The following is a 117252-nucleotide window of genomic DNA, read 5'->3' as shown; positions in this document are numbered from 1 at the left end:
CACACATGATAAGTCTCTTGAAATATGCTTCCTTCATTTTATACCTTATTTTTTCATTGGATGTAAGTGATTTTGGCATGTCCCACACGCTGCGCTGCATATTCTGACACGTCAACATCAGGTGGGACATGTGTGGGACATTATGGCAAACTATTTGTACCATGTCCACCCTGTCAGCAAGCCTTCCATGACAGGGTGGACATGGTACAAATAGTTTGCCATAATGTCATTATTATCCAAATACTTTTTTCATTAACTGAAATATATTGTTGAGAAAGGGACTATAGCTTTCTGAAAATGTACATTTTATAATCACTATGTAATTACAATGTATTTACTCTTTGAATGTTGTCCATGACAGGGTGGATACATTTAGCTGTTTGCATGTACTTGCAGTTAATTTAGAAAACATGTGGGAGCTTGACCAACATCCATTTCTAACAGCATAACGTATACTTAATTACATGGTACATGTTAGACGCTTTTATCCAAAGCGACTTACATACTCAATACTGTGGACAATCCCCACAGGAGCAATTTGGGGTGAAGTGTCTTGCCCAGGGACACAACGACATGCTGACTGCAGTGGGGTTTGAACCAGTGACCCCCTGAACCCAACACCAAGGCTCTATCCACGGTGCCACATGCCTCCCCTCCCTTAATACAATGAATATGAAGTTCAATGGAAAATCTCAGCTTTTTTTTGGAAATGGGGAAGTCTCAAATGCACTATGGTGATATTGACTCAGGTAAAGAAACCTCAGCTGTAAAACCCTCTCACAAAATCAGAGAAATGGCCCCCATTTCCAGAACAAACTATAGGAACTGCAAAAAAAACAAAACTATTGATTATTGCCAATTGAAATGAGATGTGAATTAATCCGAATTCATAAAACAAACTTTTAGGAAGACATGTCTTACCTTGCACAAAAGGCATGTTTCTGTCAAACCAGAAATCCTACATAATTAATGTTATCATTACATTTACCTGGCAATTCGATATATAATTTATTTAATCATAAACTTCAACAGAATGTCAGCAAGTGTTTTTAATCAATGAAAAAGTACGGCTCATCTCCTGTTCTCCTTTACAGTGGTATGGATAGGTAGTAACACTACTTCACCACTAGATGGTAGCATAGTACGGTTCAAATCCTGCAAGGTCCAGTCCACTGACATCTTGTGACAGTAGAACTGAGTAAAAGGAGGAACTCGACCATAAACTGGACATATTTTATCAAAGTGTCATCAAACTTAACTTTAGCAAAGTCAAGGTGCATTGGAAGCAACATGTAGTGCAATAAGAAGTTCCATTGCCAGGAAGAAATGACGTGACTATTGCAAGCAGTTCAGGATGAGTTTTTACGGCAGCCCCAACAAATTGTTTGGATTGAGAAAGCTTTATTAAAAAAAGATGATATAAACTGAGAATGTAACATGGGCTCATTAGAGAGGATGAGAAGTACAGCAGGGTAGACGTGCAACACTTATCAATTCCAAGAATGCTCTGGGGATGAACTATTAAGAACATTGTGTTTGTCCATAGTACTTTAATAATTTCCATGACCTCCTTCCAACAAATCACACTGCCGTAATAGTTTTAATGAAATTGGATTGGAAGGAAGTATCCCATCCAATTATACCAACAAAGCTGCAAACTATGTTACTTCATGTAATGAGGAGCAGATTGTGCTGCTAAGTGTTTTTTATTATTGTTCACTGGACTGGATGTAAAACATTTCTGTGTTCCTTCTGTTGTGCCCTGTGGCTTGTTGGCTCATGCCCCCCGTTGAACCCGTTGAAGCTATGAGGCCCATTTTGTTTTTCTCTGTTTTAACGTGTAAAAACAGTCGAGCCGTCAAAGCAGTCGCTCCTTTGGCACTGTTGCTCCAGGTGGTCCTGAAGCCTTAAACAGACCTCGATGACTCAAGCCATTTATCACAATAAGTGAAATCTTATGAATCATACAGCTAACAGTCATTGCAGACTATTAGTGTGTCCTCCAATTCACTGACTAATGCCGACTCTGCAGTGTTCTGAGGTCATATGTCTGTAAGAGATCCATTAGAATGATAAAGGGTTTCAAGGTTCGAGTCTAGAATAAACAAGCTTTCCATGCCAACCGCATGAACAATGAAAACCATCTGAATGTTCTGGTCACTAATAAATGTATTCAACAGATCTGTTACCTGGCAGCTGAAACTGGAGCTCACATCTCGTGGCTGAAATGCTCTGTTGTTTGTTATGTGATTGGTGCGTAGATTACCTTCCTTCTGTTTCAAAAAATCTCAATGCTTGCTTGTGCGCTTCACAGCTAAATTAAACATCCCTCTTCTGTATATTTTAGACTAATATGGGAGAGTGGAAACTGTAGCCCGGTGAGACTTCCCAGAACCCTTCAAGTGACCATCCATCTTAAACAAGTGTCTGTTAAGCTTTAAATCAAAAGGGCAATTAGCTATGGAATTGTTTAACTTTCCCAGTTAGGGCAAAACATTTGTCACAGTGCTTATTTTCAAAGAAAACAGCTCCACTTCCTGTCTGTTGATTTGCTGCTTGACGCTCACTGAACTTATTGGGCCTAATGAGTCACTCTCACGGACATTCCCCGCACAGCAGATGTCTTTCAGCAAACAGCGGCAGGGCCAGCTTCTTCCACAAATCTTCCGATCCCGGTGCCATCTCGGTGGTGGAACTCATTGACAGTGATGCTTCACTCAGGGACAAAGAGGGCTTTCACCTCTGAAACATGCAGCGGTTCTCCGAGGACCACACTGCACGAACACTCGGCCATCCCCGGTCTGTTAGCCCAGTATTTGTGGTATACAGGCCTGAGTGTGGTCCCCCTTACCAGAGCCAGGGATGTCACCTTCACTGTACCAACGTCTGAATTCCCAGTGGTTTGGTTTTTGTGGGATAATCATGCATTTCCATACCCCCAAGAGGCTATTTAAAATGTAAGAGCTCAGTGTCTGTTGGGCAGAGTTATTGGAAGACTTCAGTTACAGCTCCTGTGGTGATGGAGCATCCCACAGTACGTCTCTTGGTTGGATATAGTCTCGACGTCTGAAAGGCAGAGTTGGGACAGGAAGGTGTTGGAGTTAAAGAACAAGTACGCTAACTGTTCAATACAACTCTATGGCATGGGCTCAGATTGTTGAAGACAGAGTTTGAGCCTGCACTTGACATTTTCAGCTGTGTTTGTGGCCTGTTAGGGATAATTGTTGTCTTACTTCAGGGGTGTCAAACTCAATTTCATCGCGGGCCACATTTGCATAAAGGTTGCACTCAAAGGGCCGGTTGTAACTATATAAATATAATATATATATATATAAAATAATGTAGCCTATTATATTACATTATTGCCTCTGAATTGGATTAGTATCGGATAGGATAATAACTTAGTCATTAATTACGTCTGAAAGCACAAGTCTCTTCAGTGTGCATGTCACAAAACGAGATGCATTGTGGGACATGTAGTTTATGGGCAACCTGCTTCTGTAAAGTGGCATGTAACCGTATAATATACGTATTATATTCTTTGCAAGCTCTTGCGGGGCCACATAAAATGAAGTCGCGGGCCGGATTTGGCCCCCGGGCCTTGAGTTTGACACCCCTGTTTTACTTGATCTGATTTATTCTTAAGCTCATAATTTGACAATGTGTTTGTTTTCCTTCTTTACCAGAGGGAGAAGAAAATACCAGTAGGCCTTCCAGTCTTGTGTGTTGGTTACGCTAAATGTGAAGCTAGGCCCAGGCCGTTAGCTTGTGTTAGCATCAAGAAAACGAAAACATGGGGAAAGAGCTATACTGAATCTACTCAAGTAAAGAAATACCAGCCAGTACATATCAAGGTCACTAATTAACACGTTATCTTGTTGAATCACGAGTTGTGGTTTCCGAGGTTTTATGTGTTGCTGTTTCTCCTGGCGCATAGCGACTGGGCACAGTAACATAGGTCTGACGTTTCAGCACTTAACCACTTGTAAAACCACAACTTGTAGTTTTTTTGTATTTTCTGTATGAATAAAACATGCAAGATATAACATGTTTAATAGGGAGTTTTGAAACGTAGGACAGAGCCAAGCTAGCTTTGTCTGCTGCAGTCTTTATGCTAACGTTGGCTAACCACCTGCTCGCTCTATATTCATCTATTCAAGTCTGAGTCTTGAGACAACTTTTTTAAACGTTTTGACTGATCTGATGACATTGTGCTTTGATTGGTGGACCAAGAAAAATACACCTGGAAAAAGAGTTTTGTAGTTCAGGTTGAGGGCCAGAATGAAATTGATCCAGACATGCAATACATTTTCCTTCACCAACCCAGTCTCACGGCATTTTGTGTTATAGTCACAAAATGAATTGAATCTATTGATTAAATGTACTTTTTCTTTTAATTTATCCATGTACTTTTTCTTTTAATGTTTAATTGAATTATTCATATTTTAGACTGCACTGTAACTTTTATCCATGTATTTTTCCTTTTAATGTTTATTTTATTATCTTTTCTTTTTTAATGCTTAATGTCTTTCATTTTTTGTAAAGCACTTTGAATTGCCTTGTGTTGAAAAGTGCTATATAAATAAACTTGCCTTGCCTTTCGATGTTTCGATGTGTTCCAGTCAGGCTTTCGTCCAAACCACAGCACTGAGACTGCTCTTGTAAAGGTCTTTAACGACATCCACTTAAACACAGACAGTGGCAGAACTTCAGTGTTAGTATTATTAGATCTCAGTGCTGCGTTTGACACTGTTGACCACAGCATATTACTGGACCGACTGGAAAACTGGGTGGGACTTTCGGAAACAGTTCTAAATTGGTTTAAATCCTACTTAAAGGACAGAAACAACTTTGTTTCTATCGGTAAATACACATCTGAGTTGACAAATATGACATGTGGGGTTCCTCAAGGCTCCATCTTGGGGCCTCTTCTCTTTAACATCTACATGCTACCACTGGCTCAGATAATGAAGAACAACAAAATAAGTTACCATAGCTATGCAGGTGACACACAAATTTACGTAACAATTTCACCAGGAGACTATGCTCCAATTCAAACACTGAGTAAGTGCATTGAACAAATCAATGACTGGATGTGTCAGAACTTTCTCCAATTAAACAAAGATAAAACTGAGGTAATGGTTTTTGGAGCCAAGGCAGAACGTTTAAAAGTTAGCGCTGAGCTTCAGTGTGCAATGTTCAAACCAACAGATAAAGCCAGAAATCTAGGTGTAGTCATGGACTCTGACCTGAGTTTCAACAGTCACATTAAAACAGTTACTAAATCAGCCTACTATCACCTACAGAACATATCTAGGATTAAAAGACTAATGTCACAGCAGGATTTGGAAAAACTTGTCCATGCCTTTATCTTCAGTAGACTCGACTACTGCAATGGTGTCTTCACAGGTCTCACTAAAAAATCTATTAGAAAGCTGCAGCTGATTCAGAACGCCGCTGCTCGAGTCCTCACTAACACTAAGAAAGTGGATCACATCACTCCTGTTCTGAAGTCTTTACACTGGCTTCCTGTGTGTCAAAGAATAGATTTCAAAATACTGCTGCTGGTTTATAAAGCACTGAATGGTTTAGGCCCAAAATACATTACTGACCTCCTGCTAAACTATGAACCATCCAGATCTCTCAGGTCTTCGGGGACTGGTCAGCTTTCTGTCCCCAGAGTCAGAACTAAACATGGTAAAGCAGCGTTCAGTTATTATGCTCCAAATATCTGGAACAAACTCCCAGAAACCTGCAGGTCCGCTGCAACTCTGACTACTTTTAAATCCAGGCTGAAGACTTTTCTTTTTGTCTCTGCTTTTATTTGAACTATTCTTATCTTAAACTGCACTGTAACTTTTATCCATGTACTTTTTCTTGTAATGTTTAATTGAACTATTTATATTTTAGACTGCACTGTAACTTTTATCCATGTATTTTTTTCTTAATGTTTATTTGATTAGCTTTTCTTTTTTAATGCTTAATGTCTTTCATTTTTTTTTCTTTTTTCTTGTAAAGCACTTTGAATTGCCTTGCGTTGAAAAGTGCTCTATAAATAAACTTGCCTTGCCTTGCCTTGCCTTGCCTTGCCTTGCCTTGATTCGTGTTCACCAACACGATTTCCGCATTTTTTTCGTGCCACACAGAACGATTTTAAAAGCAATGTATTTCTATTGGTAGTATGTTTCGTGCCTGCACCACGTCTTTTTGTTCGGTTGGGTCTTGGAATACCAGAAGCTGTGTGGCTCATACAAACATTTTCTTACTCAATATCTTACCCTAAGCCTAAGCCTATCCCTTTTATTTTAAATTGTATAATGTCTGAGTTTTTTTGCCGTCCGCGAGGAAAATAAATGGGGCTCAGAGCCTCAGAATACTGAAATCAATAAGTCATATTTTTTAACACGAAATGCCGTGAGACTGTGTTGTCTGCACAGCTTCAGTTTGAATCTGCTAAAAAAACAAAATGTTATTGTCAGAGAATAATTCTTCCTTACTCCTAAGATATTTAACCTTATTGTCTGTTGACGTTAATAACCAACCCTGACTCTGTTATCTCCTTTAAAGAATGTGCTGCTGCTGCACTTATTCTCAGTTTATGACCGGTCAACTCTCGGTCACAGAGCCTAAGAGTCAGGCAAGTGATTCAGTGTCTCCAGATGTTGAGGATATCTCCAGTGTGCCCAGCTGTTGATTAACTCTCTGTAAACTAGTAGGCTGGGCAGAATTGATGTGGCACCGCACCCGTGCAGTCAGAACCTCTGGCTGCCGTGACTCGTGATGTGAAATTCTCCGGCCGATACTTGTAATAAACACCAGTGTTTGACATCAAAGCTCCAACTCTCCTCGTGTCTCTCGGAGTCCTGACTCTCCATTGCTGCAGACGTTTCCCTTACAGTTATCTGCATGACTCTCACAAGATACGTTTGAAAGGGGCAAGAAATCTGAACAAAGATTACAAATGACCAAATCAAGAGCTAAGTACAACTTGGTTAACAGTATGAATCAGCATGTCACATGAGAAGCGTTCTTCTGAATCCAAATGAGGAAGAATGTCCCTTCAAGTGACGCTAAAGTTCTACTGTATGCTACAACTGTTATTGTTATATTGTTAAGGTGAGTCATATAGTGACTCATTGGTTTCAGCTTTTATTGCTAAACATTTTAACATTATAAAGCCTTTTTTATTCAACATCGTTTTTTTCCATGTCCAGCTGGCTGTGACCGGTCTCGTTTCTTTGTGTTTTGTTGCTTTATGAAAGTGTGTTGAAGATATGGGTGTGAGGGCTATTGTGGTCACTGAGAAGAAACACTCACAATATGAGGTTTCTATTTTTGTCTGAGACACCAAAGGCAATGCAGCTCCGTCGTTCAAAGCAGACCCAACTGTTCAAAAAAAGGAAAATAAACCCCCAGCTCCCCTCTCCTCTGGGATGGTTCCCCTAAAAGGATGCCACTTTCCTTCCATACCGGCGATTACAGAGCGCAGGCCCACTGACTTTAAAAGATATTTTACGAAAACATACAACTCAAGCACTTTTGTGTGGAAAGAATGTAAATGTCTCTGTATTTATAAGGAAGAGTGGGGGGATATAACTCGGAAATCTGGACTGATTCCATCCCAGTTCATCCCCTCCCTGCTCTCTTTTTCTTTTTTCATCGTGTCTGGTTTTCATCAATGTGTTTCTCGTTGTCTGTCCCATTGCCTAACTTTCAACACGCTTGGTTGGCATATTGTTCATGCTCAAAAACAACTCATCAACAAAACGCTATTCCATTTTTCGTTTTTTTCATCAACAATGATCATGTTTCCCAGAATCATGCTGAAATGACATCAACAGCCAAATGAGAAAAACACATAACAGCAATTTCCATACGTGCAAGCTCACTTTAGAAATGATTGTCATTTATACAGTTAGGACATTTGTTATTTTCTCTATATGATCATGTACTGTTCCCTCAGGACACCTGGCCCTTTCCCCTGTTATGATAAGTTAATTGTACGCATAAATTATCATGTCTGGTCATCTGCACTTGGACAAAGTAGTTTAACATAGAGTATTAATGTTGTTTTAAGTGTAGGGAGAACACAAATTAAACAAGGCTGTTTTTGTAATCAGGTGTATATAAAAATATGTATTAAACCACATTCCTTCTCAATCTCTTTAAGGCGCTGGGCTTTTTTAGATTTGGAAGTGGATACAGAGTATAAATATCTGTATTAACAAGATGTATTTTCCAGCTCCCAGCAACTATAGCACAACGTATATCCCGTATGAGTGTTCCCTCCACATGTTTATCTTGGCAAGATAGGAAAAGCTGCTTTCAGATCCTGTGAGGCTAAAGCTTATGAATGAAATCAATATGAAGGTTCTGGAAGGATGTGGCACCTCGTCTCCACGGGGTGACCCAGTAATGAGGAAAACACTGCAGTCTCATAAACAGATAGACAGATTGCATTATTTGGAATAATATATGCAATAACATTCAGAAGATGTTAATTTCAGAACATCTTCTGAAATTATACTTAATTTGCCTGCACCAACATATTTGTTGATAAAAGTAGCATTATGGCTTACTATAAATAGGAATGCCCCCTAAATCCCTCTTGTTGTGCATCTATTACCATATAAAGTGAACAGTCCATGTCTGTTACAGAAGGCAGTTCAAGTCACTATGATGATTGGTTGTCTCCATTGGTTGGGGAAGTTCTTGTATCTAGGATGAACCAGTTGCTGCTGACTTATCCAGTCACAATGTTTCTCCCTGGCCTCCACAGTTGCCACTGGTTCAGTCTATGGGCCTGATCAGCATACGGACAGCCTTCATAGAGTAGAAGCCTCCACCGTAGTCGGCCCAGAAAATCCCATCTTGGAATTTGCTGCGGTAAACGCCTCCGGTGTACCAGACACCGTTCAGGTTGGCTTGACCGCAAGCGTTATACCACCAGCCTCCTTTATGGAAATGGGCACAGTTACCTGTAGTAGGGAAACAGGAAGGTTAATAACTTTTATAAAACATCTACATATTTACAGTTTTTTTAGAAAATCGTTGGTTTCTATTTTGCCTTTTCAAGATAGAGGGACCAGATCTCTGGAGCTTCTAACTTGTAGAATCGTAGATGTTAGCATGTAACGTTTGCTGGTTTTCTGTGTTTGCTAGCGAAGGCTACTCTTTAGCCGCTTACATGCTCAAAATGATGGACAAAGAAGTGGAAGATGTAATTTTGTGCAATTTGCCCGGTCATAATCACTTTCAATTTTCATTTTGGAATGCATATTAATTACATCATAAAGCATTATGGGATTCGTGGGACTGATGGCATATTTCATTGGTCTTTGATCTACGACAGTGTTTCTCAAACTTTTTCGTACCAAGGACCACTTAACCAATAAAAAAAACACTCGCGGACCACCTAACTCAAATATCCAAAATGGCATCGTTTTTCTAGAACAGATTACAAATCGCCTGAACATGGTACAAACAAGTAGCAACATGTGTGATGAAGGTGTTGCGCTGGGCTATACCATGCAATCAAAAGTGAAACTTAACGTCGCTTAATTGCGGAGATATTCCCGCGAGAGTGCAGAAAACTTACATTTATTTATTTCAAATGTGAAATGTTACCAATATACTCGCGGACCACTAGGGGGCGCTCACGGACCACCAGTGGTCCACGGACCACACTTTGAGAAGCACTGATCTACATGACCCTGTTAGAGAAATCTGGATTTCAAGAATGTGTAATGGGTATTTATTAAGGGACTTTGAAGGTGTTTTACTTTTGACCAATATATAATGTTTGCTCGATTAGATGTGAAAACTAGGCACAATTTCAATAAATAATCATAATGCATTTTAAAGTTCATCTACCTGAGTAGGCGTCCTTGTCTCGATCCAGAGTAGTGAACTGTTTGCCGTTGTCGCTGCTCATGGAGTCCCCGGCGTTGCCCTGGTAGGTGCCCAGTCGCAGACGGTATCCCTCGCTCTCAGGCTCTAGATGGAAGCTGCTGTACTGAGCGTACACCTTCTTGTCCATCCAGTCCTCCAGCTCCACAAGCAGCTTGTAGTCCCCCTGCCTCCCCAGGTTGTAGATGCCCTCCAGACCGAGCCAGTATTCTCCGTCTATATTGCCAAAGCCGCTCTGAATCAAAGGGAAATTAAAAGGAGTGTTAGAGAAAGATCACAGGAAATAACGAGCATTGTTTTTCATGTGGTAGCCTGAGGAGTTTAGAAACATGAGAATTGTTTGGGAAGATAAAACCCCCTTGTGAATAAGGCTGTGGGATTGTAACAGAACAAACAAGAGTTTTCTTTTTGATGACACTCGGGTTGTGGTTCTGTAATGAAGACAAACTACAAAGCTTCAAAAGGAAAAAGCTGTTGCAAAAGATTACCACCCTTTCTTTGAAATGATTAATGTTGTAGAGTGTAGGCAGCGAAATAAGCATCCATCCTCGAAATGCTGGTTCATCACTTAAACCCAACAGAGCTCTTAGATCACGGCTGCTGGTGAAAATGGCCTTGGCGCGTATGCTGAATAACAGCGAGCAATGTACATCTGGCCATGTGCCTGAAGAACACTTCACTTGGTAGAGGAGGTTGAGGTTTGGGATTGGGGATTAGCTTGGTGAGCCAGCAGAGGATGAACGATGTAGGGTTTCAGTCCAGGGCCTCCTCTCTGGTGCTGTGTGTGTGTACTTGTGGTGGCTTGTTGAAAGAGCACAGAGGCAAATTAAGAGATTTTTTAGAGAGCAATTTAGCTTCCAGTTACACATGCACGAGCCTGGCGAGGTTGAACGGAACACTGGATCGCTGAGGCTGCCAGCCACGATATACTCCATCTTATTCTCCCATAGCTTTGATGAGAGGGTCTATATGTTGCGCAAGCCAACCAGCTATTCATCCAGGAAGGCTCCATAGTAGTCGCGGTTTAGAAAGAAACCTCTGCAGTTTGAGCTACGGAAAATACCTTCCTAGTGGGCCGTCTCATGTTTCATAATGGGAATCTCAAACCAGATAACCCTCCACGAATACTGCTGCTGACGGGGCGTTCTATTTTACAGTTAGTGAAAACACAAGGAATCTGGCCTAGGAAATAGTCCAGACCCCAGATGGTTCCGCTACATGGGTCATATACTGTAACAGCCCCCATGTTGTCTTTAGATGACCCAAATATTGAAGTTGGCTCAGGAGAGAAGACAGAAAAATAAGACAGACAGGGTGGGGGAAGTGTCATATGTCAACACCTTGTAGCTATCCCAGTTCCTGAAGAAGTTAATGGAGCCGTCTCGCCTGCTCTGGATAACGGTCCAGCCGCCGTTGTCGATGTCCTGTTCACACCAAGCCTGCACTGGCCTTTCTGCTTCGTCTGGTCTGATCAGGTACATGCCGCTGGTGCTGTGGCCAGCTTCCTGCGCGTCGAGGCAGTCTCTGAAAGGACCTGAAGGAAAGGACAAAAGAGAGAGGTGGGCATCTAGCCGTGGCTATTTAGCTTTTAGCAGGACTATATCTGGTTTCATTTTTTTCTTTTTTTCCCCCATTTTGATTACATGTATGTTCATGTGGCAAAACTCAGTTTGTTGTGAAAGTTTCAAAGGAGATTTTTCAATGCCCATTTTTTTATTCTGAGAGCCTATTATTTTGAAACCTCAGAAGTCAGAAAAAATATGCAATTAGAAAAGGCCCATTGTTCTGTTTTCTGTTATGCAGAAGACGTCATTTGACCTTACAGACTTTATTTTTCTTCTTAGGGCAAAAGCATTACCCGCCTCACTCTGCTTTTGATTGGCTAGAATGTGTTGCCTTTGTAGGTTTCGTTGGTTATGTTTAGGCAGGAGAAGTGAGTTTTAGGGTTTAGGGTTAAACGCAATATAAATATTAAAACATGTATCAAAGAGTCTGATTCAGGTTGAAACTCAGTTTGGGTTTGTATGACAATGTTACTCTGTTGTTTCAGAACATGATTAAGAGACATTTAAATTGAAGTCTGACAGAGGGTTGAACTTTTAGGGAATCTGGTAAACAAGAATAAAATCAAACAAACAAAGAGTAATAAAAAACACATTTATCCAGCAAAGATGTTTAGGGAGTCAGGCAAATAAAATGACTTTATAAGATATGACCCCATTTGTGGTATGAAAACAAAACAGGAACAACTTAATAGATACTTTGTAAAACCACTGCGATTAACTGCATTTTTCCAAAGTAATTCAACATTCTCATTAGCATAGCATGTTGACTAATAGCTTATGAAGCAATGAGTTTATGTAAAGGGAGAGCAATCCTCTCCAGGCTAATGGTAAAATAATAATGTAAAGGTTTAGTCCATTCATAAAGTATAGCAGAAGTGCCTCTACTTTGTGGTTTTTGAGGGGTCTATACACCAGTCTGGGTTCTGTCTACATCTCACATGCAATGGAACAGTCTTGTAAGGGATCGTTTTCGTACACAGCTGTACTGAAATCCTACACACTTTATTATTCTTGGGCGAGGGCAATCTAAATGTGTCAGGAATGTACTGTTGATGAGCAAAATGGCACTGGTTAGGTCTTTCTTTGCTTTGCTTTAAGTCCCCTGCCTCAGTTGAGACGTTACAACATTTGTATTTCCATCCTGGTTTGTGTCCTTTCTGTTGAGCCGGCAGCAGAGTTCCAGCTGAATGTGAACATCTTTGGCCTTTGAAAAAACTACACCACTGGCCCACCTGCAGCTGTTTTCAAACTTAGGGATTCATATTGTGTCACGGCTGGCCTCCAAAGTCATGACTGCTTTACATTTAACCATGACTTACATTACATTTTCACGTTTGAAACAATTCATATATTATTGAAATGTAATGGATGGATTGGTGGAGCATTCTTCTCTCACTTACCTTCAGCACTGAAGTTTCTCGGTGGAGGTTTCTGAACTTCCAGGGTGCCGCCCGTGGGCGACGGCCCAGAGCGAGAGCCCCTTTCTCGGGCGAAGCCTCGGTTGTTGTCCCTCTGGATCTCGTTGGTGAAACGTGGCACACTAACAGGAATGTTCTCAGGCACCACCTGCACACGCGGAGGTCCCAAGGGTGTCTGGTCATGCCTGCGGCTGTACACCTGCATGCATTGCTCCTCAAGTGCCCCAATCAGCACTGACTGGTTGTTCACTACAGCAGACAGGGCAGCGTATTTGGACTCCAGCTCTCTGTACCGGGATGCCAGGCGCAGTGACTCTGAGGTGGCATTGAGGATGCGAGTCTCCAGCTGCGCCAGCTCCAGCGAGTTGTCCCTCTTCCTGATGATCTCGTGAAGCAGCTGCATGTACAGCTGGGTCACTCTGGAGTTCATGTTCCTGCTCTCTTTCCTCAACAGCTTCATTTCATTCACCAAGTTGCCGTCCACATCCACCACCAGCTTCAACGTTTCCGTCTCCCTACGCTGCTTCGACAGGACGTCCCGCACTCCAGCCACATCCAGGCGTGTCACTCGATCCTTATCGGTAGAGTAACCGCGGGCGGCACATATGGGTCCTGTGATCTTCTGCTCAGGAACCAGGAAGGTGTAGGAGCACTTCTTGCTTTCCCCATTGGCCTCTGGAGCCCTTCGTATCCGGGACAGGATGGGGCTCTTTGTGAGGGCTTGGCTGTTGCCGCAAAACGACAGACCAACCAGAATAAATACGCTCCATGACCCAGACCCCATGGTTCCTTCTCTCTTTACCACCAAGTAGCTTAAGATCTATAACAAAACAAAGTTTGGACCATTTGACATGAAAGTTGGTACACCCATGTCCCCCCTTAATGAATGTTAATAATGTTCATCCTGCATGATCATCGGGTCAAAACATGTCAAATACATTGGTTTAAAACAAAAAAACTGCCCACAATGACCATGTAGATCCTTTTAAATGTATTGTCCTCAGCATGTGTGAACATGTAAGCAAACTGATTTAAGCGTTTAGCTTACTTATTTAGCATTACACATGTTAACATGCTATATTAAGCAATAGAGTGCCACAATGACGCGTCCTAAAACCCGGAAGTAATTTAGCATTTTAGCATTTCCGGTTCTTCGAACAAAAACCAATGCAATTTCTCCATAGGATTTTGGAAAATAGCTCGAAATAAGGTCTGTGGTTGACACAAATAGAAGAGACAGATCACCTTTTGTTCAACCGGATGATATCCACATGTCTACCCTACTTTTATAATTTTCTAATCATAAATCTATCGATCATGAATCTATCGATTAGATTTATGATTTTAAAATTATAAAAGTAGGGTAGACAAAATGTGATCTGTCTCTTCAATTTGTGTCAACCACAGACCTTATTTCGAGCTATTTCCCAAAATCCTATGGAGAAATTGCATTGGTTTTTGTAGAAGGAACCGAAAGAAGTTTATTTCCGGGTTTTCGGATGCGTCACTGTGGCACTCTATATAGGCCTGTTAACATTGCCATTAGGCGCTTTCACACCGGAGTACTTTCAGCAGTGGAGTGATGAAGAGGTGTCGGCGTTCTGGCGATTTACTCGGAAGGCTTCAGGCTTTATTTTTTTTCTGATGCACCCCCCCCGACATTTCATGTGGCCGGACTGGGTCAGTTTCTAGGGCTGAATTGTAGTCCCAGTGCGCCCCTGGGTACAGAAGAGAGCTTCCACTCAAGACTCAACGCAAGAGTCTTGCCTAATTATAAAACTAATGAGCATGCAACTGTGTAGTGAAAACTAGCAGACTTAGGCAAAGACACAGCTAACATATCAACTGCTCTGCCCCAGGCAAGATGTGCCTTCTGGCACGCTTGTGGTCGAGTTAGAGCAGTGCCACCCATCCACCACAAATCTGTTATCGTAACTCGGATTTTCAATACATTCCCTCATGGGTTCTCTTTCATTACAGCCCTTACCACATCTGTATCAGGTGTCTGGGTGTGGGCAAGTGCTGGGATCTGTTTTTCATATTTCTGTAGATTTACTGGCTCAGAACTTCTACAAACCTCCACTTTAGTCTTATAGTGTACCTGTGCTGACTGGTGTGGAACATTTGTTAAAAACCTCTTGATGAGGCCAAAGATTTAACTGAAAATTGAAATATTTGATACAAAATGTACTTAATATGGCCAGGGATTACACGCTACCAGGATTTATGAGGTATATCGGTAAATAGCAAAATGCTAGTGATGGTTAAAATTATGATTCACATGCTCTCTTTAATTTCTTCTTGGTTGGTACAAACAAAATCTTAAAATTGGGTGAGGAATAAAAGAAGAAAATGTGTTAAAAGAGCAGTAGGAGGAGCAGGAATCCCTGATTTATGAGTAATGCTTTTCTGGAGTCTATTTTTGGAACGAAAGCTTTTGTTTTGATCTTATTGGTTTTGACAGCACAACGAATGCAGCAGGGGAGGGTGACGTTGGCAAATCCATGCTAAGTAAAATATCCCACCCTCCGTATTAAATGGCTCTGGAAATGAAGCCAACTTCAGGGTGATTTTGGACCAAATCCAACCAGAAGGCAGGCTATGTCTGGTGGATATGGCTGAGGGGGTGAAGAAACCTTCATCCAACACCTCAGACAGGAACACAATGTGACGCACTTCATATCAGAGCTAATCAAAACTAATCTGTAGAGGAATTTATGCCAAAAAAAGTAGAATTAAATGAGTCCAAGACAGAGACAGCAGGGACTTTGAATAATTTCCCCGGTGTCCTCTTTACATTTCTTGCACTGAAGAGTCCTAACCACTGGTATTGGGAGAGATCCCAGAGCATAGGCTGCCGTGTTTAATCATTGTCATGAGAAAAAACACGCCTTGAGGGAAATCTATAACAAATAGTTTTTAGTACAGTGACTTATCCACTGACAAAAAGTCTGAGCTAGCATACCGTTTTTAAAGCTTAAAAGTTCAGCAGCATAAGAAAATGCCAGTTTAACATATGGAAGAAGCTGCAGATTGTTTAGTCTTGGGTTATAAACCATCTGAGAGGAAAGGAAAAGGCACTTTAGGAAAAACTGGCCACTCAAAAACACCCTGGCACTGTCAGTCCGTTAATATCACCCGGAGAGTACTTTTTCCTGTCTTTCCGTAATCACAGGTCACCCCCCTTCAATAGCTCGGCCTCAGCAATTGGCCCGTCTGCACGTCTCCATCCCCACAATATGAATCTCACAGCAGTGACAGTGTTTACACAAAGGCTCCTCAGCCAGGGATCTCTTCGGCAGTCTTTACCACCAGGTTGCCCTCATGTCGTTCACACCCTGCTGGTCTTCATCAAGTCGACCGCAGCAGCAGACGTGTTTTTTTTGTTTACTTATTAAAAAGGAGTATATTCATCTTCCTCGTCGCTCTGAGCCAGACCTGACCAAAACCCAGCTACCTCATCTGTATTAAAGCAGTCCTTTCAATCAAGCAGGTCAAACTTTGCGGCGGCTGTTTTTTCCCCCAGCCCAGAGGAACACGGAGACACTGCCAATCGGCCCACTCACTCTAAATAAGTACCACTGAGCTCTCACTGCCTACCGCTAAGCCCCCCAATTAAAAGATTTATCTCACGCTAAAACCCTTCACAATCCCTTGGAACACAACATGTAGGCCTACTCCCCACCCCCCAATTTCCCTCCAACTTTATTTAACCATACATCAAAAAGCCCCACATTTTCCAGTCTAACTTTGTTGTGGCTTCTGCTTCTGGCCAGCGGATTCTATGAACTGTGCCAATTAAGCCACAACTTATTCTGATGGTGCCACTGATTGGGTCCGTCTGCTAAGAGACCTGATGCACCAACAATGATGGTTAACAAACACCAGATGTATACAGAAATTAAAAAACAAATATAAGTTACTTAAAATAGCTTAAATGGATACTTTAACTTCAGCAATGTACCATTACTCCACAGATTAATGGAAGTCTATGACTTTAATTTAAAAAAAAAAAAAAAAATCTTAAAAAATCTTAAAAAAGATACAAAAGTTAATTTCCTAAGTAGCCTGATCACAGAAACAAAAGATTCTTACCTGTGTCAATGAGTTCAGTCCAGAAATTGCAGGTATTATACCCAGCCTTGGTGTCTCAGTTTTGATTCATACGCAGGTTCATGCTCTCCATTCTCCTCCTCTCACTCTCCGTCTGTCTTTGCTCTCATTTAGAATGAAGGCCTGCTACGGCACGGGCAAACACCGTCCACTAGGAGAACACTGGAGGGTGGTCCGTGTACAGAAAGAGGGAGGCTGATGGTGTGACTTTCTCTGTCGTTGGAGCAGAGGGAAGGCTTGGCCCTGCCTTCTTCCTCTGAAGTTCGGAAAGAAAACAACAACTCCTCCTAATATAAAGTTTCACCACAAATAAATAACCGACCCGGATTGGCTGTGAATCAGCAAGAGTGTTGAAGACATTTCAATTCAGTCTAGCTGTCATCATGTCATAGGGTCCTGTTTACAATGTAACACTGTCTCCCAGGCATGCTGTCTGTCTGTCAGGGTAGGAGCTGATGAAATACACATACATGTCTCTCTTCCACACACAGCCTAATGTATCAAAGTCTACTTACTCGCAAAGCTGTTTCCCATCAGCTCTAATCTAATGACTGACTGATTCTGGCAATCCAGTAGTTTAAGCATATTCAATTTGCTCTTGTGTTTGCTCTGTTTATGGGGTGTCTCTTGTGGCAATGCGAGGGCTTTTTGGCAGCTGTGTTTATTTGGTTACGAGGACAATATGCAGACAAAAAAAGAACGCCCTTCAGCTAAATGCTTTGGATTTAGGAGGAAGCTCCGGCTTTGATGCATGGGGATTCTCTGCGTGGGGAGATACAGCATGTGGGAGGACAGATTAGTTTATGAGGACATCCATAATGTAGAAGAAGTGTTATTGCCTGTGCATGGTGCATGTATGAGAACATGTGTTTGTATGCGTGATTGGAAGCATGTGTCTCCATGGTGGCTGGGTGTATATAGAGGTCGCATGATTTAAATAAATTATATGTAGAAGAACATGTGTTCGCTGTTCGGAGGGAAGCTGAAAAATACATTTTGGGCTAATTCGATCCATGCCTGGAAATCTTTATCTGCAACCCATTTAACAAGCCTGACTATTGTGTAGTCTAGAGCCGGTGTTCCCAACCTTTTTTTTCTCATGGGACTCCTTTCCCATCATTGAGTTAATTGACAACAACTGACGTAGTGACATATGCAGTCGATATTTCACATCATAGAATATTCCATGCACGGTAAAAATAGTACAGAACAACTTACAAAAGAGCTATTTTTAGTCTGTATTTTCTTTTTTTTCCTTCTCCATGGCACTTTTCCTGATGTTTATTTAGCTGTTTTTTAAAGTTCATATCTTAAATGATAATCTGAACTTTCTAAAGAATCCAAATTCTAAAAAAATATTCACAGACAAGACATGCATCAAATGCTGAGATCTAGGCTAAAAGTATGTATAAAAAAGTCCTACACCTCTACAAATCTAGAAGGCCTTGCGCCCCTTGAAACTTTGGCAAGCCCTAATAGTCGGAATTCCAGAGTAAGGAACCAATGCAGTCATTACTTATGGACACATTTGCTGAGTCTCTTTTTATTTTTAACCTAATACTAACCATGTAAACAGGACTATGCTATATTAGTCCCCACATGTAACAGTTGATATGTATTTCCGCTAGGTAATGTCTTTCTGCACTTTATTAGTGTACCATAAATGTTGACTAATGAGACAACATTTATTTTGGTATTTAGGGACTCATTATTTAATATCGAATTTGACATTTGACTACAACTATCATAAACTAATAAAGTTACTCTCTCTCTCTCTCTGAGCCCCTCCTTGTGGCTAAACGAGTCTATTACCGCCGGCACCTTCACAGTTATTGCAGGTACACTGCTTTGCTCTTTGAAAGATATACTGACTTTATGCAGGAGTAGAGGAAGAAATATTCAGACAGAAGTAAAAGTCCTGCATTCAGAACATCACTTGAGTGAAAGTAGGTCAGTATTATTAGAAAAATGTGTTTTAAGTATTACATGTAGAAGTAGGCCTACTTATTACAGAAAAAAGGTCCCAGTGTGTGTTTTCCAAATGTATGATGTTTTTGGAATGACATTACTGCTATACTTTAAAAAGTGGGACAAGGTTTCCAACTCATAAAGGAACTCTAAATATGTTTTGTTTATTTAAGAAACTACAATTATATATCACCAAATCTGGAGATAGATTGTTTTCACAGGACAGAAAGGGTATGACAAATTGTTAGCTAAACAATAAATAAGTAACTAACGCTGTCAGATAAGTATAAAGTAGGCTATGCTGCCTCTAGGATGGTGTTGATGATGTCAGCATAGCATACATGTAAAAAGGCCAAATGAAGAAGTTTATCTCAGATTAAGAGCAGTAGGCCTACTTGAGTATAATGTACTGAGTTACATTCCGCCAATGTCTGTGAACATGTACAACGAACTTCTTTGTACATGTTCACACACACATATATATATATATATATATACAGTTAAGAGTCAAGTAAATACTGATTAAAACTGTATTAGCACGAATGAAAACACACGCTAACATATCCTGAAACAAGCCCCTCAAGAAGAAGAAGAAGTAGAAGAAGAGCCCGGTTACGTCACGCGTATTGACCAATAGGAGCAGGTCAACTTGTGACAGTTGGTAGTGTACTCGGCGGACAGCAGCAGCGACTGTAAACAAAACAGAAGATTTAATAACTTTCGTCGAATTGAAAGAAATGTGTATAAAGACGTCCTTTAATTTAAAATATTGCTGAACGTCGTGTTACCGTAATTATTATAATAATTGTTTTAAGTTTCCTGTCGACTGTTTTCTTCTCAACCATGGTGAGTTTGACCCCGTCCCCTGCTGTTATATTGACAACGTTACTGTTGTGAACCGAATGTGCCGTTGACAAACGTTTTTAGCCCATATAGGCTACCGCCCCGTGGGAACATGTTGCTTTTGTCCACTGTGCCCCACAGAGACCGGCAGGATTAGGTGGTTTAAATGGGCTTTACTTGTGTAGTGTTGCGGATAAAATTAGACACCGACAGCGTTAGAGATCCTGTGTCAGTGTGGATCTGTTGATCCCTGAAGAAAGAAGCCTGAGAGACAACTGTCAGGGCAAAAATGTCCTTCACAATTGTTTTTAATGTACAGTAACCAGTGGCGTTTCTATATGTACAAAAGTGGTGGGGCACAAAAAACGTAGATGTCTATATATAAGCTTCTGCAGTGAGGTTCATGGCTGGTGAGGCACTGGCACTGGCACTGACTTCAGGTTTACAAATATTATCTTTTGACCTAAATCAAAATATAATATTATTTTCAAAAGCTTTTTTTGTCTGATGCTTCGATTAATTTTAAACAGACAGTTCAACAAAAGGTTACCCAAAAAATGTAATTTTATCATTTAAATATTGAATTGTTCTCTCTTAGTAAGATCCCATTTTCAATACAATTGCAGTCTTACCTTGACTTGAAGATGAAGTCCATTTGCCTATCCTTCTGGACAAAAATCTCTATTACTTTTTTGTAAAAGTCCTCCTTATGTTCTTGTAGTTTCAAAAGTCTATCATAAATCTAATCGATAGATTTATGATTAGAAAATGATAAAAGTAGGGTAGACATGTGGATATTATCCGGCTGAACAAAACATGCATTTATCTAACAGGTACGTTTCCCACAGATCTTATTTTGAGCTATTTTCTAAAATCCCAAGGAGAAATCTCATTGCTTTTTTGTGGAGGGAAGCCATGCGCAGCTTACTTCCGGGTTTTAGGACGCCTCTCTCGTCTCCTCTGGTCTCCTCTTCACACACCACACTTTTCGCGGCACACGTACTTACAGCCAATCAGCTCTGAATGATGTGAGATGACGTATGGTGGGGATGGCAGCTCTATGCCCCTATGGTCATTATTTTTTTGCCACACACATTAAATAGGACAATACTCTGAGCATGCGCAGTGTAGTTTTTACAGTCACCGTTCACTTAGATAGTGAGATCAAGGGGCAGGATCGGGTTTTGAGTTTGATCGGAGTATTTGTACATAGATATCTTACACCCTTTACGATGTAGTACTATTTAAAACTCCACTTTTAAATGACGGTTTCACCTAAATATATTTTAAAAATATATAATATGTTTGTTTTTTCAGTAATTTGTCTGCATTTTGTCACTGCACTATACCTTTGTAATGATTTGTGATGACCCAGTAGTTTCTGAACACCCGCCGCTCCATTGCAGGATGCTGACGGCCCCCAGGCCCTGTGTGACCTCTGCTTGGCTCAGGTGTGCAGCAGCCTGGAGGCTCTGTGCAGCAGGAGAGCAGACGGCTCCCTGGGCCTCAGCTTGGCCCCGGTGTTCCCACAGGAGATGGCAGACCAGTTACTGCGCAATATGGCGACTAAAGGTAGGTCAGGAGGATAGAAAAAGGATCTGACAACATCAATATCAACAACTGCTTCTACGAAAGGAGAGAAGTTCTGTTACAAGTGGTAAACAAGGGCGAAATGATCTTACTTCACCAAAATGTGACTTAGGTCTTCAGTTGGAGACATTTTTGTCCTCTGTGGGGGACATGACACTTTATTACCAACACCATTCATGCAGTTTATTTGAGTCCTAATGTACTGTGAAAAGCACATTCTGGCCTTTCAGGTATGTAACAGATCTTCTGTCTTTTCAAGTAGTTGGAACACTAGGCAGTTAGGGATATAAGTGATCAAATATATAGAGAGATATTATTTCTGAGCTTCATGAGGATGTCATATTTTTTAGTCTTATTGATATTATATTAAGATTTTAGAAATGTATGTAAATGTCAAGTCTGTCAAAACACACATTTATATTAATGTCTGTTGCGGTGGAAACCGGGACTTCTTCTCATTTTCAACTTAAATTATAATGCATACTTGAAGAAAACAGAGCACTGACTGAGAAAAACTATATTTTTAAGTATTTATTTGTAATTTTGAACTATTATTAAAGTTTATAATGAGATATTTTTATTACAAAAAAGAAGAATCCCAATATCAAATACAATTTGCATAATAACAAATATATACAATTGTTGAGAAACATATTTATATATTTTTTTAAATGTCAGTTAGTTTGTTGCTAATGTTAAAAGAAAAGAAGGATTCTCCAGGCAAACAACTTTGAAAATAGCAATATCCTTAAGCCACCCCATCATCATATGATTCATGAGTTTACAATGTACTATGCCAGGAGGCTGAAATGATGGAAAAGTGTATTCCATCAACACCAATGAGGCTGAACTGATGCTACTTTTTCCTACAAGGGATACTGAATGACACAACTGTTGGGATTTTCCAACACTGCAAAGAGCTCCGCCTGCGCAGAGCATCAATCCGCCGCTGTACGGTGTCTGCAGAAGCCTTCCGCCTGGCCCTCTGCCCTCACAGGCTCCAGGAACTAGACGCCGCCTGGGCCTCCGGTGGCCTCACAGGGGCTAACATCGTCTCGGGCCTGGCCTCCAACCCGGAGTGCAGATCAAGCCTGCGGAGGTTGTGCCTCACTGGGCTACATGTGGACTGGGAGTCCCTGATGGAGGTTGGAGTTGGCTTCAGCTCCCTGCAGGGCTTGAGGACACTCATCATGGCCAACACAGACCTGACTGATGCTGCCCTGGAGGATATCTGCTCTCTCCCTCAGCTGGAGAGCCTGGACATCTCCTGCAGCGCCGTGTCCAAGCTTACTGCACTCCTCCGTTGCAAGAACACGCTGAGATCTTTCATCGGTCACAAGCTGCAGCAGCTGGATATGTCGCCTCTCAGGTGTCTCTCTGTCCTCAGTCAACTGCACACCCTCAGGCATCTAGACTTTTCAGAGGACCACTTTGCTGTGGATGACAGTGACGGGAAGGACGGGGAGGAGACGGTGCGGCAGCTTCTGGAGGGGAGTGCTCAGGTCCTTCCTTCACTTGTATCCCTAGATATCTCTGGACGGAAGAGGACCAGTGAAGCATCAGTCAGAGCGTTTGTGGAGGCCAGAGGTGGACTGGTGTTCTTGGGCCTGCTAGCCACCGGGGCTAGCTCCTGTGAAATCCTGACTTCACAGAGAAACTTAAAAGTAAGGCGCTAGTGCTAGCATCGGTCATAGAGTTGACGTCGGAGCATGGTATGGGCAGACACTTAAGCTGGAGTCTCGCATATGTTCCTCATTATCCTTTGACTTGAGGCTGTTTGTATATGCCTGCTGCATTTCCTGTTTCTCTTTAAAATGCTGATGTGCTGCTGTGTATGTTCAGGTAACCGGAGAGGCAAATGAGAACCAGGTGTGCGAGGCCCTGCGGAGGTACAGAGACCGCGAGTGTTTCATACGAGAGGCCCTCCTCCACCTCTACAATCTAACCACTGACATTGACAAACCTCGGCCAGACATGCTAAAGGTACTACGCATATCATTGTGCTGGAACAATGTCTTCAAAGCGTCATTTTCTTTTTACAGACATTTTCATTTGAAAGTCTTTCTTCCTCATTCTCCTTTGTAAAGAGGCTAGTATTTTCCATCTGTTCTTTTCAGCTAAATGGGAACAAACTGTACAGCTAAAGTCAAGATGTCCTCTGACCTGACGTAGTAATTACTGTATTTTCGTCGTGCTCGCAAAGAGGAGGTTGTGTCTAGTAAAAGAGAACAATGCAGCCTCACAGTTGTCTGGGTGAGTTTTAAGAGGTGGGAGGGTCAGCGAGACACGCTGTCCCATCACTGTCCACACAACTGACACCCAAATTCTAGCTGCAAAGGCGAAGAAGAGCACACGCCAAAAGCCCCCCTGCCTCACCCCCCACATTCAGCCCTTTCCATCTGACTCTGAAGCACATGAGTTGTAATGCACTTCTTGTTTCCTGCAGCTGGTTCTAGGGGGGATGCAGAGCCAGCCCACCTCCCTGCACATTCAGCTGGTGGCCACAGCGTGCGTCTTTAATCTGACCGCTCAGGACCTGGCAGAGGCCATGCCTGTCTGCCTGCTCACCTCCACCGTCACCCAGCTGCTGGTCGCCATGGAGAGCTTCCCCAGCCACCAACAGGTCAGAGGACATGCTCAGTGTTCCACATGACAGGCCCATTTTCATATTGTGTAGTTTCACAACAGCACCAAGTGGCACTGTATGTCTCTCTTGCTGCCAGGTAACTGCCCTTCACCATATTGTGACCTTAGATTTGTAGCATTTTGTTACAACTCCCTATTTTCTATAACCTTCATTTCAATCCTTTTTCATAGCAGCCATACCTCTGTCAAAAAAGCAATCATACGCCTCTATCAACACATTCCTTATCATTTTCTTAAATACATCAATGGATATGATTCTAGATACGTCTCTTCATTTTCATTTCCCACGGTGCAACGTAGAACAATACATCCTTCCCCAGATCCTTCAAACCCCTTTCTAGGAAAACACACTACAGGAAACGGGACACCCCAAGGAGCACAACAGGGCCTCTTTAATTTCCTGCGCATTTAAACCCCATTTTAAACTTAGCATAGTTGTTTTGTAATAACTGAATTGCAGTGTGAAGTTATGCAAATCCTTTACCATGGAGGGAGCATGTATATAAATGATAGTATCATCAGCATAGAGGTTTATGTTGGATTGATTGTCCATTCCTTAACCTTCAGACAGTATTGAGTTACTTCATAATGCCTTCGTATTTTCTTCCACCCATGTGGTTTCCCTTCCTCCAGGTGCAAAAGAACTGCCTGCTGGCGCTCTGCAGTGACTACATCCTTCAGGACATCCCTTTTGACAAGTTAGTTCACGGGCCCGCAGTTACGCAAGATAATCAGCGCTCTCAAAGAATGGCACTGTACTGTTTTTCCAGCTAAAGTATATTTTGTCTTGAAATCTAATTGCCAAAAGAAATAGTTCCTCCAGATGTCAAAATGAAGACTCAAATGTCTGCCCATATGTTTGTAATACTCTGTTCCTTATGTCCACAATGTGATCACGGCTCAGGTATTTTGCGGCCACGCTGGTGATTAACTGGCTGCGGAGCCACCAGGATCCCACCCTTCAGAGGATGGCGGTGGCTGTCATCTCCATTCTGGTGGCCAAGGTCAAGACACTGCTCACTTACTGTGCATTAGTGTGCTGCAGGGAAATAGTCTAGCAGCTGTGAAGAGCCCTGTGCTCAGCCACCACCTGTACTTCTGCGGAAATAGTTCAAACATCCAGCTTTCATTTAGTCCCTGTGTGATAAATATGTTCTGCTGTGACATTTAGGAAAATATAGAATTTAATTCATTGATTGGTTTTATTTGCAGTTGTCCACAGAGGAGACGGTTAAACTCGGCAAGGACGTCTTTATTATGAAGGTATGTTAACACTTGCGCACTTTAGCAAGGTCCCAGCTTAGCACTTGATATGCACGACTGTATTTCTAGTCTCCCCCTTTCTGTCTTTCTCACCCGCTCTATTTTCCATGACCTACCATGTACTCATTTGCTCACTGTCGCTCATTGCTCCATGCACTCACGGTTTGACGTTACCCCGCTGTTCAATTACGCCACTCTGATTCTCTTTGTGTGTGTAATCAAGCCTCTCTATACTTTATTTTTCGCTTATTGTATGTCCATTGTTGTTGTTTTTTTATTTGCATTTTAAGATATTAGTCGGTTACAGGGCATACATAATGAAATCAGATACAATTCAAAAAAAAAAACTTCGAATAACTAAATAACAATCCATAAATCTAAAAAATCTAAAGATAGAAATAGAAAAAAAGGAGGGAAAAAAACTAAATAAAAACCTTTCTCTTTGACTTTGGTGTTTTTCCAAGTTATATATATACATGTGGTTTCTTATTTAGAGAAATACCACAACTAAAATGTTCCCTAATGATCCTCTTTTTATCTTGATTAGTTTATAAACGTATGTCCACTTGTTGATATGTTGTTTAGGTCAATACCACCACAAGATGTTGCCTCCATTTCTACAAAAGCATTCTGTTTTCTCCCCTTTTTAGCTTTTAAATGTCTCTTTCTACCGCTCCATTCCGTCTCATGTCTTCTCCGCTCATGTCCTCCATCCCACAGCAGCTGCTGGCTATAGTGCAGCACAAAGCCATGGCGGGAGTGGTAGACTCCACTCTGAAGTTCGCCCTCAGCGCTCTGTGGAACCTGACGGACGAGATGCCCACCGCTGCTCGCAATTTTATCGAGTGCCAGGGCCTGGGGCTGTATGAGGAGGTTCTTGAGGTACAAGGGCTCCAGAAACACACGTTAATGCTCGAATGCACCCACCCACCGACACACACACACACACACACACACACACACACACACACACACACACACACACACACACACACACACACACACACACACACACACACACACACACACACACACACACACACACACACACACACACACACACACACACACACACACACACACACACACACACACACACACACACACACCTACACACACACACACACACACACAGACACACACACACACACACACACACACACACACACACACACACACACACACACACACACACACACACACACACACACACACACACACACACACACACACACACACACACACACACACACACACACACACACACACACACACACACACATCTTTTCATGCTGTCCCTTTTTTGTGTTCCAGACTTACTACACTGAACCCTCCATTCAGCAGAAAGTTCTTGGTCTTCTGGTGAGTGTGTGTGTGTGTGTGTGTGTGTGTGTGTGTGTGTGTGTGTGTGTGTGTGTGTGTGTGTGTGTGTGTGTGTGTGTGTGTGTGTGTGTGTGTAAGCTTATCTTAGCCTAGCTTACACATGTTACAGGTCAACCAATGAAACAACATGTAACCTTTACATTAATAAGGGATTTCTCTGGGTTTAAAGAAAGTTCAAAACCCTTGGGATGATTGTAAATACAAAACTCAACAAAATGTATAACATGATGAGTCTCTGTTTTTAGTGCAGAAATGTTCCATGTTATAAACCAAAAGTTGTTTACAGCTTTTTGCAATCGTTCCCACATTCAGGATGGAATAATCAGGCAGCGGCTGAATTTGAGAGTTCTTTCAAATATTTACATATTGCTCAGAAATGTTTCAATCATTTGAGAAATATGATTAAAATGAACTCCATGTGTTGGAAATCTGCTGTCTCTCTCTGTTGCAGAACAACATAGCCGAGGTGGAGGGGTTACAAGGGGACATGATGGAGGAGGGCCTGCTGGGGCACATCCTCAGCCTGCTGCAGGACTCTGAGGTGGAGGTGGGGGTCCGTTACTTTGCGGGGGGGACTCTGGCACAGCTCGCCTCCAGACCTGAGGCCTGGACCCTGGGCGACGAGCTCCACAGCAACACCGTGAAGCAGCTGGTGTGTGTGAGAGAGGAGCGTTATAGGTGCTCGTCTACATTTCCCCTTTGGCTCTTGTTTAAAAGTGTATTTTCTTTTGTTCCAGCATGATTCGATAATGACATGGAACCAACTGGAGAGGGAAATGGTCTCTTACAGGTGACGAAACAGAAGTGGAGTCTTTAAAGGATGCGTCAGCTAGCCAATCAGAGCAGACTGGGCTCTGGTTTCAGACAGAGGGTGAAAAGAGGTTCTGCAGCACAGGCAGTATGAGAAGAATAAAGAGCTTTTTCAACATTAAAGCATGGAGACATGTCCCAGTAGAGACACTACATACAAATGTGAAATAATAATAATAACTTCAATTTATATAGCGCCTTTCAAGAAACCAAAGGGCGCTTTACAATAGAACGAGGGGCCGCGGGGGACCCACAAAGAAAACGGTCGAACAACAGGGAGAAAATAAGAAGATAAAAAAACGAAATAAACAAAGCTTGATTAATAAAAAAGGAAGAGGAGAGAGCTAACGGACAAACAGATGTGTTTTGAGTGCTTTTCAGTCAGCAGCCCTGATTTCAAGGGGGAGGGGGTTCCAGAGGGTTCCAGAGGGTTGGGGCTGCGATGCTGAAGAACACCTGAACATAACATTATAAGGCCCCTTTATTAAATCTCCTCATTCTGTCTATTCTATTTAACATCAACCGACATGTTGCATAACACTTTTTGTTGTCGTTTCCTATCAATAAGACATCCTACATTCTCTCCACACTCTACCATTCCATGTGGTTGCTGATTTAGTGGTCTTTTAGAAGGGAATCCACACAGACCATCACAAGAGAGTTAAAATCTATTAACAACACATTTCTATGACTGACGTGTCTCAGTTTACATTCCCTCTTACCATCGATGCCAAAGAAAATAAACATTCCAGTTATTAAAGCATAAAACAAAACAAAGAAAAAAGGTTGTATCCCTGTGCTTTGTCTCCTTGTTTCCACATGTCAGGTCGTTCCGTCCATTTTGCCCTCTGCTTCAGACTTGGCAGCCCTCGGGGGTGCAGCTGTGGGCAGTGTGGGCCATACATCTGGTCTGCGGTCAGAATAGTAAGACACACAAACACCCTTCTGAGGGGGTATTTAGGGGGAGATTAACAACTGGGATTCACAGGGGTGGATTCATAGGGGTCAGCATAGTCATACATCATGTGTTACAGTACTGGAGCTGCAATGATAATAAGACATCACCTTTGAGAAACTTGGTCGTGGAAATGTTTTACTTGTAAACTAGAAAATAATCTATAGATGAAACAATGTTTGAAATAGTGGCTGCCCTTTACTGTATTTCATCATTTAAATATACCACTCATGTGCACCATATGTAATATTCAATAGATGAATGCAGACTTCTCCGGAGTATTAATATTTGAGTGTAAGCGTGCTCAATCTGCCAATCCTCTCACATGTTATGCCAACGTCTTCTCTCTATCCTCTAGCTTCACATTACAGGAGCATGATGCAGAAGGAGGGTGTGACTGAACTTCTGCGGGCTTTGGCTGCACATCCCGACACACACAGCGACATTAGAGACCTGTCAGACAGCATCCTGCTCATGGTGGATCAACAGCAGAATGGCTCGGCGTCCACCAAGAACCACACAGAGCCTCAGAACTCTTGACAAAAGTGGAATATAATTTATTTTATTTATTGTTGAAGATAAAGAATTGAATCACATTGGAATTGTTCTGTCAGAATAGTGTAATTTATGTCAAAATCTTTATTTAAAATGCTAATTTAATTTTCAATTATTTTGCGAGGAATAAAGTGTTTACATACGTGAAATTAATATGTTTGGTAATATTGCATAACATCCCACACCTGTCACTAGGGGGTGCTTTGGTACTGTAGCGTCAGGGCTTTCTGTCCCTAAGCTCTGTGTTTGTACAATATTTACTCAGCACATGATCAGACTTCAAATCAAACATGATTCCAAGCAAAATATTAAAGCCACCTGTTTATCTGTCTGTACCGAGTGCATCACCATAAAGCAGTGATGCTGGAAAACAAGTTATGTCTCTCTCCCGGTATCCTAGATGCTGAATTTATTTTATTTTATATAACACAGCTGGAAGACAGAACCGCTTGTAGGCATCTACAGTCTATTCTAAGTTGCCCTATACATAAATCCTTTTGAAAAGTGAATTAACAACCTCCCGTGAATATATGAGTTGTACCACAGTGTTAAAATGTCAAATCCCCTTTAATTTACATTTTTGAATCCCCTAGAGCAGGGGTGTCAAACTCAAGGTCCGGGGGCCAAATCCGGCCCGCAACTTCATTTTCTGTGGCCCCACAAGAGCTTGCAAAGAATATAATATGTTTATTACACGGTTACACTACATGTCCCACAATGCATCTCAAATTAGACTTTTTTCTCGGAATCTGACTTTTGTGATTTTTCAAGATTTCACTTATTTATTTTAGTTTTTTCCAGAATTTTCTTTTTAAATCATTTTGTGACATGCGCACTGAAGAGACTTGCAATTGTTTGCCCTAGACTTCTGCTTTCAGACGTAGTTAATTATGAAGTTATTACCCTATCCGATAATAAACCAATGCAGAGGCAATAATGTATATAATACATTATTTTAGATATATTGAATATTTATATATTTATTCTTATATAGTCTTATATATAAAACTGGCCCTTTGAGTGCAACCATGATGCTAATGTGGCCCTAGTTGAAATTGAGTTTGACACCCCTGCCCTAGAGGATTTTGTGCTTGTGATTCAGCCAGGTTAGTCATCTTGTTGCCAGTGGTAGGCTACTGTATATAAGACAGAAAAAAAACGGCGTAAACTGATACAGGGTCAGCATTTAATCACCGCTTCACCATTAATGTCACAGAGGCAGTCCTGGAGGGTTAAAGGTCATGCGCCCCATAATGAACATGGTGTGGTGTTACGGTAAGAAGTTCAAAGGCAAGAGAAGTGTGGGAAAATGCCACTGCTTTCCAGGCAACCCAGTCTCACTGCATTTCGTGTTATAGTCACGACATTTAATCTATTGATTCGTGTTCATCAACACGATTTTCCCCTTTATTTTAAAAAGCAATGTATTTCTATTGGTAGTATGTTTCGTGCCTGCACAAATGTCTCAGCTGTGCACCGTTATGGTGTAAATATAGCCTATTTACCAATTGGATCAAAAATATAAAAGTCAGCCGAATTAATGTTGATACTGCAAACGAATCACGTAAGGAGGTGAACAGAAAAGATAAAAGTGGTGTTCATTGCCTTATTAGGTTTGTGGTTTCAAGAGCCCATAAATAATCAAGTGACACACGAGAAAGCGACAGGAAGAAAGACTATCAAATAACCCGAGGAAAGAATTGTAAGAGTAGTGTGACATTAGCTTTTTGCCCGAGATATCAAGTAGAAGATTAATACTACTGTCAGGTCTGTGCTCTATGTATAAAGTTACAGCCAGCAGCTAGATAGCTTAGCTTAGCATTTGGACTCGAAACAGCTAGCATAACTATTGGGCGCTAACAAAGTCTGGTTAGCATTACTAGCATTAAAGCTCATACAAATAAACATGTTTGATCTTTACAGAAAACACAATTTGGGGAGGTAATCTTTCGGATGCTAGCAACTGTTTTCAGTAGAGAAATACACACAATTATAATGAATATTTTGAAGCATTAAAAAGCTGGATGATATTAATGACAGGAATACATTGAAACTAGACCCAAAAGAAGGATTAATGCATGTCAGAATACATACACCTTGTAAAAGTTCAATGTGGTGTTTAAAATACGTTCTTTACATGCATTCTCTATGGACTCAACTCAAATATAAGCCATAGCTGTTTTCATGTGTTTCATGTCTTAATGCTAAACTAATCCGCTTGCTGTAGCTTCATATTTAGAAAACAGACATGAAAGTGGTATCAATATTGAGCAACAACGCAAATAAGCACCTCTCCTAAAAAGTCAAACAATTCATTTCAGAGTGCAGAAGCAAAGACAGAAATAGGTATGTTGACAGGTGCAAAATAGGATTTATGGACACAAATATCACAAGTTAAATAAAGCATTGGAGGGATAAAACTGGAGATTAGAGAGGAGTGAAGAAAGTCATTAATAAATGCAAAATATCTCTACCATGCACTGTTGACGGAACATCCGGAACAGACAACATTGTGGAGTTATGGCGACAGCATGATAGTACCTTATTCAACTGTGTCCAAAGTGAACTGTATAGGGTAGATGATATTGATAACAATGAGTCAATGGTGATAATGCCACATGAGGTGTGCAAAGCTATGAACAAGCTGTCGGACAACAAAGCCAGTGGCGTAGATCATATTTCTGCTGAACATCTTAAATATGCTCCTAAGATAGCTCCTCTTCTTTCTATCTGCTTTACTGCCTTTATGAGTCATGGCTTGTTACCAGACTCAATGTCGTCTGTTCTGTTGGTGCAGTTATTAAGGACAAAGCCGGTAAAGGGAAGCCTAGACAACTATAGGCCCGTAGCGTTAGCCAGCATACTGTCAAAAGTCCTAGAAAGAATTCTGCTGGACAGATTAGATGACTTTATTAACTCAACAGATAACCAGACTGGCTTTAAGGCTAAACATGGCACTGACCTGTGGATATACGCCTTAAAGGAAATGGTTAACACATATAGAGGTAATAACTCCTCAGTTCTTATGTGTTTCATTGATGCTTCTAAAGCGTTTGATCGTGTTAATCATAGGAAGTTATTTGTTAAACTGAGTCAAAGCGACGAGCCCAAATACATTGTGAGAATTCCAGTGGCGAACCGTGTCTATCACAACTGGACCTTCTGTAGACACACACACCGCCCCCCCCCCCCCCCCCCGCCGTTATAATGTCCGTCTTTTCACTGAATTGTCGTCTTCAAAAGGGTACTCACAACAATTCCGCAACAACTTCATCTTCACCTGTTGCACTTGTCATTTCAACGTTAAAAACAATAAAACGGCATGAATTGCTTCGTCACATTCATCTAGATCCTCTGTCTCGAGCCAGTGAACTAGCGGGCCTTCTAGAAATACCCTGGAACCGAGGGAAACTCTGGAAGAACACGCCCATTGGCTACAAATCAATATATGATTGGTTGATCAAACTGTCAGTCCAAACGTACGCTCTCATTCAGTGCAACGGCCAGGCAATTCGATCAAGGATGTAGAATACCTTGGTTGAAGATCAAGATCTGATTGGTTGCTTTCTTTTCTAACACAAAACCACTGAATTGCGTAGTGCATGGTCCGAGAAGGACAAACAAATCAACGTAACACTAATATTACAGATCAACAACACAGATACGATTCTCATTTATTCATTCTATTTATATAATTAAATCTATGTTGTGTTTGTTTTATCTGAGTGTTCCAGGGTATTCTCTGAATACCTTGAAGGCCCTGACGGTTCGCCACTGGAGAATTCTGGTCTACTGGTAGGCCACCAGACTATGCAAGTCAAATGGGCAATAGCGTCTCAGCCCCATGTGGGTTAGCAATGGTGTCAGACAAGGTGGAATGATGTCCCCAGTTCTTTTTAACCTTTATATTGATGATCTGTCCGAGCGACTGAGAGTCTGTAAGACTGGATGCATGATAGGTAGTACTCTAGTGAACCATATTATGTATGCAGATGATCTTGTTGTGCTGAGTCCATCTAGCGCTGGGCTCCAGCAGCTTCTTGCTGTGTGCTCTGTGTGTGGTGTGGAGCATGACATCAAATACAACGCCAGTAAGAGTGCTGTCATGATCTTTAGAACCAAAGAAGATAAATGTCTTAAATGTCCTGATTTTAAATTGTCTGATATTAATCTTAGTGTCTGTAATAAGTTAAAATATCTTGGACACTTTATTACAGAACAAATGACAGATGATGAAGATATTTATAGGCAATGCCGCATGATGTATGCACAAGCAAACATTCTCCTACGTAAGTTTGGTGCGTGTGCAGACGGAGTGAAGATGTCTCTGCTCAGAGCATGTTGCACACCGCTCTAAACGGCACATTTGTGGTCAAACTACAGAAAAGCAAGTTTACGGAAACTTCAAGTCGCTGATAAAGATGCCATGAGAATATTGCTGAAGAGACCTCGATGGTCGAGTGCAAGTGAAATGTGTGTGGCTGCAGGAGTCAATACTCTACAAGCTGTTTTAAGAAATCTCATGTATAAATGTATTTGCCGGCTTAATGACTCTGATAATGAAATCCTCTTGTCCTTATCGAACATAAGGTTTAGTACTACACGCTACCAATCGCAGCTGTGGAGACATTGATAGTTGTCTCTTTGTAGGACACTGATTTAAATTATTCTTAAACTATGAATTCTTTTTATGCTGTGTATGTAATTTATCTATGTAATGTCTTGTCTTTTATCTGGACCCTGAGTCTGTAATAAAGTTTTCATTCATTCATTCACTCATAGGAAAATGAAAGACCTTTTCGTGCTCCACGATAGTTTGAGCACAAATACCCTGGACCAATATGCAGAGCCCTGTCTCAGTTTGAAATATCATTGTGCTGTTTTCAATTGGAGCTTAGTGTGAGTAAGCATCTCGTTATCTCACTTCTGCAGACAGCTCTATTGGATTACCATAATCGTGAACCATGGGCACCCAGAATACACTAACGTACAATGCATTTCAGTTGTGTGTGTGTGTTTGCTTTTTCACTTGTGGGGGGGGGGGGGGGGTTTGCATTTGTGCTGTTATACCTGTATCTGTGAGCTAACAAGGACCCAATAAAGACTATGTCCTTGACTTTGATGCTAATTAGACACCAGCTACCCTTCTAAATACCCAGAGAGCAAAAGTGGAAACACATACATTCAAAGAGCATGAAGAGAGGTCAAGCAAGAAGAAAAGCAAAGCAATTGTGACACAAAAGGACATAACATCGTCTCTCAAATGACCTTTTACTGCGGGTGAAGGATACAGAGTTGGCAGGCCCCTGAGCCTGTGTGTAGAAATGCAACAGCTGTTTCAACAGGAGTGTCCTTCTCTCTGCAGAGTGGATGCAGGGGCTTACTCCTCATCATCAATCAATAGCCACTTGAGCAGAGTGTGTCAATGTCTAGTCCAAAAAATGGACATACAGTATGCAACATACATTATTTCTGGTTATAATGTAATATGATAATGATGGACATGGTGAGGGAAATAAAACTGGAGAAAACCAATGCAAATTCTTTCATGAAAATAAGGCAATGTCCCTACTTTCTGTCCCTCTTTCTGTGCTTTAGTGTGGGCCAAACCAGGAGATTATACATGATATGTTTACAAATTGTAAGCATAGGAAATATTTTTAACTTAATAATAACTTGCAGCAGTTTCTGTTCCAGCTTTTTGACGTTGGATTTGGCAGACAGTAATTTGGTGCTGTCATCCATATGTGGCAGGGATTAATGATGACATTTTCTTGCAATAACTGAAACCCAGGCTGCCTTTTCCCTAGCACTAGTGTCTGAAAAATATGTCCCATATTTCTAACTTTGGTGTGAGTAATACCACTGCTCTGTGACAAAAGGATTTTCTTCCTATTTTGTGTGTCTGTGGGAACGAGCGTGTTTGGTAGTAGATGTTTCAGAAGGCTATTATGGTCCGTTAGTTCCGCGCTCACTTCATGTCACATATCCAATCTGCGGGCCTTTTACAGTTTGCCTTCGTCCCAGCAGATGCACACAATGATGCACACATCCACAGGCAGGACACACACCTGCAGAAGCTTCTGCCAGTAGCTGTGTGAATGTCCTTGTTTATTCACCAAACTGGCTGACAGTCAGAGATGTGGTGTTAATGTGACCCAACCAGCTGAGTTCATCTCTGTCCTGAAGCTCATCCTGACCACTGCCTCAGCATGTTTGGTGGTAAGTGATGGGGAACAGAGAAGTGAACACACATCCATTCTCAGGCACAACGATATCTCCATTAGAACCACTGTATTTCAACTTTAAACAATAGCATTACATTTTGGGAAATATGTTTTCTTGCCAAGAGTGAGATTTTCTGACAACCTTTTGCTAGAGCAAGCTAGATGTTCCCAGTTGGTATGCTATGCTAAGCTAACTCGCGGCTACATTTGGCTTCATAACATTTCAACTTCAATGGAACAAGGAATACTACAATGCAACGCTATGCTTCTTTGTTGAAGCAAATAATACAGTCAAAATACAGTTGGGTGCCTGCTAGCCGTTTCCTTTGGCTTTTAGGATTTTAGCTTAGCTAATAAGCTACTGGCTGAAGCTTCAGAACTACAGGCATCAAAGCTAACAAGCATTAATCCCAAAATGTGTACCTTTTTTTAATTGAATTTGTTTTAGTTTTGATGTAGGAAGGTGTAGTTCTCGTTTGTGTTGGTAGCGTTAGTGAGTACAGATCATTTATTTTCAAAGCTTTTGCAGAGTCAAATGGAGTCAGAGGTGACTCGTGTTGCAGTCCATTATGGAGGCAGAACTGATGCTTTTGTCTCATGCATGCTTGTGCCTTAATATGTTCTGTATTTGCAACGTGGGTGTGTCGGAAGTGCAAATCCATTGAGTATATTATTCAGCTGATATAGGCCTACAGTACCACCAAGTGCCCATATGAAAACAAGTGAGTCAATAGTGAGCGTCTTCAGAGCCAAGTGTTTGCTTGCATGGTACACAAGAACTATGCACATGTTTATGACTTGGCATTCCATCTTCCTCACTGTGCTGACATGTATTAGGGCAGCCAGCTCTCCAATTTCCTGGCCGCACCCTTACCCTTGCCTATGGCATCACATGGCCTAATCAGTCAGTTTAGCAGAATGTAATGCACCCTCACAGTTGAGACTATATGTGCATGCGTTGAATGTAGATACATGCACTACACAAATCTCAGTACACATGCAGATGAATCAATATATTTTACTGAATGAAGCCATGCAAATGTTACACCCAATGCCCAAGATCCAACTCGCCACCCTCCCTCTGGAACTCACTCCCACAACCCATCAGAGACTGACCTCACCACCTTCAAAAAACTTACATAAACTCACCTCTTCAATCTGGCTTTTAATGTGTGATTGTTTTTGTATTATTTGACTTTAACTATATATATGTATTTGTTGTTCTTTTCTTTTCACTATTATCTGTAAAGCGCCTTTGAGCACCTGTAAAAGCGCTAACAAAATGAATCTATTTTTATTATATGTTCAGAGGTATCTCAGCACACGGCAACTAACATGAGTAGATCGGTCACTATCTTGGATTGACACTTTGGCATCCAATTACGTATGTCCTGCTAACAAGTGTGCTTAGGATGGTCCATGCAATGCATACTGCCATGAGTCAAGATCACTCCCTTATATGACGAGGGAGTGCAATCAAACAGAGACAGACCCACCCTCCTGACCGTATGCTGACATGCATCAGCAGCAGTGTATTGGAACATGGTTTACCCTTTACAGCAGGGGTGTAAAACGCAATTTAATCGCGGGCCACATTAGCATTATGGTTGCACTCAAAGGGCCGGTTGTAACTATATAAATAAAATATACATATATAAATATATAATTATATAAAATAATGTATTATGTTACATTATTGCCGCTGAATTGGATTATTATCGGATACGTTTGAAAGCAGAAGTCCAGGGCAAATAATTGCAAGTCTCTTCAGTGCGCATGTCACAAAACGAGATGCATTATGGGACATGTAGTTTATGGGCAACCTGCTTCTGTAAAGTGGCATGTAACCGTATTATATTATATTCTTTGCATGCTCTTGCGGGCCACATAAAATGAAGTCGAGGGCCGGATTTGGCCCCCGGGCCTTGAGTTTGACACCCCTGCTTTACAGGAACAACTTCACAATAGACATTTATCAGCAAATATGTGGACCTTTCATTGCAGGAGCAGCACTGGCATGTGAAGACAATGAGACAATGGGCCCCTGGGCACAGACATGCACCGTCCTCACCATGTGTCTTACATAAGAGCAAGACAACAACGTTATAGTGGATAATTAGCTTTTTTTGTTTTTTGTTGTGTTTCTTTGTGGTTTTTATATATATTCATGTAAATGTGTGTCTGTCTGAAGTCAGTTTGTGTCTCTTTATAGTAGTTTTGTGTCCCTTTGTTGTCCTTTTGTATCTCTGTGTAGTTATTTTGTGTGTCTGTGTAGTTATTTTGTGTCTCTTTTTTGTCATTTTGCGTCAAGATTTTTTTTAAGCAGTTTTGTGTCTCTTTGTAATCATTTTGTCTTTTTAGGCAACTTGGCTTGCCCCTGTGCCCGGGCGACCCGTTCAGTGAGCACTGCAGGTGAAATGAATACCTTAAATGATGCATGAGACCAGGGCCCTGAAACCTGAGCATCTAAATGGGATTCGACCATCAATCATTTTATTGATTACACCGGTTGTTTTTGGGAAGTTATAGATCAAATGGTTTGAAAAGGGTCTATAATGAGCAAAGCACATAATTAACTTTGCGTTTGACGCTGACACTCAACCACCCAAAACCAGCATGCTTAGTATGTTGTTATATCGTTAATACCAATAACTTTGTATATGAAATTGATTCTGGACAAATCCCTCTAATATGCATACAGTACGAGTGCCAGTAAATTTCTTCGGTGGTATTGCAGATCACATTAAAGAAAGACAACAGATTGTGTGGAGTCAGAGTTCACATGAACCATTATCATTATTAGCATAATGCCAAACTAATAGCCGTTTTTTAACAGACATTTCAAATTTGTAAAATAAATGCATAGGGGATGCCAATAACAATATGGCTCACAAAACATGTAAGTGTTCCAGTGAGCCATGGCATTGTGGCTTTAAACCAGCATGCCCTGAAATTGAAGAAGCTAAATGGAATTCGGCCGTCATTTATTTTATTAGCTACACCTGTGCTTTTCTCACTGATGTCAAGATGCCCTCTGTGAAAATTATGAGTAACCTATATTTTCATACATTCAATCATCTGTACACTTTCATAATAAAACTTTAATAAAATGTGCACAACATAAAATGAGCGGAAAACAGCTTGTTCAAACATTGTGGAAGGATACCCTTCTTCTCAGATACCTTATAAGTCCATTTTGTTCCTAAATCAGGTATAATGATAATATATTCCGAGACACAACTGAGATACAGCACACATACATTGGAGCAGCTATTTGTTCCCCCAGTAAAACAAGGACTCCTCATCCTGCCCCTTCCTTGATAACAGTTGATAACAGTCGAGTCAGGGGAACAGACAGTGGTACAGACAGTAGAATTAGTCTCAAATGTTAACACTTCAAAGTATCCTTTTTCGTTCTTTAATGATTGAATTAGAGCTTATACACACCTCGTAAGGCTGTGTGGTGCATCAACAGTGCATGCAGAAACAGAGAGGACACTGAACTCAAACCAGTCAGCCAACAAAGAGAGAATGAAGTGGAAATCAATTATCACACCCTCCTATTGACTTGCCATCTAGCGGGGCCCACTGCCAAACCAGACCTCAGCAGTTGGCTCATGTCAACTTCACAAACAGATCTTCAACACAAATGCCTCAACTGCAGTTTTTTTCAGAGTAGATGAGAGAGGTAAACTATCAGTTTAGAACTGCAGCCCACTGGACCAATAAGGGAAAGGCTCAGTTCTGCAAAAGCTCAATCAAACATGCACGATACACATTAGTGTGTACGTCATTGGGCACAAATGTATTCATTTACACACAAATGTATTCCTTTACACACGAATGCTTCTCCTCAAACATATGAGTAGAAAGATCACATCACATAAAATGTCACATATGGGGTTGTAAAGTCACAATTCTCTTGTTGCCATTATCGAGGTCCACTGGAGATTATTTTGAATATCTTTATGGTATAAGGGATTAGCTAGGGTCTAGAAATAGATTGTCATTAATTTTTGTCAGGTGTTTCCACCCAATTTGTAACGTTGTAGATATAAACAAATTGTACAACATTGACATTCTTGTTTTTAAGTAGCTGAAAATATCATGGTCAGAGTTAGTCTCTGATGATTACTGTCAGGGGCAGTTCTAGGGGGGGGGCAGTGCCCCCGTAACGCTGACTTTGGACCCCCCTGTGGCCCCCCTGAAAATGAAAGTTTATGATTAAACGATTTGTTGGCTGACGGAATGGCGCGGAACTAACGTTATTTGTCATTCTAGTCGGACCCATTAGAGCGTAAAAACTGTAACTATAAGTATCTGAAATAAATATGTGTACCAATAACTGTATTGCATTGTTTTCTTATGCGCATTTACTTCATACTGTCTTTGTCTTTTTCGTTCTACATTTATTGTGCCCCTCTCAGAAAATAACTGGCCCCAGCCTGGCCCCCCCCAGTCAAATTGATCTAGAACCGCCACTGCTTACTGTTGTTCTTCGATGGGTAGCTAGACACATTTTGGGCATTCTCGACAAGAGTTAGATCAGATGATTGATACCACTTCCATTTGTTCTTTGAATTTGAACCTATAGCCTGCAGCCGGTAAGCTTAGCTTTGCACAATGTCCTGAAAGAACGGGAAACAGCTAGCTTAGCTCTGTTAAAAAGGTAACAAAATACAACTACTAGCACCTCTGAAACTGTAAACAAGTATCTTGTTTTTTGAGTTCTCTGATCAAACTCAGTGTGTCTCCAATGCTGTTCGACGTCCGTCTGGAAAGGCTGCCAGCTAACAAGCATTGTTGCTTTGCCTTTTCTCTGTTAAATTAAGATCATCTGATGACTAAAATCCTAACTGGTAACATACAGTTAAAAACGATCAAAAGTCAATTGATGAGAGAAAGGTGAATGGTACTAATCTTCTCTGACTCTTAGCAACAAAGCTAAAGCATTCGGTCACAGTCAGACCAGCTAGCTGCTTCCAAGATAACCAGCTTATTGGCTCTATCCCTGTAAAAAATTACAAAGTAATAAATAAATACTACATAGTCATACATTTGCATATGCGGTCAGTAATAACCAGGACCTAGAGAGCTCCACAATGGCAGCCAGAGAGTGTTACATCACCCGAAAGCCCACTCCAAATGTGAAGAATGACATTCCGATTCTCTGTTGAATCCTTTCTTTTCTCTTTCAGGGCGGAGCCTGTTAAACAGACTCAGTTTGACTGAAGTGTAATAAAACTTCACATACAGTCCTGGAAGTAGTCACGAGGCACTGTGGGAAATCCTAAATTGGAAGAGTGGGAATAAATGTTTTAAACAGTATGTGACATTTTCAAATTCCCGTTGCCATGGTCTCTCCTGTCACCGAGTTCTTCCTCATCTTCCGGGTCCAGCTGCTCCTCTTTTTTCTTGACGTAGCGCTCATAGAGCACCATAATGACGCCCATCACCCAGGCCGACACGGTGCCAGCAGCAAAGATGACAAAGCCGATGACAAAAAAGAAAAGGTAGTCCCAGGAGCCCAGGGTCTGGTGACATAACGTCCGTAGCTGGATGCCCACCTCACCAAGACGACGGCCCTGCATGTCAGCAGGTGAGCCGCACACCGTCTGGCCCTCATCTGTCAAACAGAAACACATCAAGGAGGAATGATTAAGGACTCATCATGGCTCAAAAGAGTACATCAACATATTTGGTTTGGAAATACAATGCTTGTTCTGGAATACATGAGACAAATTTGTATTTTTCTATAATGGCTTTACAATTGACATCATTTTAAGTCCACACACAACTGCACATTATTTTCGTCTATAAAGTATATAGGTTTTTTCTTCTGTATAGCATGCCATTGCCAACACATGCTTAATTCATTTTTAAGCCCCTCAAGAGTTGGTTCAAAATAGTAACTATTTCTATATATCTTTTAATATTCCGATGTATCTTTCTTTAAACAGTTTGTATGTTTCCCTCAATCTTCGTTCATATGTCCAGCGACAGGTGTCAATTCAGCTTGTTACATGCACACAATCTTGTGAGTCATGTATTGGCAACAAAACTACTTGGTTAGGTTTGGAAAAAGATCCAGGTCTGAGTTAAAGCATTTATAGAAGTGGCATTACTTTAGTACAGAAGTCATGTGACAGAGGTCTCCTGGGTCAAAGTCCAGCCAATAAACCAACCCATCCACCCCAACCTCCTAGCCTGAATAATTCCAACTAAATAAGCAACAGACAAAATCTAAGTGTGGGAATCCTTAGTTATATTTTGTTAAGAATGTAATACTCAAAAGCTATTCAATTCATTGGGTCTTTAATTGACACTGACGGCAAGATAGCCCAATTGGTGTTGCCCCGCCCATTTTTAACTAGTTAAACAAACAAAGAACAAATACACAAGTACATCATTCTTTCATGTGAAATACTGAGAACTGTTTAAATGTTGGAACAAATGTATTATTCATAAAGGACCCTGTCACTCAGAGTAAGAAGATAAAGATATTTTCAGGACCTTTAAAGAACATTTATCAGCGTGCCAGTCCAGATTGAAAGTTTTAGCTGATAGGGAAGATGCCTGAGTAGAAGTAATGACCTAGAATAAATATTTTGTCTAAAGAACAATAATTATGAGAGAGGGGTCGGTTTACAACCCAGTCTCACGGCATTTCGTGTTATAGTCACGACATGTAATCTATTGATTCGTGTTCACCAACACGATTTCCCCCTTTTTTTCGTCTCACACAGAACGATTTTAAAAGCAATGTATTTCTATTGGTAGTGTGTTTCGTGCCTGCACCACGTCTTTTTGTCCGTTCGGGTCTTGGAAGACCGAAAGCTGTGTGGTTCATAACAACATGTTCTTACTCAATATTAAGCCACGATTATTGTTTTTATTTTAAATGGTATAATGTCGGACTTTTTTTGCCATCCGTGAGGAAAATAAATGGGGCTCAGAGCCCAAGAATACTGAAATCTGTATTTTTTTCCTTCTAATTTGTTATTATTTTCTAAATAACACACTGTTATGTACTCAACAATAACACACAATTATCCTTGTTTTTATTTATTTGTTTAATTCTATAATCTCTGGCTTTTTTGCCATCTGTCAGGAACTGAATTTCAAAATAAAATAACCGGAAACAGATACACTCCCACTGAACTGATTACCCAAGATCCTCAGCTATGGTCGAAGCTCGGTGAATGGATTGTTTAGCCGCAATGCACGTTGGGATATGGTGTTAATGCGAAAAACATTTAAAAAAAGAAAATAATACTTTAATCCGAGTGTTTCTCTTTGGAAGTCATCACATAACGGCATTGTAATACACGGTTCGGCTGCATTAAATATTACATCTGCCGTAGTTATTTATTTGTAGAGCCCTGATGAGAAGACTTCTGGACAAACTTGAAGAACTGCCACGGAAACTGAATACGTGACGTGGATCATAAATATATCAACAATTAAACAACATCTTCAATTTCTCTTCACAAAATACGTCTCCTTGCAGTATCAACACTAATTCGGCTGACTTTTATATTTCATCCAATTGGTAGCTAGGTTATTATTTACACCATAACGGTGCACAGCTGATAGAAAAGGACTTGTAGTTTTTAAAGATATTACTGATTTTCTTTGAATATAAGAATGTAAATACTGAGTTGAGAGAATAGTCAGGGGATTTGGGTGATGGGAGACACACCTATGGATTCAGAATGTCAATAGCTTATCATTAAATGACGGATATGCCTTTCTGTCTGTTTTACAAATCAGATATTAATGTGTAGAAGTAAAACATGTGAAATAATATAGCAATATGCTGTAAAATTATGTAAAAAAATTAATAAAACTACACATCTTCAGATGTTATACATACATAAGTATCCTACACAATAATAAAAAGTTATTATGGCATTCTATGCTTGTGTGTACCGCCTAGTGGTTAAAGCACGTTATTTAAAAAAAAAAATGATGTTATATTTGATGAAAAAAATATTAAGAGTACAAGGTCAATGATAGAAATATAGAATGTAAAACATCAAGAAGATTTTGTAAGTGATCTCTACAATAAAACAGTTTAGTGCCGGATGTACAAAGATATTAATAGGAGGATGTGCAAAACAGGAAAACTAATTAACCTTTATTTAAACATTAAAGAATACTTTAGGTTAAGGTCTTCTTTTAAATAAGAACAAATCTTTGGGGGTATCTACAGATAGATATTAAGCCTAACAAAGTACTTAAAGAGCCTGCGACAGCATCCCAACAACTGTTGTGCAATGAAATATTGGGCTACTAGTAATCTCGAACCATCAGTTTAAAAAAGAAAAAGCGATACCGTTCCGTTAAATATCAATAATTTCGAACATCGCGGGGAAATTCCTTCGACTCATTTTGAAGTTTTGGGGGAAGCCGGAAGTGACGTCAATGCGGGAACGCTTCACTGTGCGGCGAGAGAGCCAAACATGGACAAAGTGTGTTGTCATGCGTAGAAATGGTGAATTACTGAGATTAGGCACGTTAATAACGTTTTAATGAAGTTGACTACAGTATATTCATATTCGTCAGTGCTTTCATGTCAATTCGGCGAACATAAACATAAACATCGTGGTGAAGATGATGATTACATTAGGATTAAAAATCGGGAGTGAGAGCTGCTGAATTTCCTCCCGTCGGATGTGATATAAAAACAAATCGATTATTTTTGTAGTTGTAAACTCAAGTGGATGAAACTACATTTATTAGTGCTTTCATGTCAATGCGGCGAACATATGATACATTAAATGATCGTGAGGATGATGATTAAAAATCGTTTGTTTGAGCCGGTCTGCATTTCCTGATGAGAAAACAAACCGATGCTTTTTGTAGTTGTAGTACACCAACATGGATTAAACGTGTGTTTTTTTACCACAATGTTGGGGAAATTAATGGATAAAATGCACGGATTATTATTATTATTATTATTATTATTCCCACTCCGATCGGGACACTAGGTCCACCGTTTCCCCGCAGCGAGGCTCCCCCCGTTGACAGTTTACGTGGGCTGGGTGCAGTGGCGGACTGGCCATCGGGACGAATCCCGATGGGCCTGTACCGAAGTGGGTCGGTCGGATAAGTCACTAGCACATCCCCCATAGGCGGCGCGTGAGGCTCAGGTTTGGGAAGGCTAAATAACTTCTTTTACCTGACGCTGCCCGCCTCCGGCGTCTATAGAAAAGAGATCAACTCAGTGTGCGGAGTTTAAATCTCTCAAGTCATATTACAGGATAAAGGAAATACAGTTTAAACTGCCGTATGCAGAGAAGATGCGTCGCACTTATCATTCATATTACATCATCAATCAGATCATCGATCATATAATATCATAATATATAATATATTTCCTGATCTGAGTCAGCTGAGCCGTATCTGGCCGTGCAACACTCACAGTGTCACATACTGTATGCAGAAGTATTATTTTAAGCAACACATTATGTTGACGAAACACTCGAGACAAATGTAATTAAAGTCAGATCCACTCGTGTCTTAGACGTGAACGCGCTCTCAGCTGGAGAGAGAAACCCTGGCTTGATTTACCGAGTTGATAACCAGCGTCGTAGGACCGCTTAGCGAGATCTCGTTTGTTAGTTTGTTGTTGTTAGTTTGTTTGCTACTCAAACATATCCAGCAGGGTCTGTTGAACTGGCTTCGTAGTACAGGGCACAGGTGGCTAGCAGCGCTAAGGTCAAAGACACAGACATTATAAATTATATTTGTATTTTACCAGGATGCAGTGACACAAATATTTACATATTTACATTTACTATCTACAGCACCCGCCGCCCCTGACATCCCCCACTCCCCCTGTTGACAATTTACTAGCGGTACCGAAGTGGGCCGGTCGAGAGTCCCGGGATGATTTTTAGTCCCATTCCACCACTGGCTACATGACCGTATGATCCCCCATATTGAAGCACCTCATTCCTAAACTTCTAACAGATATCATACAACATAAACCGATCCTTCAGCCTCATATGAGCTCTCAGACACGTTCAACATTAACCTGTCATCGCTGTCTGAGCTTGCTGCTGTGTGCGCCGTCGTGCGTTTACATGCAGAAGCTGGGATCCTGAACGGTGCAGCTGGAGCGCTGTGCCCGCAACGTCACACATCATTTGGCGGGACTTGGAGAATCCCCGAGCAGATCCAGAAAATTGTCAACATTGAAGGCAGATTAATGGTTATCAAAGTACAAATATCCTAAATCAGTTCAGTAACGGTTTTCAAGGGGACAATATGTACTCAAATTGATGGGTTTGGATGATGGGGGAAACTCGTGTCACAGGCTCTTTAAGGTCTAATATATTGCTTTCCTGCTCTGTTAACTATGTTGAAGCACTTATTTGAACTGATATTATACATACATAATGTATATATATCTATATATATATAGATATATATATATATCGAGGATTAAAAAACTAATGTCACAACAGGACTTAGAAAAGCTTGTCCATGCTTTTATCTTTAGTAGACTTGACTACTGCAATAGTGTATTCACAGGGCTGACAAAAAAATCCATCAGAAAGCTGCAGCTGATTCAGAACGCCGCTGTACGTACGTGTCCTCACTAACATTAAAAGAGTGGATCACATCAGTCCGGTTCTGAAATCTTTACATTGGCTTCCAGTCGGCCAAATAATTGATTGATGAAGTACTATTGCTAGTTTTTAAATCATTACATGGTTTGGGACCAGGGTCGGCGTCATGGGGGGTCATTCGCGGGCCATGCCCCCCCAAATGAGTCACTGTGCCCCCCCAACGCAGGGCGGCCAAGCCTTGCCACTTTGCCGTTTTTTTTTTAATCATATAGGCTAAGTGAAAACGTTTCCATTAAAAGTTTTTTGTGTGAAATAAATCAGAAATAAAGAATACAAATAGAAAACACAGCCTGAGGTGTGCTCAGGTGCTGCTCTCTAGTAGTGGCCTATGTCCATATATTTCTGTTTTGGTGGTCGTGCCACAACCGTGCATGTATGCACAAGTCATAGGTGCGCTATACAATAGCACTACACTCCTGCAATGTGTGTGAAATACAATAGACTTTACAGCATGTTTTTTTTTAATTGAAGTTGCGTTGGTGTTTGTGTGTTGGTTGTTGATGGCAGTGTGTGCCCCCCCGTGGTAAATGATTGCCCCCCCATTCGATTTGTTCTAGAGCCGACCCTGTTTGGGACCAAAGTATATTGTTGATCTCCTACATAATTACGAGCCATCAAGGTGCCTCAGGTCTTCTGGGACGGGTCTGCTATCGGTTCCGAGAGTAAAAACAAAACATGGAGGCAGCATTCAGCTGTTATGCCCCGACAAGCTGGAACAAACTACCCAAATCATGCACGTCCGCAGAAACGCTTACTATTTTTAAATCGAGACTAAAAACATATCTCTTTGCCGCTGCTTTTAATTGAGCTGCTCATATTCGCACGACAGTATGCCTTTTAAACATGTATTGTATACCTGTGGTGTTTATTTTTTATTATCTTTGCTTTGTAATGCCTGTTGTAAAATGCCATTATATAATGTGTTTTTTGTATTTATTCCTAAAAAGTATTTTAATTTATTTTGTAAAGCACTTACAGAAAAGTGCTATTGCCTTGCCATATGAATTATACTCTTATGTATGTAGTATAAGAAATGTGCAGAATATGACAGTTTAATGGTGGAGGTACACACATATAGCCGAACTCCTCCATCGCTACACCCCAGCCAGAGCCTTAAGGTCGGCTGACCAGCTTCTGCTGGTAGTGCCCAAGACCAGGCTCAAAACCCGAGGGCACCGAGCATTCACAGCATGCGGGCCCTAGGCTCTGGAACACTCTGCCCCTCCACGTGAGGTCGGCCCAGACATTAGGGGTTTTTAAATCAACACTTAAAACTCACTTCTTCTCTCTGGCCTTCTAGCCTTTTCTTATCAAGCTCCACTTTTGTGGAATCAGCTTCCAGTTTGTGTTCTGGCGGCAGACAGCCTATCCGTTTTAAGAGTACGCTTAAGACCTTCCTTTTGATAAAGCTTATAGTTGATAAAATAACCTAATGAGACGGCTTTGACGCAGATACGCTGTGTCTCTTCACCTACATTTTGGTTCTTGCTCTTTCACTTAAATCCTAAAAACTTGGATCTTATATTTAAAACTAAGGTTATTACAACGCTTTCTATTTTCTCTTTATCCATAACCTTTTCCCTCTATGACCTCACAAGGTTTTATTAGAGGGGAACGCCGGGTTACGTATTGTAACCCTTGTCATATTAGCACAGGCGGAGCCCTCTACTGGACTCTATGGGTACTACCTTATCATGCAAGCATTCACCTACTGAGATTTCTATAGACGTAGCCGGCCCCGGGGCGGGCCTACCTGAATGCCTGCGCATCTCACTTCCGTATAAAAGGAGGCCTCGCCTCCTGACCATCATCCTTCACCACTCTTCAGCGAGCGGTATAGGACAGACAGTGCCCCAGGGTAGAGGGCTCCGCCTGTGCTAATATGTCAAGGGTTACAATACGTAACCCAGGCGTTATATCTCTCACAGGCTCGATGTATGCACGCACTGTCGTCCAGCACACCGTTCCACCTCACTGTCCCTGACCAGCTTTAGCAGCCGCTGCGCCTCACTCACCTCTCCCTCGGTTGTAACCGTGGAGAAGTCCAGGCTGCGGCCGATAGAGCACACCCTGACGCGCTTGCCTCGCAAAAAAGTGTGCTCGAAAACAGTGCTGAGGGCTCCCCTGCGTCCGCCTATAGGCAGACAGGGAAAGTCCGCAGCTGTATGGGTTCACTATGCACCCTCTCTCCTGAGTCCCTAAAGAGCACGGGGAGAGCGCAAGTGTCCCCACACTCAGACACTGACCCTGTGCAGAGTGTGTACAGACTATAGTATGGAGGGCTCTCCCCCTCATGCCCCCAGGCAGGCGAGGGGAGCCCTTTAGCCCTGTAAGGGCCCAAAGCGCATTACGTCACCCCCGCGACCCTCCAGGAGTCCGGAGAAACGTAAGCGCATTTACGCCCGGGGAGGGGGTCAGATGCCCACTGACCCCTCCCTCCTCACCAGTCCTGTGTTGCCCCAGCAAGCACAGACGCTGAGAAAGAGCCAGACATATCCAAGAGATAACACTTTATGAAGAGACCTGGCGTTGACCAAGACGCCGCCGTGCATATATCCTCCACACTCACGCCGTTGAATAAAGCTGTCGACACAGCCACAGCTCGTGTGGAGTGCGCACGGACCCCCGTGTGACAGGCTCTCCCTGCCTGCTCGTAGGCGTGTGCAATGCCTCCGCAAAGCCAGCCTGCCAGGCGTTTCTTGGACAGAGCTTTTCCAGTCACCTCGCCCCCGAAGCACACAAACAGCTGTTCAGTGCGTCTCAGGGTAGCTGTGCGCTCTACATAACATGCTAACGCACGCACCGGGCAGAGGAGGTGTAATTTAGCTTCCCTGGCCCCACCATGGGGTGGAAGACTAAATCCCCCCAACCGAATATCCCTCGACCTGAACGCACTCCTTAGGCTCTTGGGCACAAAGGAGGGGTTCGGTCTGAGTGTCGCCCCGCTCCGGTCACCCCGAATCAGTAAACAGCTCGGGTGCACCGACAGAGCGGTTAACTCGGACACTCTTTTGGCTGACGTTAAGGCAAGTAGCAACGCTGTCTTCCACGACAGTGCTTTCAGGGAGGAGAGCTCTAGAGGCTCAAATGGTTCTGTGACCAGAGCCTCGAGCACCAGCGGCAGGTCCCACTGTGGGGTGGAGGCGCGCACTACTGGGCGCAGCCTCCTGACCCCCTGTAAAAACCTCAACATCAGTGGATGAGAAAAGGCTGACCTGCCGTTGAATCCCTCATGACAGGAAGAAATGGCTGCTGCATACACTTTACAGTAGAATGAGCAAGTCCTCTGTCCACCAATAACTGTAAAAAGGACAAAATAGAGCCCAACTCACAATATAGGGGCTCTATTCTCCGCTCCTCACACCATCGCTGGAATCCTAGCCACTTTGGCCTGTAACAGGCTGTGGTGGATCCAGCTCTAGCTGCCTGGATAGACTGAATAACGCTGTCAGACAATCCACCCTGTCTCAGCCTGTCCCTCTCAGGAGCCAAGCCTAGAGAGGACGGCCCGGAGTGGGTAACGCTCCGATTGCACCTGCCTCTTGAGACATCGCCCCCCAGAACTGGGGAATCGCCCAGGGCTGGCCCACCTTCATCTGTGTCATCTCTGAGTACCACGGAGCCCCGACGCGATCTGGCGCTACCAGAATGACTGCCAGACGTTCTCGCCTCACTCTCCCCAGGAGGGGGAGAATGAGACGCAGCGGTGGAAAGGCGTATAGCAGCTTCCTTGGCCATGGCTCGTATGCAAACGCATCCACCCCTAAAGGCGGGTCGTCGCTCAGGGCCATGGAGAACCGCAGGGCACAGTGGCTGTTGCGCCGGCTGGCGAACAGATCCACTTCCCCTCTATAGAGTGGCGAAGTCCCTCTCCTTCCGGTGGACCTCCATGGGACCTTATTTTGAAAAAATTATGTATTGAAGTCAATGGAGAGAGAAAGATTATCTTTCGATCTCGTTTGAATTGTGCCACAAATTACACATATGATGTTTGTCAATTTAAAATATAATTTTGCAAGTCAAAAAAAAAAAATGTGTCGTAAAACTGTGAAGTAACACATTTGTTTGTGTGAAACGCTCAATGAACTACATCTCTGGTCTCGCAGAACAACACACGCCACCAAGATGGCCGTCACTACTGTCTTGTCAACAAAACGATTGACGACCCTCACTATCACCACAATGAAACACGTCCAGAAGAATGTCATGCAAAGCTGCCTGCCTTCCTTTGATTCTCTCTGAACTGCCTGGTCTTTTTAATGTTTAATGTCAACCATTTGTGCAGATAGCATGAAGTAGAAAAGATCGGCGATCGCCGATGCTAGCGTTAGCATTTCTCCTCCGGGCTTAAATGGTGTATTATAAAATGATCACACCGGTGACAGTACTCTTCAAAGGGTTCACGAAATATGACTACTACTCTTACTGTTTAACATTCTGGGTTACTTAATGTTACTTCATATTAAGGCTAATACAAATAACAAGGCTGTAATGCTAACTAACGTGCTAGCTACTAGCTAGGTAGCTAACTTGATCCAGCCACTCCTGGTCCTCTCATCAGACGGGAAGCGAAACAACGAGCAAGACCCTATAGGCGCATTCACACCGCAGTACTTTTCCCACAAAGGTTCATGCGAACTTAGTTCATGAGAACTCTTTAGTTCTCATGAACTAAGTACAGATCGCGTTCACACCGGAAAAAGTCCCTGGGGGAGGATTAGGCAAATGAAGCCGCTGACGTCACTTCTTCTTCTTCTGCTTTGGGTTTACTGGCAGGCCGCAAACCACTTCACGGCGTTTACTGCCGCCCAAAGTCCCCGGCCGGAAGTCCCCGGAGTTGGAGACTGGCTTCAGTAGAAGCTGCTGGGACTCCCAGCAGCTTCTACTGAAGCCTTCCGAGTAAATCGCCAGAACGCCGACACCTCCTCATCTCCACCGCTCCCATGTTTTATTTTGTGTTGCCATAAGTTAGTCTCTCTGCGTTTCTGCGCTGGGCTAATGCTAATGCGAGTATAATAAAATGACGGCTTCACAAATCTTTTTGGGAGTTTTACGGGACGTGGTTTGCAATCCGCCCAGCCAATCAGAAATATAGCTCTTTTCTCACAAAAGAGCCGCTAAAAAGGTTCGCATGAACTCATTTTAGTACCGGCTCTTTTTGGTGTGAACGCGATCATGAACTAAGTTCGCATGAACCTTTGTGGGAAAAGTACCGCAGTGTGAATGCGCCTAATGTGCACTAGCATAACAACGCTGCCTTCATTATCGGAATAGTACATAGCTTTAGGAGCTTCATGTGAACAACACTCTTGAGTTATGCAGCATTGAATTACAAAAAAAAAAAAATCATGGATGAATTATTCAAACTCCTTTCTCCCCCACAGGATTAGAGAGTGACTTTGTGTGTGCCTGAAACTGCAGATAATAAGGTTCCCTATCATCAGGCACACCGGGTACCACTATGACTAAGATGTGAAATCCAAAATCCCTAATGAAAACGTGGAGTTCCTTCTCTTTCAGAAAAAAGACAGAAGATACAATTTTAAAAGGTATATCTGTCAAACACACCACAGGATGTATGTTGATTCTGTGGCAGCTGACGAGGGAAAAATAATCCTGAAGCCTGGCTGAGTCCTCCCTGCGAACCAACAGAAACACAGCAACACAACACAGTGTTGCACTGTTTTTAATTAGCTTCTGGTTTTTCAAAGCTTTTGTGCAAGAAGGAAGTCCCACCGGGAGACTTCAAAAGAAGTTTGTGCATAGGGAACAGTTTTTCTGTAACCGTGTTTCTACCCCAACAGCCTTGAAATATGTATCCTGATTTTCATATTTTCCTAGGAGCGTTGGTCTGTGCATACGCAGACCAAATTTAAACTGTAACATTTGTAGAATCGTATTGAGGAGTTCTGCTTGACTCTCTGTCCTCTGCAAAATGCATTGGGAAAATGTGTAGGTGACGGCATCATTTGGTCATTTTTATCAGCTAAAGTAACTAATAATGAATGACCTTATATTGGTAGATTTTTCATATTTCATATGTGTCAATTTCAATGTTTTTAAACTGGTTGTAAATATCTGTATTGTTAGTGTTTAGGTTTTGGTCAAGTTAGCATACTACCAATTGCAGTGACACTTTTTATCTCACATGTTCATCCATTAATTCCAATAATGTTTATCTTTTGCTTTTCGCTAACTGTTTCAGCCAGACCCTTCAGTATTTTAACCAGTTTCGCTTAATTTACGATAGTTCAATTAACTGTTTATTCATTCATTTTGGCCAAAGACTGTTTAAAATATGGACAAAGTGTCCTTGATGTTACCCTCCTGAATAGTGTGATGACAACTTCTGAAGCAATGGAGACGAAACTCAGAGAGACAAAGGGAGAGCTGGAACTTTGATGGCAAGCACTGATGTTTTATTTGGAGTTGCGGCTGGAGAATTCACAAGACGTGCTGCAAGCCACGAGGTGACAGCGGTCGTAAAACCAATTCTGAAGATCTCTTCTGCAGTTTGTGGTGTTAACTAGTTCAGAGTGTAATAATCAACATCGTCATCAGCGAGACTAAACAAATATGGACCCTGAATCTAACTAGAGCTGTCGTACATAGAAGATAATGTGTGCCGGGAACCTACGTTCCTAAAAAGAAGGGCCTCTAGATGTCCCTGAACAATAAATTACCTCATGGCGGCTTGTGCTCGGTCATAAACTGGCAACAACAATGTGCCCAAGCTGCCCCCCCTAAAGAGAGATAGCAGCAATACCCAAGGTCGTAGACCTATGCCATGGGAAAGGAGAAAATTATGAATTGTGTCAAAGGTTAAATACCTAACAAAATGATTCCCCAACAAATAGCCGTTGTGAATCTCAAAGTGTTTGGCTCCAGCAGTCGACATCTTGAAAGTGCTAACTCCGCCTAAGTCTTGGCCTATCCAAAAGTTGGCAAAGAGGTCATACTTGCTGTTGGATCAACTCAACAGATCAACTCCAACTTCGTTGAAGCAGAGCTGACAGCTAGTGGCTAGTGATCGATGGTGGCACGCACCTGTCACTTAAAGCAGCCACATATTAGAATGGTGCAGAAAGGAGTCTCTGAAATGATTTAGCATTTTACCACTTCCAAGTCCCCTCGACTCAAAGTCAGATTTTTTTTTTAATGAGATTACCATGTCGAATAAAATGTGTAGGGATCCTAAAAATGTGTTTGCAACAGATCTTATGTTATGCAATATTCCAAAATCCCATTGCTTTGTGTCGAAGAAGCCCTTGCGATGCTAACTTAGTTAGCAAAAGTTAGCAAATATATATAACAAAATCTATAATTTAGGGCTTGATATCAATTAAACGGGTTATTTGTTAAAAAATGTAGCTTACCTCTGTATAAGACCATGGCAAATTTCCTAACAGGCTGTAAACATGTTTATCTTAATTGTTTATCCTATTTTAGCTGTCTATTTAAACCATCACATTTTAGATAACCATGTCCCACTTCCGCCAGCTTGCTAAATATTTTCCATGCGCTCTCAGTAGCAACACGTGGCGTCAAGGTGTTATGAATGACTCATTCCGGTGGGAGTTGTGCTCTGACAGAGGGCGACAGGGATCACTCCGTAGCTATCAATCAAATCACTCTTAAGTTCATTTCATGGGACGTCAGAAATGTATTTACCCTGATATTCTATTCATTCGGTGCATATATCTGCGCTCTTATCCTCAGACAAGCTCTTCTGCGGCTCACAGATGTGAAAGCAAGTGTGCAGCTGAAGAAGAACACGAGTACAGTCAGCCTCTCTAAGCTCTATCTACCACAGAACATTCAAAGCATCTGATCCTCTCGAAAGCTGCTGCTGTGCACTGTCCACACAATATGCTGTTGGATATAACAAAAACACACACATTCACACTTCCTCTTAGCATACAGTAAAGCCTACACATTCAAAAAACCCTCCACAAGACTTAGCTTCTATGTCTGTCCTTGCACAATAATGTGAGTGTCAATATGTATGTGTGTGCCTGACAGATAGGAAGGAAACCCTTCTGGCTTCACCCCCCCCCCCCCTCCCTCCCTCCCTACCTCCCTCCCTCCCCACCCCGTAAGGGATCGGCATCAAAGAAGAGGGCTTTCCCCTCCCTTCCTTCCCCCATCCCCGCTCTGCTCTATTTCTAGACGCTCTCCTTATATAACAGCTGAAAGAGTGTTAGCCAGGAAGGCGAGACAGAGGAGACTCTGTTGGTTCCTTCCTGAAGCTTTCGCTCTCACTTTCGCTCAGTCGCCTGCTTTCTTGTGTTTCCCCTAAACCAAGTCGACAAGAGAGCGGTGTTGCATGAGCCAGGTGAGAGCCAGAAGAGCGTACATAAGGCTTCCGAGACATAGCTCGCAGCCGAAACACAGCAAAGTACCCTCCTTCTGTTTCCACCCCTCAAGCAATAAAAGTGGGTTTCATCTGGGTCTACATGTGTGACTCAGTGAATGTCTTTTGTGGTTTTCCTCAATTTCTTTTGATTTGAAGAGAGAGAGAGGTACTGCCTGCATGCACAGAAGGAGATGGACAGCCTGTGTGTACATCACAGAGGTGAAGAATGTGTTAGTATCTATGCGTCCGCCTTCTCCCTGGCTGGCAGCTGTCACTGCTGTCACTGTCAGGCTCCACTCCAAATGAAGCGAGACAAAAGGCACCAAGCAAGAGGAAATAGGACAGCTCTTGCTGGACTCGTTTTGGCCTGAGCTGCACATGGACCAATGCGGAACCAGCGTGTGTGTGTGTGTGTGTGTGTGTGTGTGTGTGTGTGTGTGTGTGTGTGTGTGTGTGTGTGTGTGTGTGTGTGTGTGTGTGTGTGGTGTGTGTGTGTGTGTGTGTGTGTGTGTGTGTGTGTGTGTGTGTGTGTGTGTGTGTGTGTGTGTGTGTGTGTGTGTGTGTGTGTGTGTGTGTGAGGGGGGGAGGAAAGCAGGGGATGCCTTTTTAGTAAGCGTGGCAGATGTATTATATCCACGGTGATGGAATTGTGACTCTTGGTCAGTAAGATGCAATATCAATAGCATGGCCTATTGCATATCGTGCCACATCCACACAGAATATCATCTATAATCCGGACAATAATAAAACGAAAGGGGGGGATCAATATTTGATGGTGCACCAGTGATTCATTAATCATACCTTCTGCACGGTATTCCAATAGCTGGACAAAATAGAGATTGATGAATCGTTATGAGATAATGGACGCAGGAGGAATGGCTCCCTGCCTCTGATCCTCTTTCACCCTCTTTGCTATTTGAGTCTGAATGCCGTCACGCTCCACCGTCGTCACCTGCGTCTCTTGTCTCGCTGAAACCTGAGGACTTTGCAGACTTCTCCAACGGCGAGGCGATTACATATGTGACATATGTTCACGCCACACTGCATCTCCAGCAGCGTACATAGTGGACATGAGAATGCTGATGGCATGGTGCTATCTGTTGGCTCAAAGGTGCAGACGTGTGTTTTTAAAGAAACATGATGTGAGCGAGGGAAATTGAAGAGGGCGAGGGAGACTTTAAATGCCATTTTGTTAAGAACTTTAAAGATGCCCTATTATGCTTTTTGGGGTTTTCTCTTTTCCATAGTGTGTTATATAGGTTTGTGTGCCTGCACATGGTCTGCAAAGGCTACACTCCAATAGTTCCCTTCAAAGGGAGTTTCTCACTCCCCCCTGCCTGAAACAACTCTATTCCACTCCTTTGTTTACCTCTGTAACATCGTGACATCACTATGTAGCACTTGCGCTTCTAGCGCTCCAACACACTGTAGGCCTATGTGATAAGCTAATCATTGATAACCAATCAGAGCAGACTGGGCACTGGTTTCAGACAGAGGGTGAAAAGAGGTGCTGCAGCACATGTCACAGTAAAGGCATCAGAATATAAACATAAACCTGGGAATGAGCACAATAGGGATAACATTGATAAGTATTTTCATTTTGTTCAGCAATATCTTTTAAAACCATTATTTTTCTTCATATGTTGCTTTTAATATAATGTTTTTTAGCTATACCGTCCACTGTTGGAACAAACTGCCAACATAATCAAGATTTGCACTGACTGTAGCCAGTATATAAAATAATTGCTTGCTTTTATGCCCCTGACTGAGATGTCACTCTGTTTGATGTTTTGCACTGAACTTAAAAACAAAACGTTTTAATTCAAACTCTTATATTCCACCTATCTATGTATTTTAAAGATTTCTTTGGAAAAATAACATTAACGTAACTTTATTTCTGATATGTCTTTTTCAAGTGTCATTATGTAAGACGCCTGTTTAGGAAATGTGCTAGATGGATACATTTGCCTTGGCTGTGTTTACCTTTCAATAAGGCGCCCTCAGGGGATTCACTTCATTAATGGTTAATACAAGAAAACAATTCAATCATTATACATGTTAAGGTTAAGGATGTGATATGTACTCTGATTCAGGGCCTGTATTACAAACTCCCTGTGTCAACATAGTTTCAGGTTCTTTATCATTGCTGTTGCTGTTTGTTGAATATTTTGCAATTAAAGGATTAAACCAAATACCACATAGATCATAGGGTCAACAGCTTCATCCAGCAAGAAGGAGTATTTTTCATAATCTGCAAACCCAAAAGTTGGACCGATGGTTTATAACTGATAGAGCATTGGTCAAATAAACATAACAACATAAATTAAACCTTACAAACACTATCTTTTATAAGATTTCCAACTATTAAGCGCTGCATTTCTGTACGATAAAGTATGTGATAAATAACTTATCCTCCGGGCTGAATATCGAGGTCATCCACTAAGGCCAATAGTTTACATAACAGAGCATTATCTAATAATTAATAACTGGGGCAGCAGTTATGTGATTGGCTCTCTGGGGCTTTTCAACTTGATACTAAGTAAAAGCAACAGTCAAAGGTCATGTTGTGATTATGTCACCTCACAGGACATTAGAATAAAAGAGAAGTAAAAACCTTGGAACTTGAAGTCTTCCAGGTGCACCCACAGGCACAGGTCCTCGTTCTCGCACTCGCAGCTCCACGGGTTCCCGCTGAGCCCCACGGAACGCAGGGCGGGCAGCGCGATCAGGGAGGTGATGTTCACCACCGTCAGGTTGTTGCGACTCACATCCAGCACCTGCAGGGCAGCGTTATCCACAAAGGCGTCCTGGTGGATCTCCGAGAGCCCCGGGTTGTCGGTCATCCTCAGCATCACCAGGCTCGCCAAGGGCCCGAACGTCCTGTCCTCGATCCGCACCAAGGTGTTGAAGGAGAGATCCAGGTAGGCCAGCTTCCGTAGATTCCCAAACGTGGACTCGGAGATCTCCGTGAGGGAGTTGTTGCTGCAGTCCAGGTACACCAGATCCGAGAGGTAGTTGAGCGCGAGCGGCGGAAGCTCCACGATACGGTTGTTGGAGATGATGAGCTGCCGCGTGGACAGAGGCAAGTTGACCGGGAAGGTGGTCAGGTACTGCCCCGCGCATTGAACCACCAGCTGGTCATCGCACACGCACCGGTCCGGGCAGCCCGGGGTGAGCACCGGGGATGTGATCCCCCCCACGGTGAGGAGGAGCAGAACTAAGAGCCGCAAAGGTTGCGCGCTTGGCTGCGGGGCAAGACGCATGACACCGCCGAGGGCTGCATCCACCCTGTCTGGAGAGAGTCAGGCGCGCTCACATTCTTCATTGATCCTTACCGATGTGTGTGTCTCAGGAATGATTCCCACAAAGGTCAATCCTTGTCCAATCCTCTGTGCGTAAATTGTCTCACTCCATCCTGTCAGTTGGATCCGGCGCGCATCCGATGTCTGGCAACTTGTCAACCACCAGCCTTCAAGCTGTTTCAAAGTTCATTAAGTGATCAGGCTTCTTCCTTCACAACAATAACACTCACACAGCGGACACGCGCGAAACGTCCTCCCGCGCTGCGCTGCTCCTCGCAATGATCACGGTCAGTTCAGTTCTACATGTTTGCCATCCTCTCGCTCTCCGAAACTGAATCCAAATGAGGGGGGGGGGTTGCACTGAGCGGGTGGGGGTGGATATGGGGAGGGGAGGGAATGAGGAGAGGGGGGGGGGGGGGGTGTTGAGTGATCTCACGCGTTGGAGTGTGCTGGAGCGACAGGGGAAGCTCAGGGCAGCAGAGCTAATGGAAGTTAATATGTTTTGAACCCATACTTGGAAACTCGGAAACCTTTTGAAGTAAAGGTGACCTACATGCTCCAGCTGCAGGCACAATGATCAACAACAAGCCTTAGGTGTGTGTTGTATGTATGCGGAAGCTATTGAAAGAGTGTGTACACCTGTGTTGTTAGGCATCAGGTGTGTTTTTGGAGGATGAGAAAACACCCAGGCAGCATATTGGATGAAACCACATGGGCTTTGGGCAGTGATACCAATGTGTTGAGGGGGGGAGGGGTCCCTTTATGACTATCTCCACCATTCAGACCTCTATGTGCATTGTAGCTTTATGTCTGTCACATCACTCACAGGAAACCACCCTGACGAGATGAGATGGGACAGGGTGGTCTCAGGCAGCAGTTGTTTTTTATTCTCCTCTCTCCGGTCTCAGTATGAGTCTATTCTGGGTTCTCTGTGTAGGTGTTGAAGTGCTGAATCAGACTGATGGTGGAGGAGGAGGAGGACAGATGTGCGGTTGATGATCCGTGAATTAAAGTAGTACCCCGAGCCAACAGTTAGAAAACACTCTGCGTACTCTTTTTCTGCACCATTTTTTTTTTGTAATTCCCAAGGTGGAAAGGGAGCAGGAGGACTGCCGGCACATGATGCCTTTTCACACTTGCCATCCTGTGGACTGAACTAATCCGCACAGCTGTTTTGTGTCAGGGATATTCTGTGACTTTATGAGGACATCTAGTGACGAATACCTGGTAGTGTCTTACACTGTGAGCAGCTGCCATGCAGGAACATTCTTACCCTTTTCTCTTTTCTAATGCATGGTTTCAGTTTGACAACAAACGAATTAATCAGGAATATCCAAATGTAGCTCGCTTTTTATTGCGAATATGGAACAATATATTCTTGTTCCTCATAACAAGCATTGGCACACTTATGCTGTTCAGTAAACACACGCAAATACCTTCTACTTAAAGGTGCCCTATTATGCTAATGTTCAGGTTACACACTCTTATTTGGGTCTCTACTGATACATGTCTCCATGCTTTAATGTTCAAAAAGCTCTTTATTTTTCTCATCCTGCCTGTGCTGCAGCACCTCTTTTCACCCTCTGTCTGAAACCAGAGCCCATGCTCTGCTCTGATTGGTTAGCTGGCCGGCTCTGTTGTGATTGGTCAACCAGTTAGAGATGACCCGGCCCTTAGCCTATCACACAATGTATTGAAACGCTAGCCAATTGAAGCGCGAGTGCTATGTCAGTTACGGAAGTAAACAACGGAGTACAATGGAGGTATTTCAGGCAGGGGGGAGTGTGTGGGAGAGAAACTCCCTCTGGAGGGAACACAAGGATTTTAGCCTTTGTAGACCATTTACATGCACCAAAACCTATATGACAATCTATAGGAAAATGAAAACCCAAAAAAGAATTCCAGGGCCCTTTTAACATTATAGAAAGTATTCCAAAGTGGCCAAATAAACTAAATATGTCAGCTTGAGATTTGGGAAAATGTGTATGAAATTGTGCACAAGAGATCCAGAATATATCCACTCGATGGAATGGTGCTGTGATAGCAACATGGGGTAATAGCTTTGATTATAACAAACAAATGTTTTATAAAGTTTCACAGAGGATTTTGAACAATATCCCATCATATTGTGCAGAATGTTATTGTGTCTGAAAAACGTATCTTCATTATGAACCAGCTGTCAACATGCCGGCTGTAAACCCAGTTCTGTTTGTGCGGCACATCCACATGTTGCATGTTGCCACCATGCAAATCCTGGCACTCCTGTAAGTTTTATATGTCTAAACACTGCCTTACAATTATTGGAATACATTTTTGCACCGTCATTCTATAATAGTTTGAAGGATACATTGCAAAATGTAGGGAAAAAGTTGACCTGATTGTGAGGCCAGGGTGTGAATGTGTTTGTTTTGGTAATCCGTTGGCTTAGAGCAAGTTAGTCACACACACTACCTTTACCCTTCATATTTATATCTTTGTTCTGTCGGCATTCATGAAAGCTGTTATTGTTAAAACAACCACTGACATGAAGGTTGATCTACTGTACATCCAACAAAGACAAAGACATGAACAAATACGTTATTTTAAGAGCCCCACATTTGAGTAATGGTCAAATAAAATGAAATAAAAAAATAAAAGAATAGAAATATGATTAAATACATTTAAAAAAGAACAAGAAAACCCCACATTGGTTTTGCATAACTCATCTTGATCTGATATCTGATACAGGAAATGGTGGCCTGTAACATCCCTGGTCACCTCAGAGGAAGGCCCAATTCCAATCCACACCCTACCCACTCCCACTCCGTGACGGAGTGAACTCCGTGGAGTGACACTTGCAACTAAACGAGGCTCCCTCCTCATGTCAGATGGAGGGAGTAAATACAGCAGCAAGCTTTGGGACAAACTCCCCTCTCTCTGGTAGAAACAGGAAATGCCGTAACTGTATTTAACAACGGTTTCAAATCAGAATCTCTTAGACAAAAAATAAAAATTAATAACTAAAATAAAACTCCAAACATCTTTAATTGTGTTTAAACAGCGTGTTTCCTGACGGACACTCACAGCGTTGAGTCCGGTCATGTAGGGCAGCAGGTGAAGTCAGGACCGATGCAGACTCGCTGTTGGAGGGCTTGATAACCCACTCCCCCTCCACACTCGTTGGTTTGGAATTTACATTTCACCAGGAGACTATTCTCCAATTCAAACACTGATAGATAGATGGAACTTTATTTGTCATTGTACAAGTACAACGAAATTACAACAGACTCAAGGTGCCAACACGCAACAACAAGACAATATAAAAACAACAAGACAATATAAAAACAACAAGACACTATAGAAACAATAAAAACAATAAATGGGACTTAAAAAAAAGGGAATATGTACATAAATAAATAATAGATAAATTAAATTGCACGATTCCCCTCGTATTGCAAGGAAGGTTTATATAACTTAAATATTAGCAGCGTTTAGTGAACATATGGCCCTGGGAAAGAAACTGAATTTGAGTAAGTGCATTGAAGAAATCAATGACTGGATGTGTCAGAACTTTCTCCAATTAAACAAAGATAAAACTGAGGTAATGGTTTTTGGAGCCAAGGCAGAGCGCTTCAGCCTGCAATGTTCAAAACAACAGATAAAGCCAGAAATCTAGGTGTAGTCATGGACTCTGACCTGAGTTTCAACAGTCACATTAAAACAGTTACTAAATCAGCCTACTATCACCTAAAGCAGTGGTTCCCAAACTTTTTTCCCAAGAGCCCCCCCAAATTACTCCTGTTGGAAGTTGCGCCCCCCCCCCCCACACACACACAAGGGGGGGGGGGGGGGGAACCACAGCAGCGGTAATTAAAGTTTCAAAGTCTCAAAAATGCTACAACTACTGTCACAAACTGGATAAATGTGAAGTATTTTGTTAAAGGCGGATGAAAGCGTAATTAAGGAGCACTATTGGAGTGACTTTGATGGTTATTGGACTCAGGATTAATTTATTTGGATTCCCGCTGAATGAAGAAATTAAAGGATGGCACAAGTGGAAACAATTCACAAAGGGATTAAACTGTTTAAAACACATGCTCAAAGGAAGCCAGATTTTACCGATGTGTTTATGTGGATTCAAAAGTCGTAAATAATCTACAAAATGGAGGAGACCGATCTGACAAATAATCCAACTGAAACCGGCATGGACAATGACTATGTTTTAAAAATGCGCTTATCCAGACAAGCCTGGTTTGGACACTTTACGGGCAGAAGAAACGTTTCTATAGAAAGAATTATACATTTCTGTCTTTTTATGCCTTCATTACTAACTTGAATTTTTATTAAAAATGAATGAATTTTTTTTTAATTTTTTTATTGTAATGTAGAGACAATGCTTTTAGTGACAATCATGTATTGCGTTACAATTATATGTAAAAAAAAATAATTATAAAAAAAAAAAAAGTCTAAGGGTGTGTTCACACCTAATAGTCCGCTCTCTGGTGCGCACCAGACCACAGTTTGTTACATTGTTTCATTTTTCAGAAGGTTCGGTTTGCGTTCACACTGGCAAAAACTCAAAGGGACTATAAACTTTAAACACAAGTCATGTGCACGGAAATGCTGTTCAACCATTGGTCAGACATTAAGGGGGTACAAACGCAAATCCCGGCAATTTCTAGCGGAGCCTCCGCCATGGAGCATCGGTCCGTTCGATTTAACTGTATACAGTTTGGCTGAAACTAACTGACAAGACAAGAGCGACAAGAAAACAGCGGAGAAGTAACGGGCAGAAACCCTCCTTTTTACGCAGCGGTCCAGACATAGGTCAGACGGCGACACATATCCAGTTGCCAGTTACTTTGGCATTAGGGCAGGGATATCTAGATACTTCCCAAGGTTTGACATAATGAATTGTGCTACTTTTAAAGCAAGCAACGATTTTCAAATCTGTAACCATAAAGCTCCTCAAAAACGCTATCGAAGCAGTTCCTGCCGTTGCTACGTTAGTTCAAACAGTAACAACGGACTATTTTTCTTAGCGGATGCATGTACATTTAAATACATACAACTATTTTTTAAATCAATAAAATAATTTTCTAAATCCACAAAAGCATTTCAATTAATATTGGGAGTCATGTCGTTACTTTGTTGAGAATGTGGCCATGTAATAAGCGGCATAATGTGCAGCAGCGCGGTCATTATGGGGAAAAGAACACCTTCATGCCGATCTAGATCCCTCCGCTTCACGTCGGGCTCCTGATCAGCCTGTCGGTGTTCTTTTCCTGCTTATGAGAGACGTTCTGCAGAGGAGGGGTGTTTCACCGACGACAGGTGTTCTTACTTTTATGTAGCTGACGGAGAATGTTTACTTTACACGACACTGTTCAACACTTAATTCTGCTTTACTCTTTAACTAAACACCCGCGGATGTCTTGAAAGACTCTTTCACTAAAGATTTTTGAAGATATCCACGTTCTTGTGACACGTAAATACTGCGCTTCCTATGTTTTGGTGCGGACTGCGTTCACACCAGCAATGAACCGCTCCAGAGTTCGCAAGTAAGCGCTCCGAGACCACCTATTTTAGCGGACCAGAGTCCGGTTGTTTAGTTCACTTAAGAGGTCTCGGACTGCGTTCACACCGAACCAAATGAACCGCACCAAGCGGCTAAACGCACCAGGGTTCGATTCAACCGGACTATACAAGGCAGGTGTGAACGCACCCTAAATATGATATTTGGCCTCAAATCATCTGAGGCCTGGCGCCCCCCCTGCGATCTTTGGCGCCCCCCAGGTTGGGAACCACTGACCTAAAGAACATATCGTCTCATCAACGTTGCGTGGAAGTCGGAAACAGTACCGAAGGAGTGGCAGACCGGGGTGGTGGTTCCCTTTTTTAAAAAGGGGGATCAGAGGGTGTGTGCCAATTACAGAGGCATCACACTACTCAGCCTCCCCGGGAAAGTTTACTCCAAGGTACTCGAAAGGAGGGGCAGGCCGATTGTCGAACCTCAGATTGAGGAACAATGCGGATTCCGTCCTGGTCGTGGAACGACGGATCAGCTTTTTACTCTCGCAAGGATCCTGGAGGGGGCTTGGGAGTACGCTTATCCGGTCTACATGTGTTTTGTAGACTTGGAGAAGGCGTATGACCGAGTTCCCAGGGAGTTACTGTGGGAGGTGCTGCGGGAGTATGGGGTGAGGGGGTCTCTACTCAGGGCCATCCAATCTCTGTACTCCCAAAGCGAGTGCTGTGTCCGGGTCCTCGGCAGTAAGTCGGACCCATTTCCGGTGAGGGTTGGCCTCCGCCAGGGCTGCGCTTTGTCACCAATCCTGTTTGTAATATACATGGATCGGATTTCGAGGCGTAGTCGTGGGGGAGGGGGTCTGCAGTTCGGTGGACTAAGGATTGCACCACTGCTTTTTGCAGATGATGTGGTTCTAATGGCTTCATCGGTCTGCGACCTTCAGCACTCACTGGATCGGTTCGCAACCGAGTGTGAAGCGGCTGGGATGAGGATCAGCACCTCCAGATCTGAGGCCATGGTTCTCAGCAGGAAACCGATGGACTGTCCACTCCAAGTAGGGAATGAGTCCTTACCCCAAGTGAAGGAGTTCAAGTATCTCGGGGTCTTGTTCTCGAGTGAGGGAACAATGGAGCGTGAGATGGGCCGGAGAATCGGAGCAGCGGGAGCGGTACTGCAGTCGCTTTACCGCACCGTTGTGACGAAAAGGGAGCTGAGCCAGAAGGCAAAGCTCTCTGTCTACCGGGCCATTTTCGTTCCTACCCTCACCTATGGTCATGAAGGATGGGTCATGACCAAAAGAACGAGATCGCGGATACAAGCGGCCGAGATGGGTTTCCTCCGCCGGGTGGCTGGTGTCTCCCTTAGGGATAAGGTGAGAAGTTCGGTCATCAGGGAGGGACTCGGAGTTGAGCCGCTCCTCCTTCGCGTCGAAAGAAGCCAGTTGAGGTGGTTCGGGCATCTAGTTAGGATGCCACCTGGGCGCCTCCTTAGGGAGGTGTTCCAGGCACGTCCAGCTGGGAAGAGACCAAGGGGTAGACCTAGGACCAGGTGGAGGGATTATATCTCTTCGCTGGCCTGGGAGCGCCTTGGGATCCCCCAGTCAGAGCTGGTTGATGTCGCCAGGGAAAAGAAAGTTTGGGGCTCTCTGCTGGAACTGCTACCCCCGCGACCCGACCACGGATACGCGGGAGAAGATGGATGGATGGATGGATGGATGGATGGAAGACTCGACTACTGCAATGGTATCTTCACAGGTCTCACTAAAAAATCTATCTAAAGATCTAATCTATCTATCTAGCTGCAGCTGATTCAGAACGCCGCTGCTCGAGTCCTCACTAACACTAAGAAAGTGGATCACATCACTCCAGTTCTGAGGTCTTTACACTGGCTTCCTGTGTGTCAAAGAATAGATTTCAAAATACTGCTGCTGGTTTATAAAGCACTGAATGGTTTAGGCCCAAAATACATTTCTGATCTCCTGCTAAATTATGAACCATCCAGATCTCTCAGATCTTGAGGGACTGGTCAGATTTCTGTCCCCAGAGTCAGAACTAAACATGGAGAAGCAGCATTTAGTTATTATGCTCAGTATATCTGGAACAAACTCCCAGAAACCTGCAGGTCCGCTGCAACTCTGACTACTTTTAAATCCAGGCTGAAGACTTTTCTTTTTGTCGCTGCTTTTAATTGAACTATTCATATCTTAGACTGCACTGTAACTTTTATCCCTGTATTTTTTTCTTTTAATGTTTATTTTATTAGCTTTTCTTTTTAATGACTAATTTTAAATGCCATTTTCTTAATGTCTTTCATTTTTTTTAAAGCACTTTGAATTGCCTTGTGTTGAAAAGTGCTATATAAATAAACTTGCCTTGCCTAATAAAGATTTCATGTGACACATAAAATGGATTTGTTGATGGGAACTAGAAAATGCATTTCCTGCAGAAAATGCGTGCGAATGCTGTAAACTGTGAACATTTATGGCTGAATTTAGCTGAAAATGCAGAAAAAGCTGAATGTGTTATTAGCTGAATGGTAGCTGCTTTTAGCAAAAAAAATGCAGAAAAAGCTTAATATTTCAAAGAAAAAGTTTAAAAAAAGGTATAAACAACAACATGTATAGCCTTGATGTCCTGAAATAGCTGAATAATGTAATAGTTGAATGTTTTCTGCAGCTGAAAATAGGCTGAAGGAGTTAAATATCAGATATAAGTAGTAGTGAATGCATTTGTATTAAGATGAGAAAAGAATGTAAAAAGGCTTGGGAAAGCAGAAGAATATTTGAACTGCAAACTTTTGAACTAACTTGATGGTGAATGATCTGTCGCCATGGCAACGGCATTTGATGACATCCCATAATACTCTTAGATGTGTTGATGGCTGCATTGTTACCAAACCTGTGAAGTTTTGGGCCATTTCGAGTATTTTCACTGAAGTTATGAGAAAACCGTGTTTCATGGTGAGCATTGTGTTGCCATGGCAACGGCATTTGAAGAAATCTCAAAACTGTCCTGGAGATGTCTTCACGGCTGGACTGTTAGCACACATGTGAAGTTTGAGCACTCTTTGAACATTTGCATAGGAGTTATAGTGACATCATATTTTATGGCGAGGGATGCGTTTCCATGGAAACGGCATATGGTGAGATCTCAGATTTGTCGTAATCGCAATCGCTGCTGTCTGTCTGTCCCATAGAAGAATATGACAGTGCAGCGCAACTATACTACGGACGTGACATCAACATAGCCTGCTGCTACCACACTTTCCCCTCAAAATATCGTTAAATAACGAAACTTGGAAATAGTGCCAATCCATACAAGTGTAACCACATCATGTAAATATGAAAGCAATCTTTAAAAATAACAGCGTTGGTTTAATCTATGACTATTTTGACCATGTTTGTGCTGTTTTTGCCATAGAGAAGCATTGCCACGGAAGTGCGTTTGGAACAACCCGGCATACATAAACCACGTGACCGGCTGGCGGCGACATCAAAGAGTGTCGTAACTCTTATCTCTCTAGGGCTCTGGACCAGAGTAATAATGCAACCGGATGTAACCTTGACTTTTAGCACACATTAGCTACATGCTGGCTACATGTAATCGAGTAAATGCTTGTAGTTAGCCGCCACGCCCTCTCTGTGTGTGTGGGCGTTACGTAAGCCTCTACGCAGTACATTTAAAACAGAAAACTTCTGCGTGCTCCGTTAGCCCGTCGTTGTGTTTTCATCTGAGCTGCCAAACTCGTACTCTAGCTGCCACATTTAAGGTAGTGATGGCGAGATGAAGCCTTATGAAGCTTTGAAGCTTTCCAGCCAATTGGTTCGCAAAAGGGTTCATCTCATGAGGCTTTATCATGGGCTTCATTTGAACACAAACCCCCCTGTTGGTCAAAGTGTGTAAAACAGGCAGATTGGACATCTCAACAGTGTGCTCTATCATACCGAGTTCCCAATGAGTAAAGCCTTAGAACAGGGGTGGGGAACCTTTTTCCTCTCAAGGGCCATTTCAATTTTTTCAACATCCTCAGAGGGCCGTACAAATTATTGACCTCTGCTTAAAAATCACAGCCCATTCATTTGGCCTTTCTTTCATGCTGTGCAAAGAAAAAGCAACCTCTTAATCCAGATATCTTACCCTGACTCGTGCATGCATTCACGTGCACAGTTGTTGCATGACCACCAAAACAGAAAGATATGGACACAAGATGTGTGCAAATGTATTTAGTTTCCTATCCATGCGGACATGATTTAAGTGGGGGGGGACCTAACCTCCTCTAGGGGGGTCCGGGGGGCATGCTCCCCCGGGAAGATTTTTTTTTTTAAATATTGAAGTTAAAAGCATCAATCTGGTGCACTTTGAGAGCAAAATGAAGAGATCTATGGAAACATCTCTCAACACCCATATGAAACAGAACTGTAAGCAGATTTACTTTTTCTTTATGGATATTTTACAAATCACTCTCCTTTCAAACTGTATTCTTGTTTATTAATAACAACTTTTTTTTACTGTCATATAGTATTTTATACCTGTTTACTTTATTCTCTTGTTTTTTGATAAGTATAATGATCATATAAAGATGTGCCTTTACCTCACTGGTTGGAGAAAAAGCTTCTTATATTCGTTAGCATAGCTAGCTAACCAGATGCTAATAACAACACAGTTATTGACTGTATGATCAGAATGACAGATGAACAGATCGCGACTGGGTTTACAACTAAAGACACAGCCACGCAAAAACTGCAGCATGTGTAGCCTACGGATTTATGGGTACTGCACTTTTTTGAAGTCCCGGAGTGGCGTTCTGGTGCTCTCCGTCAGCACTGCACCCCTGTCAGACGAGACATATACCACGTGATGACACGTTTGGCTCGTGTTGTGTTCAAGGACCATGACTTTTGCCAGGAAAAACAGGCACTTTAATTTTTTTCTTTTTTGCGTGTGTTTATAAATTACCTCGAGGGCCAAACCAAATGGTCTCGCGGGCCGTATACGGCCCGGGGGCCGGAGGTTCCCCACCCCTGCCTTAGAATAACTCTAAACAACGAACATTAAATCATATTTTCATGTTAACAATATTGTATTTATTACAGTTTAATGATTGTGACTGAACATCCTAAGGAGGCTGGTAAACATTGCAAAGAGGGATTTATATTCCTTAATAATATTCGTAAACTTAACCATGTTGTAGCCTGAGAAAGGCTAAACCATATCAAAGAATACATTTATTAACTACATTATCTCATTTAGCTGTAGCTTTTATAAACAACAAAAAATACGTATTGTTCAGTCATTGAACCAGGAACCCTGCGCTCGTGAGTCAACTGCTTTCCAGCTGAGCCACAGCACACACACTAAAGCTCCCTGAAAACACTGCAACATATGTGTTCCTGTATTTATTGATATTTTTATTCCTACATTTATTTATGCTTGTATCTATTTATAGCATACTTATGACATGTTCCGACCTCTATATAAGTGAGGGTCTGAGCTCTCTTGATTCCATCGTATCACCGGGCCCGGGTACAGGAGGGGTAATATGGTTCTTAGTATACATCCATGGGTATTATGAGCGTTGTGGTTCAACGGTTCAACCGATCTGAATCGCTTCCTGAAGCAGTCACGTGGTATCGACAGGCAGCGAGGCTTCGTTTGTCATCGGTGACGTCACTGGCCCAAAACGATACAAGCCTCGGTACGTGCTTCACAAAAAGCTTCGGGGATTACTCGACACACGCTCCGAAGCCTCGGCGCAATACATAACATCACTAATGTAAGGTAAAAACGTGTGTTTTTGTGTAAGTTTAGTTATGTGATATTACCATACCATTACTCTGAAACTTTTCGCTGTGTTGGCGTCGTTGGAGTCCTCATTTGACCTTTCGTTTTCAAGGCGTCCTTCCTCTGCTGTGGTTTTAAGAAAGCTATTTTCCCTAGTTTGAGATGTCATGTGTTTATATCATAGACTGCAGTGTATATATACAGATTTACATATATAGGACAATGAAGTACCCGGGCATGAAAATCCGTTTTTTCAGGGGGGGTTTTGTACTAAATGTTGGCACCTCAAATAAGAATACAAAAATGACGTTAAGAAAACTAACAGGTATTACTTATATATCTCTTCAACAGTCTCTATTCTATAAGTATCACGCAATAAACACTGCTGGAATGGTAACTTTTGGAATGTAATAGGTTACAAATTACTTACGCTGTTAACAATGTAACAAGTACGTGCGCATCAAAGTAATGTTATTACATTCGTAACCATTTATAATTAATGTTTTAAACCAGAAAAAAAACTGAAAATGTCCTTAAAAGCATACATTTAAACCAGGCAGTGTAAAAGCCAACTGTCAAAGTTTTTATAAAAGTTCTTCAATATAATTTGAATTAAGATTGAAACAGAATAAATGCTGTACTCTCAAAATGACGCTGAAGTAGACCCATCATTTTAATTGGTAACTGTAATTTATTCACATAACCTCACTTTGTGTTACTGATTTACATTTATTTTGTAATACTACATAATAACCAGAACTTTATCGACTATTGTTTTTCCTTTCTCAAAGTTTGCAGGATGGTGGTACTCTCCAAAGAATACGGCTACGTGGTGCTGACTGGGGTTGCCAGTATTGCCATGATTGGACATCTGGCCATTAAAGTTTGCAAAGCCCGCAAGAAGTACAAGATAGATGTGAGAAGAAGTATTTCTGTTCAAACATATTGCAGAATATCTTCCAATCTTTCTCACTCATCCTGTTTTCATCAAGGCCGGTTGGTCTACAGTTTGTTGACACAGTTTTTTTTGTGGCTTGTGTGAAGCATTTTGCATTGTCTATACAAACAAACGTGTCTTGGCTTGCAGTACCCTCAGATGTACAGCGACGACACAGAAAATGGAAACATTTTCAACTGCATCCAGCGGGCACACCAAAACACGTGCGTATGAGTTGAAAAATGGGCAGTGTGACCTCACTCGCACCCACTTGAATTGTATTGCGCCATGCTGTTGATGATTCATAGTAACAATGGTAAAAGAGGTGAGAGTTAACATGATGTTATCACCTCTTTACAGCCTGGAGATCTACCCCGCCTTCCTTTTCTGCCTGACAATTGGTGGACTGCATGCTCCTGTGAGTGGATTTTTGTCATACTACTGTAGCACAAAAATAGAGGCTTATAAAATATGCAGGAGAGACACTACAGGTGAAAATATGTCATACTTTCACTTCCCTAGTTGACAACTTACTCTTTGGCGTATAAAAAGTGTTCTGATTGTTATGTTAAAATAGGCAAATTAGGCGTTGCTCAATAAATTACCTGCTAATTTGCATACATTTGCAACAATTTGTATTGCCAGGTTTAACGTTTAATTTTGTTGAAATATAATAATCAAACTTTTGAACAATCTATAGACGCAAATAAACAAAGATTTAGTCAAATAAACACCTGAATGTGTATTTTGGTCTTTCTCTTTCACTAGTCTTGATGACCACAGCAAAATAAGCTTGACAAATTCTCCACATTGCTTTTGGCTTATTTGCTCTTGGTTCAAAGCAACATTTGAGAAATATATAGAATCCTGTCATTACTAAATGTTAACATTGTGTGTTTCTATGTTAACCACAGCGTCTTGCCAGTGGATTTGGAGTTGTATGGATAATTAGCAGAGAGGTGTACGCACACGGATACTCCACAGGAGGTAAGAACATGTCAGGCAGTCCAAATGTAATTGACATTTTCGGTGTAGATATTCTATTACCATTAATACATTTCATCTCAATCAGATCCCAAAAAGAGGATGCGGGGAGCGTTCGGCAACGTGGCTTTCCTCGGATTGATGCTGACCACAATCTGCCACGGCCGCACCCTGCTGGGCTGGACCGGACCCCGCATGGGCCCCTTCTGCCAAGCTAGCTGTTGCTAAAAAGGACCAAATCTTTAGGATGCTCTTTCACTTGATAATCAAAGCCACTCTACATAACCCTTGCAATATGCATGCTTACCCAGGACCAATTTAATAATTTAGAGTTCATGTCGTCAAGTGACCCGACCAGGTATTGAAATTCCTCATTTAGAAAAATGAACAAGCTGTAGTACCTGGTCGGCGCTCCCATGATCTTTATCAAGCACCCAGATTCAGACATTTGCACTTGAATGATCCTTTATATTTTTTGTAAGAGAAGATGAAGATGCTGTAATAAAAATGTTTGAACATTAAATAAAACTTGACAATGGTTTGTTTTCTTATTGAATTTTTATTAGATTCTCATACAGGGTTTTGAGTTTTCCCATTGATCATAATAAATATTATACATTGGTTATACATAACCTTTTTTGAATGGGTATTGACCGAATGTGGGGTTTGGTCAACATTGGTGTGTTTAGGGATCGGCTTTTTTGCATTTGAACGATTAGTTGTTCAAAGTCCACACTACTTGTCTTAGCATGTGGATTTATATCCCTGCAGATCTGTTTGGCTGGAAACCAACTGCGAAAGACAATGTCTGTCTCACAGGTTACAATGACACAGCAAGACTCGCCCATACATCACGGTTTGTGTTTTATTATCAAACCTAATATCAATAAAAAAATTACAGTCCACACTTCAATGGCATATTATAAATAATACGTCACTGTTGGCACCTAACAGGAAAGAAACACACGAGGTAATAAAAACTGTGAAACAACAGCTTAGTTCCTGCACATTTGATAGGCTAATAATAGAGGCTAATACAGATACAGGTAACAACTATCTAAACCTGGAAAATTCCTCATTGTCTCCACTTACAGCACTTGAAGAAATACCATTTGCAGAAAACAAATACATTCCTTATTTTTACAAAATGTTTTCAAAACTGTTATATATTTTACTTTTACAATTTGTTTCTAATTTAAGTTTGTTTTAGTGCAAACATTTGTCCGAACCAAATTCAAGTTTTATATACCAGCTTCAGACCATGAAAATAAAAGTCCCCCCACAATTGTAATAACACAATTAAAGGCTGCAAAAATAAATATGTTCCATGTCAAATTTGAAGTTAAAATATTGTGTGTTTGTTTTTCCCAAAGATATGGCTTATTATAAAATCACTTCTGTCATTTAAGTATATTTTGCAAAACCTTAGTTTTAAGACAACGCGTGCAACCTGGCAATTTGGCTTAAAAGTGCACTTTACTAATATTTGGTCTCCTAAGGGTTCATCATTTATATTCCTTAATCATTTTGTGGTAATTTTGGCAAATATCCCATGTCTTTTTTTTCTTTTTTCTTGCCATATACCCAGAGGTTGTCTGTTTAGGACTTGATCCACATGACCTCAGACGTCCCCCAGGGGGCACTGCAATCATTCAAGCTATTTAAAGTGCTGTGCATACTATCAGTTACTCAGGGGTGAAGAGGCTCTACTAACTCAAAAAAACAGTTTCCACTAGACTGGAGATCTCTGGAAATGTAAAGGGAATGTGGCAAAAAGAACATCTCCAATCTCTCATTTAAAAGACTAAAGCTCCTCTTTATGGAACTACAGATGAATATCATTTTATCACTGACCCAAAACTCTTCTTAAGAATCGTAGCTAAGTCCAGTCAAAGCTTTGTTCTCTGAGTGTCGTGGACAGGATGCTTCCATCAGTAGGAGTATCTGGAGAGCGGCGTGTCCTCCATCAAATCATCCTGGAGGAGAAGAGGTAAACAAGATAAAGATTACAGCCTACCAGTTAAATGCTTTTACTCACAGTTGTACATTTGTTGAAAAGTGTATAAGGGATTTAGTGACTTTTAATCTGTTATTCCCTAAATATAGGAGTCGCATTTAGCAGTGCAGCAATTTAGTATTGCATTTCTATGCAGCTGTGGGACTAAACAAAGAGAGACGTTAAAGAAAAATGGTTAAAGAAAATTTGTTTTGCAAAGACGGGAAACCCCTGGATCCTACATTTCCTATAATACAACCGAATATGGTGTCTTTCTTTAGACCATCCTCGCCTGGCCAGTATAATTTAAGTGAGCGTAGTCACTGATATCACCCATTGGATTTTAGAATACAACGTTTTACGATTTGCCATTGACCTCGAATTGTTACGGTTACTATAAACCACCAGTCAGCAAATCCTGTGAGATTTTAAGCAAAGTTCCGTAAATTAATTGAGGGTTACCTTGGTTGCAGGCAGGCCCGCCTTAACCTGCCATCAGGCCCTGGGGCTGATGGCATGGTTTTGTAGGCCCCCTATTTAAACAACAAATCAAAGTCATGTATAGCCTCAGCAGGCTCTGTGATCGCACTTCTCCACTCTGCTCTACGCGCGCCTGGTCCTCTCCTCCAGATGAGTGACGTATCGGGCCTCCCTCATGTATTTGTCCGGTTGCCGTTGGCTCCCCTCCACGTAGCAAGTCCTCGTCGTCCTCTCCATCTCCTCCAACGGATAATGTCCCTCCTGTCTGTTTTTCCTCTCCCGCTACTCCATCGCTATCAGAACCAGACGGCCTACTTGGCTCCGAGGCCGCGCGGCCGGCACCGCTGCTGCTCGGTACAGAACTAATCTGTCCTTCCTCCTCATCCTGGCCTACAGGTTTAAAATAACCTGTAGGCTTCGGCATTTTTTGTAATAGCTGCTTATCTCGAAACTCCTTTTCCCTCAACAATTTCCTTTTCCGAGCGCCACTCTCAAACTTTTTCTTCTCAAACTTTTTCTCCTAAACAACCTTCACACCGTCACTCAATCAGTCGCAATTTGAATACGTCACATGTGAAACATATTCTCATTCTGATTGGCTGTTAAGTGGTGCCCACTGACTGTTTCGAAGTCATCTCTGGAATCCATCGATCTGATTGATTAGCAGAGCAAATGATCAAAATACTACGGGGGGAAGATATTTTCGTTTGGTTTACTGGTCTGGGGGAAGCTCGCGAGTGTGTGTGTGTGTATACGTGTGTGTGTTTGTGTATTTTTGCATTTGTGTGTATTGTGTTTGTTTCCCGGGGAAAACACTCTCGAGAAACACCGGCTGTTGTTATGCCTGCTGTGACGCCAAGTTACTCCGTTCTCCGCTTGTAATTATGCCGAAGCTTCAAAGTTGTATTTATCATCTGAATTTGCCAAAATAAGTTTAATATTCTGAAAGCCAAGACTTTGTTTATTTGAAAACAGATGAAAACAAACTGTAACGGACCCTGCCGTGTTATCTATGATTACTAAACGCCTTAAGGCCCTGACACACCAAGCAGTCACCAGAGGACTAGCCGACGCTGAAGTCGGCTGTTGCCTGGCCGTGTTCTCCTGCGTTTTGGCCATGTGTCGCACGGGAACACACCGCACCGACTTCAGTGCGTGAGTGGCAATAACTCTCCTTACCAGTAGGCGGCGGTAGTGTGTATTCGTCATTCAAAAGAGGCAACAACCGGAAGACAGAGAAGAAGAAGAGTATCTTTTCTCCGTAATATCATACAGAGCTGGCCTCTCCTGGATCAAGGTGATGAGCAGGTCTTCGTTTGCATCATTCCAGATCGCCATGATGAGATGAAAATGAATAGCAGTCTGTGTGTGCCTTCTTAAATCGTTTGTTTACGTCCCTCCCTTCCGCTTCGCTTCTCATGCACTGATTTGCTAGCTGAACAGCCAATCAGAGTGATTATTTGGTCCGACTGCCAGACCCGATGCATGGTCGATTCAACATGTTGAATCGGCCATGCATCGGGTCTGGCAGTCCAAATAAGGCGTGTCACGGTCGACGGTGCGGGACACACCAACCTGACTACGGCGCCGCGAATGCCCGACAGCTTCTGACGGCCTCTGACTCCCAAAATCGGGTTGGTGTGTCAGGGCCTTTACATTCATAATGTCAGCCGGAGGGAGGGGGAGTGAAAGTCATCTTCCCTTTACAACCTTCAAAAATTTATTTATCGTGTGATTTTGGAAATAAAAGTTTCATATTCTGAAAGCCAAGACTTTATTTATTTAAATGTTTTTTTAAATGTTTTAATAAAAAAACTTTTTTTTTTTTAATTCAACTTTTTTTTTAAACTTTTTTATTGGCTCATGATAGGCCCCTGATCTCCGTAGGCCCCTGGGCTTCAGCCCAGGTCAGCCCGTGCATTAAGGCGGCCCTGGTTGCAGGTCTCAGTGGCTGTTGCAACTGAAATCATAATGTAAACCTTAGAGCATACCAGCTTGGAAATGAACATCATGCTGTACTACAAAATACATGAAACTAGCGATTAAGGCCATGATTCAATCACAAACATTTTCAAGTTAGAAGTGGGTTCATTTGTTCTCATAGACTTTTATACAATCAAACTTATTTTTGCAACCAGAACCTGCCCCCTGCTGGCCATTAAAACAAATACGGTTCAAGGCAATTCACATTGATTTTGATTTGAGGCTCCCAAGGCATTGTTCACTTTGTTTCTTTTTTTGTAAAACAGTTTTTCTCTCTGGACAAGGTACCTATACAAAAAAAACCTCTTAAGTAATATTGAATCACAACCACAACATGTCATTGTTATACATGGTAGGTGTCTCACCATGGGTAGATCCTGCAGCCGATGGAACTCTGGGTGAGTTGTCCGATGGCGAAACTTGAGGAAGAGGACGACGAAGACGATAGCAGTGGTGACGATGAACACTGAAAGCAGGCCAGCCAGCAGTGGGTCTAAAGGGGAGCTTGAGCGGGGCCTCTTGAGGTCTAATAGGATAAACATAATAAAGCATGGGCTTTTAAGAGCGAGAAAATAAAGCCAATCTTGGGAGCCTAATACAAAACTCTTACTGCCATACCTTCATCTCCAACATTGAGCTGAGGCGGGATCTCTCGGTGTGTAGGCCCAGCAGGACCTCGGCCTGGAGCTGAGGTCAGAGGCTGTGCTTTGGAGGTGGGCTGCGTGGGGGCTGAGGTCAGTGGTTCAGACTGTGGCTGCAAGGTGGAGGCGTGGGCTGTGGAGCTCGTACCCTGCACTGTGTGGGCTGCTGGAGATGAAAAGGTGTCGAAGGGATCTGTGGTCAGAGCGGCTCTGCCTTCCGTGGTGGAGATGTGCGGCGTAGAGGCGCTACTCTGTACAGTCGGCGCGGATGAAAGGCTTTCTGTGGTAGCTGGAAGTGGGGATATGAAGGCAGGGATGTGTTAATTTAAGGCAGTACATAGACTAGTTCAAAGGGAACAAACCGTACACACAGAATCAAGATGAGTCAATCCCTCTGACTGTGTCTATGTTTTCAGGTCCCACCTCTTTCCTAACAATACCATGAAACCTTGTTCGCACCGTTTGCATTTTCATGCATCAAACAACAACATAATAAGGAGGATGGTGGAGGTCACAAATTGCTGAGAACTGCCACTTTAAAGCTTTGCAGAGGCTGATTTTATGGAAGACGATTAGGGCCACATGTGGACATTTGATTTGATTTTGATTTGAAGTTGAGGAATTCCATGTTTAAAGCAATCAGGATTCAGGATTTAATTGAAAAATAAAAAATCTTACTCCAAATTCGGACTCCAAACTTAAACTCCAAGTAAAGTCAGAGTTCTCTGAATTCAAATGAATGTTTTAAATATGTCAATGTTTTATTTCTGACTTTAATCTCAGTATTCAAACACATATTTCACATTGGGCTCAGTTCTCTCCTGTATGATAAACTCCAGACATCTGCACAAATGTAGAGATAACAACAGAATGCCAAACTCTTAGCCTCAAGTCAACAAACTAAGATAGACACTAAAGGATTGTGGTTGTTATGATATTAAAGATCTAAAACTAGATGTAGTTGACAGTCAGAAAATGTATCGGCCCCCATTTGGATAACCGATTACTTGCAATAGTTGTTATTTTAAAGCAAAACATGCTGTTTCTATAACTAGTTGTACAGACAAAACTGCGTCACTATGCATTCCACAAATAAATAAAATAATCATAACCAAAAAAAACATGCGTAGATTAATCGATAATGAAAATAACCCAACAACAGTCTCCATTTTCCTTTTCACTATAGCTGTAATATTTCTTCTCTGTGAAACTATTGAATAACATAAACTCACCTCCTTTCCCCTCACTCATCATGAGTATATTCTTACTCCACTTAAAGCACATGTGGCTGTTTACATCAGGCTTGACAGCTCATGCCAACAGCTGGGGAGGGGCCTAGAAAAAGGGTGTGTTCAAGGACCTTTGTACGCTGTGAAATTACAAGCCAGAGTAATGTTTACATCGAGGACAGATTGAGGGAACAGGCAAAAGACAGCCATGTGCATGTTTTGCATCACATTATAAAGCAACCAAAAGTAGTTGCAATTGTGGGTCTTCAAAACGGAGAAACTCAAACAGCATCTCCCGCCTACATTGCTCGACAGGGGCGGATCGAGAAGTGGCGACAAAGGCTAAAAAAGGGGGCAAGGGTTTGATCCGGATGACGTTATTATGCCATTTTGTTTATTTCTGGGCTGCTTAAAGAGGCAATGCAGCATCAGCAGCGAGGGTTATATTTATCTGAGCTATAAAAGGGAATCTCGTAGATGAGGTTGCGACACACATTCTCGATATCAGTGCCGTCATGAGAGGGTCAGGGGAGCAAAATGCTCCTGGCATGCTGCTGGCAGAGTCTGAGAGCAGCGTCTGGGTTTGCAAACAGGCAGATTTAAGTGTGTGGGCTGTTATAATTTAAGATTCTGGACAAAGTAAACAGACTGGACAAGAACATTAAAGATACAGAAATATATAGAGCTTTTAAAAAGATAAATGGTGCATACAGGTTGGATTACCTGACAGTGAAGCAGGCACATTGGTGTGTAGGGATGTAGCGGTGGACGATTGTGTTTGATATAGGCCGAAAGAATTTGTCACAGTCTCTGAATGGACTGTCACTTCGGTCTTGGTCATAGTTGTGGTTTGGGTCGGGGTTCCATCCGCGCCTGCAGGATTATATGTCCACTGTGAGGGCTCATTCCCAGGATGCTCCGTCAGGTCAGGAGATGCTGAGCTTCCAGCGTGACTCGGGGGGGCAGCTGGGGTGAGCACAGGAGGCACCGCACCGCTCTGACCTACGGAATAAAAGATCATAAAGGGATGAAAAGGTCTTCTACAGTTGTGTCAAAACAATCTCACAACGTCGAATTTTAAAATGCTTTGTTTTGTAAGATAAACATTCAAAATAAAAATAATACATAAACATATTATTTATATTCATAAAACTTGCATATTTGGTTGGGATAAGTAAACTCACTAAATATGTTTACTTGAGGGCTTCGATGGCTTTCCTTACATTCTTAGTCGACTAACAGTGATATTGTTGAAACATCGATTCGATAGATAAGGGTTTCTCGTGTATCATGCAAAAGCCTCACTTCAAATCTTGTGTTTTCCTGAGATGTGTGCATGCATACGATTTTAGGAAATAAATAATTTAGCATGAAAAAAGTCTTAAAATCGACTATTTGTCCAAAGAGATCTTTGTGATGAGTCCAAAAGGAACTTTGGTCGACTAATTGTCTTGGAGCTGGTAGCCCTATATTGTATACTTTGTTCACTATATGGAGCTTTTATAACCCAAAGATAATCAGTTTATTATGATGAAAGCCAAACTCTGATATTTGAAAAACGAGAACCAGCGATCTCTTTAAAAAAGAAATCGCTGCTTATGACTTGATTAATCGATTCTCAAAATAGTTCACGATCAATTTGATGAGATTATGCCAATCACTCTTATGCAATTTAAATGCTATGATGAAAACTATGTGTACTGACAGCAGTGTGAGTGTTTTTGAGTCTATCCTGAAATAAACAAGATATTATTATGCCAATGAAATGAGAGAAGACTGAACTAAAGTACGTTCAACATTTAAATAAACATAGTGGTCACAAGAGTTACCAAATAAACAGTGAAACACTCATCTTCTTGAACAAAGGTAATCCAAACGATACGGTGAGGTAGTAAGCAAACTGTAAGAAGTTAATAATACATGTAATGACGTTAATTTGCCCATCAGCCGGCAGCTCTGTATACACGTTCTGTAAGATAAATAGAGCATCAGCGCGTCAGCAGGATGTCAAGTCCCTCCAACACACACACACACACACACACACACACACACACACACACACACACACACACACACACACACACACACACACACACACACACACACACACACACACACACACACACGCACACACGCACACGCACACGCACACGCACACACACACACACACACACACACACACACACACACACACACACACACACACACACACACACACACACACACACACACACACACACACACACACACACACACACACACTAGGGATGCTACCTTACCTCTCGTCTGCGATGGGCCGGTAAGCACCACCAACATGCAAAACACCAAATTCATTTCAAATATCATCTTCCTCGCGGCCTTTCCTTGCAGATCACACCAATAAAACCGGACCAAAAGCCTCCCTCCTCAACGGTTTCTCGGCTCTGAGGTAGTTTCCGTTACGTGAATTGACAGGGCGCATCATCGGCGCTAAAAATATCCTGAGGGAGTCGGGCAGAAGAGAGGCAGGGGTGGGGCCGCTCCGCAGGCTGCATGCGGGCGGTGTTTGGAGCAGAACGGGCTGCACGCGCTTTATTCGAAAGAGGCAAAACCGATCTCACTGCACATTCATATTTCACTCTCCAGCTTTGTTTCTCTTAATCTGCATATATTCCTATAGCGACATGCATCAATTTGCAGTCGCTCCTCTGCTCCAATCAGGTGCCAGTGCGTCAGAGGCGCAGTAGTCTGCGTCAGGAGCGCCTGTTGTACCACACACTGTTTTCCTGATGATTAGGCTTGCTTCAGTGGCGGTTTCTAGACATTCACCCTCATGGGCGTCAGGGTGTGCTGGTGGTAATGTGAGACAACAACTGTCCAGCCCCCGCAGAGGTCAGTGTGTCGTCATGGCTGAGCGCACTGCCCACATGTGTGCCGTGTGGACAGCTGAGCCGCGGCGTCCTCTGTCAGCGTGCTCTGACACACTTTAGAGGACAGGCTCTCCTCCTTTCAACCACTTCATTGTTTATTTTTTGCCGATCAGGCTTTAATTTATAAAGGATTTCCAAAGGCGACAGGAAGACACCTTCTCTCCAGATGGAGCTTCCAGCAAATCCGGGAGACAGCCCGGTGGAGTTGGAGTTAACGGTGGAGAATGTGGAGTCGGTGAGTGACTTTAAAACATAATTGTGCCACTTCTCATGGTGACTGTCCGTTGATCTACACGTCTGTTAAATCATTTAAATCTCATTTAAATTCACATATTTGTCATCAAATCATATTGATATGGACATATTTGATTTGATACAGTAACTGAATGTTCTGCAGCAGTTTGGTTAAATAAATAAATAAATAATAGAATGGTGGTTGGCTAATTGTAGTTCACCAAAGGGAGTTTAGACACATTGGACATTTTGTAACATGATACCAGCTATAAGCATATGCTGTCCTAATAATAACTAACACCATGTGCCTTGGATTAGTTGCTATGACAACACATTATTTGACACAATTCAAACAATTTGACATCAAGTAAACTGGGCATGATCATCTCAGGAATTATAACTTAAAATGACACCTGTGTTAAAGATTTTAAAAAGGCGTGTATCCACCTGTTATGATGAAAATATACAGGTCGTCATTACTCGTCAGGAAGTAAAGGGATATTGGCCGTTTTTAGCCAATCTGACATCTTATCAATGTTTTTAATAATGATGGTTTGTATAAGTGTTCACTTTGCCTCGGTCCTCTCTCCTCCTCCAGGCTCTCTACCAGCTGTACTTCGACCCGGACATGGAGCGGAAGAACGAGGCCCAGAAGTGGCTGACCCAGGCTCAGGCCTCGGCACAGGCCTGGCAGTTCTGCTGGGCCCTGCTGGCCCCTGACAAGGCATGTGTTGTGTGTGTGTGTTGGTCTGTAGTACATGTCAACAGCAGGTAGTTTATCTTAATCTCCATGTTGTGACCATGGGCTGAGAAAACAATGTTGAAGAGGCAAACTTAATAGATGTTAAGCATCTTTGGTTAGCGTTTTGTATCTCTTTAGTCATTTTGAGGCTCTGTAGTTCCCTTCTGTTCTCTTTGCAGTCATGTTCAGTCTGTGTTGTTTTGTCTCTCTTTATAGTCATTGTGCGTCTCTTTGAGCTCGTTCTGTCTCTTGTTGAGTCTCTTTGAGGTTGTTTTGTATGTCTTTGTAGTTGTGTTGAGTCTCTTTGAGGTTGCTTTGTATGTCTTTGTAGTTGTGTTGAGTCTCTTTGAGGTTGCTTTGTATGTCTTTGTAGTTGTGTTGAGTCTCTTTGAGGTTGCTTTGTATGTCTTTGTAGTTGTGTTGAGTCTCTTTGAGGTTGCTTTGTATGTCTTTGTAGTTGTGTTGAGTCTCTTTGAGGTTGTTTTGTATGTCTTTGTAGTTGTGTTGAGTCTCTTTGAGGTTGTTTTGTATGTCTTTGTAGTTGTGTCGAGTCTCTTTGAGGTTGCTTTGTATGTCTTTGTAGTTGTGTTGAGTCTCTTTGAGGTTGCTTTGTATGTCTTTGTAGTTGTGTTGAGTCTCTTTGAGGTTGCTTTGTATGTCTTTGTAGTTGTGTTGAGTCTCTTTGAGGTTGTTTTGTATGTCTTTGTAGTTGTGTTGAGTCTCTTTGAGGTTGTTTTGTATGTCTTTGTAGTTGTGTTGAGTCTCTTTGAGGTTGCTTTGTATGTCTTTGTAGTTGTGTTGAGTCTCTTTGAGGTTGTTTTGTATGTCTTTGTAGTTGTGTCGAGTCTCTTTGAGGTTGCTTTGTATGTCTTTGTAGTTGTGTTGAGTCTCTTTGAGGTTGTTTTGTATGTCTTTGTAGTTGTGTTGAGTCTCTTTGAGGTTGTTTTGTATGTCTTTGTAGTTGTGTCGAGTCTCTTTGAGGTTGTTTTGTATGTCTTTGTAGTTGTGTCGAGTCTCTTTGAGGTTGCTTTGTATGTCTTTGTAGTTGTGTCGAGTCTCTTTGAGGTTGCTTTGTATGTCTTTGTAGTTGTGTTGAGTCTCTTTGAGGTTGCTTTGTATGTCTTTGTAGTTGTGTTGAGTCTCTTTGAGGTTGCTTTGTATGTCTTTGTAGTTGTGTTGAGTCTCTTTGAGGTTGCTTTGTATGTCTTTGTAGTTGTGTCGAGTCTCTTTGAGGTTGTTTTGTATGTCTTTGTAGTTGTGTCGAGTCTCTTTGAGGTTGCTTTGTATGTCTTTGTAGTTGTGTTGAGTCTCTTTGAGGTTGTTTTGTATGTCTTTGTAGTTGTGTTGAGTCTCTTTGAGGTTGCTTTGTTTCTCTTTGTAGTAATTTTGAGTCCTTTTGAAGTTGTTTTGTCTCTGCTTTTGTTTTGTGTCTGTTTGTGATCTCTTTTGCTCTTGGTTATCATTTTTAGTTGTCGCTTTTCATCCTTGTTGAGTCTCTTTGTAGTCTTATTGTGTCTCTTTGCGAATGTTTTGCATCTCTCTGTAACTTTGTTGTGTCTCTTTGTTTGTTTGGGTTAGGGTTAGTTTGTTGTCATGTCGGGGCCTTTGGGGTTAACTTGGGGCCCTGCAGTGACCCATTCATAAATGTGTCTGTATCGTTGCAGCTCCCAGAGGTTCAGTTTTTTGGCGCTAGCACCCTCCACACAAAGGTGTCCCGTCACTGGAGCGACCTCCCCTCAGACCAGCACGACAGCCTGAGGATGCAGCTCCTCTCCCACATCCTGCTCTTCTCCTCCGGACCCAAAATGGTGCTAACCAGGCTGTGTGTGGCCCTGGCCTCCATGGCTCTTAACCTAATCCCACAGGCTTGGTCCCAGCCAGTGGCGGACATGGTGAGGGCCTTTCAGCCACAGAAGCCTGATTCTGAGGGCAGCTCGGGCTCAGAGGCCACCCAGGACCCTCAGGCACACTGCCTCGCTCTGCTGGAGCTCCTCACCGTTCTTCCAGAGGAGTTCCAGAGCCGCCGGCTGGCTCAGGCTCGTCGTGCCCAGCTGAGAGAGGCCCTGGCTGGGGAGTGGGCAGTGGTGTGTCCCTTGCTGCGTCAGCTTCTCCAGAGTCAAGACTCCTCAAACCAGGTGAAGGAAAAGGTGCTGCGCTGCCTGTCCAGCTGGACGGGGCTGGACGTGACGTTAGGGGACAGTCATGAGCTGGTCCAGGACTGTTTCACAGCGCTGTCCAACCCCGAGCTGTTCGACAGCGCTGTGGAGACCATCGTCACCGCCATCTCACAGCCCGACAGCCAGAGGTGAGAAACACTCTGCCAGTGTGGAACAAGTGCGTCTACTCAAATACTGTACTTGAGTTGAGGTACTTGTTATTTACTTGAGCTTTTCCATGTCTGCTTTACTCTGGTTTTTAAGATAAGATAAGAAGTACTTTATTGATCCCAATTTGGGACATTTCTTCATTGCAGCAGCATAAAAAGACACTTTTCATACCCTTCCTGGGAAAAACCATTCATCTCTAGATGGTAGGATTTGGAAAGATTGTAATAAACTAAAGGATGTAGTGTTCCTTTTTGAGTTGGGACATTTCTCCTCCTTCTTTACAGTAGCTAAATGTTCTCATTCAAAACCTTTTGAATCAGCTCAAACTACATGACAAAACACGGAGGTTTTGAGAGGAGGTGTGGTCCTATATCCCTCTGATCTTGTAAGATATGGTGCAACGCTAAAACAGTTAATAAGTAGAACTTGGTACAACCTTAAACATCTATGCAGTATGTTGCAACACATCAATTTAGAAATACTATTACTGGAAAAAAAATGTTTTTAAAAAAACCCGACAGGGAACAATATCGAACCAATCAATATTTTTATTTTTCATACGTTTGAACTACATTTTGAAGACTTATAAAAGGTATGGAATGAAAGACTTTATTTTAAGAAGAGTATTTTCACATTGTGGTATACCTTATTTCACAAAGGATCCAAATATATCTTCTACCACTTTACACTGCATCATACATGTGTGTAAAGGTCACAGTGCATGTGCAGGTGTGTGAATCAGAAGGTGTGTGTGCAGGTACACTGATGCTCTGGTGACCCTGATGCCTCTGGTGCTCGGTCTCCATGACCAGCTGAAGACAGCGGCGAGGGACGGGGACATGGAGAGCTCACATGGTATCTGTCGTATCGCTGTTGCTATGGGGGAAACACACTCCAGGTACACACACACACACACACACACACACACACACACACACACACACACACACACACACACACACACACACACACACACACACACACACACACACACACACACACACACACACACACACACACACAGCATCTTCCTTTAACCTGGCTTCAGTAAATTACTTTTATTTCTTAATTGGGATCAATGTGTTTGTGTCTGACAGGGTTTTGTTGGAACAGGTGGAGCACTGGCAGGAGTATCTGGCTCTGGTGAACATGATTCTGTTTTGTACCGGCATCCCGGGGTACTACCCGGTCAGCGAGACCACCAGCTCCCTGACGCTCACCTTCTGGTACACTCTACAGGTACGCTAAAAAAAAGAATTAGATAAAAACATGTTTTGTACATTACATTTTTTGTTAAATGTTATTTTCTGATAAAGAAGTTAGTGGTTTAATATGAAACATCTCAGCATTAAATGACTGCAAACAACTAGATGTGTTGTATTAAGGTAACTGTCAATCAATCAATGTTTATTTATATAGCCCAATATCACAAATGTTACATTTGTCTCAGTGGTCTTCACAGTGTGTACAGAATATCAGTATGACAATACGACACCCTCTGTCCTTAGACCCTCTGTGCTTAGACCCTCTGTGCTTAGACCCTCTGTCCTTAGACCCTCTGTCCTTAGACCCTCACATCCGACAAGGACGTACAACTGTCTTTATTTGAGTGTATTCATTATGTTCGATGTATCCACTTTGTGCATGCATCGGCGTTGTAGCTGTCTGCCAGAAGCTGCCATACATGGAGCCTTTATCTATTTTAATATTTGAATAGTTGGTTTGATCTTGGCTGTTTTTAATGATATAGTTTGACCTGATTTTAGTCACCACACATCTAGATCTTCATTTATAAAGAGACAAGCTGAGCAAACATTCACAGAAGCCAAACGACATACATACACACACACATTGATTTGAACTAGTTATTATTTTGTTCAGTGTTTTTTACTGGCTTTTAACCTCGGATGTGTTCCTTTTGAAGACCAATGCCGTTCAGTCAGGTCCCTGCAAACACCCCTTGGACGTCTTTAGCTAGTGTTTTAATTGAGAAGAAGAAAATGCCATATTGAGCACTAACTGTGTCTATGTGTAACTCCGTCTACCAAAACATTAAGGAACCAAACGTTCTATTTCATTTTGTGTTGCTTACTTAGGATGACATCTTGTCCTTTGACGAGGAGAAGCAGGCAGTTTACCTGCAGGTCTACAGGCCAGTTTACTTCCAGCTGGTGGATGTGCTGCTCCATAAATCCCACTACCCCTCCCAGGAGGAGTACGCCTCCTGGTCCTCTGACGACAAGGAGCAGTTCAGAATTTACAGGTAAGACACCACCCTAAAACCATCCACTGGACGTTTGAGTTGCTAAGAAGAGTAGCAGCAGACTGAACTTTGACCTGATACCACACTGTGTTTCCACCTCCTCTCCTTCGCATTACAGAGTTGACATTTCCGACACCTTGATGTATGTGTATGAAATGCTGGGGGCGGAGCTGCTCAGTAACCTTTACGACAGGCTGGGCAGACAACTGATGGACCCCCAACTGTCAGCAGTGTGGCAGGTAATGCACATCTACTCAATCTTTACATCTTTACATTCACAACTTTTTGCAAAGTAAATAAATACTCTGTTTCTCTCCGTCTTCAGGACACAGAGGCGCTGCTATTTGGCTTCCAGTCCATCGCTGAGACCATAGACGTGAACTACTCAGACGTTATCCCGGGCCTCATTGGTCTCATCCCCAGGATCAACATCAGCAATGTGATGCTGGCTGACACCGTCATGTACACCATAGGTACATATCCAAACTCCTGTTTCTGATGGGTTCCTATTCACAACTCCAAGGCTTTGTTTTCTAATGTCTTACATTAAAGTGGACATATAGATAGATTCAACGTATTGTCATTACACAGTACAGGTACCATGTAACGAAACGGTTTCTCTGCGTTTGACCCATCCTAGTGTTAGGAGCAGTAGGCTGCCGTTATGTACGGGGCCCGGGGAGCAGTGTAGGGAGCGGTGCCTTGCTCAGGGACACCTCGGTAGCATTTGGTCTTTCCGGGACTTGAACTGATGACCTTCCAGTTGCCAAGCCAAGTCCCTATGGACTTCGCCACCACCGCTCATGTTCAGGTTCTTACTTGTATTTTGAGTTTTTATGAGAACATGTTTACATGATTTAATGTAAAAGAAAAACACAATATATTTCCCATAGCCTAAATAAACCTGAATTCAGTTTGTGTCTAAAACGCTCCGTTTAAGTGCCTGTCTCTTTAAGAGCCCCTCCTGAAAAAGCCGAGTCTGCTCTGATTGGCTCTCGATGAAATTCCAATGCACCTATCTCAAGGTAGATATGCTCCGCTGTCAGTCAGTATATTCTGATGATGTGACATACTGTAGGAAAAGTGCATCCCATGACCAAGGAAGTCCACAAAGAACTGATAATGTTGTTTTATTTCATAATTCGTCGTTCGGTTGGCCCTCCAGATTAATGACGTTTTTGTGGCACTACAAATGTGAGTTGTATATATTTAAGTCTCCTTTAAAGCCAAATATTAGTATTAGAATACCCGATTATGTTACTTTGAGTTTTTTGGTATGCCTTCTTCACACCCATTCACTTTGAGTATGCATTCTGAATTTCCCCTGTTGTCCAGGATCCCTGGCTGAGTGGCTGGCAGATCACCCCGTGATGTTGGGTGGCATATTACCCATGGTGCTTCAGGGCATTGTGAAGCCAGAGCTGTCTGTGTCCAGTGTGTCCACTCTGAAGAGGATCTGCAGAGAGTGCAGACATGACCTCAGCCCCTACGCTCAGGACGTCCTGACCGTCTCACAGGTCCCACACACAGCCTCTTTTTGTTATCATTAGCGATAAAGCTGTCTGTACATTAACACTTGTGTATATCTGCAGGATGTCCTCGTAAAAGAAATCCATAAGGTGAGCAAACAGGCTTCAACATGTGCAGTCATTTGTAATCTTGTCAACACAAATGTAAAGCTAACCGTCTCTCTGAGGACTTCATGTGTGTGTGTGTGTGTGTGTGTGTGTGTGTGTGTGTGTGTGTGTGTGTGTGTGTGTGTGTGTGTGTGTGTGTGTGTGTGTGTGTGTGTGTGTGTGTGTGTGTGTGTGTGCAGAGCAGCCAGTGCATGTGGTTGATGCAGGCTCTGGGGTTCCTCCTGTCCGCCCTGCCTGTAGACGAGATTCTGGGCAGACTCCACTCTCTCATCACCCCTCACGTCCAGCGGCTGGACACACTGGCCCGGCAGGAGGTATGAAGACACTCATGCATGTCCTTCAGGAGATCCAACACTGTGTTGTTTTCCATACACACAAACACACACATGAACTGAGAGGTGTCAAAGCAGAGGGGCTGCCATAGTCTGGCACCCTGATGCAGCTTTGGGGTCCGATGCCTTGCTCAAGGACACCTCGGCAGGACCCAGGAGTTGAACTGGCACCTCTCCAGCAGCTACCAGTCCAAAGCACGTTTAAAATGTATTTTATTGTCTTGGTCCATGCGGGGACTTGAACCGGTGACCCTCTGGTTCACAGGCCAAGCTCCTACAAAAAAAACCAGCTGACTGCAGCTTGGAAGATTTTCTGCAAAAGTACAACATATATTTTAGGTAATAATATGATATACTGCAATACATATATTTCCTCTAGTGGTACTTTACTGTCAATAAGTTTAAAAATAAGCAATACCACTTAAATGATGAGTTGGATCTAAAACAGGACTATTATAGGCATCACTAGTACTACTAAGTACTACTGTGTACTGTACTACTTTGCTCTCACAACAGCTGTACATGTTCACTGTCATCACAAGGTGTACTACCTGACCCACCCACTCTGTCTCCCTGCACAGCCGGACCCCACTAACAAACAGGCTATCGTCCACATCCTGGGGATGCTGTCGAGCCTCTTCACCACTCTGGACATCAGACACTCAGACAGCTCAGAGTCCGCCTCCAGCCAGAGACCCTCCGCCCCTCAGAGCACCCCCAACCCAGTGAGTGCATGTACCACTACCTCCATCATCTGAAACTACAGTATTCCAATGTTTCCAAATGGTGCTTTGTTGAAACAACCCTCAATATCAAAATAAAAACCTACATAAAGATCTACTTGTGAGCAAGCTTTTGCTCTTATGATCAGAGCTTCCGGAACAGTCTCAAAATAAACATTAAACCTACCAATTCAGGCTTTTAACTAAGAATAGTTTATGGACATTTTAAATTGTATTTATGCTGTATCATTTCATTCAATGTTACGGTTTATTACTTCATCTATTTTCTTTATTCCATATTGTTTTTGTTGGTTAGTATAGCTTGTATTACATGCATTTGTTTAGTGTTGCCTTTCTGCTTGCTCTGTCTTCTGATGTCTGTCTCTTCAGTCGTCTATGAAGCATTTTAAACTGCACTCACCTTTTTGAAAGGTGATATAAGTACAAAGTGTTAATTGATGTGAAATATTAAAATAAAATCTTATCAAATGTTGTTTTTAGGTCGTTGTTGTTCTGCAGCAAGTGTTCACATTGATCCAAACCATCCTCAGCAAGTGGCTCGATGACTCAGAGGTAGTAGAGGTAGGAGTGTTTGTCCTGCTTGCATAAATATGTATGTGATGTGTTGTGTGAGTCTGAGCATGTATGGTGTGCCTGGCTCACAGCTCCCCCCCTCTGCAGGCAGTGTGTGGGGTCTTCGACAAGTCGGTCCGAACTCTCCTCCATGATTTTGGGCCGATGGTGGCTCATCTGAGCGAGATGCTGGGGCAGATCTACAGCGCCTACCCACAATCCTCAGCTCTGGACCTTGCCCGGCAGGTACGCCTCCACAGATCAGGGCCTGAGTTAAAGCATGATCCCTCAAAACTCTAATTCTGACTCGAACCCTGTTGCGTAACTCTTTAAGAGGACATGTTATGCTCATGTTCAGGTTCATATTTGTATTCGGTGTCTCTACTGCGACAAAAAAGCTCTTTATTTTTCTGCCTGTGCTGCAGCACCTCTTTTCACCCTCTGTCTGAAACCAGAGCCCAGTCTGCTCTGATTGGTTAGCTGGCTGGCTCTGTTGTGATGTGAGACTTTGGATTTTAAGCCTTTGTAGACCATACACATAAAACCTATAGAACACACGACAGCAGGGGTGTCAAACTCAAGGCCCGGGAGCCAAATCCGGCCCGCCACTTCATTTTATGTGGCCCACAAGAGCTTGCAAAGAATATAAGTTTATTATAATGTTGTTGTTACGTGCCGCTTTACAGGAGAACGTTGCCCATAAACTACATGTCCCACAACGCATCTCATTTTGTGACATGCGCACTGAAGAGACTTGCAATGATTTGCCCTAGACTTCTGCTTTCAGACGTAGTTAATTATGAAGTTATTACCCTATCCGATAATAATCCAATGCAGAGGCAATAATGTAATATAATACATTATTTTATATTTATTATCTATGTATATTTATATAGTCTTAAAGTTACCACCGGCCCTTTGAGTGCAACCATAATTCTAATGTGGCCCGCGATGACATTGAGTTTGACTCCCCTGCACTACAGGAAAGGGAAACCCCACCAAAGGGATAGTAGGACCTCTTACTACGGCCAGGAATGTGTCCCTATTGATACCTAACATTCAAATTCTTTGGAAATCAAATCTTATTTTCTTTCTCTTTTTGTAGATGGTTCACATATTCTCCGGAGAGGAACAACACCTCTGTCCCATCAGCAGCCTCATCGAGGTGTTGACATCTGTGACACTTCATTTATTTCAGCAAGGTAACAAACACCGACAGAGAAATGTCTCGATGATCCCAGAGACATTTCTCTTGTCTCATCTTGATCTCATCCTCAGGTCCACGGAATCATCCGGACATCGCAGAATCATTTATGCACCTTCACGCTCAGGTGGGTTGAGTGCTGTCGTTCTTTGTTCTGTCTGCAGCACACAGACCCGTCCCCTGATCACTTTGTGTTCACTTAGGTTCTTAAGAGGAAGCCTGAACTCTACCTGTCTGAGCAGCTCGATGTTAAAGGGCTGTTTTACTGCGGTGAGTATAGGCCATTGTTTAATGTACGACAGATTTTTGTTAAATATTTCAGCACTTTGTGATTATTTTAGATTCAGTTCAATGTGTTGTCGAATTGAAATGTGAAAAAAAGCGTTTTTTGTTGTTTTGTTTTCCATAATTTTGGATGTTGGGACTTGTTTGTTGTTGCTGGGCTACCTGCATGTGCCATCCGACCTCTGCAGCTCATCCAGAATGCAGCGGCTCGTCTGGTCTTCAACCTTCCTACATTTTCCCACACCGCTCCTCCGCTGCCTCCACTGGCTTCCGGTAACTTCTAGAATCCACTTCAAGACACTGGTACTTGCGTACCATGCTGCGAATGGATCTGGCCCTTCCTACATCCAGGACATGGTTAAACCGTACACCCCAGCACGTGCTCTACGCTCTGCATCAGCCAAACGACTCGCTGCACCCTCGCTGCGAGGGGGACCCAAGTTCCCATCAGCAAAATCACGTGGGTTTGCTATCCTGGCTCCTAAATGGTGGAATGAGCTCCCCATTGACATCAGGACAGCAGAAAGCTTACACATCTTCCGGCGCAGACTGAAAACTCATCTCTTTCGACTCCACTTCGAGCGATAGAATGACTAACAAAGAACTGCTAACAGAGCACTTATATACTAATAAAGGACTGGCTTATCTATAGCCAGTTGAGTAGCACTTGAAATACTTGGCTCTATGAAACCTGATGTACTTTATGATTCTGTTTTCTTCAAGGTTATGTCTTCCTGTTCGAATGTACTTATTGTAAGTCGCTTTGGATAAAAGCGTCAGCTAAATGCAATGTAATGTAAAAAAGTATTTGTAAAAATAAATAGTGTTTTACTCTTTTCCCCCCCCAGGAATTCTAACACTTAAGTTTCCAGAGACACCCACAGTAAAAGCTGCCGCTCAATTCTTTGTAAGTAAGCAAAGTGCAAGTTTTTCTTTTTTATTGTAAGCGATTTAAAAGAAAAGAAAATCTCATTTCAACGCATGTCCCTGGCAGACGGAGCTGTTGCCTCGCTGTAAGGACATGCCCTCCCTCGGGGACGTGTTGCAGAGGGACGGACAGCTTCTGACAGAGACCATACTCCAGGTGAAACACCACAAACAACTGGATGTGACACAAAGTGCTCCTGCATGCATGTTCTCTCTGATGTTTAGTCATAGTGTCTTCTGGAGAAGCTTATGTTTTTATTTCTGTCTCAGGCGGTAGGAGGCGAGTCCTCCCGCAGTCTGACGGAGCATTTCTCCGAGGTGTTGTTGAGTCTGAACAGACACTGCCCGGCTCTGCTGGCTCAGTGGCTGAAGGAAACTCTACAGAGCCCAGGGTTCCCCTCTGCACACGTCTCCTCAGAGCAGAAGCACAGCTTCAGCCAGCAGCTACTGAGGTGAGGCTGCACCTGGTACAGTTTCAAACTCTTGATTCATATACAAATAAAACTACATTTAGGTGTCTCAGTGGAAAATATGAAAAAGGGACAATGACAAGCAATCCTAATCAAATGAGTTCTGTGAGTGATACTGATTCCACAATGTATCATATCACATGTGTACATTTCATGCATCAGTGCCCTAAAATCTGTCTGATTCAGAAAAGTGAAGACAGCAAAGAAGTCTCAAGAGTGCCTAAAGAGTTTCCAGCTGGGAGTATCTGCTGACATGAGGTCTGCATCAGGCAGCATCAGAACGACCTGGGGGAGCAGTTTTCCTCCTCTCTGAAGCCCTCTGAAAAGCACCTGATTGGCCGAGAGGAAATGCACGCAGCTGCTCTCAATTGTTAATCAGGAGCCAACAGGTGATCTGATTCACCTCCAATCAACTCAGGGGCACTGAGACATCCAGCTGTATGGAATTGGGAGAAGGGAAATACCAAAAGTATCTAAGCATTATTAAAAGGCACTCTGTACGTCCCGACAAATATATTATTTGATCTAATACCAAGAAACTAACCCCCTATAACTGAACTAATTATAAAGGAAACATGATTAGGGACACCTTTCTTGCGTAATAGTTCAAGGGAACTAGATATATGTGCAAAAGAGACACAAGAAACAGTGGAATAAAGTCTGTTGTTTTGACTGAATCCATTGATTTGTCTTTCTTACAGGGAGCAAACCAACAAGCGACGCGTTAAGGACATCGTGAAGGAGTTTTCTCTCCTCTGTCGGGGTCTGCAGGGGGCCGGATGATCCCATAATAGACTGAGCTCGGAGCACTGCGCTCGGGAAGAAACATCCGGAATCTGCTTCACTGGTAAACGGTGCCAACTTGGACCGTTTGGGGACGATGGACAACATATCCATAATACTTTGATTGAACCAAAGCAAAAACAGAGATTGAGTGGACGATTGTTAGGATAAAAGGAGCTCTGTGCAACATGTTTTTATTACAAGACTCTTTTAAAAAAGTGTCCCATCTCCACTCTCCGTAACAAACAACAATAAACAGTTCATTCTTTGCATCTGCATGAGCAGCTGTGTGTGTGTTCACTTATTTATTGTTTCTTTTCTCTGTCATAATGCTTGTAGATCATTTTCACACATTATCAAAATATAGAAATCCCCCCCAACACACACCCAAGCTAGGCTTCTTCTTCTCTCTGTTACAAAGGAGAGCCTTTAAAAAAAAGAGACATTATATAGCTTATAATCATGTACACGTATACTTTTGCTAATATATAATAAAAACAATTTCATCACTTCCACAACAGAAAAAGATAACAAGACTGACTTTATTTAAAGCAGACAACATGTCCTGACAGTAAACTGCTTACGTTTTTTAATCAGTGACGTCACTGTGAGGGGGGGCAGTTGTTGTTGGTCTGCCTCTGTAGAAAAGGGGGGTTTGAGGAGGCCTGTGGTGCTGGTGGTGCACTGAGATGAGAGCGCTGTAAGAGCTAGTCTGTGAGTGTGGGTGGTGACTGGAGGTTTCAGCCACAGCTCAGGACCCTTCTCCTGACCCAGTCCTGACCGGCTGCTCACTATCGTATCCTGGTGAACAGGTTCAGCACCGACTTCGATTCCTGGGAACAGAAAGATTGAATAGTGTCACAAACAATAAAGATGACTAAACACTGTGTTATGGCTGTGTGCCTCTACCCTAAAAATACAAAAAAAGTTTCTTGAACTTGAACAAAGTATCAAAATAGGCTAAGACACACCCACTTCCCTTCTTGTTGCTGAGCTAGGTCCGACCAAGCCCCCAAAAGGTGTGCCAGGCTTTCAAGCAAATCTTCGTAGAGGCCAATCCGTGGACAGCTTTTACCTTTCCACGAACAAACAATTGGGTCCTACTGTAGAGGAGCCGCTTTCACATCAAGTACTTTGCGTTACTTATTGCGCGTTTCCACTGCAGCGGGTAGCTCGCTTTAAGCGTGCCGAGCCGTGCGGGGCCCGTTTTTGGTTGCGTTTCCACTTGGCCTAGTACCGGCTAGCGGGTCCTAATTCACAGTTTTTCTGGCCCCATAAAATCGTGGTTCTAGGGCCAGGAACAACCAGGCTGAGTCGGGCTGAGTATGCTAAACTAGAGAGAATCGCTGGCAAGGGGGCTACAACTACAACAAGATGAACATATTTGACCGTGATTTAATTGTAATACACGTTTCTAAATGATGCCGAAGTAACAACATACTGATACCGGTTAGTAAAAACCATGAATTAATGCTTTGACAAGTCTGCAGACAGACGGCAGGCGAAAAACCCTTTTAAAATGCGTGTTTTCTAAATGGAGCTTGGCTAAGCTAACGCTATATATGCTCCGACCGTCCACACTCACAACAACGGCCTACAGACATAAATAAACCAGCGACTGTATTCGCCATGACACAGGCAGTATGTGGTTGTACTTGTTTAACTTTTGTCTAGTTTCTGAACAGATATGAGGAGCTGTGAGCTCTGAGTGCTAAGAGCTAACGGCTGTGTTGTTTTTCTGGGGCTCTGATTGAAGATGACGTCAAGGCTCCGCCTACACTGCGTTACTATAGTAACTACCCCAGTTCCTAAACTGTAATGTAAACGCAGCATTAAAGTGAGCCGGGCCTAATCAAACCGAGCGAGGCCTGCAGTGGAAACGTGCCAGTGCCCAGCACTTAGTACCCCCATGGAACGAAGTACAGATCGCGTTCACACCGGAATAAGTTCTCTGAGGGAAGTCCCCGGAGTAAATCGCCAGAATGCTGACACCTCTTCATCACTCCACGCTCCCATGTTTTCTTTTGTGTTGCCATAAGTTATTCTCTCTCCGTTGGTGCGCGGGGCTAATGCTAATGCTCATAATGCTAATGCCAGCAAATACAATGGCAGCTTCACAAAACTTTTCAGTTTTACGGGGCGTGGTTTGCAATTCGCCCAGCTAATCGAAATTGGTACTTTTCCCCCCCAGGATAGTACCACCTCTCTAGCAGGGACTAAAAATGGGGTAAAAGTTCTCGGAACTAAGTTCTCTTTTAGGTGTGAACGCAAAATTCCAGGCACTCTCGGAACCAAACGGGAAAAGTACGGGTAAAAGCACTCTGATGTGAACGCGCCTAAGGACAATCTCGGCTCAGTCAAATTATTGGAGAAAGAAAATAACTTTGGAATCACGAACGAATTATTTAAAAAGCTACTATTCAAGTGAAACTCGTTCCTAATGTGGGTTAATGTCAAAGAAATTCAGCCCGTTGACGTCACCTCCGACACAGAAGTTGTAGTACCACTGTTTGGTCCCTCCCTTACATTTGCTTCACCGCCCGTCCCACTTCCTGAGTACATGGAACATCTGCATCATGTTGCCCTCAAAAGTCAAACCGTTTTGGCTTAATGTGCCAATGAGCAATTTGCATAGGAACTAACGGCTGTATCCAGTTCTGTTCATACATCCATGGGTTATACCCTGGAAATGATGCGCTACGTTTTTGCCAAGCTAATTTAACTGTCCTATTTCAAAGCACTTTCAATGGGAATGCAGTCGTTTCTTACAAAAGTCGGCATTGTTCCATCGAACTTATCAACACAGGAAGTTCCAAGAATGCAATCATTCAGTAACTTCCAACAACAAAGACGTCAGACAGTTTGATGGTTATGTTGCACTCTATTGGACTGTACCTTGGTGCAGCGTGTCTTACTGAAGACGTTCCAGAAACGTAGTGTCTCATCCCCAGCTCCTGTGACGATGGCCTCCCCGTCTGGTGACACAGCCTGCCAACGGAGGACAGAGAGAACAACTGGTGAGGGGGACATTTTGGGATGTTTCAATCGGTAAATTGGCATTCAAAACTTTCTCAGTGGTGCTACTTCATCTCAACCAAAATAGAGGACTTTATACTCTAATACATTTATTACACTGCTTATGTCACAAGTTATGTATATTAATGAATTAAGAAGAGTAATTATTTGCATATAAAAAAGGTGACTAAAAAAAACATTACCTTTTCCTTATCACATATAAATAACCAATTTGCCAAGGGATTTTTCAATCAGCATATTAACCCACTGACCCTTGATGGGATAAGAAAAACGTATCAAATGTTGTAAATAGGAAATAAGATAATTAAAAGGAAGCATCTGAATAGTTCTTTCTCTAAATATTGACAGAGGAGCTGCATGGCCAGTAGTTTAAAGCTGCAGTCTCACCAGGTACAGCACTCTGTAGGAGTGTCCGGTCAGCTTGGCCACCTGCGTCAGTGACGGATACTTCCACACCAGGATCTGGTTCTGAGAGTAGCCGTGGGTGCTCACCTGCAAACAGAGACAGCACGATTAACTTATAGATCACATATGCAAGTCTAATGATCTGGAATGGAGTTATAATCGGACCTAATATCCCCACCCTCTGTGAGCCCGCTGAGGTTGTGTTCGTTTGTTGTGTTGGAGTACATGAGCAGGGTTTTACATTTTCTGTCATGGCTGAATATGTTGCTGTGTGGAAACAAAGCCAACCGAACCCACAGTAAACCCTAACACTGGGTTTCAATCCAAATGACATTTCAACATCTGGGAATAAAAGTTTGGAATTATTTCAAATATGAATTGAAGTTATCAGTGGGATAAAGTTAACATGATACATATGCTAACTATAACCGGACCCTAAATATAACCCTACATCGTTTTTCAACAGTAACCATAACTATCACTTAATTGGATTTTTAGGAGTTGAAAAAAGATTGTTACATGTAAAAAAGGAATTTTCTATTTTTAGATATCAAGAATAACATTTCAGATATGCCTGACAAAGCATTTCAGATATGTGGGCGTGGTCAGGGGGAAGCCATTCGTCGACTTATCGTGCGTGGAAGGTGTATTACGGGAATAACATTAAGAATGGTCATTATCAAAATACAACACCAACGTTTAGCACTGAACCAAGAGATATTTCAAATATCTCAAATGCTATTCTTTAAATGCAAATCTTACATTTCAATCTTACTGGTTACTTTTACAATAATTGAATTACAACTAATCACAATAGAATTGTATATATCTGTTATTTTATTTGTGATAGCTGTAGTTTAGTTGTAATTGTAGATATCTAAAATGAATGCATGTTTGTGTGTGTGTGTGTGTGTGTGTGTGTGTGTGTGTGTGTGTGTGTGTGTGCGTGTGCGTGCGTGCGTGCGTGCGTGTGAGTCCTCACCAGTTCATTAGCGTGTTTGGACCAGGCCAGGTTGCAGACCTGGGACCCGGTGTCGGTGCTCTGCAGGGCCTGGCCCGTCAGAGTGTTCCAGAAGCGCAGGCAGCGGTCGGCCGTGCCCCCCCCTGAGGCCAGCAGCCCGTGCTGGTGGGGGGACCAGGCGATGGCCTTCACCGCCGCCAGGTGGTCGCTGTACTGCTGCACAGGGAGCAGGCTGGAGCTGTTCCACACCAGCAGCTGGCAGGAGACAACAGATAAGTTCAATCTTACTTCTTTTCAAAGATGCATTTATTTTCTTTACTATTATCTCTCTCTTACCTTGTTGTCGTTGCCCCCGGACGCGAGGTGCTGGTGGTCCGGGGACCACTTGAGGCCGCACACTTCCTGTCTGTGACCCTGCAGCCTCCTCTCAGCTGAGGGGGGGGTCCTGACGTCTCGCTGCAGGATCACTCGGTCCCGACTCCCCGACGACAGCTGCTCTCCGTTCCACGCCAGAGCACCTTCAGCACAAAGGGGGGGAATGATTCCACTGTTACTTTATCGTTCTTATATCATAACACCGTTAGTGGTGGAATTTGGAAACGTTGTGCATTGGTCTTAAATGGTTGAATTCCCTTTTCCATATACCTTTCTGTTTTAAGGCCTCTTGTAGTGTATGACAGTCAGTATGAGTCACATATGAAACTCTTTTTTCCCTTTGTTTTTGCTAAAAGCAGAAAACATTTTTGCAGCTGTTTTAAACTTAGTAAAGTCCTAATTGAAACCGAGCGGTTGCGTTTCCTTTTTGGTTAATGAACATATGGGGCTAGTAACCCCTGGGAACCACAGGGTGTCTGGGGACTCTGTCCCGGCTGGTTGTCTCTGTGTATGCTGCTCGGACGTATGTGCCATACAAGCGTACACAGCTCATGTTCGGAGAAACCTTAAAGAAAGGCATCAGTAAAGTGGAACTTCTGTGTGAACTATTCATATCTTAAACTGCACTGTCACTTTTTATTCATGTATTTGTTCTTTTAATGTTTCTTTTATTATCTTTTCTTTTTAATGACATGTTTGTAAAGCACCTTGAATTGCCTTGTGTTGAAAGCTGTTATATAAATAAACTTGCCTTGCGTAATCTTAAGAAGAAAATGCTCATTCGTTCGAGTCAAATTCAAGTCATGTCTTTCTACAAAGACCGAGTCTGACTTTAGGAGGCAACTCATAATGGTATAGTCCAATGTTTGCTGTCAATACTGAAGTCAACATGTTTCCTTTCCTACTTTCTGTCACTTTTTTAATCCTTTGTCAAATCACTTTTTAAGTCGTCAGCTTATACTGAGTCTTTCAGTCAATTCAATCTAATCAAAATCAATAATCAATGTGACAACATACGTCATTTCTGTCCCACTTTCTCATGATTATCGGATGAAACACAGCCTGAGTGATGAAGATGAAGCAGAGTGAAACACAGCCTGAGTGATGAAGATGAAGCAGAGTGAAACACACAGCCTGAGTGATGAAGATGAAGCAGAGTGAAACACAGCCTGAGTGATGAAGATGAAGCAGAGTGAAACACACAGCCTGAGTGATGAAGATGAAGCAGAGTGAAACACAGCCTGAGTGATGAAGGTGAAGCAGAGTGAAACACAGCCTGAGTGATGAAGGTGAAGCAGAGTGAAACACACAGCCTGAGTGATGAAGATGAAGCAGAGTGAAACACACAGCCTGAGTGATGAAGATGAAACACAGCCTGAGTGATGAAGATGAAGCAGAGTGAAACACAGCCTGAGTGATGAAGGTGAAACACAGCCTGAGTGATGAAGATGAAGCAGAGTGAAACACACAGCCTGAGTGATGAAGATGAAGCAGAGTGAAACACACAGCCTAAGTGATGAAGATGAAGCAGAGTGAAACACACAGCCTGAGTGATGAAGATGAAGCAGAGTGAAACACACAGCCTGAGTGATGAAGATGAAGCAGAGTGAAACACAGCCTGAGTGATGAAGATGAAGCAGAGTGAAACACAGCCTGAGTGATGAAGATGAAGCAGAGTGAAACACACAGCCTGAGTGATGAAGATGAAGCAGAGTGAAACACACAGCCTGAGTGATGAAGATGAAGCAGAGTGAAACACACAGCCTGAGTGATGAAGATGAAGCAGAGTGAAACACACAGCCTGAGTGATGAAGATGAAGCAGAGTGAAACACACAGCCTGAGTGATGAAGATGAAGCAGAGTGAAACACACAGCCTGAGTGATGAAGATGAAGCAGAGCCTGAGTGATGAAGATGAAGCAGAGCCTGAGTGATGAAGATGAAGCAGAGTGAAACACACAGCCTGAGTGATGAAGATGAAGCACAGCCTGAGTGATGAAGATGAAGCACAGCCTGAGTGATGAAGATGAAGCACAGCCTGAGTGATGAAGATGAAGCAGAGTGGAACAGACGAGTCAGCAGCTCTGACTGACCTACTCGTGCAGAGTGACCCTCCAGACTGCTCAGCTTCCTCCCTCCGGCTGCGTCCCAGATCTGAACGTAACCTTTGTGGGTTCCTACGGCAACAAGACTCCCCTGATAGGAGACAAAGTCAAACTCAATGTTATTTCCCGTCTTGTCTTTGCTAACACTGTGTATTTGTCCTCATACTGCCGTCTTAAAATAACAGTCCAGTTGTGTGTGTTCGTTGTTATCGTGTGCACTCAGCATGCGTCTCACCCTCTCATTCCAACACACAGACGTAACAGAGTCTCCATCCACAGAAAGGTCACATAATCTCGTCACCTGTCAAGACACAACGTTTACAAACTATTTATAACACATTTTATTTGAAAAAGAAAAACGAAATGTTGTACATTTAGAAGTAGTTATAGTAGTAAGAGGGTAACTACACTAGTGCTATTCCAGTACGCTCTTCAGTGCGTAGGCATCACTTAGTTAGTGGAAAGTGCGATGCCATAAGGACACAGAGGATCATTCCTCACGAGTCCAACAACAGCAACATGTGAAGTGTTCCAGCACCACAGGGCCAGGGCAACAACAACAGTTACACAGTAAAACATAAAGCAGCACGTTATATCAGCGGCTAGCTAGCAACAAGTACTGGTAGCATTTGAACGGGGTGTTTGTAACTGTACTGTCACGTTGCGTTATCAAAGGTATTACATTTTGCGCTTTTATCACAAAGTGAAAAAAAGGTTCTCTACTCTGCCATACTCTCAACAGATTCTACTCCTGCCCTTCTCTGCATCCATCTAGAAGATATTCCCCAATCAAATCCCCCCTCACCTGGCTGGTGCAGGCGCTCCACAGGTACACGCAGGCCCCCAGACCCACGCTGAGCAGGTTCCCCGCAGACCAGTCTACCAGGTTGAGGTAGAAGTCGTCCTGCAGCTCTGGAGCGTCCAGCACCTTGAAGGGGATCTTAGAGATCTTACGCGCTGGCTTGCGAGGCGAGCGGAGCAGCTTGTGACTGCGTGATATCGAGAAGAAAACAAAAGAGATACGTTAGTACACGAGATAGTTTTTGGCACAGTGTCTGTGCAGCATGTGAGCTGACCTGCTTTACCTCTTGTTGCTAAGTGGAGAAAGGGAGTAGGGCGAGACCTCGTTGTCGCTATCAAAAGGCACTCTCTTCGTGTGGACCGTGTACTGCAGGGGGGGGGGGGCACAGAGCAGAGCTACGGTTAGCGATTATCTTCAGTTACGCGTGCAATGTGTCCTGTTCTGCCGTGAGAAATCAATAGCACAAGGCAAGAGTTTGATGGCGTAGTTGAACAGGTCATGTCAGTTTGCAGTTCTCTCGGTTTGGAGGTTTTAAAGCTGTCCTCTCTGAAGCTACTGGTCCATTCTATGTGATTAAAAGGTGGTACACACACTGAATTAAGCAGTTTCACATTATATATCAGTGTTTGTCTGAAGCTCTCTGGCTGACGCTGACTTTTTCTGGACTTGATTCTTAATTTCTTTTTTTATTTAGACGTCCAATGCCTACACTATTTCATCCGGTTAAAATAAACCTAGAATCTAGAAAGAGTCATTTAAAATGTGGCTTAAAACTGTATTAAAAGTGACTGACTGCAAAAGGGATACAATGCCATTACATGCAATACAATGTAATATATCATTACCTTGAATAAAATAAAACAATCCTCTAGATTTGAAAATGATCAGAAACATTTGGGAGAATGTAAGTAAGTACACATGTGACTGCTGAAATGTAACATTATACCTCTGAGTCATAAAGTATCATTAGCCTGATATTAGCCTGGCAGCTTTGTCATTATGACGTCAGTGTGTGTGACTTCGAGGGCTTTCAGGAACACTTTGTTTTGGAGTTAAAAAGCCTTTTTGTCTCGACTCTCACCCTAAAAAGGCTGTGAGAGGCGTGAGAGAGGACTGCCTGCCGCCGGTCGTCCGTGTGGGGGTCCGGCACAGACTCTATCCCCGCTCCCAGTAGCTCATTCCTCAGCAGGGCAGCGTACGCCACCGCATCTGGAGGGGGGGGGGGGGGGGGGCAGTGAAAAGATGATGGACAGTTTTGGGGAAATACTGAATGTCCTCTTCCAATATGAGAGTAGCATGCTAACAAAGGTATCCCAACTGTAGCTGTGCATATGACAGGATGTGTGACTACCCAGAAGAGCATCAGGACTGTTTTAGGCATGTGATAGCTATGTGATTAACATGGTGATTCAGCGTCTATGGAGAGAGACATATGACAAGCATGCTCATTTCTGACGTGGAGCTAATCTGATCTAAACGTGTGACTGTGTGACTCCCTCTCTTGGATATCAGCATGTGAAGGACACTGCTCAGGAACTAGTTGATGCTCTGTATGTGATGACTCCTTCCATTCTGGAGAGGGTCAGAAATACATGGAACCTGAGATTGAAGACCAAGCCGGTGACGAGCTTATCTAACAGATAGGGTAGAGATACGGCTCAGGATACAAAATACAAAAAACAACAACTGGGATTAGATGAAAAAAGTATAAATGTCTGACCTTTGCTCGAGTCTGAACTGGCATCCTTTGCTTTGTGGTTCTGATTTGGGGAGCGACAGTTCTCCTGCAGAGAGAAGAAAGGGTACGTCAGTCTGTGTTCTGATGGGGCAGCTTTAACAGTCATGTGATCAGGGGAGTGTGCAGGTGAAGAAGTTACTGCTCACATTGGCGTAGTGGAAATTGATGCTCCAGTTGCTTCCAGCGCGGGTGGGGATGAAGCGATCCCCCGACTTAACACTGACCGGACTGCAGGTGGCGCTCACACACTGCGATGGACAGAGAGACAGGAATAGTGACACCGTGAATAATCCAGCAGGCTTATTCAAGGCCTTATTATATGTGGCTCAGCACCTGCTCGTACACTTTGTAATGTATGTATGGTTGTTTGTGAGTGTATGCAGTGTTGAATGAAGTAGTACCACAGAGTAGAATGTGTTACAAGTTAACCAGATTTTCAACCAAGGATAAAGTACAAAAGCTACTAAAGGCTAGTATCAAAATGTATTTAAAGTACCAAAAGCACAAGTACATATCACTTAAATGGTGTATAATTACTCTGAATCGAAGTAAATAACGTTATCAGATGCATTTAGTGCAGTGACATCAATATGTATGAAAAAAATACAAATTGCAGGAAACAGAAATAATTAAGTACATTACAAATACTTCAAAATTATACAGTAGAGTTAATCGGCTAGTTACTGCCTCACTGAGCGTATTGTTATTTATTTTTTAAATATGTATGAGTACAAATGCATGTGTACATGTGTGTAGATAGGTAGATACATGTATAGATTATTTCATGATATATCATGAAATAATATATAATATTTATGCATATATGCATTATATTATAATTATATTAATGTAAATGTTGCTTCTAATCAGGATTTAACTATTCATGAGCATGATGCTAATAAAGTCAAACCCAAGCTATTTGGATAAGGGGGACTACAATATGCTAAACATAAATACCCATTGCGCGCACACGCACGCGCATACACACTTCACTGACAGTCCCCTCATGTCACCTTTGCCTGGCCGGCCTCTGTTGGCACGTTCTGCGGGTTTATTTGCCTCAGCAGCCGCCTCTCGTACTCCTGGTCCATCTCCTCCGGGCAGACGAGCAGCAAGGCCCCTCTGCTGCCCTCACCGCCCCGCCCCCTTTTAAAGCTCCTCTCCCTCCCGGTGAGGAAATCCACCTCGGATCCCCATCTCTGAGGAAAAACAGGTTAGCTTCAATCAGAGATGCAGCGATACGAGCCCTTTAACAGTGTTCACTCACACACACACACACACACACACACACACACACACACACACACACACACACACACACACACACACACACACACACACACACACACACACACACACACACACACACACACACACACACACACAGAGAGAGAATGACCCGGTTAGCACGGTGTATACATGTCAGACGCTATTTATGTTCCTGATACACATTTAAAAGGCCAAGCATGCATTCGTAGTTTCCTGCTAGCATAAAGAAGACAGATATCAGAGTATATCGCTAAACAGCTCTGTCGTGCTCTAATGACAGCTGCGTCGTTGTCATGGCATCCCTTCACGTTCAGTTTAAAGGACCCTGCTGCTGCTGCTGCTGCTGCTCGACAGACTGCGAGGCTTCTTACCTCACTGACACGGTGGCTCAAGTGGCCAGATAGTCCGTCATTTTCTGGGAGAAGCTCAGTGCCGCAGCGAAGAGACAGTTATCGCTTTCTTCCAAACGGCGCTATGCATCCAGAATGTCAACGCGAGACTCACTGGTGTTGTTTATGTTAGCGACAAAGATGGCGATCGAATCAGCTGTAGCAGAAATTCCTTGGTTGACTTCTGCTGTCTGTCTGTGAACAGTGAACGGAGTGCGCGGCTCAACAGTGACGCCCGCTGGACACACATGATCTCTGCATGTAAAGTGGCATCGTGGTTGTTCCCCGTGTGGCCACAAGGTGTCACTACTGCACTGCAAAATAATATACGCAGTGCTTTCAAGAAGATGTTAATTGCATGTTTTAAATCGGAATAAAAGGCTATAACAGAACATTAAAAAAATGGTTACATACTTTGTGCAATAATTAATGTTTGATTCTGTTTGACTCACCTTACTGGACCGCTGGACACACATGATCTCTGCATGTAAAGTGGCATCGTGGTTGTTCCCCGTGTGGCCACAAGGTGTCACTACTGCACTGCAAAATAATATACGCAGTGCTTTCAAGAAGATGTTAATTGCATGTTTTAAATCGGAATAACAGGCTATAACAGAACATTAAAAAAATGGTTACATACTTTGTGCAATAATTAATGTTTGATTCTGTTTGACTCACCTTACTTTACATTGTTTTTCATTTGTATACTTCATTGCTTTTAATTTAATCAAATTATTGTGTGAATATATATTCATAACAAAATAAATATATATATGTATAACATATATATTTATTCATGCCCATCCCATATTTTATATAAAACACGATGGACTCCTGGTTGGTGCTATAACAATGATGAATTCCCTTCAAAACATATATACATATTGACATTTTTCAAATACGGTATTTTTATTTTATAATTTGTTCACATAAAGCAGAGAGAAAAGCCAATAATTAGTTAGTTAGTAATTGAAACACAAGACCTCAATTCTGTGCCATGATAACCAGTTAGGTATTTATTGAGGGAATAATACATCCCCAGACCACAAGAACCCCTGAAATCATTTGATTTCCCCTTAAATGCACTTTAAAAGCCAGCCTCTACATTCATTTACATACCATCTGTAGTGTCATCAATAGCAGCATGTCATGCAGAGAGTGAGAGTATTGATAGCACATGTTTGCTTGAGGGCCCCTGTGTGAGCGTGACCTCAAAGTAAACAAAGATCTTACATTTGCACTCACTGATACTACATTTTCCAACCATTGCTAATACCAGAGAGCACACTTAGCTAACGAAAAAGGCAGATATGGGTTTACTCTTTGAACTCTTTCATGTGGGGTCTGAAAGGAGAATGAGAGAGACAGGAATGCGGGGTTTTTATAAGACTGACATGGTAGAGTGGAGACGAGGCATGGCATCTCTGGTGGCACTGATCTGCATGTAGGCACGCTGCCCTTCGACATAATGCACGACGCTCAGCCTACATTTACATGTCAGCAGACCATGAGAAATCTACTGTTTGGAGATTGTCTGTAATGTGTTTTTGGTGCTTCATGTTTTCTCTGTTTTCAAAACATACAACCACATAATGCATGTGGGGGAAACTTCTGTAGCAATGGAGAGTCTGGAGTTTGATGGCAAACACTGACGTTTATTTGCAGTTACGGCCGGATAATTGACAAAACAGGTGGTGTGGGACGAGTTCACACCGCGGTTGCCAAACCAATTCTGAAGAACTCTTCTGCAGCTCGAGGTTTTAACTAGTTCGGATTGTAATAATCAACATTCTTCATCAGTGAGACTAAACAATTATGGACCCTGGATCTAACTAGAGCTCTCGTCCATAGAAAAGAATGTGCGCCAGGGAACCTGGCTATACGTCCCTGAGCAGTAAACTACCTCATGGCGGCTTGTGCTCTGTCATAGACATTATATTACATTACATGTCACTTGTTAGACGCTTTTATCCAAAGCGACTTACATACTCAATACTGTGGGCAATCACCACAGGAGCAATTTGGGGTGAAGTGTCTCAGGGACACAACCACATGCTGACTGCAGTGGGATTTGAACCTGTGACCCCCTGACCCCAACACCAACGCACAACCCACTGCACCACACGCCACATAGACTGGTAACAACAATGCGCCCAAGCTGCCCCTCCTTAAGAGAGATAGCAGCAATACCCAAGGCCGTAGACCTATGCCACGGGAAAGGAGACGGTGAGAGGAGAAATACCTAAGCAAATTCTTCCCTAACAATGCACATTGTACGTTATCAGCAGAGAGCACTTGCCGAAAACCCCGCCCCCGCTGTTTCCATGTCCCAGTTTAGATGTCCATCAGTTATAGGAAGATTGCACAAAGACACATTCCCTTGTAAAAGTTGTTTTAATTTAATTGTAGGCCACTTTAATATATATTCATTGCTGTCAGCTATTTTGCAATGATTTATCTTTTTTCCTTGGTTTATGTTTGGCTGCTAAATAGTTTTCATCTAAGCTCTCTTTTGATGTGTCAAATAAATCAAATCAAATCGAGGGTCCCCTAATTGAAACAAAATAACACAATGTGAGATGAGTATCTTGACATAGACATGCACACAATCACATACATTTAGAAAAGTTTAGTTTTTTGTTTGCTGTACTTTGTTGTTTAAACTACTGATGATACATATACTTGTTTGCCACTGTACATTCTATGCTATTGTTTACACCACTCACACACATGCGCACACATGCAGCCCAGTGCAGACACAAACAGCATGATTACTTACGAGAAGCTATCGGACCATCATAACATGTTGCCCCAGTCACAACAGCCTCTCCTATCTGCATCCTCCATCAGCTCCACACAGGGGCCCCGCCGGAGGAGCCCGATGCCGAGGGGCAGCGCCTGGAGCGGCAGGGAGAAACTCTGTTATCTGTGATTCAGAGCAGCCCAGTGGGCCAGAGGAAGCTGCAGACTGTGACGCTCTCAGATACTGGAATTCACAACAAGACAACAATAGTATTTGTCTCATGTTTTCTACTTAGCAACAACAATCTAAGTTTCAGAATAATAAGAAATAAGAAAATATTACTTAAAGCAGGCTCAGTGTTTTTCCGAGCAAACATGTATTTTCTCAGGGAAAGTTGCGCTTGTGTACAATAAGCTGGTAACCACAGCAACAGGCCATTACTGTCAAGCATAGCAACGACAACTATATCAATAAAACACAACATATTTCCCTATTTGGTGCGATAACAGTGATATATGCTTCCACAAATGTGTAATTCCAATTTGTGTCAAAAGACAAATCATATAATTATCATTTTAATTATTATTATTGGTGCAATAACAGTGCTACATTTCCTGCAACAAACGGGAAATCCTCATTTGTATCAAAGGGAGAACCTTTGACATATAATAAGGTCATAATAAAACAAATAAAACATATTTAAAAATTCAAGAAAAAAATACTATTATTCTTATAATTATTGGGATATACTAAAATCAGGAAAAATATAAAACTATTTTTATGATTATTAATATTAAAAGAATGTTTTTTAATTCATTTAAATTATATTTAGTTGTAAATAATCTATTTATTATTACACATTATTATTATTCATCAGCATTGCTACGTGTTTCCTGTGTGTGTGTTGTGGTGATAGGTAAAGGGACACCATGCAACAATAAAGCAGATTCAGATCTACATCTTGGGCGTGGATGACCTTTGATGACCTCTCAGGAGTTTGTGAGCTGCAGCGAGGACCTTTTGTTCATCTCAGCCCTTTAACATGTGGCGTGTATTTGATATTTGCACTTTGTGTAGGCCTCCTCTTTCTCTGTGTCTTTCCTCTCCACCACAGACTGTTTCTCTGCAGTGCATGTTGAACCTCTTCCTCCCACACAACACACACACACACACACACACACACACACACACACACACACACACACACACACACACACACACACACACACACACACACACACACACACACACACACACACACACACACACACACACACACACACACACACACACACACACACACACACACACACACACACACACACACACACACACACACACACACACACACACAGAGAGCTTCCCTGCCTAGCTCTCTGTACATGTCAAATAAGGACAAATATCGATCGGGGCAAAAAGAGGACATTACGGATAAAACCTGATTTGGTTTTTGGTTTACTATCTCTATCAGATAAACCGCAAGTCACAACCTTCATCCGGTGAAAGTCAACACTGCATATGCAATGAGTATGTTTACCTAAAAGGGTCAGGTGGCGTGTTTGTACATGATGCATGATCAATAATCCGTCTTCTTTCCCCTCAGGTGGACGCTCCATCTGTTCATCTGTCGTGGCATGTTCCAGCATGCATGCATGTTCCCAGGGGTGTTTTATTTCTGGACTAACATAGATGACAGTGTGCTCTTGTGTGCCGCTGCGTCCCTTACAGGGATGTTCCCTTCCATGTCCCAACATTTCCCAGCATTGCTGAACTCCGAGCCCCCAGGAATCGGCACATAAATGTCATCCCGGTGCCGTCTTTAAACGCATCATGGTAGATGTGATTTGACACGGACAAGTGCTTCACACATGGGCTAAATGTCAGAGGATCCACTTTTTTTCACGCACATGCAACAACAACATTCACACAAAGCTACCATAATGTATTTATTTTTTTACATATCTAATTGTGACGTCAATTTGGCTTTCCCCAGTTAAGGTTAATATTACAGCATGTTCCTGGAAAGATCAACAAAACTATGTCTGGGTGTGTATCGACATTTCTTATGCATTTGCTCATTCTGAGGATTACATAACTGCTTGCGTACACATTCTTTGTATTTGAAGATATTTGGGGCAGTTGCATGCAGAGACAAATCCACACTCAGAAGAAACAATGGCCTATCTATGATGACTGCCGCCGTGTTTGATAAGTAGATGATTTGTGACATTTTCTGGGAAGGACTCATCCTGTTATTGTCCAAATCCTGCATTTTAGAGTCCATGAAACACACACACACAAATACAAGAGGCCTCGGAGAGGAAGCTGCCTGCCTCATCTGATCTTTTCCAGATTCATCATTTTTTTTCAGGGCACTTCCTTACGCATCTGTCTCAGCCACTCTAAGCTGATTTCTGACACACACACACACACACACACACACACACACACACACACACACACACACACACACACACACACACACACACACACACACACACACACACACACACACACACACACACACACACACACACACACACACACACACACACACACATCCTTGTCTTTTTGTTATTGTAGGGTTACCACACCAGAATATCTATTTCAGGGACCACGCTGTACGAGACTGCTAACATGTTGCGAGCCCCATAATGTGATAAAGACAAATACACCCTCTTCTGACACACACATCCTTTTTTTGTGGTACCGTGTGGGTACCAGACAAAAACATCCATAACCTGGGCCATGCTTTCCGAGACTTTACTAACATGACGTACGCCCCATAATGTGATAAAGACAAACCCACTCACACACACAGGCCTGGTTTGCTATTGGATTATGTTGGAATGCCCTGTATTTCCCTGTATTCCAACTTCTTTCCTCACTGTCAACTCAATTAAAAACAAACAGCCGCTGTCCAGGAGAAACTCCAGGAAGACATTTGTTATTACAAAGTGAGCGAGTTTATTTTCCTGAAAGTGGTTCTCTTCCTCTCCTGCCTTGGCCTGGGGCCCCGGGCCCCCTCACAGCCTGGCTGCTATAGTGGAGAAAGGAGGTTGACTGGCAGTCGGAGCCTGAACCTGCGGGCTCTTCACAGTCAGTGCTGCGGGCCGGGGCGGGGGGGGGGGGGGGCTGTCTGCTCTCACCCTGCTGACGTCAGTCTGCAACAGACCACAAGACTCGTGTCAGAGTTCTAAACAAGCCAGCCGCCCATTACCATGGCAGTATGGACCACCACCATGGAAACCCTCGTTCACGTCTATGCCGTGTTTACCATAAACACTTGACTCGTTTTTTGCTGAATCTACAGGAAGAGGAGGTTCGGGTTTCTGGTGGTCACCCAAACATCCACATCTCCACAGTAAACTTAATCTAAAATGCCACCTGTGATTTATTAAATATATATATGGTTGGGTGGTTACGGATAACATGTGGTTGGGGTGACGTAGACATATTGCCAAATGACTATAATCAGCTACATTTGAAAAAATGTGCAATTATAAAACGGACAAGTCAAATCAAGCAATCTAATTGGTTCTTAGCCGTGATATACTGAGCGTATACCACGGGTAGAATTGTAGGTTACTTTTCACAACAAGTCAGTATCCCTCCGCAAACTGGAACAAGAAAGCAGCGGAGAAGTAACGGGGCAGAAACCCTTCTTTTTACGCAGCGGTCCAGACATAGACATCAAACGGCAAAACATATTCAGTGTGCAGTTCCTTTGGCATTAGGGCAGGGATATCTAGATACTTTCCAAGGTTTGACATAATGAATTGTGCTACTTTTAAAGCAAGCAACGATGTTTTCAAATCTGCAATCAAAGAGGTCCGCAAAAACATTATCGACCAATCAGATTGCTTGATTTGACTTGTCAGTTTTATAAATATATTTACATGTCTTCCGTTACGAAACAAACTTACAAAGCATAAGATGGAAACATTTAAGATTAACTTCGACCTCCGTGGGAGTCTTACTATGGAGGAGTGGATTGAGGAGTGCCTATCTCCAGGGGAAAAAAGCACCTAAACGACGACATGCAGAACTACGTGAAGAGCAGGTAGACCAACTGGAAATGTACCACCATTCAAAAGCTTTCTGATGCGGGTCTTGAAACAAAGCAGAGAAATGATGGCCGTTAGTGGCCACAGACCTGCGAAAGCTCTCTCTCGAGCTACTGGAAGCCGAATCTCGGGGACCGGAGAAAGTGGAGCAATATTCTCGCCACGCCAAGCAACAGCCTAGAACAACCTCAACCTATACAAGTAACCACGTAAGCCATTCTACTGATGCTGGACAGTTTTTCAGTGGGTGCACAATAAACGGCAACATACAAATGAATGTAAATAAATAGCCAAATAATGGATCAACGCTCTCTGTCTAATATGTTCGCTAGCTGTTAGTGTTGTTGTTGTTTCGTCCAGAAGGCAACGGAGGGACTATTTTATTTTGAACATCATTATTTATTAATAAAAACTATTTAAATTAGAGTGTGTATTTTTCTTTCATATTGCCACACTTGGTAACCGTTTTATAAAAGCAGCTAAGGGGGTTGTCGAACCTCCGCTTCGCATCGGGCCGAACCACGCCCCTTAGCTGTGATATAATGAGCATATACCACGGCCTGTCGTGAGCTATTGCTTAATTATATTCTTTCACACACACATACGGATATTGGGCCGAGTGCGACACCGTACTTCCGGTATCCACCATTTCACGCGAGGTGCAAGCAGAATATCATAGTCTATTGCCTTAATCAATATCTAGTCAACTCTAAAATACCACATAAATGCAATGGCATGATAATATTGTTGTGACAAGTGGGGTATTCACCTGGTGTTTCCAGAAATTAGACGGAGATGCAGCCAAAATGGACGAAGGCCACTTTCAAGGTTCGTTTTTTCAATACTGCAGGCAGTCTGTAAGGGCAATATTCGACATCCCACACAGCTCTAGTTTACGCTGGTAACGACCTAGAGCACACCCCTCCAGTCCAGAGATGTAATCCGAAGACATGCAGCGATTTCTTCGGTCGTTAATTCCGAAAAAAAACCTAGTGCGCTCTTTCTGGCTACTTTAGCTAGCTGTTTACATTAGCACCTCCAGGATATTAGCACCTCCAGGAAAATGGCGTATTTATATATATATATATATATATATATATGGAGCACGTTGCATTGTGGGTAGCTCGTGACGTCACTGTGTGTGAATTTGCAAGGACTACCATTGTCAAGGTTGATAACGTCTTTAAAATACGGCCATTTTGAAATGTTTTCACTTTTATTCATGTTTGCGAATGTAGTCAAACATTTCTGACTAACTGCAGCAACGAAAAGTTACACAATAGAAACAGCATCAATGTTGTGTAAGACGCACAGAAAACGTGTAGGTGGTTTTTGTAAGTAAAGGGTCCTTTGATCAACATGATATGCTGAGTATGCAAAATACATGTATTTGTGAAATTGTTCTGGCTACGGCCATTTTTGACGTATTAAGTTTGATTTCTGATAATTTTTTTGCAATTCATTTTATGACTTTAATAATCACAAAAATGTTTGCCAATTTGTGCTTTTACAACATGGGTAACCTGACAAATAGCAATCTAAGTATTCTGAGCATTTATCAGGGTAAATTATTGTTAAAGAGAAATACTATCTGTTGAGGAAACTTCTGTGTAGCAATGCGGGGGAGTCACCGACTCAGGAAAGAGACAAGGTAGAGCAGGAGCTTTGATGTCAAACCACTGATGAGCTATTTGGAGTTTCGGCCGGAGCATTCACAATTCACAGCAGTCACGGTCTGACTGCACGGGAGAGTTGCCACGTCAATTCTGGAGCGCCTCTCTCTTGCTAGCCCATTTAACTGGTTCCACAAGAGAGTAATCAACATGTTTTGATAAGATAGCTTTAGACAGTTTGGGCACACTGAGTTACCTGCGTCCGCCACTTATGGCCTCGAATATGTCATACCCTGGAGTCCACAAACAACAAAGAAGGAAGTGTGCCAGTGCACCCACAACAAAGACCTTTAATCATGTGACCTAGTATTGACTGCTCACAGAAATGGGAACAATAACATTATTGGCTGAAGCAGCCTGTGTCCTTAAAGGACAGGAACAATAGACGTCAAGGTTGGTCCTGTATGTCACATCTAGGAGTCTGAGATAATTATTTCCCTAACAGTTCCTCTCTTTTTATCATTTATAATAACCTAAAACATTAGTCTTATAATAATTTGGTCAATAATTAACTCAATAGGCGTCTCCAGATTCGAGTGTGGTCTCACCTGACATTAATTACATCACAAAGTAGAATAAGATTGAAACATTCAATCACAATGATTGATACAGCCAATCATAATAGGAAAAATCATCTCTCATCAGTGGTTGATCATCTTTTGTCAAAAGCATAATAATGAACACACATAAAATACAGGTGCACAATAGCTAAATATTTGTTTTAAACTAATATATTTTATCATTTACCATTAGTTAATTTCATTCATCAAACTATAAAATCAAAACCAGCTTGCCGCTTTAAAGATTTACTTCAAGGCAATCACTAGTCAAAAGCATTTTTAAAACTCAGGATCCTAAGAGATCCAGCTAAACAATTCACAGTTAGGGTATACAATTCACAATGGTGATTTGATCAATCTGTAATCTGCAAAATTGCAGTGTCCTCAATTTCAGGATTACTTTTTAAGAGTCAGGCACTTAGTTTTAGTAATATCAATACATTCAAAATCTGAAAAGGAAAAGTCAGACATTTATTGTGTAGTGTAACAACCTGAAAAGGAAAAATCAACTTTAATCTGAGAAATTTTAATTCATTGGCCATTCGTTGTAAGGGGGAACCCATGGTTCGGTTGCCACGGTAGAGACCCACAGGTCTGGAAGCTCGACGTCGTACATCATTACGGTGTCATCAGCGGTGGTGTACCCCACCAGTGTCTGTGGGGCCTGGAGGGCGGTTTTGACAATCTTTTGCATGACTAGTTTAACAACAGTGACTAGGCACACTATCAGGATTAGCACAGCTAAAAAAAACAGTGAAATGGTAACGGCAAGTTTACCCAATCCCGCTCCCCATGACCCAAATGTTCCAGATAAATCCCCAAATGCAAACCCATGAGTTTCGTGCAATTCTTTTATTCCCCTAGCAGTATCATGAGTAGGGTTGGGTATCGTTTGAATTTCCACGATTCCGATTCCGATTCCGATTCTACTTTTCGATTCCGGTTCTTCACGGTTCTCGATTCCGATTCTTTGAGGGGCAGGGTAAAAAAATGATACATGCTTCTTCCACCAAAAAAAATTACATTTATTCGAGAAACTTTTACACAGGTTAGTTTAAAGTAATATTCACATTAATCAGTCTGTTTATATTCACTGCTATGTAACTGTAACCTGAGAACCACTGAAGCTATAACAGTGCAACAGTCCAACTTTTAAAAACAGTTCTTGTTGAGAAAAACAAGCATATCTGCCTTCTCAGGCATACCGGGAAGAAATGTTTGAACATTTTGAAGTAAAATGCTTCAATCTGGTGCACTTTAAGCAGAATTACTAGAGACTAGATCTAGGGGGTACAACTCTAAACACCCATACAGTATGAAAAAGATCGATTTACATTTGAATAATTAAATAACAAATAGCCTACATGTAACGCATTTTATTTTTGTTGTTCATTCATATCTTATTTTACTATTTTATTTATGCATATTTTTTTATCTCTCCAGTTTAAAACGATATGTCTGGTTTACTGTCCTATAGTATACATTGGAATGATTTCAAACCTGTTTTATCCCAATAATTATAAAGGAGTGCCTTGGAAATATGTGTTTACATAAATTGTGATCAAAACGTTTGAGACCCACTGAGATAACTTAGACTAAAGTGAACTATCTAAACACTGAGAGTCCTCACTGAGCTGTAGTTATCAGCCGCTTAGTCTGACTGGAGAGGACTCTCCTCCACATCATTGTAGAAACATCTTCTTCTTCCGTTAGAGCAGCTAGCACCAGATGCTAATAACAACAGCGCCCTCCCTTTCTCCCATGCTCACTCGCACGTTGGCTGTGAGCTGCGGTTGCCAGATAAGCCAACATCCCCCATTTTCATCACTTGCAGCGCCCATCGTACAGGGCAAATGAAAGTGTAACCGGGATGAAAAGGGTGTTACATTGACTTAATTATGAATGTTGTTACATCAAGGCCGAAAATTAGGATGAGCACCAACGGTCAAAACATTTTTTTTCTCCCAGAGCTGCCAGCGCAGCGCCTCCACAGATCTGGCGCCCTAGGTGAACATTTATAATGCCAGTGCAACGGGCCGGCCCTGGTCTCACTGTAGGAAATGTAGATACAACGCTACATTTCCCGCCCTGCTGCAGTCATGCAGTAGGCTACGGAGAGCGGCGAGAAACATTTCCTCAGGCATCGAAAAGCGGAACCGGTTCCGAACCGGAACCGGTTCTCGGTACCTAACCCTAATCATGAGCCATATCCATGACCTCAGGCGTAGCATCAGAGATGAAAGAACAACACTCAGATCCAATCACCTTGCACGTGCCCCCCTGTGCTGCCAGCAGAAGATCCAGTGCCATACGATTCTGTAATGCCACTGCTCTAACTTCCTGCAGTTCTTTGTGTTCAGCCAACATGGCTGTGTTGGATATATTGAGGTGGTTTTCCACGATTTTGGAGAGAGCTATAATTTCCTGCTGGGAAACATAAATGCCGTACCAGGGCAGGACAGCGCTAGCCAGCTGCTGACCTGTTGTGATGGTCCTACGATTTCTGTGTAGGGAGGGGAGTATTGCTGCAATCTCATCAGTCTCTACTTTACGGATCAAAGGGATTAGATAGGCTAGATAACAGGTGCCATCAAAAGTGTCATAAGGCATGCAACCGTAGGCTCTGTCCCCACAAACCAAGTAAACTCCCTCTGGGAGGGGAGTTCTGGTTAATTTGACCTTTATTGCGGTGTTACAGTCGCTGTGGCCCACATCGTGAGAGGGTAGAGACCCTCCTTCGTTCTGAAAGCAGATGGACACATTCTTCCACTCATGCACCACAACTGGGGGAATATAAACTGAACAGTTACGTTTAGGGAACTTACCTAGGGGTAACGGCAGCAAACAGTCATGTATTTTAACTTTAACTGAGTCCACTGTCCGGGACCCAAACCAGGGTACGACTGTTACCAAGGCTTCAACCAACAAAGATGGTGTGTGTGGTTGAGGTGAACATGTTGGCCTCGTATAGTTAGCTGAACAATTAGTCTGGACTAGAGCTAATTGGAATCTGTATTCAAAAACTAGGTTAAAGTACTTCTTCACATATATAAGTTTTAGGACCAGTAATCGTTTGAAACCGTCTGGTAGGTAATCCTTATTTACTGTGTCAACAATGAGCGAGATTAAGCCCTTGTACCTTAAAGGTTGCTTAGAGTCTCTGGGGTAAGAAGGGATGTAACAATCATCGGTCTCATTGCTCATTCGGGATGCTATATCATTCCAGCTAACTACACTGTAGTCAGATGTAGTGAAAGGAATTGGACTGAACATGGGAGAGTGCATGGGCTCTGGCATATTTTGACACAGCCAACAGTTGCTAACATTGCGTTCATGTGCATAATCTAACATTACATTTATTGCAGAATTAGGATTGGTTTTAGTTTGTTTAGGTGGAGTGATTAAGGCACTCTTTAAAGAATCCTCATAACTTTCTGGTGACTTAATTAAAGCTGGACCTGGTTCTATATTTGAGCATTTAGAGACCCCTGTACTGGGATCTTTGTAATTGGGTGTCCATGTACACTGTTACGTTCCCTTGTAGAGCTAGGGGTACCAAGGGAAGTAGCGACACACCAGACAGCCGGACGAGAGAAAAAGGAGAGGAAACGGAATGCCGAAGGAGTTTAAGTGAGGTTTTAATGCGTCAATAAGTAAGGCGGCTCACCAGCCAAAGTACAACACAAACGTACAACAAACAACACAACTATGCTGGGTCTCACACAGAGACAGGCTGCACACATGCAGCCAGACGAGAAGGAGAGAAAGAAGGCCCTCACTGCCGTCCTCCTCCGGTCCTATATGGAAGTCCTGATTGTTAATTCGGATCACCTGGGGAGAGGCTGCACCTGGGGACAATCAGAGGGAGAGAGAGGAAAACACACACACACGACCACACACACACTACGGCACGTAACATACACATAGGATCATTCTTTAACTGTCCTTTAGTGAAACACCACATTTCTGGGGGTACATTTGCAATGGTGTTTAGTGTTATTCTTACCATCCGCTGTGAGACCTGGAACCGCTGGTACCCCGTCTCTGGATAGACGTTCCACGCCCACAAGCCTTTGCTTAATAACACAGGAAACACAACAACACAGTCATGTGAGTTACATTGTGTAGTCGGACATTCAAAGGAAATATTCTGTGATCCTGTCTTGGGAATGACAAGAGCAGGGAGAGGGAGTAGCCTTGTCTCAGGGCCCACTTTCCTCCTTCTTCTCCCTCTTTTTCTCTCTCTTTTTTTTAATGTTTGTGTGGTGGTTGCAAACAACCTGATTTTGTCGCTAGGCAATGACGTGCCCGTTGATGTGGTTTGGCCTTCAGGGTATGGGCCCTGAGTGGTCAACCTGCCTGCGCCCTTGGATAAGAGCACCTTATTTTCCCCTTCTGAGGGGCGAGAGCCCTCGCCACCTGTCGTCGGGATTGGTTCAGCTTCATCTGGCGGGGCTTCCTTGGCCAGGAATAGTAGTCCCAGAACAAGGAGTATGAGGACAGCCTTCACACGCCAGCACCCTGACCCTCCCCACTGACCGGTGGAGGAGACAGGCGGCATCGCGAAGCGTGGATCCACCAACCCAGTCTCATAAAAAAACGTGTAATAATTACGTTGGTCCACAACGTAGGACGTAGTA

General features: G+C 42.5%; 8 protein-coding genes across 12 annotated transcripts; 3 read left to right on the top strand and 5 right to left on the bottom strand.

Moving 5' to 3' along the window:
- Positions 1 to 7219: 7219 nt before the first annotated feature.
- LOC117461706 (angiopoietin-related protein 1-like) lies at positions 7220 to 17237 on the bottom strand. The gene is made up of 5 exons (XM_034103583.2): positions 16988 to 17237; positions 12875 to 13712; positions 11250 to 11443; positions 9874 to 10144; positions 7220 to 8978 (listed from the first exon to the last, which is right to left on the bottom strand). Exons 2-5 carry the CDS (start codon positions 13674 to 13676, stop codon positions 8791 to 8793), a joined length of 1455 nt encoding a protein of 484 aa, XP_033959474.1. The 5' UTR covers positions 13677 to 13712; positions 16988 to 17237; the 3' UTR covers positions 7220 to 8790.
- A 2385-nt stretch (positions 17238 to 19622) lies between these two features.
- Positions 19623 to 29442, top strand: LOC117461827 (protein zyg-11 homolog). Its single transcript, XM_034103792.1, has 14 exons — positions 19623 to 19819; positions 21223 to 21388; positions 22280 to 23070; positions 23249 to 23389; positions 23853 to 24029; positions 24686 to 24750; positions 24957 to 25056; positions 25265 to 25315; positions 26036 to 26197; positions 26630 to 26677; positions 27150 to 27350; positions 27436 to 27488; positions 28335 to 28432; positions 28822 to 29442. The coding sequence occupies exons 1-14, from the start codon at positions 19817 to 19819 to the stop codon at positions 29001 to 29003; spliced, it is 2238 nt and encodes a 745-aa protein (XP_033959683.1). The 5' UTR covers positions 19623 to 19816; the 3' UTR covers positions 29004 to 29442.
- An 8884-nt stretch (positions 29443 to 38326) lies between these two features.
- Positions 38327 to 57857, bottom strand: LOC117462537 (leucine-rich repeat-containing protein 52-like). Its single transcript, XM_034104806.2, has 2 exons — positions 56856 to 57857; positions 38327 to 40871 (listed from the first exon to the last, which is right to left on the bottom strand). Exons 1-2 carry the CDS (start codon positions 57502 to 57504, stop codon positions 40564 to 40566), a joined length of 957 nt encoding a protein of 318 aa, XP_033960697.1. The 5' UTR covers positions 57505 to 57857; the 3' UTR covers positions 38327 to 40563.
- Positions 57858 to 68693: 10836 nt separating this feature from the next.
- mgst3a (microsomal glutathione S-transferase 3a) lies at positions 68694 to 71291 on the top strand. 2 transcript variants are annotated; one of them, XM_034104600.2, is made up of 6 exons: positions 68694 to 68824; positions 69624 to 69748; positions 69920 to 69993; positions 70130 to 70187; positions 70684 to 70756; positions 70842 to 71291. In XM_034104600.2, the coding sequence occupies exons 2-6, from the start codon at positions 69632 to 69634 to the stop codon at positions 70979 to 70981; spliced, it is 462 nt and encodes a 153-aa protein (XP_033960491.1). In that variant the 5' UTR covers positions 68694 to 68824; positions 69624 to 69631; the 3' UTR covers positions 70982 to 71291. The 2 variants fall into 2 exon arrangements, with proteins under 2 accessions (XP_033960491.1, XP_033960490.1); XM_034104599.2 differs by having other exon boundaries at positions 68695 to 68829.
- A 309-nt stretch (positions 71292 to 71600) lies between these two features.
- Positions 71601 to 79797, bottom strand: LOC117462002 (uncharacterized). 2 transcript variants are annotated; one of them, XM_034104024.2, is made up of 5 exons: positions 79362 to 79797; positions 77794 to 78084; positions 75831 to 76142; positions 75578 to 75738; positions 71601 to 72729 (listed from the first exon to the last, which is right to left on the bottom strand). In XM_034104024.2, exons 1-5 carry the CDS (start codon positions 79426 to 79428, stop codon positions 72685 to 72687), a joined length of 876 nt encoding a protein of 291 aa, XP_033959915.1. In that variant the 5' UTR covers positions 79429 to 79797; the 3' UTR covers positions 71601 to 72684. The 2 variants fall into 2 exon arrangements, with proteins under 2 accessions (XP_033959915.1, XP_033959916.1); XM_034104025.2 differs by having other exon boundaries at positions 77806 to 78084; positions 79362 to 79782.
- Positions 79798 to 79861: 64 nt separating this feature from the next.
- On the top strand, positions 79862 to 92774 carry LOC117462000 (importin-13-like). 2 transcript variants are annotated; one of them, XM_034104022.2, is made up of 21 exons: positions 79966 to 80226; positions 80824 to 80949; positions 82632 to 83272; positions 84052 to 84192; positions 84392 to 84533; positions 85391 to 85557; positions 85676 to 85796; positions 85883 to 86030; positions 86893 to 87074; positions 87150 to 87176; positions 87374 to 87508; positions 88108 to 88251; positions 88750 to 88830; positions 88930 to 89067; positions 89927 to 90023; positions 90100 to 90152; positions 90229 to 90295; positions 91159 to 91217; positions 91305 to 91394; positions 91508 to 91689; positions 92409 to 92774. In XM_034104022.2, exons 1-21 carry the CDS (start codon positions 80158 to 80160, stop codon positions 92488 to 92490), a joined length of 2892 nt encoding a protein of 963 aa, XP_033959913.1. In that variant the 5' UTR covers positions 79966 to 80157; the 3' UTR covers positions 92491 to 92774. The 2 variants fall into 2 exon arrangements, with proteins under 2 accessions (XP_071062564.1, XP_033959913.1); XM_071206463.1 differs by lacking the exons at positions 91159 to 91217; positions 91305 to 91394; positions 91508 to 91689; positions 92409 to 92774 and adding an exon at positions 90499 to 90720 and having other exon boundaries at positions 79862 to 80226.
- On the bottom strand, positions 81184 to 82605 carry LOC139435559 (uncharacterized protein PF3D7_1120000-like). The gene is made up of 2 exons (XM_071206292.1): positions 82584 to 82605; positions 81184 to 82397 (listed from the first exon to the last, which is right to left on the bottom strand). The coding sequence occupies exons 1-2, from the start codon at positions 82603 to 82605 to the stop codon at positions 81184 to 81186; spliced, it is 1236 nt and encodes a 411-aa protein (XP_071062393.1).
- Positions 92754 to 103840, bottom strand: fzr1b (fizzy/cell division cycle 20 related 1b). Of its 2 annotated transcripts, XR_004553782.2 has the most exons (15): positions 103552 to 103840; positions 102925 to 103110; positions 102058 to 102159; positions 101894 to 101957; positions 101255 to 101382; positions 100457 to 100539; positions 100177 to 100360; positions 99607 to 99672; positions 99360 to 99462; positions 97229 to 97410; positions 96914 to 97147; positions 95914 to 96018; positions 95386 to 95478; positions 93075 to 93323; positions 92754 to 92917 (listed from the first exon to the last, which is right to left on the bottom strand). XR_004553782.2 is itself a non-coding variant. In XM_034104023.2 (14 exons), the coding sequence occupies exons 2-14, from the start codon at positions 103000 to 103002 to the stop codon at positions 93282 to 93284; spliced, it is 1464 nt and encodes a 487-aa protein (XP_033959914.1). In that variant the 5' UTR covers positions 103003 to 103110; positions 103552 to 103840; the 3' UTR covers positions 93014 to 93281. The 2 variants fall into 2 exon arrangements, 1 of the variants encoding a protein (XP_033959914.1); XM_034104023.2 differs by lacking the exon at positions 92754 to 92917 and having other exon boundaries at positions 93014 to 93323.
- Positions 103841 to 117252: the final 13412 nt, after the last annotated feature.

This window comes from Pseudochaenichthys georgianus, chromosome 17, assembly GCF_902827115.2.
Source record: "Pseudochaenichthys georgianus chromosome 17, fPseGeo1.2, whole genome shotgun sequence".
NCBI classification, from domain to species: Eukaryota; Metazoa; Chordata; class Actinopteri; order Perciformes; family Channichthyidae; genus Pseudochaenichthys; species Pseudochaenichthys georgianus.
The sequence above is the reverse complement of the archived record's forward strand: the minus strand, read 5'-3'. Positions and strand labels throughout refer to the sequence as shown.

Excerpts from the sequence above, each read along its gene's own strand:
- LOC117462000 (XM_034104022.2), top strand. The coding sequence starts at position 80,158 with ATGGAGCTTCCAGCAAATCCGGGAGACAGCCCGGTGGAGTTGGAGTTA. Across the intron at positions 80,227-80,823 it reads CGGTGGAGAATGTGGAGTCG|GCTCTCTACCAGCTGTACTT; the intron begins GTGAGTGACTTT and ends CTCCTCCTCCAG. Across the intron at positions 89,068-89,926 it reads CTCTGGACCTTGCCCGGCAG|ATGGTTCACATATTCTCCGG; the intron begins GTACGCCTCCAC and ends CTCTTTTTGTAG.
- LOC117461706 (XM_034103583.2), bottom strand. The coding sequence starts at position 13,676 with ATGGGGTCTGGGTCATGGAGCGTATTTATTCTGGTTGGTCTGTCGTTT. Across the intron at positions 11,444-12,874 it reads GAGAAACTTCAGTGCTGAAG|GTCCTTTCAGAGACTGCCTC; the intron begins GTAAGTGAGAGA and ends CCTTTCCTTCAG. Across the intron at positions 8,979-9,873 it reads AGACAAGGACGCCTACTCAG|GTAACTGTGCCCATTTCCAT; the intron begins GTAGATGAACTT and ends TCCCTACTACAG.
- mgst3a (XM_034104600.2), top strand. The coding sequence starts at position 69,632 with ATGGTGGTACTCTCCAAAGAATACGGCTACGTGGTGCTGACTGGGGTT. Across the intron at positions 69,994-70,129 it reads CAGCGGGCACACCAAAACAC|CCTGGAGATCTACCCCGCCT; the intron begins GTGCGTATGAGT and ends ACCTCTTTACAG. Across the intron at positions 70,757-70,841 it reads ACACGGATACTCCACAGGAG|ATCCCAAAAAGAGGATGCGG; the intron begins GTAAGAACATGT and ends CATCTCAATCAG.
- LOC139435559 (XM_071206292.1), bottom strand. The coding sequence starts at position 82,605 with ATGGGTCACTGCAGGGCCCCAA. Across the intron at positions 82,398-82,583 it reads GGGTCACTGCAGGGCCCCAA|ACACAAAACAAAAGCAGAGA; the intron begins GTTAACCCCAAA and ends GATCACAAACAG.
- fzr1b (XM_034104023.2), bottom strand. The coding sequence starts at position 103,002 with ATGGACCAGGAGTACGAGAGGCGGCTGCTGAGGCAAATAAACCCGCAG. Across the intron at positions 99,463-99,606 it reads CTGTGTGTTGGAATGAGAGG|GGGAGTCTTGTTGCCGTAGG; the intron begins GTGAGACGCATG and ends GTCTCCTATCAG. Across the intron at positions 97,148-97,228 it reads CCGGGGGCAACGACAACAAG|CTGCTGGTGTGGAACAGCTC; the intron begins GTAAGAGAGAGA and ends GTCTCCTGCCAG.
- LOC117461827 (XM_034103792.1), top strand. Across the intron at positions 21,389-22,279 it reads GCGCAATATGGCGACTAAAG|GGATACTGAATGACACAACT; the intron begins GTAGGTCAGGAG and ends TTTTCCTACAAG. Across the intron at positions 26,198-26,629 it reads TGTATGAGGAGGTTCTTGAG|ACTTACTACACTGAACCCTC; the intron begins GTACAAGGGCTC and ends TTTGTGTTCCAG.
- LOC117462537 (XM_034104806.2), bottom strand. The coding sequence starts at position 57,504 with ATGCGTCTTGCCCCGCAGCCAAGCGCGCAACCTTTGCGGCTCTTAGTT. Across the intron at positions 40,872-56,855 it reads GGAAGACTTCAAGTTCCAAG|ATGAGGGCCAGACGGTGTGC; the intron begins GTTTTTACTTCT and ends TCTGTTTGACAG.
- LOC117462002 (XM_034104024.2), bottom strand. The coding sequence starts at position 79,428 with ATGATATTTGAAATGAATTTGGTGTTTTGCATGTTGGTGGTGCTTACC. Across the intron at positions 78,085-79,361 it reads CGGCCCATCGCAGACGAGAG|GTCAGAGCGGTGCGGTGCCT; the intron begins GTAAGGTAGCAT and ends TTTATTCCGTAG. Across the intron at positions 72,730-75,577 it reads GGCTGCAGGATCTACCCATG|GATGATTTGATGGAGGACAC; the intron begins GTGAGACACCTA and ends CTTCTCCTCCAG.